The 107,847-nt window shown below is 42.0% G+C and overlaps 4 protein-coding genes across 5 annotated transcripts; 2 read left to right on the top strand and 2 right to left on the bottom strand.

The window, feature by feature from the left end:
* Window positions 1-34,158: 34,158 nt before the first annotated feature.
* Window positions 34,159-49,771, top strand: foxred1 (FAD-dependent oxidoreductase domain containing 1). The gene is made up of 11 exons (XM_088321215.1): window positions 34,159-34,403; window positions 36,692-36,912; window positions 40,667-40,777; window positions 40,837-40,955; window positions 41,017-41,111; window positions 43,324-43,425; window positions 43,490-43,566; window positions 43,646-43,806; window positions 45,002-45,131; window positions 46,981-47,085; window positions 48,905-49,771. Exons 1-11 carry the CDS (start codon window positions 34,286-34,288, stop codon window positions 49,157-49,159), a joined length of 1,494 nt encoding a protein of 497 aa, XP_088177341.1. The 5' UTR covers window positions 34,159-34,285; the 3' UTR covers window positions 49,160-49,771.
* Window positions 49,772-54,313: 4,542 nt separating this feature from the next.
* LOC148348958 (ATP-sensitive inward rectifier potassium channel 1-like) lies at window positions 54,314-60,558 on the top strand. The gene is made up of 2 exons (XM_088321216.1): window positions 54,314-54,356; window positions 57,177-60,558. The coding sequence occupies exons 1-2, from the start codon at window positions 54,341-54,343 to the stop codon at window positions 58,310-58,312; spliced, it is 1,152 nt and encodes a 383-aa protein (XP_088177342.1). The 5' UTR covers window positions 54,314-54,340; the 3' UTR covers window positions 58,313-60,558.
* Window positions 60,559-68,564: 8,006 nt separating this feature from the next.
* On the bottom strand, window positions 68,565-98,919 carry vps37d (VPS37D subunit of ESCRT-I). Of its 2 annotated transcripts, XM_088321056.1 has the most exons (5): window positions 98,671-98,919; window positions 88,982-89,153; window positions 72,172-72,254; window positions 69,032-69,163; window positions 68,565-68,954 (listed from the first exon to the last, which is right to left on the bottom strand). In XM_088321056.1, exons 1-5 carry the CDS (start codon window positions 98,779-98,781, stop codon window positions 68,616-68,618), a joined length of 837 nt encoding a protein of 278 aa, XP_088177182.1. In that variant the 5' UTR covers window positions 98,782-98,919; the 3' UTR covers window positions 68,565-68,615. The 2 variants fall into 2 exon arrangements, with proteins under 2 accessions (XP_088177182.1, XP_088177181.1); XM_088321055.1 differs by having other exon boundaries at window positions 68,565-69,163.
* A 2,172-nt stretch (window positions 98,920-101,091) lies between these two features.
* scimp (SLP adaptor and CSK interacting membrane protein) lies at window positions 101,092-107,339 on the bottom strand. Its single transcript, XM_088321368.1, has 4 exons — window positions 107,191-107,339; window positions 105,788-105,830; window positions 103,938-104,008; window positions 101,092-102,396 (listed from the first exon to the last, which is right to left on the bottom strand). The coding sequence occupies exons 1-4, from the start codon at window positions 107,300-107,302 to the stop codon at window positions 102,017-102,019; spliced, it is 606 nt and encodes a 201-aa protein (XP_088177494.1). The 5' UTR covers window positions 107,303-107,339; the 3' UTR covers window positions 101,092-102,016.
* Window positions 107,340-107,847: the final 508 nt, after the last annotated feature.

Here is a 107,847-nt window from a genome sequence, read left to right as displayed (position 1 = left end):
CTAAATCGGTTGGTTACTTCCTTTTTTTCCCCTCCTTTTATAAGATTATTGCTCACCGGGGTTCATGAGGTCGCAGGTTCGATTCCCGGCTCCTCCGTGTTGTATGTCGAAGTGTAAAAACGTGCATTTAACTTTTTTCAATTCGTAGACATTGTGAAGGAAATGTAAATGTTTGACCTCTCTGTTTCGAAGTTGAAGGATTTTATACATTTGGGGCGGCAATGGCTCAGGAGGTAGAGCGCTCGTCTTGGGTTCAAGAGATCGCAGTTCGAATCCCGGCTTCTCCGAGTTACATGTCGAAGTGTCCTTGGGTAAGACACTGAACCCCTAATGCCCCCAATAAGCAGGTTAGCGCTGCACGGCCGCTATAAGTTTTTTGGGGACGGCAGTGGCTCAGGAGGTAGAGCGCTCGTCTTGGGATCAAGAAATCGCAGTTCGAATCCCGGCTCCTCCGTGTTACATGTGGAAGTGTCCTTGGGTAAGACACTGAACCCCTAATGCCCCCAATAAGCAGGTTAGCGGCTTACATGGCTGCACAGCCGCTATACGTTTTTTTGGGACGGCAGTGGCTCAGGAGGTAGAGCACTCATTTTGGGATCAAGAGATCGCAGTTCGAATCCCGGTGTTACATGTCGAAGTGTCCTTGGGTAGGACACTGAACCCCATGATGCCACCAAAAAGCAGGTTAGTGCCTTATATGGCTGCACGGCTGCTATTGGGAAATGTGAAGCACACTGTAAAGTGCTTTGGGAAGTCTTGACTTGAAAAGCGCTATAGAAATGCAGATCTTTTCATTTCACCGTGGATATAAACACAATTGAACAATAATGTCACAGCACCAATCTAACCAACAACTTTATATAATGAAGGATTTTATACATTGGACTATAAAGGATTTCATACGATCTAATACAAATTACATTTAATGCAAAAGATATTCACTGACTGGGCTGTGGTGCGAGGTCAGGGCACCCCTGATGGAAAATTTTGTTTACAGGAACGGCAGGAACGGGACGTAAGGCTGATAAGATGATCAGCACATCCAGACGCTGATGACGTAGAAGCGCTCAGTGTTGTTTTGAGTATTCCAGACATCGCAACGCTCTTCGACGAGATGGTGAAGCCCTGGGGGGGCTTCCTTGGCACACCCATGGGAGGAGTCGGCACGCCATTATGCGGGGAGAAGATGGCCAATAGGAGAGAGCTAAAGGACTACAGAAAAGGACTTCCCAGTGACTCCAACGTCACTAATTCGGCCATTTTTGATGGAGTACACTTAGTTAAATTGTTAATGAAATTAAATCTGCCCCCGTGAGGAAATGTCAGCTTCCTGTTCATCTTTTCCCTCAAGAAACGAGCGCGCATAAATCGTTGGGTGATTGTAAGTTGCGTTTGGTTAATGGAGTCAGATGACTAATCCGAACAATTTGGTAAACAGTACATTTTGATATGTAGTGGTTAGCGCGTGTGTGGCACAGTTCTAAAGTCTTGGAAACCTCCTGTGTGGGTTCAAATCCAGCTACCGGACTTCCTGTGCGGAGTTTGTATGTTCTCCCCGTGATTGCGTGGGTTTCTTCCGGGCACTCCGGTTTCCTCCCACATTCCAAAAACATGCATTTCAGGTGAAATGGCCGGTCCAAATTGTCCCTAGGTGTGAATGAGCGAGTTGTCTGTCCCTGTGTGCCCTGTGATTGGCTGGCAACCGGTTCAGAGTGTCCCCTGCCCACTGCCCGATGATTGCTGGGATGGGCTCCAGCACCCCCGCGACCCTACTGTGGATAAGCGGTGCAGCTAATGAGATGAGATGAGATTCCCAACAGTCTAGAAATCCTCCTGACTTCAGATTCTCGTAAGTAGAGTAGTTTGCATACAAAAAGGCCACTGGATCATCTCTCCTTTTCCCTACTTCTTTCACTTCTTTCTTTATCTCTCTTTTTATTCTACTAGTCCGTGTGTCTGGCCGGCACAGAGCTAGCGGCGGCACGTTGGCTGTCATCTGCCGTGTTTACAAAATGCAGGCCAGCATGAGAATGTTTGTGTCGAAGGAATTTAGGTTAGGATGGAAAAGGTCTTCTTGATAAACACTACGAGATCAAACCTCCCCCAAGCCGGAAAGAGAGTCAGAAAGACCTACACAGGGTTGGGTAGGGTTACTTGAACTGGATTACTTTCAATGACTTTTGGATGACTCCAATACCAAATATGCTAATAAAAGACAAAAGAAACTAAATATGAATCAAATGACTCACAACACGTGGTAAGCTTTCTCTCCTGGCTTTGATCTCTTTGATCTCCGGCAAAACGAACATCAAATGCGACAGAAACAAAATGAAAATCAATCCAAACAGCTTGCCAACATCATTTTTGCCGTTCCATGTATTCCGTTACTCCCCAAGCCTGCACAAAATTTAGACATTTCAGAAACTAGACGGGAATCAAAAGAGAAACTAACCAACAGCACAAGAATAGATGGAAAACCAAACTGGAACCCGAAATTAAACAGTACAAAAATAAACGGGAACAATACCGGACTGCAGATATCACAGGAAAAAGGGACAGAACCCACGTCTTGTGGGGCAGAAGTTCGTCGGTGGCAGGAAAGCTGGTCGGTAACCGGGACAGGGGAGCAAGGGCGGTAATCGAGTCCAGAAAAAAGGTTGGCAACAAGTATCGGGCAGGAAACGGGGAAAAACAGGTTGTGGTCGGCAACAGGTATCAGGCAGGGAACAGGGCAAAACAGTTAAATGGCAAGGACAGAAGAGCAGGGAAGAAACAGGTCCAGAAACAGGTTGGCAACAGGTATCAGGTAGGAAACGGGGCAAAACAGGTCGTGGTCGGCAACAGGTATCAGGCAGGAAACAGGGCAAAACAGGTCAATGGCCAGGACAGAAGAGCAGGGAAGAAACGGGCCCAGAAATAGGTCGGCAACAGGCAGGAAACAGGGCAAAACAGGTCGTGGTCGGCAACAGGTATCAGGCAGGAAACGGGGCAAAACAGGTCGTGGTCAGCAACAGGTATCAGGCAGGAAACAGGGCAAAACAGGTCGATGGCCGGGACAGAAGAGCAGAGCAGAAACCGGTCCAGAAACAGGTCGGCAACAGGTAATCAGGCAAGGAGAAAACAGAGCAGGAGATTGTCGGAGGGTATGGTGCTTGCCTAGCAAAAGCGTAGGTTCGCAGACGGACTGACGCTGGTAACAGGGAGCCGGGGGGTTTAAAAAGTGGCAAGGAGCCAATCAGCGACCAGGGTTGTTTGCGCCAACTGGGCAGCCAAAGGTGCCCCGAATCAGTGATCATGACAGAAAGTTTACAGAAAAAGATTGATAACGCTACTTAGAGTTTTCGATCTTCAACGTAATCAAAGCTAATGCAAAGCGGGCTCCAAGACCCTTAGCCACTACAAAGTGCTCAAGCTTTAACCGGCCCCTAATAAAACTGAAAGTTGTTAAATTGATTTAAGGGAATTGAGCAGGAAAAAGTAAGAACCAAACGCTAAGCTCCACATAGCCATAAAACAGCCACTGAAGTAATAAAGAAAGACAACAACAAATTAGACAAACAAAATAATGGGGATCGGGTCATTTATCTTATGGACTGTGAGAGACAACTACTGAAGAAGATTCTCTTTATTGTCCTTTGTGTCTTGGTTGAATTTTGAGGGAGGTGGATGTTGGTCAAGCAGTGTTCTGGTTTTCCCGCGTCCCTGCGTCCTAGACGCATGATTTTTGCTGGGGACGCATAGTGTCCAATCAACGTGCGTCCCCGGGACGTTTTTGACACCAAATAGTCATTATTACCCGATTATCATGGACATCACGGCGGCGCCCTGTTTGGCTGCGGCTGCATCGGCTTGCAACGGTTTTTTTACACGTCGGCCATAAGATCCAGTCTTCGACTCAGTTTTGATGGCGCACAAAGTCGGCTCGAACTGCGGATTAAGATACGATCGCAGTTTTTTTTGCTGGATATGCGATCATCCAGACATCAAGCGCTCGGTGTTTATTAGCCACGGACTGCTATGTCAACAAGACCCAGCGGCCTACGAAGCAGCGAAGCAGAGTGGCAAGACAGCGGCGTGACCACCGAACGAGGACATCAAGCGCTCGGTGCTACGACCACTCGACATCAAGCGCTCGGTGCTACGACCACTCGGGAGTGTTTATTAGCCACGGACTGCTATGTCAACAAGACCCAGCGGCCTACAAAGCAGCGAAGCAGAGTGGCAAGACAGCGGCGTGACGAGGAAGCGGGCCGGGCTAACAGCTAGGCTAAAGGCTAACCCCTCTAACATCCATTTTGCTCTCCAACGTTCGCTCTCTGGACAATAAACTGGACCATTTAACAACTGGAAGTGGCATCGAACCGCGAGATGACGAACTGCTGCGCTAAAATTCTGACGAAGACATGGTTAATCTTATCTATCCCGGCTGATGTTCAAAGAACCTGTGCGGGTCAGATGTATCGACATTTCGTTCTGTATACACGTGTACACGAATGACAATAAAGTAAATCTGAATCTGAATCTGAATTACTTTTTTTTTTTAACAAAGATTTACCGCACTCCAAACTTTTCGTCAGGCGGATCCGCCATTGTTGTTTTGGTCTCGCGCCGATCCCGGCAAACGAGATCTCGTTGCTTCGAGATGACGTCATTGTTGTGGCGGTTGTCGAGTGAAAGAGAAGTATGCCTCCGAAAAGACAGTTGGTATTAAAATAGAATATACCTCTACTAATGATAGTGACAAATGTCAAAGAACCATTTTAAATCAGTGCCATTGATGGAATTTTATGTCGACCCTCCATTTTCCACTCAAGTAGGCTAGCAATGAGTTAACTGAGCTGGCACTGAACGAGTGAAATGTCAGAATGAACTAGTTAGCTTGAAGCCAACACCCTTAACTACCAAGTGACCTTCTTACTTTGAAAATTTAAGATTTATGTCCAAATTCGTTCACAGCTCTGACTCCAAATGAATCTTTGACCCCCGTAACATTTCCCGAACAATGAAATCAAGGTAGAAATGTAAAAGATAAATTTATCAACAAGAGCTACTAACTAGTTCATTGTGGTATTTAATCAAGTTAGTTCCAAGATAAGTTAATTATGGCAATAACTGCCACCCCTATTAACTAGGTTACTTCAGTTGAAAACGGAGGATTGACGTCTAAATTCGTCAATAGCACCAATTTTAAAAGCATTACTGGGGTCTGTATCCGTCTTTGGCAGTGATGGAATCAACAAAAAATTGGTCATTCCTTCAGTGCCTGTAATAAGTCGAAACATAACACAGAAAGTGGTAACAACGGCAATAATTCCGGCACGAAAAAACGGCGGAGAAATTCTTCGGAAGGCCGCGAAGGCAAGGAAAACACGTGTGTTGAAGCGAACGATTCGCCGAAAGATAATAGACAAAAGAATACTGGCAAGAAAAGGACTTTTCTGCCAAAATGGACTAAATTATATTCCTGGTGACGCTATGAGGAGGATGATAATGGATTGGACCCTGAGAAGGCATTACAACTATGGCAGGACAGCAAACCACGAAGAATATATGAACTGAAAAATCTGAAGTGATAACTGCTTTGTATTACCAATTAACTGTGATGATTAAAACTGCATGAATATATAAATATTCCAGCAATATTATTTTGTATAGTGTACAATACTGTGAACTGAAAAGTCTGAAGTGATAACTGATTTGAATTACCAATTAACTGTGATGATTAAAACTGAATGAAAATATAGATTTATATTTTATATTTGTCGCCAATTTACAATTTCAACCACGATAAGAGTACATTTTGGGGACCCATAGATCTCTGTTGGGACCCATAGCATGCGAGTCCCCAGGACCCATCACTTTTCACAGGTAAAATGAACACTGCTCTCCTTTCCTCCAGTCTCCTTTCTTTCTGTTTAATCTACGAGTTCATTTTTTTCTACTGTGGGGCCCCCGAGCTAAAATTAGTTTAAATAGTGAAGAGGGAGAGGTGTGATTGGAGGGTAATCAGGAAAAGTGACACTAGGTGTGTGGGGTGAAAATGAGATCTAGAATGTGAGCAGGCAAATAAGGTGAGGGCAAGCGAGAGGTGGAGAGAGAAGAAACCAAATCGAGTTACAATTTCAACCACGATAACACTAAATTTTGGGGACCCATAGATATCTGTTGGGACCCATAGATTTTTGCGCATGCGAGTCCCCGGGACCCATCACCTTTACCATGTAAAATGAACACTGCTCTCTTTTTCCTCCCATCTCCTTTCTTTCTGTTTCATCTACAAGTTCATTTTTTCTACTGTGGAGCTAAAATGAGTTTAAAAGAGTGAAGAGGGAGAGGTGTGATTGGAGGGTAATCAGGAAAAGTGACACTAGGTGTGTGGAGTGAAAATGAGATCTAGAATGTGAGCGGGCAAATAAGGTAAGGGCAGCGAGAGGTGGAGAGAGAAGAAACCAAACCGGAGTTACAATTTCAACCACGATAACACTAAATTTTGGGGAGCCATAGATATCTGTTAGGACCCATAGATTGTTGAGCATGCGAGTCCCTGGGACCCATCACTTTTTACAGGTCAAATGAACACTGGTCAAGTCAGAGGCCGGAATTGCACATTTTTTCGAGAATTTTTTCATCCCTGAGGACCATCGGAATACACGTCTTCAATCGGACAATCTTAGCAATAGTCATTTTGAAGCAGAGGCGTTGTACTGGTCAACAGGAAACCGCAACTTCAGTCTTCTGCTTGCCGTCGTTGGCAGATTTTTCATCTAATTATCTCAGAATTGGAATTTGCACTACATGGGTATCATGACAGTCTTTCTTGAAAATTCACCCAACATCTGTTTCTACCATGGCCTCGTGGTTTCTTCTCAGAGTTTTAAGCTAATGACATTAATTTGAAATCAAAGTTTGCATTAAAAATACAGTAGAACCTCGGTTTTCGAACGCCTCTCAGTTCGAACAAATCGGAGTCCAACCAACAATTTTGAGAAAGTCTTGCTTTGCTGTTTGGTCAAAAGAGTTCGAACGCCAGTAATGCGTGAGTGCGTACGCTAGGGTGCCATGCTGAGCGGCGTACGGGTGTTTTAGCCCCGTATTATGCCTCTGAAGAAAGTCAGTGCAAGCAGCAAAATTGCTACAGGTGACAAAAGAAAAGTAGTGCGTACAACTATTGCATTTAAGAAAGAAATAATAGCAAAATATGAAGAAGGTGTGCGAGTGTCTGATCTTTCTAGGGAATACAGCATGGCTTCTGCTGACCACCACAAAGGTAAGAAATCCTATTCATAATTCTTTTCTTTATCCGTTTTTTTATTTTTACACGTTCATGTTAGCGTAATCTTTCGTACTGAAGATTACGATAACGCGGACGTACGATTAGCCTGGGTTAGCTTAACGTTAAACATTCAAGGTAAACATTCAAGGTGTTGGAACGGATTAAAACGATTTACATTATTTTTAATGGGAAAAATGATTTCGGTGATCGAACAAATTGGTTTTCGAACAGGGTTCTGGAACGGATTATGGTCGAGAACCGAGGTTCCACTGTATTAATAATAGGTCGACACTCAATCGCTATGTACTAGGCTGCAATTCCTGTCAGAGAAAATATTTACCGACCCAGAAAGTCTTATGCCCTTTGGACCAATATCTGTTGGAAAGACATTTAACAATGCACTCTAAAAACAGCCAGGTCTGAAATAACCCAATTTGGGTCAAGTGTGGAGCAATCCATTACTTTGTTTAATTTGACCCAACTTACTTTTTTTTCTAATTATCTTTGAATTCACTCTCAATTAAAAACAAGGTCCCATAGATAGATGGATAGATAGATAGATAGATAGATAGATAGATAGATAGATAGATAGATAGATAGATAGATAGATAGATAGATAGATAGATAGATAGATAGATAGATAGATAGATAGATAGATAGATAGATGTCTAGATAGATAGATGTCTAGATAGATGTCTAGATAGATGTCTAGATAGATGTCTAGATAGATGTCTAGATAGATAGATAGATAGATAGATAGATAGATAGATAGATAGATAGATAGATAGATAGATAGATAGATAGATAGATAGATAGATGTCTAGATAGATGTCTAGATAGATAGATAGATAGATGTCTAGATAGATGTCTAGATAGATGTCTAGATAGATGTCTAGATAGATGTCTAGATAGATGTCTAGATAGATAGATAGATAGATAGATAGATAGATAGATAGATAGATAGATAGATAGATAGATAGATAGATAGATAGATAGATAGATAGATAGATAGATAGATAGATAGATAGATAGATAGATAGATAGATAGATAGATAGATAGATAGATAGATAGATAGACAGATAGATAGATAGATTTGAGTCACATTGACAAAACAGCACGCAAAACGGAATCCTTTTATTACAATTGTTGATGTTCTGTTTAATATCCCCTAAAACTTGATGATTTTCTACCAAAAACGGACAAAAAAACTGACCAAAAAAAGGCAAACTCTTTACGTTGTAACCCAAAATGACATCAATTCAAGTATAATGACTGTAGATCAGGGGTGTCAAACTCATTTGAACTCGGGGGCAAACAATAGAAGAAACATTCTTTTGGGGGGCCGGACTAGTAGATTAAAGAGAAAGAAAAAGGAGAGATAAAGAAATAAGAGAAAGAGGAAGGGAAAAGGAGAGAGGGCAGGACAAAGGAAGAAAAAGAGAGAGAGGAAGAGAGCGTAAGAAACAAAAGATAAAAAGTCGTGAGAGAGGGGGGAAAAGAAAGGGGAGAGAAAGAAAGAAATCCAAAGAGAAATAGAAAGAAAGCAGGAGAGAAAAGGAAAAAGAAAGCGCGAACGGTAGGAGGAGAGAAAGAGAAAAAAGAGAAAAGGAAAAAAGGAAGACACAGAGTGGGAGAAAAGGGGTAGAAAAGAAAGAGAGAGAGAGAGAGAGAGAGAGAGAGAGAGAGAGAGAGAGAGAGAAACAAATACAAGTACAGTGTCTTTGTTCGAGGCACCTTTCTTCGGCAACATCAAGTTGACATATTTCAACCTGCAGTTTGTTTTTCTCTTGCGCTTCTCTCAGTGTTGTCTCGCGAGCCGGATTCAAACCCTTGGCGGGCCTGATCTGGCCGCCTGTTTGACACCTGTGCTGTAGATGATGTCCAATTTAAACAACTAAAAATACAAAGCCTATATCATTCTGTCCAAACACATAAAAAAGTGGTCATGTTAGGGATCCAGGACGCCACCGTCCTCTAGAGGGTGCCAACGGCCAGACAAACTAGAGGACCCCCTCATCACGTCCTCTCGTGTTAAAGAACTGTGTGGACAGCAAAAGCTGTTGGATCCTTGTTTGCCCTTGATGTTCCTGATCTCCTACCTGAGTATACCTGTTTTCGATCCATTCTGAAATTCTTGATCTTTGCCAGCCATGTATTCGGACTGTGTTTTTTTTTTTGTTACGGAAATTTCTATGTTTTAGCGGTTAATGGGGACAAGAACCAAACCACAAAGTAGTGTCGCTTTTTTGGGGGGGGGCTTTCATTAGAGTGGACGGGCTGACTAACCGACTGTGAATCAGAGACAGAGAGAGCGAGAGACAGAGAGAGAGGAAGAGAGAGAGAGAGAGAAAGAAATAGAGAAAAAAGACTTCAGTGTGAGGCATTACGAAGCAGCAGGACAGACTCTTAGCAGGATGTAGAGGAACGCAGAACAGGTGTCTGCTCACAATTTAGTATGAAAAACGCTGTGATATGAATTGGTCTCAGAGATCTCAAGTCAAGGGTCGCTGGTCGATGGTCGTGAATTTTGGCTGCCCCCCCCCGCCCTGCCGCCCCCGCCCGACTAACCCCCTCTCGCGTAGTCAAGCCAGCAAGAAGAAGAGATTTTGCGAGAGCGCTGCAGTTTTGTGTAGGAAACACTTCCTGTTTTTTTTTTCATATATCTTTGTATTTTTACATTGAATGGCCAATCAGCTTGAATTTCGGCTTCCCAAAACCTTCCTTAATAGTGCATGAAGCATCAAATGTTGTTTTCTATCCGATATATATTTTTTAAATTAAATCTTTTTTTTTAATAGTTTCCTTTCCTCAGAAAGGAGTGAACCAGTGATAACTGAAGCGTAAAGTAGCAAGTGTTTTTTTTAATCCCCCCTCTCTCTCTCATGTATGGGGCCTTTTGTTAATTCCCTTTGCCCCCCCAAAAAACTCTTGTCAGTCAGTTTGTGTGTCTGCCCTCAGCAAAACAATTTTGTACAAAATGAATCAGAACATTTCGATTAAGTTGATCCAAGTATTTTTGAAAAACATGGCAAGGCACAAATCAACTACACGAGGGAAGGAGACAGAATCCGTGGAGGAACTCCCGATTCACACCTGATTCAAGTCATGTCTATTTATTTGGCCCTTAATTACAAGATGTCTCAAAGGGCTGCACAGACCACAGATTATTGTAAACCACAGACTATTATGACACCATCCCCTGATCTAAAAACGACATGAGGGCAAGGAAAAACTCAAAGACCTCAACATGAGGAAAATGAAGAAACCTTGAGAAGATACAGTCTCAAAGAGCTGCACAGACCCCAGACTATTGCAAACCACAGACTACTATTACACCTTCCCCTGATCTAAAACCGACATGAGGGCAAGGAAAAACTCAAAAACCTCAACATGAGGAATATGAAAAAACCTGGAAAACAGTCACAAAGGGCTGCACAGACTATTGCACATTACAGACTATCATGACAGCATCCCAAGTCAAGTCAAGTCAAGTCATTTTTATTTGTATAGCCCTAAATCACTAAGAGTCTCTCTCAAAGGGCTTCACAGATTATTACACTATCACCTGATCTAAAACCGACATGAGGGCAAGGAAAAACTCAAAAACCACAACATGAGGAAAATAAGGAAACCTTGAGAAGGGACAGTCTCAAAGAGCTGCACAGACCCCAGACTATTGCAAACCACAGACTATTATTACACCTTCCCCTGATCTAAAACCGACATGAGGGCAAGGAAAAACTCAAAAACCACAACATGAGGAAAATAAGGAAACCTTGAGAAGGGACAGTCTCAAAGAGCTGCACAGACCTCAGACTATTGAAAACCACAGACTACTATTACACCATCCCCTGATTTAAAACCTACATGAGGGCAATGAAAAACTCAAAAACCTCAACATGAGGAAAATGAAGAAACCTTGAGAAGGGACAGTCTCAAAGAGCTGCACAGATCCCAGACTATTGAAAACCACAGACTACTATTACACCTTCCCCTGATCTAAAACCGACATGAGGGCAAGGAAAACCCCAAAAACTTCAACATGAGGAAAATGAAGAAACCTTGAGAAGGGACAGTCTCATAGGGCTGCACAGACCACAGATTATTGCAAACCACAGACTATTATTACAGACTATTATGACCCCATCCCCTGATCTAAAACCTACATGAGGGCAAATAATACACACATATTATCAACATAAAATATAGGTTATTCATATGATATAGAATAAAAGTGTATTTTAAGCCTAGATTGAAACAATTCCACTGAGGTTTGAATCTCAGAAGACAGAGCATTGCAACCGCGTAACGGTCCCGATTGAGAACGCTCTCCAACCGGATTTCTTCTTGGCTCTTGGGATCACTAGTAGACCGGCATTTTCCGACCAGGAACATCGGGGGAAATGAAATGTGAAAGACCAGAAATCTAATCAGTAAGATGACATTCAAGACCCGGACTCCATGTTTGGTCTTCAGAAAGGATCTGGGCTTCGGAACTATCGTCAATCCGTCAACGAGGTTCTAAATCCGGCAGTCGTTTCCGACGAGCCTGCGGCGCATCGTGATGAGAAACGCCAAATCATAACCGTCATAGATCAAGGAGGTCCTCAAACTGATACAGAGGGGGATATTAGCCAAATGAATCATGCCGGGAAAAGTCATTTGTGAGAAGGGAGCCTCTGCCGCCTGTTTGCTATCCATCACCCGCACGATAATCAATAGCCAATTACGGTCACATTCTCTATCAATAAACACAAGGAGTTTACGAGCGGCTTCCTCGCAGCTGGATTTCTTGTTGTCACGGAAAAAAGAGGAAGAAAAAAAAACAAGATTGTTACTAAAAATAATCCTGCCCGCACATTCTCAGCGCACAAGAAAATCGAGCCAGCTCACAAAAATCAAGGCTCGAAATTGCTAATTAAGAAGCCAATGAAGTCAAAGTTACAGTGCATTAAGGTAAAAATACACAGGTTCCCCTGACGCTGTTCTAAATATTTTAAAGTCAATGTCGAAGTAGAACAAAGTTGAGTAAATTCAGTAGAGTTTTTCGAGATCCGGCTTCTTTGGCTCGGCTCACTAACAGGAACCGGCTCTTTCGGGTCCTAAACGGCTCTTCAGGGTTGTTTTGGCTTCTTTCATCCCTAAACGACCAAATATTATGTAAAATTGTGCACAAAATGACTTAAAGGAAGGGGGAATAGAATAAAAAAGAGAAAAAAAACAAAATGAAAAAGTAGTGAAAAGCTGAGAAAAAAAGAAACAAAAGGAAGAGAAAAAGGAAAAATTCAGAAAAAAGCCAAAAAAAAGAAAAGAAAGAAACAAAGGAAAAGGTAAATAGAGAACAAAAAGAAAAAAGTAACAGCTAGGAAAAAGTAAACATGATGAGATTTTTTTAAAAGAATTAAAAAAAGGAAAAAAACAGGTAAAAAGAAGAAAAAGTTTATGTTGCATTCAAATCATTTCCAATTATACTGAGTCAATCTTGTTGCCAACATTGTTCTTCCACTAAAAATGTGATTAAATACAGTTGGGTATCGTGCAACCGACTCGATAAGCCCCCCAAAAATGTGAGTATTATGCGACAAAAGATACCAGGAAAAAAAAGAAATGGAAATCTTGTGAAAGAATCGTAAAAACAAATGACATTTGTAGGCCCTGCAACCATCAGTCAATTCATTAAAAAAATGAAAAAAAAAAATTTTGTATTGCCGAAAACTCAGCAAAATGTAACTTGATGTCAAGTTTTGGACATGTTTGATAATGACTTAGTCGCCACACTTGGGATTACCGTTGCTCACTGTTGTTTCAAGCGTTGCTCACCGACTTTGTGTAAACGCTCAGTCCCGTAAGGAAAATGACAGGGAACATTGCCCGGAGGTGATTCTTCTGCCATAAAAGGCCGTCGATGGAAGCGGACATTTAAACAAGATTCCCCTCGGCGGACGTTGCCACTTGACCCCTTTTTCAAAGGAGGGAGTCGCGTCCCGAGAGTCGATTTCCCAGCCGGATACTGCCGCTTCCGCGGAAAGGCCGCGAATTGGGATTTTCCGGGGAACAGTCCTCGCATTAAAAAAAGAAAAACGGCACGGAAAGGTCGACAACATGTTCTCAGTAAGTCGATTTATAGCTACTATATATAAAAAAAGGCAGTGAGGATTTGGCAGCGTTATGCGCAGAGAGAAAAGGAAAAAAGGGTACTTTTGTGCTCACACACAAACCAGCCATCTCGATGGCATGTCGAAAATAGGGCTGCGACTTTTAAAGCAATTTGTCGAGTAATCCTATCATTTTCCATTTTTCTTCAATTTTGCTTAGAGATGATTTCATGATGCAGGGAAATGATAATAAACGAGAGTAATAGGCGCAATTAGAAGACATAAAACTCATCTCATCTCATTAGCTGCACCGCTTATCCTCAGTAGGGTCGCGGGGGTGCCGGAGCCCATCCCAGCAATCATCGGGCAGTGGGCAGGGGACACCCTGAACTGGTACCCAGCCAGTCGCAGGGCACATAGGGATATACAACTGTTCACTCCATCCATCCATTATCTGCACCACTTATCCACAGTAGGGTCACGGGGGTGCCGGAGCGCATCCCAGCTGTCTTCAGGCAGTGGGTAAGGGACACCCCGAACTGGTTGCCAGACAATCGCAGGGCACACAGGGATAGACAACAGTTCACTCCATCCATCCATTATCTGCACCGCTTATCCGCAGTAGGGTCACGGGGGAGCTGGAGCTCATCCCAGCAATTATCAGGCAGTGGGTAAGGGACACCCCGAACTGGTTGCCAGCCAATCGCAGGGCACACAGGGATAGACAACTGTTCACTCCATCCATCCATTATCTGCACCGCTTATCCACAGTAGGGTCGCGGGGGTGCTGGAGCCCATCCCAGCAATTATCAGGCAGTGGGCAGGGGACACCCTGAACCGGTTGCCAGCCGATCGCAGGGCACACGGGGACAGACAACTCACTCGCTCATTCACACCTAGGGACAATTTGGACCGGCCAATCCACCTGAAATGCATGTCTTTGGAAAGTGGGAGGAAACCGGAGTGCCCGGAGGAAACCCACGCACGGGGAGAACATGCCAAACTCCACACAGTAAGTCCGGTAGCTGGATTTTAACCCACACAGGAGGTTCCCAAGACCTCAGAACTGTGCCGCACATGCGCTAACCAAACCGAAATGATTTGGGGAATTTACCTTAACGAAGCACCTACGTGTAACATCTACCCAAAAACAGACCGCATGGGTAATGGATAACATCTCGGTTAGCGGTGAAGGATTTTATACATTTGACTATAAAGGATTATATACCATTGAATACAAGTTACATTCATTGAATGCGATAAGGATTTTCACAGAATAGGCTATAGTTCTATGAACAGATAGTAGGATTGTGGACGCGTTCTTAAGGATGGGCTGGGCACCCGTATGATGCGGCAGGGGTAAACCAGTGAAAGTTGTCGGGCCCTGCTGTTGAACAAAAGAGTGTGTTGTCACCTTGACCCGAGTGACATGGCCGCTTTCTGGTGTCCCGTTTCATCCGGAGGGACAAAAGCATGACCAACTCGGGTGCCATGGTGCCTAACTTATTTGGGTGTTTGGGCAATTGGGTTGTCCATGGTCCAAAAATTTGTTTTTTTGTGTTTTTTGCCATTTTTTTCCCTTTTATTTTCTATGTTACTGTATGTGTTTGTCTTGCTGTCGGTCACCCCTCTTGAGGGATATGACCAAGGTAGGTAGGTAGGTAGGTAGGTAGGTAGGTAGGTAGGTAGGTAGGTAGGTAGGTAGGTAGGTAGGTAGGTAGGTAGGTAGGTAGGTAGATAGATGTCTAGATAGATAGATGTCTAGATAGATGTCTAGATAGATAGATAGATAGATGTCTAGATGTCTAGATAGATAGATAGATAGATAGATAGATAGATAGATAGATAGATAGATAGATAGATAGATAGATAGATAGATAGATAGATAGATAGATAGATAGATAGATAGATAGATAGATAGATAGATAGATAGATAGATAGATAGATAGATAGATAGATAGATAGATAGATAGATAGATAGATAGATAGATAGATAGATAGATAGATAGATAGATAGATAGATAGATAGATAGATAGATAGATAGATAGATAGATAGATAGATAGATAGATAGATAGATAGATAGATAGATAGATAGATAGATAGGCTATAGTTCAATGACAGGTCGCGCCGTTCCGAATGCAGAATATTTTGTCTAGTTCTGTTGATAACAGGACTCTGACGGAGGACAGCAGCCGATGTTTTGAGAACAAGGCCCTGATGACGTAGAAACGCTCGGTGTTGTTTTTGAGTTTTCCAGGTTGGGTTTCATTGACACGCCCATGGGAGGAGCCGGCACACCATACTTTAACTGGATTACTTTCAATGACTTTTGGATGACTCCAATAGCAAATATGCTAATAAAAGACAAAAGAAACTAAATAGGAATACAATGATGACTCACAACACGTGGTAAGCTTTCTCTCCTGGCTTTGATCTCTTTGATCTCCGGCAAAACGAACATCAAATGCCACAGAAACAAAATGAAAAGAAATCCAAACAGCTTGCTGACATCATTTTTGCCGTTCCATGTGTTCCGTTACTCCCCAAGCCTGCACAAAATGGAGTCATTTTATTCATATTGAGTTTCTTTTGTCTTTTATTAGCATATTTGTTATTGGAGTCATCCAAAAGTCATTGAAAATAATCCAGTTAAAGTAACCCTACCCAACCCTGTTCTTACGTATGTTTGGGGGTAACAAGGGGGGTTTTATCACAGTTCTGCCTTCTAAGCGCCACAGGTAAGAACCACCCGCCTTGAAAGAGTTGACATCCAAATCCTTGTGCTGTGACCCAGCCAGGTTTCTTCATCGCCATGGCAACATCTGGTCCCCTCTCTCCGAGACTCATTATCCCCCCTTCACAGTCGCGCTCTCGTAGCCCCCGCCAGAACCCACGCCAGTATTATATCCGCCTCGATGAAGCTCCTTCAAAATGGTCTTTTTTACAGGTCCGGTCGGCCGTTTCGGTCCGCCGATGACCTACGAGAAGACGAGCGGATTAAAATGGATCCGGCATTCTCCGAGATGCGAGCGAGCGGTCCGACGGACTTTAAGCAACAGTTGACCGCGCGCCCCGGCCTTTTATTTCATTTCCAGGTGCAGAAACCGCAAGAGGCGAACGGTCGCCACGACAACCACCTCGAAAGTACACATGTCGAGGATGCTCGTCTGAAATCTCACCTGCTCCGCTTTCAAAGAGATGACAGAGCAGCGGACAAAAGACCCCCATTACAGTCAATACGAGCCCACTATCGAACTATTACTGACTATATACTCAGCTCACTGATCGACTTGGCCACCGATGGACAAAGGAGGTTTAGTTAGGGGTTGGAACCCCAAAATGTTGAAAGAGCCATACTGGACAGAGAAACAACACAAAAACAAAGGATAGATAGAGAGAAAGAGAGAGAGAGAGATAGAGATACCATAGATACCATAGAGAGATAGATAGATGTCTAGATAGATGTCTAGATGTATACCATAAATACCATAGATAGATAGATAGATTAGATAGATGTCTAGATAGATAGATGTCTAGATGTCTAGATAGATGTCTAGATAGATGTCTAGATAGAAAGATAGATAGATAGATGTCTAGATGTCTAGATAGATGTCTAGATAGATGTCTAGATAGATAGATAGATAGATAGATAGATAGATAGATAGATAGATAGATGTCTAGATAGATAGATAGATAGATGTCTAGATAGATAGATAGATGTCTAGATAGATAGATAGATAGATAGATAGATAGATAGATAGATAGATAGATAGATAGATAGATAGATAGATAGATAGATAGATAGATAGATAGATAGATAGATAGATAGATAGATAGATAGATAGATAGATAGATAGATAGATAGATAGATAGATAGATAGATAGATAGATAGATAGATAGATAGATAGATAGATACCATGGATACCATAGATACCATAGATACCATAGATATCATAGATACCATAGATACCATAGATAGATAGATACCATGGATACCATAAATAGATAGATAACATGGATACCATAGATAGATAGATAGATACCATGATACCATGGATACCATAGACAGATACCATGGATATCATAGATAGATAGATACCATGGATACCATAGATAGATAGATACCATAGATAGATGGATAGATACCATGGATACCATAGATATCATAGATCGATAGATACCATGGATACCATAGATACCATTGATAGATAGATAGATAGATAGATAGATAGATAGATAGATAGATACCATAGATGCCATAGATACCATAGATACCATAGATAGATACCATAGATAGATACCATAGATAGATACCATAGATAGATAGATAGATAGATAGATAGATAGATAGATAGATAGATAGACAACCCAACTGACTATTCTGTCTGACAGGCCCCTAATGAAAACAACTTTCACATACAAATTCTATTTTCAAAACAATCCAACTGATCTTTACATCCAAAACGAATTTCATTCCAATTAATGCTGTGTTTTCATGTAGTCTTGGCATCCAGCGGCTAATTAGCCTCTATGCAGCTCTGCCCATGACATGTAACCCAATCAGGGCATCGATGAAGGAAAAGTAATAGGAGCCGGCCTTGTTTGCTTCCACACATTGTGACTTTTGCCTTTTTCCCTGCCTGAATCGCAACGCGGTCAAAATAATCCAATTATACTATTAACCGCAAAAGCCTTGATGGCGTCCGTCCTTCTATTAGCGGCGTATTGAAGGATTTTATACATTTGACTCTAAAAGATTTTATATGATTGAATGCAAGTTACAGTTATTGAGTTTAATGATAGTTATTTACTGACTGTGCCTTTATTCAATGAGCAGTGAAAGTTCAGGGCAGGCATTGAGTGGTGGAAGATATTGTTTACAGAACGGGATATACTGCTGATAAGATAATCAGCACATCCAGACGTTGTTGACGCAGGTGTTGTTTTGAGCACCCCAGACATTGGCACGCTCGTTTACGAGATGGTGAAGCCCAGGGGGCTTCCTTGGCACGCCCATGGGAGGAGCCGGCACACCATTATACAGGGAGTAGATGGCCAATAGGAAAAAAGATAAAGGACTTGAGAAAAAGGCTTCCCAGAGACTCCAACGTCACTAATTCGGCCATTTTCGATGGAGTACACTTCGTTAAATTGTTAGGGAAAATAAATCTGCCCCTGTGTGAAAATGTCGGCTACCCTGTTCATTTTTCCCTCAAGAAACGAGCATGCATAAATTGTTGCGTGAATGTAAGTTGTGTTTGGTTAATGGAGTCAGATAACTCATTCGAACAATTTGGTAAACGATACATTTTGATACTTAATTCCCAACAGTATTAAAAACAGGATTGTTCCGTGGAGGTGTAGCCAAATTTGGGTGCTCAGTAAATGATTTGAACAGATCTTTCAAACTCGTCTTGCTTTTTTTGGAGCACCGCATACATTGTTAGACCGTCATATCCGGAAAACAGATCCAAAATTGTCTTCGATCATTATTTTGGGATATAAAATCATTCAGCTGCTGTGCCACAACTTTTTCAAGTACTTTAGAAAGAAACGGTAGGTTTGACAAAGGTCTATAATTACATAAGCTTTCTGGATCAAGGTTGGGTCGTTTCAGTGTAGGTTTAATAACGGCGGACCTAAATGCCTCTGGAACTACACCTGAGGAGAGTGATAGGTTTATAATATTTAGAACTGAAGGTCCAAGGACCCCAAAAAGACCTTCAATAAGCGAACCCGGAAGCGGGTCAAACAGGCAACTAGTCAATTTGGTCGTATTCACCACCTGTTTAAGATTATCGAGTGACAGATCACTAAATCGAGAAAAATTCCCTGGACAGCCACCATGTCGCGCATCTATAGATTTCAGCCCTTTAATATGTGATGTATTAACACTGTCTGCAGAAATTTCTTCCCGTATGCGTTGAATCTTCTTATTAAGGAAGACCATAAAGTCATGGGCTGAATGGGTAGAACTATCTGGGATAATCCGTTGCCTCGTTAACGATGCAGGTCTCTCAGGAACCGTTCTCCTATTGTTCAGAGCCTACCTCTCAGATAGGACGTACTGTGTTGAAATAACATCTGAGCCCTTTAGTGTTACCTGTGGTGTTCCGCAGGGTTCAGTACTTGGCCCCCTTCTTTTCATCATTTACATGCTTCCATGAGGTGATATTATTCACAAGTATAATATCAGTTTCCATTGCTACGCAGATGATACTCAACTATATCTTCCGATGGAGGAATCTGTGGAATTTTGGAGGCCTGCCTCACTGAGATAAAAGAATGGATGTCACTCAACTTCTTGCGCCTTAACTCTGAAAAGACCGGAGTGTTAGTTATTGGTCCATCTAAATGCCGTGACTTGTTCTCAAAAATGGCTCAGAGACTCAGTTAAAAATTTCGGTGTCATATTTGACCCCGATCTGTCCTTTCAAACAGACATGAAGAATACTACTAGAACAGCTTTCTTCCATCTTCGCAACATTGCTAAAATTCGTTCTATGCTGTCTCAGTCAGATGCGGATATTATAATTCACGCGTTTGTTACTTCCCGTCTCGATTACTGTAATGCACTACTCTCCGGCCTCCCGAAGTCCAAAATCAAGAGCCTTCAGCTGGTACAAAATGCTGCAGCTTTCCTGGCTAGTGTCCTGGATTCCGTAGCGCCCATACGGCTTAAATCCCGACCTAAAAGACGCACGCCTTGATTTACTGATGAAACTAGATCGCTTAAACAAGAATGCAGGAAATCTGAAAGAAAATGGCGCGCTACCAAGCTTAAGGTTTTCTGTCAAACCTGGTGTGACAACTTGTTAAAGTATAAAGCAGCCCTTGCCTCTGCAAAATCAGCCTATTTTTCGAAGGTGATTGCGGCACAAAAGAATAACCCCAAAATCCTTTTCGAAACTGTAGCATCGCTAACGAGACAAATATTTGAATAATCTATATCTTATGTAGATAATATATTATTATTTGCCCTCATGTAGGTTTTAGATAAGGGGATGTGTCATAATAGTCTGTAATAATAGTTTGCAATGGTCTTTGATCTGTGCAGCCCTTTGAGACTCTTTGTGATTATGGGCTATACAAATAAACATGACTTGACTTTAAGACACTTTGATCAAGACTCGTTCGATGAAGCTGAAGTCTTGATGTCCTCAAAGTCGGAGACCCGGTCGAGACAAGGACCGAAGGGCTGCAGTGTGTTGAAGCTGTGGTTGGCTGCTGGTGGTTGGGTCTCACTGGCTCGGCCGATGGCTCCTACCACTTTGGCACTCTTGCTGGCTACTTCAACACTCTTTGCTTCTTTGCTGGTAAGGTAGGACCTCCTGTCCTCTAACTGGTCCGTCTTCAAATTGTCCCCGGCGAAGCCAGGTTCCCCTTGCTTCTCGGCCAGCTCAAAAGAACTGAATTTCAGGTGCTGAGATGTCCTGGCCCCCGGCTCCGGGAGGGGGGCTCCCACCAATCCGACCGACCTTCAGGGCTCTCGTTGTCAAGGCAACCCGGACCGTTACTCCGTTTTACACATCCGAGATAACAAACCTCGCTCCCGGGTGTTATCGGATAAGTCGGACGCCGTGAATAATCGAATTAAAGCGTAGTACTCGATGCATGCGTTCCGACGTCGTTCCCTGATTTGGTTGGACATCGCGAAGGGAAATTGAGAAACGCGATGAATAAGAAATGACAACCCGATAGTTGATTTATGACCACTGAACGCTTGTCCACTTTCCATCAGAGAGACGGATGAAAATTCCTTTGCAGAAACGTGGTCACCGGGAACCAAGATGGACAAAGGTTTCGGACTATTTCATTCAAACGCATGCGTCATTGGCAGTGATGGGCACGCTAGTTTAGAAACCTTAATTAGTTATAGTCAGGGTCTATTTTAGGTTGAGAGTTTTTTGGGGTGCTGAACTGGATGCTCAGTGTCTTGCTGGTTGAAACAGTTTTTTTCAATTCACATAGGTCAAATTCAATTATTTTGGTCAAGGTTTTTTGCTATAATATGTTTATCTTAAGGCTGTCATGATTGCTGATTCGGGGCACCTGCGAATCCACCGTTGGCGCCCACAGCCCCATGCGCTGATTGGTTCATGGACCCTTTTTAATCCCCCAGCTTCCAAGAGGAAGTCGTCAGACTGTCCAGCGAACCTATGCTTTTGCTAGGCAAGCACCGTACCCTCCGACAATCTCCTGCTCTGTTTTCTGCCTGATTACCTGTTGCCAACCTGTTTCTGGACCTGTTTCTGCCCTGCTCTTCCGTCCCGGTCGTCGACCTGTTTTGCCCTGTTTCCTGCCTGATACCTGTTGCCGACCACGACCTGTTTTGCCCTGTTTCCTACCTGATACCTGTTGCCGACCTGTTTCTGGACCCGTTTCTGCCCTGCTCTTCCATCCCGACCATCGACCTGTTTCGCCCTGTTTCCTGCCTGATACCTGTTGCCGACCACGACCTGTTTTGCCCTGTTTCCTGCCTGATACCTGTTGCCGACCACGACCTGTTTGGCCCTGTTTCCTGCCTGATACCTGTTGCAGAACACGACCTGTTTTGCCCTGTTTCCTACCTGATAGCTGTTGCCGACCTGTTTCTGGACCCGTTTCTGCCCTGCTCTTCCATCCTGACCATCGACCTGTTTGGCCCTGTTTCCTGCCTGATACCTGTTGCCAACCACGACCTGTTTTGCCCTGTTTCCTACCTGATACCTGTTGCTGGCCTGTTTCTGGACCCGTTTCTGCCCTGCTCTTCCATCCCGACCATCGACCTGTTTTGCCATGTTTCCTGCCCGATACTTGTTGCCGACCTTTTTTATGGACTCGATTACCGCCCTTGCTCCCCCGTCCCGGCTATCGACCAGCTTTCCTGCCGCACTCGACTATCCTCGCTCGACACTGAATTTACTCAATTAAGTGCAGGCTTGGGGAGTAACGGAATACACGGAACGGCAAAAATGATGTTGGCAAGCTGTTTGGATTGATTTTCATTTTGTTTCTGTGGCGTTTTATGTTCGTTTTGCCGGAGATCAAAGAGATCAAAGCCAGGAGAGAAAGCTTACCACGTGGTGTGAGTCATCATTTTAGTCCTATTTAGTTTATTTTGTCTTTTATTAGCATATTTGGTATTGGAGTCATCCAAAAGTCATTGAAAGTAATCCAGTTAAAGTAACCCTACCCAAACCTGAACACATTACAACAGTGTTAATTTGCTGTTGAAGAAAATTATTTTAAAGCAAAGAAATTTCATATCGGAAATACAAAAAAAAAAAAAATCTTCTCTTCTCCTTTCATTCATCAAGCCTCCTTCCACTTCCGGAGGCTTTCCTAAACCCGATGACGCCGTCCTGGATGACAAGACGCGAGGAAACCGGAGCTTCGACCACTTTGCGCTTTCGAGATACTCGGGGAATGAGATCCCATGAGATTCAATTTGCTTCGTCTTCTTCTACTTTTGACTCCTGCCGGGAAGGGAAGAAATCCAGCCTGCGAGGCGCAATCGCCAAAATTCGACCATTTTCAAAAAAATCTCTTTTAGAATCACAACAAATAAATAAATAATCCTAACAATTCACTACCGTCGATTGCTAAAGAGCAAAAAAGTCATGAACTGAGCTGCATTTTTTTATATATATAGCGCTTTTCAAGCCAATGACTTCCCAAAGCGCTTTACAATGTGCTCCACACTTCCCAATAGCGGCCTTGCAGCCATGTAAGGCTCTAACCTGCTTATTAGGGGTTTTAGGGGTTCAGTGTCTTACCCAAGGACACTTCGACATGTAACACGGACGAGGCGGGATTCGGCCCTTGCCAGGACTTTTTGGACATTGAACGAGTTAAAAGAAAAAAATCATCATTGAAAGGAGGATGCAAAAATTCAAGCATACAGAAAAAACACATATATATACAGCTCTACTTTTTTTTTCTTTGTCCTAGGACCCAATCCCAGAAGGTGAACACGGGACGAGACACGGATTGTCTATGCCAACAGTCGATCGATCTGTGCTGACACCAATGTTCCCTCTCAGCGCACAAGAAAATCTAGCCGGCTCACAAAAATGAAGGCTCAAAACTGCTAATTAAGAAGCGAATTAAGTCAAAGTTACAGTGCATGAAGGTAAAAATACGAGGGTTCCCCTGACGCTGTGTTCTGAATGCGGTATTTTGAAGTCAATGTCGAAGTCGAACGAAGTTGAGTAAAGTCAGTAGAGTTTTTCAAGAACCGGCTTCTTCGGCTCGGCTCACTAAAGAAATATGGCTCTTTCGGGTCCCAAACGGCTCTTCAGGTTGTTTTTGCTTCTTTTATCCCTATATGACCAAATATGATGTAAAATGATGCACAAAATGACTTAAAGGAAGGGGGGAAAAGAACAAAAAAGAGAAAAATACCCAAATGAAAAAGTAGTGAAGAGCTGAGAAAAAAAGAAACAAAAGGAAGAGAAAAAAGAAGGAAAAATTCAGAAAAAAAGAAAAGAAAGAAACAAAGGAAAAAAAGTAAATAGAGAACAAAAAGAAAAAAGTAACAGCTAGGAAAAAATAAACACAATGAGATTTTTTTAAAGGAATTTTTTAAAAAAGTAGAAAAAAAACAGGGAAAAAGAAGAAAAAGTTTGTGTTGCATTCAAATAATTTCCAATGATACCGAGTCAATCTTCTTGCCAACATTGTACTCCCACTAAAAAATGTGATTAAATACAGTTCTGTATCTTGCAACCGACTCAATAAGCCCCCAAAAATGTTAGTATTATGCGACAAAAGATACCAGGAAAAAAAAATGGAAATCTTGTGAAAGAATTATAAAAACAAATGACGTTTGTAGGCAATCGTACATGAGTCAATTCATTCAAAAGTGAATTTTTGTTTTTGCATTACCGGAAACTCAGCAAAATGTAACGCGATGTCAAGTTTTGGACATGTTTGATAATGACTTAGTTGCCTCACTTGGGCTTGCCGTTGCTCACTGTTGTTTCAAGCGTTGCCCACCGACTTTGTGAGAACGCTCAGACCCCTGCAAAATGACAGGGAACAATGGCTGACACCTTCTTGGGCGATTCAAGAGTATTACTGATAGAGTGGAAAGAACCAGAGAATACTTTTAGGAGGATTGATGAGTTTGTGAGTGTCTTAATGGACTTGCAAAGGAATGAAGAGAGACCTTTTGGCAGCCAGTGAATCCACACAGATGCTGGAGGTGGAGGACTCTGACAAATGCCCCTGGGCATCATTATGAAGACCTGTCAGCTCGTGATCACACTTCGCCTCCGAACTGATCTGCGGCCAAAACATCTTTTTCCCCCTACACTGTAGGGGTGTCAAACTCATTTGAACTCGGGGGCCACGCGATAGAACAAACGTTCTGTCGGGGGCCGGACTAGTAGATTAAAAAGAAAGAAAAAGAGGGATAAAGAAAGAAGAGAAAGAGGGAGGGAAAAGAAGAGAGAGGGCGGGACAAAGAAAGAGAGAGAGGGAGAGAGCGTGAGAAACAAAAGATAAAAAGTCGTGAGAGAGGGGGGAAAAGAAAGGAGCGCAAGAAAAAAATCCAAAGAGAAATAGAAAGACAGAAGGAGAGAAAAGAGAAAAGAAAGGGCGAAGGGTAGGAAGAGAGAAAGAGAAAAGAGAGAAAAGGAAAAAAGGAAGTGAGAGCAAAAGAGGTTAAAAGACACAGAGAAAGACACAAAGAGCAACAAAGGGAGAGAAAAAGAGATACAGAGAGTGAAAGAGACGGAGTGGGAGAAAAGGGGTGAAAGAGAGAGAGAGAGAGAGAGAGAGAAAGAGAGAGAGAAAAATACAAGTACAGTGTCTTTGTGAGAGGCAGCACCTGGCTTTGGCAACCTGCAGCTTGTTTTTCTCTTGCGCTTCTCTGAGTGTGGTCTCACGGGCCGGATTCAATCCCTTAGCGGGCCTGATCTGGCCCGCTAAGGGATTCAATCCCTTAGCGGGCCTGATCTGGCCCGCGGGCCGCCTGCTTGACACCTGTGCCCTCCAGTCTCTGCACCGCATGCTAATTAGTGGAGACCGTGAGGCCATTTTTGTTTTATTGAGCAGCGTATCTTCAGAGTGCCACGCACACTTAACTAGAGATTAATTACCAGTGATGAAGGAGTTCTTCCCAAGACATAGCTACTGTGGTATCTAATACACCGGGTGGAGCTAGGCGGACGCGCTGGATCAGGGGTCGGGAACCTGTGGCCGGCCAGCCATACGACTCAGAGGTAAAACAACACTAGTGCATACGTTTTTGCCGTACATTTATTATGCATTTTAAGACGTGTACGGCATACGAGAAAATCCGTACGGAAAAAGGCAAATTTGTCAATGAGGGGTACCATCCGGTATACACCGACGATCACCAAACGGCAAATCCATCGAGTCAAACGAGTTCGCCGCGGTAGCCTCTATCTCGGTATCGTTTTTTTTCGTTGCAAACGAAGCGAGAGGTTTGATGCTACGATGCGCATACGTCTGCCGCCTGGGGATTTCCCATCATGCATCATTCTGTGGTAATTGTGTAGTGAAAGGAGGTCAGTCTCTTTTTAGAGACCCGGCTTTTTCGGCTCGACTCATTAAAAAGAGTCAAATGGCTCACTAGCTTTGATGCATTATATTACAAATTATGATGTTGTATAAAGAAGTTAAGAAAAAAAAGAAGTATAAAAGGAGAAAATGAAAAAAAGACAGGTTTGTGGTTATCCCTTGAATCGGTTTATCAGCAACAATAATTGAATGCCGAAAATGAATTCATAATTTGAATAATGTATTATTCTACTAAATTCTATTTGCATGTATTTTTTCCTTCTACAGTGAACGTCCAACCGACTTCATTTTTGAACTTTTTTGATAAAAAAGCTCATTCATGTCGAGCAACTCAGTATCTCACATCAAAATGTTCATTAACAATATATATGATATAACGGAAACACGTGTACAATATAACATGTTAAACTACATAAATAAACACGTTTGAAAAAAAAAATATGGTGTAAGATGATTTTGTATTTTGTAAGGCAAAATACGACATTTTGTAAGGGCATGGAGCCCTGGAGCGCCACAGGTATAAATTAATAATCCGAGAGGATTGAGGACCTGTGCTTCTGATTATCAATCTCAGATGATTGAGTAGTATCAATTCGAATTAATAATCTGAGAGGATTGAGGAGTTGTCCTTTCAATTAATAATCCGAGATGATTGAGGAGCATCAAATTCAACTTTCAATCTGGAATGATTGAAGAGCTTTGTTTCAAATGAATAATCCAGGATGATTGAGGTGTCATGTCCTGCACGGTTGTCATGGCGCCCAGCTGGCCCCGCCCCTTGACACCGGCTGAGACGCATTGGACTGATTGCTCTTGGAGTACTCAAGCGATATGTCATCTGAGATGATGATTAATGAGCTGTAGTACAAAGGTGCATAGGCGCTGTCGTCCTTAACGCACATCACATTTTACACCCGACTGATAATGGAGAAAACAATACAAACAACATAAACAATACTACATTACATGACAGGGCGTCATTAATACGCGGTTACTTTGAAAATGTAATCCGATCTTTTGATACTAAACACTACTTACAAATATTGACGACGCTCCTTCCAGGAAAAATTCGCTTCGTAAGTATATGATTTCGGAGCAGCCCGAGAAACATGCCCCAAAATATGTAAAACAGGATGCAGGGAGAAGTCTTGGCGCGAGTGGGAAAGCTCGTTTAATTATCTTCATCAGCGTACAAAACAGAGGTCTCATTCATCTCAGAGACAATTGGCTTTTTATATCCTAAGACAACATCTTATATTACTTTAGCCCGTCTCCCTCGCGATGACGCACGTGTTTATCTGAAAATGCAATGTTTTGTCCTCTTTCGATTTTCACAATTTTCAAGAACTGTTGGGGTCGGCTTGATCGCATGTTCCCCGCCAAGAAGAATGTTATTACTTGGCAAAGAAGAATGTTATTCCTTGGCAGCCCACGGCGATTAATAATAACATTCGCCGACATTTACACTCGGGAGAAACAAGCCTGGAATTTCCAGTTTTAAACTAATGCGTTCTCCTTATATCAAGCTCGACTCCAATAATCCACAACAGTGATACGAAGACGAACGGCCTACACTGGCTGTCGGATCTATGAATTGGACCTCATCTGTTATGCTTCTGGCAAATCTTCGTGTGTTTGCGCCTCCAGAGTCCGAATAAAGGGACACACTGAGTGGTGAGCACTAAGTGTGTTGAGCGTTTTTCTCTCGTTTGCTGATGAGAACGGAGACCGGGATGCTGATGGACGGATAATGAAGGAGATGCAGGCCATGAGACGGAAGACAAGAGCTTTGAAATGTGAGATCTTCTTGTCAATGTTGTTGTCATTGACCGCGCCCGATCCCGATGACATCAGCCAAATAACCAGGAAGACCGATTATTTAAAGGTCACGTTTTATCTACCCACTATGCCACTGACCTTCTACGCTCCCATCACAATCACTACCGTTAATGAATTGATGAACGCAGTGGAACCACGATAGTTCGCGGTTCCACTTTTGCGGGTTCAGAGCTTCGCGGGTCTAAAAAATATACCTTAGCTTCTCAATAAAAGCATTTGTTGACTTGACGCCATTGAGCGCGAGATTATGTTAACTGAGGACACGGTGTGGACACTCTTATTGTGTAGGGTAGGGGGAGGCCCTGACAATGCTTAGTCATGGTGAGTTACCGTTTCGCTCACCCCCCCCCCCTCCTTTAACTCCTCCCACCTCACCCCCTTCTTATGTGGCGCTCAGTTTGTCATGGAGGAACCGGGCGACGCCACGTAAGTATATTCTCTTCTGTCACATTTCATCTCAAGTTTGACTTTATGATACCAAAAGCGAGCGGTCGTTTTTACTACCTAAACACGGCTAATTGTGTGCGGTTTCGTGTATTTGTTGTAAAAGCCGTTCGATGCCGCTAGCTAAAGTATGTTGTTATTGTCAGAAGGTAGCTTTTTCACTTTCAGTAAAATCAACACAGACCATTTTTTTAACTCTTGTTTCCCAAAACGCTTCACAAACACTCATTAAATATCACATTTTCACTGTTTTTATTTTCAATATGTAACCGGTAGTGTTAACAAGCGAAATAAACGGCGATGGCTGCATGTGGTTGAGAGCGGTTCATACAATCATACTGAATGGTTTGTAGTGGTTTCGCCGCAGTCCTATTCCGTGTACATACAACATATTTTACAGTTTGTTTTTTTTTTATAACATGAATTACACTCTCTCTGTGTCTCTACCTGTATTCTATATGGTGTACTGTATACAGGGGGGGTATACTGTATACCTGTATATGTTTTTTTAAGCATTTTTGAAGGGGCGCCGCTACTTCGCTGATTTTCAGTTTTCGCGGGTGGTCTTGGTCCCCATTAACCGCGATAACCGAGGGATTACTGTACTTGGTAATGCGAGGTACCTCTACTTACAAATTTAATTCCTTCTGGGAGTAGCTTTGTAACCTCAAACATTTGTAAGTAGAATGGAAATGCGCTCATCCCTTCCAAGCCCCGCAAAAGTAGGATATTTTTAAGAACGTGAAACAAATACTGCAGAAAAATACCCCCAAAGCATGATGCTACCACCCTCATGTTTTACATGAGGGATGGTGTTCTTCAGATTGTACTCTTCATTCTTCTTCCTCCAAACACGTTTCATGGAATTATGACCAAAAAGTTCTATTTTGGTCTCATCTGACCACAAAACTTTCTCCCATGACTCCTCTGTATTATCCAAATGGTCATATGCAAACTCAAGACGGGCCTTTAAGCAGGGGGACCTTTCGTGCCATGCATGATTTCAAACCATGACGTCTTAGTGTATTACCTGATCTTAGAAATGGTGGTTCCAGCTCTTTTCAGGTCATTGACCAAATCCTGTTGTGTAGTTCTGAGTTGATTCCTCATCTTTCTTAGAATCATTGAGACCTCACGAGGTGGTATCTCTCATGGGGCTCCACTCCGATTGAGATTGTCCGTCATGTTTAGCTTCTTCCATATTCTAATGATTGCTCCAACAGTGGACCTTTTTTCACCAAGCTACTTGGCATTTGCTCCGTAGCCCTTTTCAGCCTTGTAGAGGTTTACAATTATCTCGCTGATGTATTTGGAAAGCTCTTACAAGTTCAATTCTTACTGATTGTATGGGATGGACAGGTGTCTTTATGCAGCTAGCAACCTCATACAGGTACATCTGATTCAGGATGATACATGGACTGCAGGTGGACTTCTATTGGGCGGACTAACAGGTCTTTCAGGGTCAGAATTCTAGATGGTACACGGGTGTTCAAATACTTATTTGCAGTTGTATCACACCAAATAAATCATGAAAAAATCATGCATTGTGATTTATGGGTTTTTCTTTTTAGTTTATCTCTCTCACAGCGGACATGCACCTACAATGAAAATTTCAGACCCCTGCATTAATTCGAGGTGGAAGGAATAGCAAAATAGCAGGGTGTTTCTTCCACAAACAAACCTCTAGTTGGTTATGGAATAAGTCATCATTCGTTAATGTAGTGACCCGTATAGCAGGTTCATTCTTCCCATCGTTGGAACGAGTAATTGCCGTCTTTTGTTATGCTAGCTCACTCAGGTCGCCAAAAGTATACAGTGTAATAAGCTAAAGCAGTGTGCTGCTGTAAACAAGATTTGGGGGATTTTTTACTCAGGCACAAAACCGCAAAGTAAGCTATTGTTGTTATTAAACTTCTGTGTCCCCGCGGCGCAAAGGACGTGACTAAGCCATGATGTCAAGGGGAGCGTTAACCCCTTCCTCTTCCTGTTGAATGGGCCTTAAATCACAATCCAAGAAGTCACTATGCTGTTCTCAGTGTTCTGGTTTGCCCGCGTCCCCGCATCCTAGACGCATCATTTTTGCTGGGGACGCATTGTGTTAAATCAACGTGCGTTCCCGGGGCAAGGACAGCTATTGCCATGCTAATAAGCTCTTTCATTGAGTGGAGCAACTGTCGCCATTTTTAGCAACAATCTCCCCCTCTCTCTAATCCCCCGCCCCTCCGCCACACATTGAAAGGACTAGCCATTCAATCAATGTTATCACCCGCGAGCAAAGCCAGGGTGTTGATTTATATTATATCATATATATACATATATGTGTATATATATATGTAACCGCGATGTACCTGTCCCACCAAAGATCCACATTCGCGCTGGACTGGATGATGAGGGTTTTTTTATTACAGTTTCTGCAGATGAAATGAGTCACAACATTAGCTTCTCTGCTGGCTTTGATCTCTTTGATCTCGTTGGCAGCTCCCTCTGTAGACTGCCAGCAAAACCCCGCTTTCCGGTCACATGTCAAAAGCCAAAACAAACCCCACCCCATACCAGCAGGTGGCACTGTTGGACTCATCATTGCAAGACACTTACCAAAAACTATACACATATTTCAGCAGGAATGTTAGTAAAACAAAAGTTATCATTAGACCCGTTACATATATATATATATATATATATATATATATATATATATACAGTAATCCCTCGGTTATCGTGGTTGATGGGGACCAAAACCACCCGCGAAAAGTGAAAATCCGCGAAGTAGCGACGCCCTCAAAAGTGCTTTAAAAAATAAAAATAATTATTTAATTAATCAATTAATTAATTATTTTATTTATTTATTTATTTATTTATTTTATTTTATTTTTATCATTTTTTTAGACCTGCAAAGCTCTGAACCCGCGAACGTGGAACCACGAAGTAGCAACGCCCCTTCAAAAATACTTTAAAAAAAAAAATATATATATATATATATATATATATATATATATATACATATATAAACTCGGTCGGGCTTTGAATAAAAAATTGTAAAGTAATGACACGCACCAATTTTTCAATAAAATAATTCAGTGAAAAATTGAAAAGCTTGTTAAAAAAAATGAGTTTGCATGTTCTCCCTGTGGGTTGCGTGGGTTTCCTCCGGGCGCTCCGGTTTCCTCCCACATTCCAAAAATGTGCAACAATCTATTTTGTGTCAGAATAAGTTACACAGTAATACACTTTGAATTTCAATGACAGTTCAAATGAATGACATTAAATAAGCAAAGAAAACACAATTCCAATGTTTTCCAGTTCAGGGGATCCCAAATGCATGGATCGTTACTGGCTCCATCTAGTGTTAAAACTGAGAAGTGCAAGAGTTGAGCTCAAGCGCCATGTGCGGGCCATATTCAACTATATTTTCAGAATTTGCTGCGGGCCAATACAAACTGACCTGCGGGTCGCAGTTGGCCCACGGGTTGTAGTTTGGACACCCCTGCTTTAGATTGTCATCACGTGTAGCTGTTTTCTTAAAGGGACAATGTCAAGTCAAGTTTATTTGTATAGCCCATAATCACAAAGAGTCTCAAAAGACTGCACAGACCACAGATTATTGCAAACCACAGACTATTATGAAATCATCCCCTGATCTAAAACCGACATGAGGGCAAGGAAAAACTCAAAAACCTCAACATGGGGAAAATGAAGAAACATTGAGAAGGGACAGTCTCAAAGGGCTGCACAGACCACACACAGATTATTGCAAACCACAGACTATTATTACACCATCCCCTGATCTAAATCTTGCATGAGGGCAAGGAAACACTCAAAAACTTGATGACAATGTTAAAAACTAAACATTGCATTTGAAACGTTTATCTACAAGTATGTCAAAATGTTTCCAAAAGTGTCCGTTTGGAGATAACCAGTTTACAGCCTTAAAACCTTTGCAACCGTGTATTTTACTTTGGCCAATTTTTTAGAAATTGTGAAAGAGTTATAAACGTTTGACTTCTCTTTCCAGAAGTCAATCATTAATTATTCACAGTTGTTGGCGTCGTTGTCATTGGATTCTCGTGAATATACGAGACCATGTTTGTAAAAAATTGTTTCACGAGTGGAATACAGTATTACAGCACTTTTGAGTGAGTTAAACCGGCTTCATAGTTTCAGGGTATCTTGGTTCCGACTGTTCATTTTGAATTCCAAGAGTTTAATCGGAAAACATTTGGTATCGAACACACCTTTTTGCATACATTGAAGAAACTTGAGATCCCTGTTTTATTACTGTATTATAAAAATCCTTTCGTATGAGCTGTTGCTAGATAGCTCTCTGCTGCCCCCTTTTGCTTCCCACGTCAATGACGCCGGCTTGTTAAGTGCATGTTCGCCTCCTTGCCATTTCCAAGTAAAAACAAACAAAATTGAGTCAATGTGCAGAAATGTTTTTTTTTTCTTCGTTTTAAATGACTTTTCTGCAGGCTTGGGGAGTAACAGAATACATGGAACGGCGTTACGTAATTTGGATACCAAAAAAAATAATTGTATTCCGCTACAGTTACAGAAAAAAAGACATAATCAAATTACAGTAATATTTAGTAAAAATAAGGATTATTTTGCAGGATTACAATTTTATTTATAAGTGTATATATATATATATATATATATATATATATATATATATATATATATATATATATAGTTATAGGCTATAACTAACTTCTAGGCTAGGGTGTATTTTCTGGCGACGTGTCAACCTAGCTTGATAATAACCAACCGGAAGCTCACCGGCCAAGAACCAATAGTCTTCCACTTTTCCCCACCGTAGACCAATGAATGAAAGTTATGCTAACAAGCACGTTTGACTGACCTGTACACGCGCGAGTATAGTGTGAATCGTCGCGTGGATAAAACAAAAAATACTATTAAGATTTATTTTTTTGTGTGAAAGTGAGAAAGTATTTTTTGCTTAATAAACTATACTATGTGGTTAAGATTTGAGCATTTTCTTTGTAGGACTACAAGCAACTTTAGTAATTTTATTTATATTTAGTTTATTTTGTCTTTTATTAGCATATTTGGTTATTGGATTAATCCAAAAGTAATTGAAAGTAATCAATTTGCATTACTGTGATATTGTGGTACTTGGATTACGTTACTGACTAGATTTTTCAACAGGTAACTAGTAACTGTATCGGAATACATTTTTAAAGTAACCCTCCCAACCCTGCTTTTCTTTGAACCCCCGATTCTCTGATTGGTCAAATGTGGTCACGGAAATGGGCTCGGCATTGGCTGTATTTGATTGGCCAATTCTAGTCCCACGCTTGCGGAAGTATTTACACGCCCCCATGCGGATATTTTCGAAGTAAGATTTTTTTTTTTTTTTTATGATCCTGTGCGGGTTTTAGAGTTTAGTTTTCACTGGAGAATCTTATTAAAAAACGGGCGGTTTGTGTTAAATTTTTAGTGTTTGTGGTGGAATATTGTCTCTGTGTATGGTTTAATTGTGAAAATACAACCAGAAGTAGAAATGTGGTTACTGGATGCGAACTCTGTTACAAAAATGGCGCCGAGGTGAAATAAAAGTGTTTTGAGTTGCTCCACATCCTTAAAGCCAACAACCTGGCATTTTTAAACGGCCTTTTTAATTCGAGCCGTAAGTCTAATAAGTATTATAAAAAAGAAAAAAGAAACCATACCTGTAGCATAGTGTTTGTGTGGGCTGCTGCTAAGACACGTTTACTTCCGGGTTGTTTAATTTTTGTACACTTTTTTTTATTCCAGTCAGGTTTATTTATTTTACTTATTTATTTTTGGGTGTGAGTATTTTGGATACCGTACATTTTATGTTGGTTTAATGAAGTGCTTTAATTTTATTTACTTGAGTTGTATATAAAAATTAGCGTCTACTTCCTGGTTGTGTTGCCTTAAGGATGAATCAAGTAGCGTTTCACCGGAAGAGGGGTTACAAAGTTTTATTGTGAAAAAAAAAAAACTCAACCTGCGGGATCGTCCTGGGGATTATTGGTGGATCTGACATGGCCGTTGGCTCCCTGCAGGACAAGCAAAGTATTTTTTTTGACTGTTTTCCTTGCAGGGCGCGTGGCAATGTCTCTGTGGGGCAGTCTGCGTGTCGGGGTCGCCTATAGACGGCTCGCGTGCAGAATCGAACCGTCACGCCGAAACCTGAGCACCGGACGACCGCTGCACAATGACTTTTTTAAAGGTTAGACCTCGTGTTCTTGTTTTGATTATTAAAATGTCTTCCCTGCAAGGAACAAAAATGGAATAGCGGTAGGCATTGAGCTCAGGAGGTAGAACGCTCTTGGGATCAAGAGGTGGCAGGTTCGATTCCCGGCTCCTCCGTGTTGTATGTCTAAGTGTAAAAACGTGCATTTTACTTTTTTCTATTCTTAGACATTGTGAAGGAATTGTAAATGTTTGACTTCTCTTTCTCGAAGTTGAAGGGTTTTATACATTTGGGGCGGCAATAGCTCAGGAGGTAGAGCGCTTGGGATCAAGAGATCGCAGTTCGATTCCCGGCTTCTCCGTGTTACATGTCGAAATGTCCTTGGGCAACACACTGAATCCCTAATGCCCCCAGTAGGCCGGTCGGCACCTTGCATGGCCGCTATTGGTGTGTGAGTGTGTGAATGGGTAAGTGTGAAGCACATTGTAAAGTGCTTTGGGAGGTCTTTATTGACTTGAAAAGCGCTATAGAAATGCAGACTATTTACCACTCAGCATCTTGATTATCCTCAAAACGTTTGGAAGTTGACTCCATTAACCAAACACGACCTACATTCACCCAACAATTTATGCGCACTCGTTTCTTGATGGAAAAGATGAACAGGAAAGCCGACATTTCCACACGGGGGCAGATTTAATTTCCCTAACAATTTAACTGAGTGTACTCCATCGCAAACGGCCGAATAAGTAACGTTGGAGTCTCTCGGTTGCCCTTTTTCTCAAGTCCTTTAGCTTTTTCTTCTTGGCCCACGTCTCCCTGCATAATGGTGTGCCGACTTCTCCCATGGGCGTGCCAAGGAAGCCCCCTGGGCTTCACCATCTTGTAGACGAGCGTCCCGATTTCTGGGGTACTCAAAACAACACCTTCGTCAACAACGTCTGGATGTGCTGATTATCTTATCAGCCGTGCGTCCCGTTCCCGCCGTTCCTGTAAACAACATTTTCCACCAGGGTGCCCTGACCTCGCACCACAGCCCAGTCAGTGAATATCTTGCATTAAATGTAATTTGTATTCAATCATATAAAATCTTTTATAGTCCAATGTATAAAATCCTTCAGTGCCCAAAAACTCTTCTGTGAGAATTTTAGCCCAACCCATTACCGACATGGCTACTGTAAATAAAAAAAGGAAATTGACTGTGACAGCTGCCGCTTCCAGGACAAGAGGAAATTGAAGTTTTTTTTTTTTCCTTAATCTGAAACAATTGCGTCTGCCTACAGATTATTTGGCTCTTTTCAAAAAAAATCAAGAGGCTCTGCCAGGCGAAACTACAAAATGCTCGCTGTAAACGAACATTGTGAAAAGGTGACACTGAGAAAGCCCTGAGCACCTTTGACAGAGGCTGAATTCAAAGAATGACAGGCTGGATAGTCCATCCTTTTTCGGAGCAGACCTTACTGCCTCGAAATATAGAAACAAGATACAAAGACATTTTGGCAGGAGAGGGAGAGCCGATTATTTATCTTCATCAGTGTCCAAAACAGAGTACTCATTCGTCTAAGAGACAATCAGCTTTTTTATATCCTCAGACAACATCTCATGTTACTTAGCACGTCCCCTTGCGATAACGCACTCGTTTTTCCCTCAATGTGCATACTTTTCGGGAATTGATGATGTTCTTCCAAATGTTTGTCATTGTTGTTATTTCGCGAGCTAATCCAAACCAAACAAGTGTTTTTATTAATAATGGGGGCGGCAGTAGCTCAGGAGGTAGAGCGCTCATCTTGGGATCAAGGGATTCCAGTTCGAATCCCGGCTCGTCCGTGTTACATGTCGAAGTGTCCTTGGGTAAGGCACTGAACCCCTAATACCCCCAATAAGCAGGTTAGCGCCTTACATGGCTGCAAGGCCGCTATTGGGAAATGTGGAGCACATTGTAAAGCGCTTTGGGAAGTCATTGACTTGAAAAGCGCTATAGAAATGCAGATCATTTCATTTCAATAGCACTCGATGACATTTAAACTCAGGAGAAACAAGCCTGGAATTTCCCGTTTTAAACGAACGTGTTCTCCTTATGTCAAGCTGGACTCCGATAAACCACAACACCTGATGCATGTTCAGTTTACCGATTCTGGCCCCCCGCTTTCTGAAATGGGCACATCTTGAAGTATTGCGTAATGGTTTGTACGGCTGTTGTGCAAATAGTTTATCGTTTCATTTTTTTTAAATTCATGATTCATTTAGATTTTTGCGCTGTGCCTAATTAAAACTCCCCAAACAAAAAAAATCAGTTGCTAAAATGTGACTTTTTTTCCTCCCGGGAGATCTGGAGGCCAAGTTTGCAGAATCGAGGAAGAAGGTGGCGGACATTCTCCCCGGCAGCTCCTGGAACCCGATCGAGATCAACCCCAACCTGCCGCCTGAGAGGACCGACATCGTGATCGCCGGGGGCGGAGTGGTGGGCTGGTCTGTGGCTTATTGGCTCAAAAAGAAGGAAGGGCTCCGCGAGGGGCTCAAAATCGTCGTGGTCGAGAAGGACACCACGGTAAGCCAGAAGAAGAAAAAAAAAACACTTTACGGAAAGTTAACCCTTGAGATATGACATTCGCTCTGAACCAATAGCAGACCTGCATTTTATCGTCATACGCGGGGACGACGTACTTTTGAAGGAATGAATGACAACTTTATTCGAACATCAAAATAAAAACGGAACAAAAACAATAACTCAACAACAAAATAATATTATATGTTCGAAAAGGGGTAGTAACAAGGAAATGCTTATATTCCCTACTCCTTCATTGTGAATTTCCCTGCTGGGATGAATAAAGTATCTATCTATCTTTCTCTTTCTTTCTCTCTTTCTTTCTTTCTTTCTTTCTTTCTTTCTTTCTTTCTTTCTCTCTTTCTCTCTTTCTCTCTTTCTCTCTCTCTTTCTCTCTCTCTTTCTCTCTCTATCTCTCTCTCTATCTCTCTCTCTATCTCTCTCTCTTTCTCTCTCTCTTTATCTCTCTCTTTATCTCTTTCTCTCTCTCTTTCTCTCTTTCTTTCTCTCTTTATCTCTCTCTTTATCTCTCTCTTTATCTCTTTATCTCTCTCTCTTTATCTCTTTATCTCTTTATCTCTCTCTCTTTATCTCTCTCTCTTTATCTCTCTCTCTTTATCTCTCTCTCTTTATCTCTTTCTCTCTCTCTTTATCTCTTTCTCTCTCTCTCTTTATCTCTCTTTATCTTCCCTATTACATACACTAATGATACAACAACAATTGTAATGATATTAATAATAACAGTTATAATATAAGAAGAGCAACAATAACAACAAAGTGAACCATAGTTCTAGACCACAGGCGCTAAGGGATTGAATCTGGCCCGCGAGACAACACTCAGAGAAGCACAAGATAAAAACAAGCTGCAGGTTGTAATATGTCAACTCGATGTTGCCAAAGACAGGTGCCTCGAACAAAGACACTGTACTTGTATTTATTTCTCTCTCTCTTTCTTTATTTTCCACCCCTCTTCTCCCACTCTGTCCCCGTCTCTTTCTCTCTCTGTGTCTTTTAACCTCTTTTGCTCTAAATTCTTTTTTTCCTTTTCTCTTCCTCTCTTCCTACCTTTCGCGCTTTCTTTTCTCTTTTCTCTCCTTCTGTCTTTCTATTTCTCTTTGGATTTCTTTCTTCCTCTCCTTTTTTTCCCCCTCTCTCACGACTTTTTATCTTTTGTTTCTCACGCTCTCTACTTGTCTCTCTTTTTCTTTCTTTGTCCCGCCTTCTCTCCTTTTTCCTCCCTCTTTCTCTTATTTCTTTATCTCTCTTTTTCTTTCTCTTTATTCTACTAGTCCGGCCCCCGACAGAATGTTTGTTCTATCGTGTGGCCCCCGAGTTCAAATGAGTTTGACACCCCTGTTCTAGACGCACTATTCCCAATCTCTCGTATCCCTCATACCCCATTTTCTTCATCTCTGTATTCCGCCAGTCATGTTTTTTGTATTTAAATTTGAACAAGTGGGCATTGTTTGATCTCGTAAATTGTTCCAAAAGTTTGACTCCGCACACAGACACACACATACTTTTCCTGGTGGTTCTCACCTTTGGGATTTTGAATCTGCACAATATGTTAAATATGGCAGAAAGAGAGAACAATATAATAAATACAATGCATTATAGTTGAAAAATGAATTTGGCTTTATTAGTTATTAAAATGCTTTTAGATACTTTAGTTTGTATGCATCTGATGTGTGTTTTTCAGCTTAATTTATTGTCCATTATGACCTCTAAAAACTGATTCAGCGTCTATCGCAGCACCAGCCATTTTTACTTCTAAATCTTGATTTGCCTTGCCATGACCAAAGAATATTGCTTTGCTTTTATTTAAATTTAAAGATCATTTATTTATATCCATCCATACTTTTAGGTTAATTAGTTTGTGATTAATACAGGTCACCAAATCAATATAGTTATCATTTGAATAGAAAATGTTAGTGTCGTGTGCAAATATTGCTATTTTCAATAGTTTGGAAACATTAAAAATAGCGTTGATATATAAATGAAATAACTTTGGACCCAGGATAGAACCCTGTGGTACTCCACAACAGATGTCCAAATATTCAGATGACAACTCTCCCATTTTTACATATTGCTTCCTCCCCGTCGAATAACTTTGAATCCATTGCAAAGCCACTCCCCCGATGCCATATCTTTCCAGTTTTTTTTAATAGTATATTATGATTAATGGTACCAAATGCTTTTTTTAAGTCAATAAATACCCCGACTGCGTATCTCTTTTTTTCTATGCTATGGCGGATTTCTTCTATTGCATCAATGGTAGCCATTGTTGCTGATCTGGTTGCTCTAAAACCATATTGACTTTCATTCATCAATTTATGTTTATCTACAAAATGTTCTAGTCTATTATTGTAAAGTTTTTCTAATATTCTAGAGAACTGAGGTCTATAGTTTGTATAAATGTGCTTGTTTCCATTTTTGTTTATTGGTATAACTTTTGTTTTTTCATTTGATTTGGAAATTTTCCTGTTAGAAATGATAGATGACATATGTAGGTCAATGGTTTCACAATGCTATTTATAATTTGCTTAACTAGTACCATATCGATGTCAAAACCAGTGTTAATTTTAGCTGTGCATGCTCAAAAATCTATGGGTCCCAACAGAGATCTATGGGTCCCCAAAATTTAGTGTTATCCAGGTTGAAATTGTAAATCGGAGACAAATATATAATATAAATCTATATATTCATTCAGTTTTAATCATCACAGTTTATTGGTAATACAAAGCAGTTATCACTTCAGATTTTTCAGTTCACAAAAACATTGTACATTATACAAAATACTATTGCTGAAATATTAGTCTCTATATTCATGCAGTTTTAATCACGTCAGATTTTTCAGTTCATATATTCTTCGTGGTTTGCTGTCCCGCCACAGTTGTAATGCCTTCTCAAGGTCCAATTGCAGCAACGGAATTTCCATAGCTTATTTGTGGTTTTCATTGTCGTTGTGCTTTTTTGAAAGTTCGTATTGCGAAATGATTGATGCAATCCAGTTTTTTTGTCACGCTGGGTACACGCATCACAGAACATGTAGCCTCCATTATCATCCTCATCATAGCGTCACCAGGAATGTAATTGAGTCAATTTTGGCAGAAAAGTCCTTTTTCTTGCTAGGAGTATTCTTTTGTTTATTTTTCGTCGAATCATTGGCTTCAAAACACGTGTTTTCCTTGCCTTCGCGGTCTCCTGAAGAATTTCTCCGCCGTTTTTTCGTGCCGGAATTTTTGCCGTTGTTACTACTTTCTGTATTATGTTTCGATTTTTTACCGACACTAAAAAAATTAGCAATTTTTTGTTGTTTTGCACCTAATACCAACTGTATTTACGGAGGCATACTTCTCTTTCACTCGACAACCACCACAACAATGACGTCATCGAGGTAGGCGCGAGACCAAAACAACAATGGCGGATCTGCCTGACGAAAAGTTTTGAGTGCGGTAAATCTTTGTTTAAAAAAAAAAGTAATCGGGTAATAATGACGGTGTCAAAAAAGTTGCGTCCTGGGGACGCACGTTGATTTGAGACGATGCGTCCCCAGCAAAAATGATGCGTCTAGGACGCGGGGACGCGGGCAAACCAGAACACTGCAAAACAATCCATAGACGTATTGTTTTTACAGTTGTTAACCACGTCTAAGATCTCTGATTCCGTAAAAAAACATGATCTTGGAGTTCATTTAACACTTATTGTGTTACTGAAGCACAAATTAACGTCCTGGTGTCTTTGTGTGCCGGATCAGTACTCTCAGGCGTCCACGGTTCTGTCCGCCGGAGGGATCCGCCAGCAGTTCTCCCTTCAAGAGAACATCAACCTGTCCTTGGCTTCCGCCGACTTCCTGAGGAACATCAACGTAGGCTGAGATCCGTGCTCACCTCGGGATTCGGGCGCTAACCCCTTCACCTTCCCCAGGAACACTTGGGCATTCCGAACGAGGACGCGGTCGACCTGAACTTCAACCAGGCGGGGTACTTGTTCCTGGCCAGCCACAAGGGGGCGCACATCATGGAGGAGAACTACCAAACGCAGAAGTAGGCGGCGCTGGAGATGCGCAAATGTCGGAGGGTTTTCACGTTTTTCGTTTTTCGCAAGGGCTGCCGGAGCGCAAGTGTCGCTGCTCTCACCGACGCAACTGAAGGAGAAGTTTCCATGGATCAATACGCAGGATGTGGCGCTGGCTTCTTACGGTCAGTCCTAAGTTCTACCTTTATTCTGAAGTATTACGAAGTATTTCATTCAATACGCAGCGTTTTTATAGCGGTCCTTAGCCTGCCACAGCCTCTGAATGCCCGTATTGAGAAAACGGACATGACCTACTTTGGTTTCAAAGATCTTCAGCCAAGATTGAGCGATTTAAATGATGATTGACACATTGGTTAGCCAATAACATTCCCAGTGTATTTTTACGCCATTTTACAGTCCGTAGAGAAGTCAGAGCTGAAGGTAAACATGCACAAAACCACTTGTGACTCATTTTTTCGCAGCATTTTTACACGTGAGTGTGCACAATTATTCATGGACTACTGGAAAGAACAATCAAACATTTACAACTCTTTCACAATGTCTAAAAATTGACCAAAGTAAAATTCATGAATACAAAGTTCATAGGGCTGCCTATAGCGATCTCGAATGTGTCAAATGCAATGTTTAGTTTTCCAGATAGTCAGTGTTCTCGTTTGCCGGCGTCCCTGCGTCCTAGACGCATCATTTTTGCTGGGGACGCATTGAGTCAAATCAACGTGCGTCCCTGGGACGGAACTTTTTTGACACCAAATTGTCATTATTACCCGATTACTTTTTTTTTTTTTTTTAACAAAGATTTACCGCACTCCAAACTTTTCATCAGGCAGATCCGCCATTGTTGTTTTGGTCTCGCGCCAATCTCAGCAAACGAGATCTCGGTGCTTCGAGATGACGTCATTGTTTTGAACCATACACAGGGTAGGATATCGAGATCGTACTCATAATTTATTCCTGCAGTCCAAATGATTAAAATGAGATGATTTAGTCAAATTTTTCACTGCACAACTGCTATTTAAGGTCAACAAAAACATAGTGCCAAAATACATCCGTAAATTATTCATTTGGAAAGAGGGAAATTATAACTTAAGGGGCTGTCGTGAATTCATAATCCCAAAGGTAAGAACCACCAGGAAAAGTATGTGTGTGTCTGTTTGTGGAGTCAAACTTTGGAATAATTTACAAGATCAGATCAAACAATGTCCAACTATTCATGTGTTCAAATTTAAATGCAAAAAAACATTCCTGGCGGCCCACGTCTTTCCACAAGATGGTGTGCCGGCTCCTCCCATGGGCGTGCCAATGAAGCCCAACGTGAGCTCCACCACCTTGCCGCGATGTCTGGAAAACTCAAAACAGCACCGAGCGTTTCTCAAAACAATGCCTGCCGTCCTCCGTCATCGGGGCCTTTCTGCGTCGTCGGATGTGCTGATTATCTTATCAGCCTTACATCCTGTTACCGCAATTCCATCCAGCCATTCATTATCTGCACCGCTTATCCTCAGTAGGGGTGCGTGGGTGCTCGAGCCCATCCCAGCCGTCTTCGGGCAGTGGGCAGGGGACACCCTCAACTGGTTGCTAGCCAGTCGCAGGGCGCACAGGGACAGACAATTCACTCGCTCATTCACACTTGGACCGGCCAATTAACCTGACATGCATGTTTTTGGAATGTGGGAGGGAACCGGAGTGCCCGAAGGAAACCCACGCAAGCACGTGGAGAACATGCAAACTCCACACAGGAAGGCTGGTAGCTGGATTTGAACCCATGACCTCAGAACTGTGCCGCACACGCGCTAACCACTGCGACGCCGCGCTGCCCCTCCCGCCATTCCTGTAAACAATATTTCCTACCAGGGTGCCATGAACTTTCACTGCTCATTGAATAAAGGCACATTCAGTAAATAACTCCAGCATTAAACTCAATAAATGTAACTTGTATTCAATCGTATAAAATCCTTTATAGTTGTAAAGTTGGCCATTTTGGATGTACATCTCTCAGAATTCAGTCTAATGAAAATAACTTGTTTTTATATTCCTAAATATAAAAACAATCTTTCTTACACACACACACATAAAGTAACGTTTCAATAATCAGTCTAATTATATCTCTTTTAGGTTTATCAATCTTATATTATTTTATTGTGAAGTCGTGCTAATGTGTGTCCTGTTTTCACTGACGTATAATAAACCACGCCCACCGTTTGGGCTTCCCTTTTTCAACCAACAAGGAGCCTCGTGAGTACTTTGCAGCTGCTATCACGATGTAGTTTTTAACAATATCTGTATTTTATCCGTGTAAATACAGCCACCAAAGAGTCTTAATAATGACTATCTTTGACAATAGTCAAACGTATAAAATCCTTCACTATGAATGTTTAGGTTTGGAAAACGAAGGCTGGTTCGACCCGTGGACTCTGCTGAGCGCCTTGAGGAGGAAGGCCATCTCCATGGGCGTCATCCAGTGCCGCGCCGAAGTCACCGGTGGCAAAACACTCACTTAGCGCGTCGCCCTCCACACGCCGTGACGTCCTCTCCCTTTCGGCAGGTTTCAAGTATTCCGCCAACGAGGTCTTGACTAAAGACGGCGGACTGTTGCCGTATCGCCGCATCAAATCTGTTCAAGTGAGCCCGAGCAGGAACACCGGTCGATACGTTACTAAGTGGTTTACGTAGGAGATTGTGGTCAATATTTGGGACCCAGGTGCAGATGCCTAACAGTATGGAGTTGCAACCGGTGGAATGCGCCGTGGTGGTCAACGCGGCCGGGGCCTTCTCGGGAAAGCTGGCTCGCATGATGGGAGTCGGACTAGGACCCGGGGACACCGTGGCCGGAATCCCGTTCCCGGTGGAGCCGAGGAAAAGGTTTGCCGTTTCGATTTTGTCTATTGCACTGGAAGGTTCCCTGAGCCTTGGTTCTTTTATCTCGCCGTACCAGAAATAGGAACCGGGATACCGCGCATACTCTTAACTATTTACTGGATGCCAGAAAGAGTCAATACACAGCTGTTGAGCCTTCTTGAATGAATGAAAACTTTATTCGGAAATTAGAATAAAAACAACAAAAACAATAACGACAAAATACTGTTACATAATATGTTCGAAAGGGCAGCACGACGGCGTGTGCGGCACAGCTCTGAGGTCATGGGTTCAAATCCAGCTGCCAACTTTCCTGTGCAGAGTTTGCATGTTCTCCCCGTGCTCCCCGGAGTGGATGACGTCACATGCCAGTCCATTAACTGCGACATCCCTGCGGCAGATGGAAATCTTTTTCTTTGTGTCCAGGGATACACCACCTCGTGTTAGCGAGTCCGTCTCCTCTCCGATTCCCGTAGGCTTTCGTGTCTCTGTATAGCGGCGCTGAAGCCGGATTGCTCCGGGTGGCTACACGTTAGCGTCCGGGGTGCTAAACGTGAGCCACGTTTCCGCAAAACACAGCAACTGCGCTCCCTGTGCGCTTCGATTTTTTTTCCACCAGCACTCGTAATGAATTCAATGCATTATAGTTTAAAATGAATTTGGCTTTATTGATTATTGAAATGCTTTTACTTTAGTTTGTATGTGTCTGATGTGTGTTTTCCTACTATGACCCCTAAGAACTTAATTTCTGATACAGCGTCTATTGCAGCACCATCCATTTCTACTTCTAAATCTTGATTTGCCTTGCGATGACCAAAGAATATGACTTTGCTTTTATTTAAATTTAAAGATCATTTATTTATATCCATCCATACTTTTAGGTTAATTAATTTAGAATTAATACAGGTTACCAAATCAATATAGTTATCATTTGAATAGAAAATGTTAGTGTCGTCTGCAAATATGACTATTTAAAAATAGCGGTAATATATAAATGAAATAACTTTGGACCCAGGATAGAACCCTGTGGTACTCCACAACAGATGTCCTTGTATTCAGATGACATGATAGTAAGACATCGAGCAAAAAAAGGTCACAGCAACCTAGCGGGTCAGCTCAAGTCTTCGGTCTGATTGAGGCCTAATCTAAGGGTACGAGTTGTCCATTTCGGTTTGATGACACGTTTTGATTTTCATGTTAGGTTCATCTACGTCTTTCACTGTCCCGAGGGTCCTGGACTGGACACGCCGTTCCTCATAGACCTCTCAGGGGTTTACTTCAGGAGGGAAGGACTTGGAGGGAATTACATCGCTGGAAGGTCACCTGACAAGGTTTGGGTTTTTTTTAAGGTATCCAGAGTTACCAAATACTATGTTTTTTTTTAAATAAGCAGTTCATTCTTTCAACACTTTTTCATAAATTCATCCTCGGTGAAAGCTTCGTAGTGCTAGTCAATCTCGTAGCTCGCCTTTGTAGCATTTTCATTTGACCCGCAGGGTCTCGTGAAAAAGCGCTGCTGTGCTGGTAAAACAGCTTCCTGTTGCTTCACCTTTTCAGTTAGCTTTTTGTAGTCGGCATGTTTGGTCCGGCAGTGCCTTTTGATGTTATATTGAAAACATCCACAGTCTTTTGGCAAATTAGACACTTTTATTCGCAATTTCTCCAATTTCCACCTGTCCTGAAAGCAATGGCGCTCCTTCTGTTTATTTACAGTCGCCATGTCAGAAATCAGTTGGGGTAAAATTCTCACGGAAAGCCAAGGGCAAAGTGGCCGAAGGGCTACTGCCATCGTCTGGTGAAATGGTGATTTTTTTAAATGGACTGGGGTCAACATTGAATGAATGAATGAAAACTTTATTCGAACATCAAAATAAAGAACAGAACAAAAACAATAACTCAACAACAAAATAATGTTACATGATATGTTCGAAAGGGCAGCACGGCGGCGTGCGCGGCACCGTTCTGAGGTCATGGGTTAAAATCCAGCTGCCAACCTTCCTGTGCAGAGTTTGCATGTTCTCCCCGTGCTTTTGTGGGTTTCCTCCGGGCACTCCGGTTCCCTCCCACAATCCAAAAACATGCATTTCAGGTGAATTGGCCGGTCCCAATTGTCCCTAGCTATGAGTTGTCCGTCCCTGTGTGCCCTGCGACTGGCTGGCAACCCGTTCAGGGTGTCCCTTGCCCACTGCCCGAAGACAGCTGGGATGGGCTCCAGCACCCCCGTGACCCTACTGTGGATAAGCGGTGCAGATAATGGATGGATGGATGGAATATGTTCGAAAAGGGGTAGTAAGAAACATATGCTTATATTCCCTACCCCTTCATCTTCCCTATAAAATACAGTTAAGATATAAGAATAGTTATGATATAAGAATAGCAACAATAACATAAAGTTAATCATAGTTCTAGAGGCACTATTCCCAACCTCTCGTATAGAATAGAATAGAATTTGCCTTTATTGTCATTGTTACAACATGGGATATGCTGTGACAACGAAATTGGACGACTCCAGTTCCACATTTACAGTGAGGATAATTTTGATCAGGAAACAAAGAGATAAAGGAACAAAGAACTAACTGTTGTAAGTAGGCTTTGTTTTCCTTCGGAAGGGGGGGGGGGTGATGAAGGGGGTGAGGGACAAACAGAGTTGGTGGATACAACCGGAATGTTCTATGTTTGATCTTACATTACACATAGTCTTGTGTTTTTCCCGAATTGCTCAGTCCACATATTGAATGGATTTGAGAGTACAGTCCATAAACATGCCCGATTAAAGTCGCCGTCGACGATAAAAACTCCGTATCACTCACACCCGATTTTCTTCATCTCTGTATTCCGCAAGTAATGTTTTTTTGTATTTAAATTGGAACACGTTATTGAATAGTTGGACATTGTTTGATCTTGTCTTGTAAATTGTTCCAAAGTTTGACTCCGCACACAGACACACACATACTTTTCCTGGTGGTTCTCACCTTTGGGATTATGAATTCACTACTGCCCCTTAAGTTATAATTTCCCTCTCTTTGAATGAATAACATTACTAGCGGGCGATATATTATTTATTTTATGAGAGCCAGTAAACATTGGCTCGCGGTCTGTCACCGGACCGCCCCCTGGACTTTGGACATTCTCAAAGCATGAAAATGAACGGAATGGTATTGTGGCTTTTGGCGGTGTCAGGAGGAAGAGCCAGACGTGGCCAATTTGGACGTCGACCATCAGTTCTTCGAGGAGAAAATCTGGCCGGAACTGGCGCTCCGCGTCCCGGCCTTCGAGAAGCTCAAAGTAAGTGCGCCGCCAATGTTCCCTCTAAGCTGCGTGTGTGTGCAATTGCACACTACCCAGAGCTTTTCCGCGCACAAGAAAATCTAGCCAGCTCACAAAAATCAGGGCTCGAAATTGTTAATTAAGAAGCGAATTAAGTCAAAGTGACAGTGCATGAAGGTCAAAATACAAGGGTTCCCCCGACGATGTGTTCTAAATGCGGTACAGTGGAACCTCGGTTTTGGAACGCCTCTCAGTTCGAACAAATCGGTGTCCGACTAAAAATTTCGAGATATTCTTGCTCGCCGTTCGGTCAAAAAATCGGAGTTCGAACGCCGGTAATGCGCGAGTGCGTACGCTAGGGTGCCATGCTGAGCGGCGTACGGGTGTTTTAGCCCCTTATTATGCCTCCGAAGAAAGTCAGTGCAAGCGGCAAAGTTGCTACAGGTGAAAAAAGAAAAGTAGTGCGTACAACTATTGCATTTAAGAAAGAAATAATAGCCGAATATGAAGGAGGTGTGCGAGCGCCTTCTGCTGACCACCACAAAGGTAAGAAATCCTATTCATAAGATTACGATAACGCGAACGTACGATTAGCCTGGGTTAGCTTTAAGTTTACGTTAAACATTCAGGGTGTTGGAACGGAGCCCAACATTGAGGGTGTTGGAACGGAGCCCCCTTTCCAATGAACCGCTCACCACTTGTTGTGGAGACCCGGGTGCTAAATGACTTGTAAACGACCTGATTTTTTTATTTTTACACGTTCATGTTAGCCTAATCTTTCGTACGGAAGATTACGATAACATGAACGTACGATTAGCCTGGGTTAGGCTTTCTGTTTACCTTAAACATTCATGGTAAACATTCAGGGTGTTGGAACGGATTAAAACGATTTACATTATTTTTAATGGGAAAAATGATTTCGGTGATCGAACAAATCGGTTTTCGAACACGCTTCTTGAACGGATTATGGTCGAGAACCGAGGTTCCACTGTATTTTGAAGTCAATGTCGAAGTAGAACGAAGTTGAGTAAAGTTAGTAGAGTTTTTCGAGAACCGGCTTCTTCGGCTCGGCTCACTAAAAGGAACCGGCTCTTTCGGGTCCTAAACGGCTCTTCAGGTTGTTTTTGCTTCTTTTATCCCTACACGACTAAATATTATGTCAAATTATGCGCAAAATGACTTAAAGAAAGGGGAGGAAATAGAACAAAAAAGAAAAAAAATACCAAAATGAGAAAATAGTTGAGAAAAAAGAAACAAAAGGAAGAGAAAAAAGAAGGAATAATTCGGAAAAAAGCCAGAAAAAAAGAAAAGAAAGAAACAAAGGGAAAAAAGTAAATAGATAACAAAAAGAAAAAATAAACACAATGAGATTTTTTTTTTAAAGGAATTTTTAAAAAATGGAAAAAAAAACAGGGAAAAAGAAGAAAAAGTTTGTGTTGCATTCCAATAATTTCCAATGATACCAAGTCATTCTTGTTGCCAACATTGTACTTCCACTAAAAAAATGTGATTAAATACAGTTCTGTGTCGTGCAACCGACTCAATAAGCCCCCAAAAATGTTAGTATAATGCGACAAAAGATACCAGGAAAAAAAAGAAATTGAAATCTTGTGCAAGAATTTTTGTAGGCCCTACAACCTTTGCAATAATGCATTAATAATGCAGGAAACTCAGCAAGTTTTGGAGATGTTTGATAAGGACTTAGTCGCCACACTTGGGATTGTCGTTGCTCACTGTTGTTTCAAGCGTTTCTCACCGACTTTGTGTGAACGCTCAGACCCCTGCAAAATGACAGGCGTGACGGGTAACGAAAACGGTGATCCCCGCTTTCCCTCAGGTGACCGGCGCTTGGGCGGGCTACTACGACTACAACACCTTGGACCAGAACGGCATCGTGGGTAATCACCCTCTGATCAGCAACATGTATTTTGCCACGGGCTTCAGCGGGCACGGCCTGATGCAATCTCCGGCGGTGGGACGCGCCGTGGCCGAACTCATCCTGGACGGGGGCTTCACCACCATCGACCTGGGCCGCCTGGGCTTCCGCCGCATCGCCGAACAAGAACCCGTCTTGGAGCAGAACATTGTCTAGACCGCAGGTGCCAAACAGGCGGCCCGCGGGCCAGATCAGGCCCACCAGTGGTTTCAAGCTGGCTTGCAAGACCAGTGTTCTGGTTTGCCCGCGTCCCTGCGTCCTAGACGCATGATTTTTGCTGGGGACGCATCGTCTTAAACCCCAGGACGCAACTTTTTCGACACCAAATTCTCATTATTACTCGATTACATTTTTTTTTTAATGTAATCGAGTAATAATGAGAATTTGGTGTCGAAAAAGAGTAAAAGATTTACCGCACTCCAAACTTTTCGTCAGGCAGATCCGGCAGATGTTGTTTTGGTCTCGCGGTTCGAGTTTTCGTCTGCACGCCGATCTCCAGTTGTGTGGTGAAAAGTCCGTCGCTTTTTAGAGAACCGGCTTTTTCGGCTCAACTCATTAAAGAGCCGGCTCTCCTACGGCTCACTTGCTTTGATGCATTATATTACGAATGATGATGTTGTATAAAGAAGTTAAGGAAAAAAATGAAGTATAAAAGGAGAAAATGAATAAGGACAGGTTTGTGGTTATCCATTTAATCGGTATATTACCAACAATAATGTGATGCAGAAAATGAATTCATAATTTGATGATTAAAACTGAATGAATATATAGATTTTTATTATATATTTGTCACCGATTTACAATTTCAACCTAGATAAGACTAAATTTTGGGGAGCCATAGATCTCTGTTGGGACCCATACATTTTTGAGCATGTGAGTCCCCGAGACCCATCACTTTTTAGAGGTAAAATGAACACTGCAAGACAACAATGAGAGAAGTGCAAGAGGAAAATGAGCTGTAGTGTTAAATATTTCCACCAGATGCCAGCAAAGCCAGTTAGCACTTGCAAAACAACTGTGGTAGTATTTTTCTATTTCTCTCTCACTTTCTTTTTTATTTTTTCTATCTCTTTCTCTCTCTTCTTCACTCTCTCTCTTTTTTTTCTCTCTCTTCTCTATTTATCACTCACTCTCCAACTCTTTCTATTTCATCTCTCTGTAACTTACGCTGTAATTGTCTTTATTTCTTTCTATTTTTTCTCTTTCCTTTTCAACCTCTCTTTCTCTCCCATTTTTTGATCTCTCTCTCACCTCACTCTGTCTCTCTTTTTCCCCTGCTCACTCTTTCTTTCTCTGTCGTTTCACTTCTCTCATTCTTTTTTTCCTTTTCTCTTTCTCTCTTCATTTCTTTCTTTATTTCGCTCTTTATTTCTCCATTCATATCTCAATACTGCTCTTTTTCTCTCTCGCTGTTACTCTGTCTGCCTTGATCTCCCTGTTTATTGCTCTCTTTCCTTCCCCCTCTTTCTCTCTTTTTCTCCCTCTCTCTTTTTCTAAACTTACTTGTTCGGCCCCCGTGAGATTTTTTTATTGCATTTGTGGCCCTCAGCTAAAACGAGTTTGACACCCCTGGTCTAGATGGGTTCTCGCCTCATGGACTTGTCGGTGACACGAAGAAGGGATGCAAAAAAGTATTAATCGGAAAATCGACCTTTTTTATGCCATGAATGAAAATGTTCTTTTATTGAAGGACGGTGGTTGACTAACTAACATGTCTGCCTCACAGTTTAAAGGTCTTGAGTTCAATTCCAGCTCTCAGCCTCCCTGTGTGGAGTTTGCATGTTCTCCCTGTGCCTGAATGTTTTTTCTCCGGAGACTTCTTCCCATGTACCAAAAACGCGTTACAAAGGAACGCAATTACTGCAATATTCCGTTTCTCATTAAATGCGGATCATGTATTACAGCAGGGGTGTCAAACTCATTTTAACTCGGGGGGGCCACACGATAAAACAAACATTCCGTTGGGGGCTGGACTAGTAGATTAAAGAGAAAGAAAAATAGATAAGAGAAAGAGGGAGGGAGGGAAAAGGAGAGAGGATGGGACAAAGAAAGAAAAAGAGAGAGAGGGGGAAAAGAAAGGGAGAGGAAGAAAGAAATCCAAAGAGAAAGACATAAGGAGAGAAAAGAGAAAAGAAATTGCAAAGGGTATGAAGAGAAAGAGAAAAGGAAAAAAGGAAGTTAGAGCAAAAAAGGTTAAAAGACACAGAGAGAGAAAGAGACAAAGAGCAACAAAGGAAGAGAAAAAGAGACACAGAGAGTGAAAGAGACATAGACAGAGTGGGAGAAAAGGGGTGGAAAAGAAAAAGAGAGAGAAATAAATACAAGTACAGTGTCTTTGTTCGAGGCACCTGGCTTTGGCAACATCAAGTTGACATATTTCAACCTGCAGCTTGTTTTGCTCTTGCGCTTCTTTGAGTGATGTCTCGCGGGCCGGATTCAACCCCTTAGCGGGCCTGTTCTGGCCCGCGGGCCGCCCGTTTGACACCCGTTTATTACAGTGTCACCCTCGAACCGTTCTCTTTTTTTGTTTTTCATTTTTTGGTCCGGCCTTTCTCAGGATTTGAGTGCCCGTAGCAGCAAGATGGTGGACAATTATGCCTGCTCTCTTTTTATTATGAAGATCAAATGCTATCTTCTCGACCTATTATTTTTTTTTAATATTCTTGTTGATATGATAGTTCTTATATATATAGCTTAGTATTTGACTCAATATTGTTTTTAACAAATTTCATTTCATTTATACATTCATTTCAGGAAGGTACAGTACAGTTTTGTGTACTCATGTAAATATAGCCTAACAGAAGAATACCGTTAGCAAAGTCTTTCGAAGGGTAGGCTTGTTTTTATATATATATATATATATATATATATATATATATATATATATATACACAACCGTAAAATCTGGACTATGGAGCGCACCTGATTATAAGCCGCACCCACCTCATTTTAGGGGGATAACCGCTTTTGTACTTACACAAGCCGCACCTGTATATAAGCCGCACGCGCCCACTTTAAAACGTGTGACACAATCACGAAATTAACCCAAACCCAACTTTGAATCCAGCAATTGTAACTGAATATCAGGTACACAGTCCAAAACAACAGCCGGCAAATTGATCGTTAAATGATACCGGTACTTAACATATGACGCAGACCTGCAGAGTCCGGGTCCCGTTGAAAATAATCCAAGGAGGAAAAAAATGTATATTTCCAAAGGTAAGGGTGGGAAAAATATATATCCACTATTGTCCGCTGCATCCACAAACACGTCTCACCTTTACTCCACTTCCCATCAGTCCCCATTGTATTCGTCCGTTCTTTTTGATTGGCCCGTGGAAAACATATCAGAATAAGTCTCTAAAATTACATTACAAAAATATACAGTTGCAAATACATATTATACATGGTTACACATATTTACAAAGAAATACGGTACACCGAGAGAGTTTTCAAAGCTTTAAGAATAATATTATAACTTTCATCCCAAACCGTGTCTGTGAAGGGTAGCAAAACGCTACCAGGAACACGCTCGCAACACAAGGAAACGAATCTGTTAAAATACGGTACTTGTAAAAATCACGGTAAACCGTGCTCATCTTCCTCCTTATAACTGACGTAATTGTAGTCGTCTTTCCCAGTATGGGAAAGAGACTTTGTCATATAGACGTCGTCCTACGCTCCTTTGTTCAAAAACACACTCGCATATATTCCACCGGTCTAAATCTTAGCTTTTGTACTCGAGCGCCGCTGGCGGCTGTTAGAAAAAGTACATAAATTGGCCGCATCACTGAATAAGCCGCAGGGTTGAACATTTGGGAAAAAAGTAGCGGCTTATAGTCCGGAATTTACGTTATATGTCTTTTTATATACAAAGTTCAACAGAATACGGCTACGGTGGCACGTGTCAAGTACACGGTACTGTATGAGGACTCTGAATTTCTCATCACAGAGATATTCTCTGCACTGTGTAAAATATACAAAGACTCCAATCGGGGGGGTCAGCTTATTAGCAGTAGCAAATGTTAGGCAGCGTGTGGGGAGGGGGCACGACTTATACAGGAACAACCAACCGACAGAACGGGGGAAACGTCAGCCCAGAATGGGTGCAGGATTTTGATGTTTTGTAAAATGATTTCTGCCTGGAGATTCTAGACCAGGGGTCGGCAACTTATGGCAGGGGTTAACTAGTGGCACGCGAGCGCACGGGAAAGTAATAATGATTTTTTTTTTTTTTTAATGAAAATTAGGCATTTTTATTGCGCGCTGTGTTGTTAAGTGGCTTTACGGTGAGCGCGTGTCTGCGCGGTGCCTCGCAGAGGAGGAAAGATCTGTGTTATAACCCACCCACAGAAACACCGGGAGCGATAAATGAACGAATCACAACAGCTCCTCCAGCGAAAAAATCTCGTTCTTTTCAGCCAGTGTGGCGAGATGACTGAGGCTTTGTACAAAAAATGACCGTGCTGTTTATGCATTATGCCTCAAGAGCGTTGTACCTCGCACGTCAAGTGTTAAGCGTCATGACGAGACAAAACATGAACATGAATTCAAGGACGAGTAACGCAGCAAACAAACACAGACCCTGAAAACATTTGTTACTGCTACAAACGCCACCACTGATGCAAGCTATCACATTGCTCACTGCATGGCAAAGCACGGAAAACCTTTTACTGACGGCGAATATTTTAAAGTGTGTGTGTGTTTCAAGTTTTGATAGTTTCTAAAATAAGATTTTAGTAATGAATGGTATGGTAGCTGTCCATATCGCTTGATTTTGATTGTAGTTCATTGTTGATGAAGAATACTTGAGGTCATGGATGTCTACAGGCCTTTCCACATGTTGGCCACAGTCATTTTTTGTTTGGTGATGAACAAGAATAGTGGAAGATCCATGTTGTATATTTGGACTGGTGTAAAATGACAGCTCTGTTGGATATAAAAAAGATTATTGTGCGAGTCATAAATCTTGGTGTGGTACACTGATTTACAAGGACATTTAAAAGTGGCACCGAAAAGGTTGCTGACCCCTGTTCTAGACCGTACCCAGAAAAGGATAAGGAAATCTCGGAGTGGTTTGAAACCCGCAAGTCCATTGCCCGCAAGACACACGGGTTCACCATTGAAGACATGAAAAATCGAACCGCATTTCATTATTCACCTATACTGTAGAAAAATGAATTTCGGCCCCCTCTCTTTTTCCATTTTTAAAAAGCGGCAACCAAGAAGAAGGTAAGAGTCTGGACACGCTGCCGGCATGTGGCTGGGATTAGAACATTTCAGTGTGGATTAAAATCTTTGTCCCGGGCCACTTGCGGAAAGAAAGGCGGCAGAAGTATGACTCCGGACTCAGGTATGCACAATTTGATGGCTTTCTTCACTCACTATTTTATAGAAGGAAAAACAAATTTGAACTCTAATGCAAAAGCGGATAGGACATTCATATTTTGTTAGAATACGTGTCAATGTCATTTGAGTTGCGGCTGATGGGAAAAAAATGTAAACAATTGTATTTTTGTGAACATATTGACATTATTTTGAATGAATTTTGGGGTGATGGAAAAAAAAACCTTGATTTAAATTAAATTAGACACAATTCATGATGTAGACACGAGTTTCTATGGTTATATTTTTGTGACGGATGTCGCAAAAACCTTTTCAAAAATCATTTATTTTAGCTTTAAAATTATTTTAAGTGTTTCCTTATGTGGTAGTTTGAGTCACAACCTGCTAAAATGCGCCTACTTATTTGCAAAGTTGGGTAGGGTTACTTTAACTGGATGACTTTCAATGACTTTTGGATGACTACAATACCAAATATGCTAATAAAGACAAACGAAACTCAATATGAATAAAATGATGACTCACAACACGTGGTAAGCTTTCTCTCCCGGCTTTGATCTCCGGCAAAACCAGGGTTGGGTAGGGTTACTTTAACTGGATGACTTTCAATGACTTTTGGATGACTCCAATACCAAATATGCTAATAAAAGACAAAAGAAACTCAATAGGAATAAAATGATGACTCACAACACATGGTAAGCTTTCTCTCCTGGCTTTGATCTCCGGCAAAACCAGGGTTGGGTAGGGTTACTTTAACTGGATTACTTTCAATGACTTTTGGATGACTCCAATACCAAATATGCTAATAAAAGACAAAAGAAACTAAATAGGAATAAAATGATGACTCACAACACATGGTAAGCTTTCTCTCCTGGCTTTGATCTCCGGCAAAACGAAATGCGACAGAAACAAAATGAAAATAAATCCAAACAGCTTGCCAACATCATTTTTGCCCTTCCAAGTGTTCCGTTACTCCCCAAGCCTGCACAAAATGGAGTCATTTTATTCCTATTTAGTTTCTTTTGTGTTTTTATTAGCATATTTGGTATTGGAGTAATCCAAAAGTAACTGAAAGTAATCTAGTTAAAGTGACCCTACCCAACCCTGGATACTGTCTATGCTACTTGATTCATCCTGAAGGCAACACAACCAGGAAGTAGATGTTTTTTGATATACTTTAATACAACTCAAGTAAATAAAATTAAAGCACTTCATTAAATCAACATAAAATGTACGATATCCAAAATACCGTAAATTCCGGACTATAAGCCGCTACTTTTTCCCCAAACTTTCAACCCTGCGGCTTATTCAGTGATGCGGCCAATTTATGTACCATAAATTCCGGACTATAAGCCGCATATTTAGTTTCTTTTGTCTTTTATTAGCATATTTGGTATCGTAGTAATCCAAAAGTAATTGAAAGTAATCAAGTTAAAGTAACCCTACCCAACCCTGCTTATTCGTGTGATTAAAAAATATAAACTACAGGTGACGTCATTACTCTAAAAATCGTAGCTAAACTATGACTAAACATTTTGGTAGGTTTCTGTTGCTTTTAACAATCTTATTTTCGTGAAAACAATTTCGAAATGATCTCTTTTGAATACGTTTTGGATTCGTGAAATCAATTCCGTCGGCTGAATTTTTTAGTGTGACAAAAAACATGACACATTTATTATTCATTTATTATTTATTTACTTACAAAAAAAATGACGCTTTAGAATCAATATTGATTGATTTGTTCTCATTTATTAATTTTTCCTAAAGTGATCTCTATTAGAAAAATTGCCATGTCGTTTATAGGGAGTCCTCAATGATGTTGTCAGGATTAAGTGTATTCATTTGTTTTTCTTATGATTTTCATATGTTCGTAATTAAGTATTTCCTTAAAAAACAACTTGGGAACTGTACAAAAGATCCATTATTTTGTTTTAAAGGTAAAGTGTCAAACCAACCCCCTGGATTAATAAAGTCGTAAAATCATATAACCGTTTTAAAATAACGCATCGTGGCGTAATTAATTAAAGTCCTCCAATAAAAGGTTTGAACAATTTGTATTGACGCTTTTAACGGCAAATAAACATATTCACAATTTCATTATATTATATTCTAACAATATGAGGTTTTAATCATTTTTATTAACGCTTTTGACAGCAGTTAAAATGTCAAAAGGGGCGATTATTATTACGACAGTATTGTATTCATGACTATTTGGGCGGTGCGTTCAGGGACCCTGCGGCGTTCTCGTGTCATCGTCACACTTGCATATTGCGCGAATAAAAGCCGCAAAAAATTACGAATTAATAACAAAACACGACGGATGCTTGCACCGAGGAGCTACCCGCAAAAGCTTGGATAACCTTTCGGCACTCTTGCATAACAATGGGTGGCGCGGTGGTTAGCACGAGTGCGGCACAGTTCTGAGGTCATGGGTTCAAATCCAGCTACTAACCTTCCTGTGTGGAGTTTGCATGTTCTCCTCGTGCTTGCGTGGGTTTCCTCTGGGCACTCCGGTTTTCTCCCATATTCCAAAAACATGCATGTCAGGTTAATTGGCCGGTCCAAATTGTCCCAAGTGAATTGTCTGTCCCTGTGTGCCCTGCAACTGGCTGGCAACCAGTTCAGGGTGTCCCCTGCCTGAAGATGGCTGTAATGGGCTCCAGCAACCCTACTGAGGATAAGCGGCGCAGATAATGGATGGATGGATAGATGGATTCGATAGTATTTATTTGTTCTCACATTCTTACATGCGGCGGGATCGACCCCCAACACACACAAATTATATGAGCAAGTGAAGATTCAATTGCCATCATGTGTCTAAACTCCCAAGGTACTTCCAAGATGTTCCAGCAAGTCCAGGGTCCCAGTCAGCCAAAGGCCCACTCAGGTTCCAAAACCCGCCTGGTGACCAAAGACGGGCGCTGCAACGTCGAGTTTGGCAACCGCGAGCCGGGCAACCGCTTGTCCTACCTGGTGGACATGTGGACCACCTTCGTGGAGATCCGCTGGCGCTTCGTGCTGCTCCTCTTCGTGGCTTCCTTCACGGGGAGCTGGTTCCTCTTCAGTTTGCTCTGGTACTGGATCGCCCGCAGCAACGGCGATATCACCGACGGCGAGCCCACCTGCATCGCCAACGTGGACAGCCTGACCACCGCCTTCCTCTACTCCCTGGAGACGCAGACCACCATAGGTTACGGGGGCCGGGCCCCCACCGGTCAGTGTGCCGGCACCGTGGCGGTCATCATCCTCCAGTCCATGACGGGCGTCTTCCTCAACAGTTTCATGTGCGGGGTCATCTTAGCCAAAATCTCGCTGCCCAAACGTCGAGCCAAGACGGTGAGCTTCAGCACGACGGCCGTCATTTGCCTGAGGAAAGGGAAACTCTGCCTCCTGATCCGCGTGGCCAACCTGCGCGAGACCCTCCTGATCGGCAGCCGCATCTACGGCAAGCTCCTGAAGACCATCGCCGCCAAAGACGGAGAGACCCTGATCCTGGAGCAGGCGGACATCGAGTTGGCGTGCGACGCCGGGAAAGGCAATCTCTTCTTTGTCTGCCCGCTGACGCTCTACCACGTCATCAATTGGGCCAGTCCCTTCTACGAGATTTCGGCCGACACGCTGCACCTCCAGGACTTTGAGCTGGTGGTCTTCTTGGACAGCACCGCCGAGTCCACCAGCTCCGCCTGCCAGGTGAGGACGTCTTACGTCCCCCAGGAGATCCAGTGGGGGCACAACTTCCTGCCCATCATTCGGCGGACCGACACCGGCAAGTACAGCGTGGACGTCTCCAAATTCTCCAAAAGCGTGCCGGTGGCGACGCCGCACTGCGCCCGGTGCCTGGAAGGCACCGCAGACGCCGGGCACGGGGCCGAGAACCCGAGCGAAGACGGTCCGAAGACCGCGCGAAAGACCGGCGTCCACAACTTGGCCTTCCAGGACGTCGATATCGATGTCACCCAGATGTGAACGGAAATGAGGCCTTGGGGGTCGGGAACCTGTGGTCCGCGAGTCGGGTTTGGCCATAAAATTCACTGTTTTAATGCATCAAGGCCAAGAGTGCAACACCGTGTTTCTACCACTAGGAGCAGAAGCTCTTCTCTACTTTTAAGGCCGGTAAGAAGAAATGTCATTACGATTTTTCAGTGTCTCTCAACCGTTGGGATGCACCGGCGGCGTCTGCCCTCGATCATTTCCGGAATCTTTTTTCCAAGTTCTGAAAAAAGCCAAAAATGTGCTTGAGGACTTTTGAGAGGAATGTTTGTAGAGTTCAAAAACGACAAAAAATCTCCTCTATAAAAGACAAAAGTGGACAAATAAGGACCACTCGATTCCCAAGGGTAGAACTGTGACATCGTCACACAAGGTGAAGGTATATAGTTCCGTATCCTTTTTCCTTTGCAGGATTTTGTGACATTTAACTATGCTTACACCATGTTTCGAAACCACTACCACAAAGATCTTAAAGGGACCGTGTGTATTATTTGACCACAAGGTGTCGCTAATAGTGTAGTGAACCGGAAAATGAAGAATACAAAACAAACTCAAAGTGACCAAAATATTTGCCCAGCCATTTTGAAATGTTTGGGGACTTGTAGCAGTAAAGTGGCGCACAATCATGTTAGCGTCCTTTAGGTCAGTGGTTCTCTAATCGTGGGGGGTCTTCATCTGATTGAAAAGTACTGCTCCAGTAAAAGCTCATATCAAATAAATGCTTATTTCTAAAACTGCCTGTATTTAATGTTTGGATCAGGGGTGTCAAACATGCGGCCCGGGGGCCAGATCAGGCCCGCTAAGGGATTGAATCCGGCCCACGAGACAACGCTCAGAGAAGCGCAGGAGAAAAACGAGTTGCAGGTTGAAATATGTCCACTTGATGTTGCTAAAGCCAGGTGCCTCTCACAAAGACTGTGGACTTGTATCTCTCTCTCTCTCTCTCTCTCTCTCTCTCGCTTTCCCATTCTCGTCTTCTCCCATTCTCTCTTTCTCTCCTTCTTTTTTTCTCTCCTTCGCTCATTTTATTTCTCTTTGGATATCTGTATTTCTCTCTTTCTTTCCCCCTCTCTCATTATTTGTCTTTATCTCTTGTTTCTCACGTTTCACGTTGTCTCTCTCTCTCTCTCTTTTTTCTCTCTTTCTCCCTTTCTCTCTTTCTTTGTCCCACCCTCTTTTTCCGCTCCTCCGCTTTGTCTAATTTCTTACTCTCTTTCTTTCTCTTTAATCTGCTAGTCCGGCCCCCGAAAGAATATTTGTTCTCTCCTGTGGCCCCCGAGGTAAATTGAGTTCGACACCCCTGGTTTAGATGATACTTTATAGATTTTTGCTTATGATTTCAATCAATGTCACTTATCCTCACTGTTAAATGTGAACCTGGAGTGCCACGTCCAATTTCGTTGTCACAATATGTTCAACCCTTTTTGTAACAATGACAATAAAGGTAGATTCTATTCTATTCAATTCTATTCTAATATTTTTAAAGGAGTTAAATAATACACACTGTCTCTATGAGTAAGTGCAGGACAGAGATATTTAATAAGGATATTTGTTGATATCGGGGACGACTTTGGCGTTATTAATTCATTCATTTTATGAAATCATCAATTGTCACGAACTGAAATAGATAAATAGAATAGAATAGAATATACCTCTATTGTCATTGTTACAACATGGGTTGAATATATTGTGAAATTGGACGTGGCACTCCAGGTCCACATTTTACAGTGAGGATAAAGAAAACAAAGAGATAAAGGAACAAAGAAGATGTTTGTACTGTCCTTGATTGCATAGGCTTTGTTTTCCTCTGGAGCTGGGTGTATGAGGGGGTGAGAGACAGACAGAGATGGCCGGATCCAACTAGATGTTTGATCTTACTGTACACACGGTCCAGTGTTTTTCCCCCCTGGTTGCTCAGTCCACGTATTGAATGAATTTGGGAAGTACAGTCCTTAAACATGCCCGATTAAAGTCGCCGGCGACGATAAAAGCTCCGTCGGGGTGTGCGAGCTGCTGTTTATTGATAGCAGCGGGCAGGAGATTTAGCGCTATGCTAACGTTAGCAAATAAAGAGAAGTGTAAATGTTCCCAGCTGTTTTAAACAGCATCTCAATATGGATTGTAATAAGTGTAGATTTTTCTGTTATCACTGATCAAGGAGATTTTGCCTTTTCAACCTGAAAATCCGGAGAATCTTTTTGGGATGTTAAGCTTTAAGCCATCTGTTCTGACGACTGAGACACATGATGTTCATATGGCGTGTTTGTGTGAATAAAAAACGAATAAAAAAACAGTGAATTCAAAAAAATGTAAACATGCTGTGAATCTTAAAGGTATTCCCAAATTCTTAAGCATGCAAAATGTGAGAAAATGGTACATGGTTGTTGCATAAAATCTCGATACATTTCATCTGGTCAACCAGTGATTCCGAGAGCCAAGAAGATATCCCCAGGTTCGAGAGGGTTTTGCATCCGAGCTGTGGGATGCTCTACTATTCAAGAGCCATTCCCTGATCTAAAACCGACACGAGGGCAAGGAAAAACTCAAAATTTCAGCATGAGTAAAGGCAGAAACCTTGAGTGTCAGTGTTTGAGGGGCATTTACTCCACAGCGACCAACCTGATTGCTTGTATAAACAAACGAAAAATGTGACTCTGGCCAAACTTGTTCCGGCCAAAGAGAGTAGAATGTCTTTCTGGGAAAGCTGCTGATTTGTCAAAACTAAAAATGCAGAGTCTGCTTTGTTTTGGGGAAGTTTTCACATCTGGAGTAACCTACTTGAAAAATATTTATATTCATTGTTGTTCTGTTTAGGAGAGCGGAATGTCTTTTAGGAAAAACTGCAGACTTAGCAAAACCAAAAGTATTAAGTCTGTTTTGAGGGACATTTTCACCTCTACAGTGACCTAAAAGATTGTAAGAAGTCAGTCCGGTAAAGGATTTGATACATTTGACTATAAAGGATTTTATACGATTGACTCATAATGCAATGAAGATTTTCACTGAGTAGGCTTTAGTTCAATGACAGTTCAGGCTGTTCCAAATGCAAAATATTTTGTCTAGTTCTGTTGATAACAGGACTCTGACGGAGTACGGCAGGCGTTGTTTTGAGAGCAAGGCCCCGATGTCGTAGAAACGCCCGGCGTTGTTTTGAGAAGCCCGACGTTGGGCTTCCTTGGCACGGCCATGGGAGGAGCCGGCACACCATCTTGCGGGGAGACGTGGGCAAAGAAAAAAAAGCTAAAGGACTTCAGAAGGAGGCTTCCCAGAGATTCCGTCAACTTATATGTTAACAATGCCATGGAGTTCAAAGAGCCCTTATGCTTTACTTTACATTGCGCCCATCTGTTTTTATCGTTGGCCTTGTTAAGTATAAGAAAGTATATTGTAGATATGTAGGAATTTTAAAGGTAGGTTTCCTGTGTTCTTCAGTGTCAGCGTTTAAGTGTTAATTTTGCTTTATTTTTTCCCTTTTCAAGTCATTCATAATAATACATAATAACAAACCCTTTAAACCTGTAGGTTTTTGCGTTTATTATGCATTTTAAGACGTGTACGACGTACAAGAAAATCCGTACAGAAAAACGCAAATTTGTACACAGACTATCCCGAAATCAATTAATCAAATCAATCAAGTCAAACAAGTTCGCCGCGGTAGCCTCTATCTCGGTATCGTTTTTTTCGTTGCAAACGTAGCCAGCGGTTTGATGCTACTGTGCTGGGTATTTCCCATCATGCATCATTCCGTGGTAGTTGTGTAGTGAAAGGAAGTCCGTCTCTTTTTAGAGAACCGGCTTTTTCGGCTCAACTCATTAAAGAGAGCCGGCTCTCAAACGGCTCACTTGCTTTGATGCATTATATTACGAATTCTGATGTTGTATAAAGAAGTTAAGAAAAAAAGGAAGTATAGAATGAGAAAATGAAAAAAGACAGGTTTGTGGTGATCCCTTTTATCAGTATATTACCAACAATAATTTAATGCAGAAAATGAATTCATTATTCGAATAAGAAAATTCTACTTAATTCTATTTGCTCGTATTTTTTCCTTCTACAGTGAACGTCCAAGCTACCGAGTAATTAATTTTTAAACTTTTTTTATAATAAACCTCATTCATGTCGAGCAACTCAGTAGATGTTAATGAACAATATATAGGATATAAGGAAACACATGTACAATACAACATGTTAAACTACATAAATAAACACGTTTGAAAAAAAAAATGGTGTAAGATGATTTTGTATTTTGTAAGGGAAAATACGACGGTTTGTAAGGGCATGGAGCCCTGGAATTTGACAGGTATGTAATAAATAGCAATATATAGATGAAACTTAAAACAATGTAAAGAGCCATTTGGGAGTCGAAAGAGCCGGCTCTTTTTAGTGAGTCGAGCCGAAAAAGCCGGTCTTGCTAAAAGAGTCGCAATCCCCATCTCTACAACGTAGCAGTCGAGTAAGATTTCATTTATTCATTTATTCTTCTCACTTTGTATTGTTTACTGCTGATTTTTATTTTGGGATATTGTTTTTATTTTACTTCAAGTGTAGGATAAATGTGTTCCTGGTGAGGTGCAAACAACTATGACGCGGACCTAAAACGACCCGTCTTTTTTTCTCTATTCAACTGAGTGGAATCCTGCTCGGAACTTTTCAAATTCTCTGATATAAAACGACTCTTTTTTTTTTAATAAAAAAGTGTAACTGGTGTAATAATAACTTTAGTTTTGTTGAAATTGCAGCTGAAATATCTTTGTATAGTTTGTGTATAAGTGTCCTGCAATGACGAGTCCCACAGTGCCACCTGCTGGTACGGGGTAAGCAGAGTTGGGTAGGGTTACTTTAACGTGATTACTTTCAATGACTTTTGGATTACTCCAATACCAAATATGCTAATAAAAGACAAAAGAAACTAAGTATAAATACAATTTTATATATTTCACAAATATATAAAAAAGATGTCGGTTGAAATTCAGATGAAAAAATATGTCGAGTTGAATTCATTGCAAAAGTTAAAACCACTATACGATCACATGTTAAACGTATCTTGTTAAAATGGATGTAAAAATAATTGTAATGGTTGATTTTCTGAACTGTATTGTGAAGGATTTTATACATTTGACTATAAAGGACTTTATACGATTGAATACAAGTTACATTTATTGAGTTTCTATCTATCTATCTACCTTGGTCACATCCCTCAAGAGGGGTGACCGACAGCAAGACAAACACATACAATAACAAAGAAAATAAAAGGGAAAAAATAGCAAAAAAACACACACAAAAATGTTTGGACCATGGCCAACCCAATTGCCCAAACACCCAAACAAGTTAGGCACCTCGGCACCTAAGTTGGTCATGCTTTCGTCCCTCCATTATTAAGTTTAATGCAAGATATTCACTGACTGGGCTTTAGTTCAATGACAGGTCACGCTGTTCCAAATGCAGAATATTTTGACTAGGGGCGGCAGTAGCTCAGGAGGTCGAGCGCTCGTCTTGGGATCAAGGGATCCCAGTTCGAATCCCGGCTTGTCCGTGTTACATGTCGAAGTGTCCTTGGGTAAGACACTGAACCACTAACACCCCCAATAAGCAGGTTAGCGTCTTACATGGCTGCAATACAAGGCCGCTATTGGGAAATGTGAAGCACACTGTAAAGCGCTTCGGGAAGTCATTGACTTGAAAAGCGCTATAGAAATGCAGATCATTTCATTTACTAGGGAATTTTGATAACAGGACTCTGGCGGAGGATGGCAGGCGTTGTTTTGAGAACGAGGCCCTGATGACGTAGAAACGCTGGGTGTTGTTTTGAGTACCCCAAACATCGGGACTCTTCTACGAGATGGTGAAGCCCAGGGGGCTTCCTTGGCGCGTCCATGGGAGGAGTCGGCGCGCCATTGTGCGGGGAGAGGAAGACCAATGAGAGGAGAGAGCTAGAGGACTTCAGAAGAGGGCTTCCCAGAGACTCCAACGACATTAATTCTGCCATTTTCGATGGAGTACACTTAGTTAAATTGTTAATGAAATTAAATCTGCCCTCCTGTGGAAATGTCAGCTTCCTGTTCATCTTTTCTGTCAAGAAACGAGCACGCATTGTTGGGTGAATGTAGCTTGTGTTTGGTTAATAGAGTCAGATAACTCATTCAAACAATTTGGTCAACGGTACATTTTGATATGAATTCCCAACAATTGTATGTCAACTGACCAGCGGAGGTGCGAACCCCCTGGTGTGTGTATGTTGTGTTTCTCATGGCAGCAACTGTAATAAAAGCCTCATCATCCAGTCCAGCCTGAATGCGGATCCTTGGTGGGACGGGTTAGGAACGAGTCACTATAACTCATTCCTTTTTGTAAATAACGTACCCCACACTGATGACAACATTTAGGGTGCAAAATGTAAAGCGGGACAAAGAAAACTAAATTTAGACGGTGTCTATTCTTTGAATCGTTGATAGCATTGGCAGAGTGAAAATCTGTCTTTGAAGAGGGTCGATAAAGAGCCGGGAATCAAATGAAGAAACGAAATCCTAGAGCGGTGCAGAGAAACGTGCAAACTTCGCACGTCTGATGCTAAATTTAGAAGCGATTGCATATTTGCATACTTGTCAGACAAACAGCGACTTCGAAGTGGGCCAGGGTTGGGTAGGATTACTTGAACTGGATTACTTTCAATGACTTTTGGATGACTCCAATACCAAATATGCTAATAAAAGACAAAAGAAACTAAATAGGAATAAAACAATGACTCACAACACGTGGTAAGCTTTCTCTCCTGGCTTTGATCTCTTTGATCTCCGGCAAAACGAACATCAAATGCGACAGAAACAAAATGAAAATAAATGCCAACATAATTTTTGCCGTTCCATGTGTTCCGTTACTCACCAAGCCTGTGCAATATTTAGTCATTTGAGTATAGCGCGGGCATTAGCTGGAAAACAGCAGAGACAATAGCATGAAGCCTTACCTGGTCCCAGGTGAAATTTGTTAAGAATCTGAAAAAAAAAACATTGTATTTGACACGTTTTTTCTAATGGTTGGTCTAAGCGTTTCCATAAGTGGCCATTTGGATACAACCAGTTGACAGTCCTAAAAACCTTACAACCATGTATTTTACTTTGGCCAATTAGACATCGTGAAAGAGTAATAAATGTTTGACTTGTCTTTCCTGAAGGCAATCTATGGTTATGTACACTTGCGCGTAATAATAGTGCGTAGAATAAAATAAGATAGGCTTTGCAGTGGCTCAGCAGGTAGAGCGCTCGTCTTGGGATCAAGAGATCGCAGTTCAAATCCCAGCTTCTTCGTGTTACCTTTCGAAAAACCTTGCAACCATGTGTTTTACTTTGGACAATTAGACATCATGAAAGAGTAATAAATGTTTGACTTGTCTTTCCTGAAATCAATCCATGGTTGTGTACACTCGCGCGTAATAATAGTACATAGAATAAAACACGATAGGCTTTGCAGTGGCTCAGCAGGTAGAGCGCTCGTCTTAGGATCAAGGGATCGCAGTTCGAATCCCGGCTCCTCCGTGTTACCTTCCGAAAAACCTTCCAACCGTGTATTTTACTTTGGCCAATTAGACATCGTGAAAGAGTAATAAATGTTTGACCTGTCTTTCCTGAAGTCAATCCATGGTTATGTACACTTGCGCGTAATAATAGTACGTAGAATAAATCACGATAGGCTTTGCAGTGGCTCAGCAGGTAGAGCGCTCGTCTTGGGATCAAGAGATCGCAGTTCAAATCCCGGCTTTTCCGTGTTACCTTCCGAAAAACCTTGCAACCATGTATTTTACTTTGGACAATTAGACATCGTGAAAGAGTAATAAATGTTTGACTTGTCTTTCCTGAAGTCAATCCATGGTTGTGCACACTTGCGCGTAATAATAGTACGTAGAATAAATCACAATAGGCTTTGCAGTGGCTCAGCAGGTAGAGCGCTCGTCTTGGGATCAAGAAATCGCAGTTCGAATCCCGGCTCCTTCGTGTTACATGTCAAAGTGTCCTTGGGCAAGACACTGAACCCCTAATACCCCCAATAAGCAGGTTAGCGCCTTACATGGCTGCACGGCCGCTATTGGGAAATGTGAAGCACAGTGTAAAGCGCTTTGGGAAGTCTTGACTTGAAAAGCGCTATAGAAATGAAGATCATTTCATTTAATTTCATTCATTTTGGGGTGGAATTTGAATACACCGTGAAAATCGTTCTTATGAGAATTTCATTAGCTAACCAATGTGTCAATTATCATTTGAATCAGTTACTACTGTGCTAACCATCCCGATCTAAAGGAGGCGATCTTTGTTTTATCATCACGGGTTTTTATAGACTAATGCGAGCTGTGGATCTCAAAAAAAGTCTGCGATTGGCCGAAAACAGTGTCAATCAAAAGGTCAGAGGCTCACAGCCCCGTTGGAAACAATTGTATGAATCTGTTTATTTGTAAACAGGAATTAATGCAGAGAAACAGACAGATTGCAAGGAATATCCATCAATGCAGAAATGGTTTTAGGCGGATTTTTTTTTTCTGTGTGGGCATTCACTGGACAGTCTCGGATGTCCCTTCATTTTGTCTTTCCTGGGTAGAAAATGGGAAGAAAAAGTCTCATTTTCAGTCTGCGCAGTTTGTAGCCTTCCTTGGACTACAGATGAGAGCGACATCTAGTGGAAAATCATAAAATATCGTGCCTTTAAGAACAGCGGGATATTTTCATCAAAAGCCCATTTGGGATCCTAGCTTCAGTGGTCTCAAACTCAATTGACTTTGAGACTCCTGTTCTAAATGTTGCAATTTTTGTTATTATTATCGTAATTCTATATATTTTTAAATGGCAACCGTGTTTAACGACAATATTGTCCGAATGTGAACCGTTTCCGTGGTTGCTGCGGATTCAGGACAAGTCCAGGCCACGCTGAATATTATTGTCAAGATCAATGTTCCCTGTAATTTTCCGCGGGTCTAAGTCGGTGAGCAACGCTTGAAACAACAGTGAGCAACGGCAATCCCAAGTGTGGCAACTAAATCATTATCAAACATGTTCAAAACTTGACATCAACTTATTTTGCTGAGTTTCCGGCAATGCAAATTTTTTTTTCACTTTTGAATGAATTGACTCATGTATTATTGCGAAGGTTGTTCTTTGACAAGATATCCATTTCTTTTTATTTCCCGATAGATTTTGTCGAATAATATTAACATTTTTGGGGGCTTATTTAGTCGGTTGCACGATACACAACTGTATTTAATCACATTTTTAGTGGAAGTACAATGTTAGCAACAAGATTGACTCAGTAGAATTGGAAATTATTTGAATGCAACACAAACTTTTTCTTCTTTTTCCCTGTTTTTTTCATTTTTTTCTAATTCCTTTAAAAAAATCTCATTCTGTTTATTTTTTTCCAAGCTGTTACTTTTTTCTTTTTGTTCTCCATTTACTTTTTTTCCTTTGTTTCTTTCTTTTCCTTTTTTCTGGCTTTTTTTCAGAATTTTTCCTTCTTTTTTGTCTTCCTTTGTTTATTTTTTTTCTCAGCTTTTCACTACTTTTTCATTTTGGTATTTTTTTCTTTTTTGCTCTATTTCCCCCTTCCGGCATAATTTTACATAATATTTGGTCATGTAGGGATTAAAGAAGCAAAAACAACCTGAAGAGCCGTTTGGGACCCAGAAGAGCCGGTTCCTTTTAGTGAGCCGAGCCGAAGAAGCCGGTTCTCGAAAAACTCTACTGACTTTACTCAACTTGGTTCTACTTTGACCTTGACTTCAAAATACCGCATTCAGAACACAGCGTCAGGGGAACCCGTGTATTTTTACCTTCATGCACTGTAACTTTGACTTAAATTGCTTCTTAATTAGCAACTTCGAGCCCGGATTTTTGTGAGCTGGCTAGATTTTCTTATGTGCGGAAAAGCTCTGGGTAGTGCCCAATTGCGCACACACGCAGCTTAGAGGGAACATTGGTCAAGATGCAGATATTTTTTTCGTACTATTACTCAAGTAGGATTTTTTTGTCGTATTTCCATCGTTGGCAGAATGTTTGTAGTACAGTCCTTTGAGACTTCTTGTGATTAAGGGCCAAACATAAAAATGACATGACTTCCCCTTCAAGTCAAACTTGAAGGACTTGAACATTTCTCAATTGGATTCCTGGATCGTCCCAACCGACATTTTTCAGATAAAAACTCGACCTCCCGTTAAATGAAATGTTTCGCCGAGAAATAAGCATCCCGCCATCCAGGGCCAGCGGGAACGCCATCCTTTCGTAGATTCCCGTGGCGGGAAAATCCGTTAGGAAAAATTGCGCCTTCTAACCACGCCCGGACCTACCGGAGGGGCGGTTGAGGCTGTTGGGGGTCGGGCCTGTAGAGCTGCTGAAAACGTAGCGGCCTCCCGTGGGCCGGCCAGCCCCCGGGAAGCTGTCCGATGACCCTGAGCCCCACCGGATGGGGAGGAGCGTACCCCTGGGGGTGGGGTTCGGGCGGGGGAGTCCTGACGTGCTGAGGCCGGGCGGGGACGGAGGCCGAGACGGGGGAGACGGGGTAACGCGGCAGCAGGATGGCCGGCGTCAGGCCGTAGCGTACCTGGAAGACCCGGAGCGGTCCCTGGGCCGGGTACCCGTTGGGCGGGGCCGGTTCGGCGGCATCCGCCTTCAATTCCTCGGGGACTTCGCTCGCCGGGTCCCCGGCCCCGCCCGGTTTGGCGAGGCGCCGCTTGTACAAATCTTGCATCTTCTCTGCCTGAGCTCGCCGGATGTGACAAGTTCTCCTAGAGCGCTGGAAGGAATCCAGGAAGTCCTCTAGACACATGTTCCCGTCCATGAATTTCTCTAGCAGATCCTGGGAAGGCAAGGTTTCGAGAGTTAACAGGGGTTTACATTTTGGTGGCAAGAGAAAAAAATTTGTCAAGTTGTAAACTATATGAGAGTGGGGAGTAATGTTCCCTCTAAGGTGCGTGTATGCACAATCGGGCACTACCCAGAGCTTTTCCGCGCACAAGAAAATCTAGCCAGCTCACAAAAATCAGGGCTCGAAATTGCTAATTAAGAAGCGACTTAAGTCAAAGTTAGAGTGCATGAAGGTCAAAATACACGGGTTCCCCTGACGCTGTGTTCTAAATGCGGTATTTGGAAGTCAAGGTCGAAGTAGAACGAAGTTGAGTAAAGTCGGTAGAGTTTTTCGAGAACCGGCTTCTTCGGCTCAATCACTAAAAGGATCTTTCGGGTCCTAAACCGCTCTTCAGGTTGTTTTTGCTTCTTTCATCCCTATATGACCAAATATTATGTAAAATGATGCACAAAATGACTTATAAAGGAGGGGGAAATAGAACAAAAAAGAAAAAAATACCAAAATGAAAAAGTGGTAAAAAGCTGAGAAAAAAAGAAACGAAAGGAAGAGAAAAAAGAAAAATTCAGAAAAAAACTGAAAAGAAGAAGGGAAAGAAACAAAGAAAAAAAAGTAAATAGAGAACAAAAAGAAAAAAGTAACAGCTAGGAAAAAATAAACACAATGAGATTTTTTTAAAAGAATTAGAAAATCTAGCCAGCGCACAAAAATCAGGGCTCGAAATTGCTAATTAAGAAGCGAATTCAGTCAAAGTTACAGTGCATGAAGGTAAAAATACACGGGTTCCCCTGACATTGTGTCCTAAATGCGGTATTTTGAAGTCGAGTTGAAGTAGAACGAAGTTGAGTAAAGTCAGTAGAGTTTTTCGAGAACCGGCTTTTTCGGCTCATTCTTCCTTTCATTCTTCTTTTTCTCCTTCTTTTCATTCTTCCTTCCTTCCTTCCTTTTCTCCTTCCTTCCTTTCTTCCTCTTTCTTTCTTCCTTTCTTTCTGTCCATCTCTCCTTTTCATTCTTCATACCTCATTAGTCCAGCCCTTGAGAGAATGTTTGTTCTATCTTGTGGCCCCTGATTTAAAATGAGTTTGACACCCCTGATCTAATGAATAGAATAGAATAGAATAGAATAGAATAGAATAGAATATACCTTTATTGTCATTGTTACAAAATGGGTTAACATATTGTGACAACGAAATTGGGCATGACACTCCAGTTTCACGCATTCACAGTGAGGTAAAAAGCCAAGAAGATAAAGGAACAGAGAAGATAAGGTTATAAAACAAGGGGGATAAGGCTGTAGTTATAATTTACACGATATTTACACAAGAAATGTCGGCATGTAGGATGTTACATACAGTTTGGTATCGAAATGGATGCGTAAGGTACGGCAACCCCAGCCTCTACCGTAGCGCCTCATAGTCCAGTGCGCCTTATGTTTGAAAAAGACTATTTTTATCGTCGGGAAATATTTTTAATGGCGACAGGAAAAAAAGAGTGCACACTATCCCGTTGTGAGGCTGGGAGTTGTAGTACCGCTTTGGTCCTGCAGAGAGCGCCAAGACTGTTTTTATTGAAAAGTTGTCTCACAGCTTTAAAATCCAAAATATTGAACGGTGCACACCATTACAAACCAAATTGGCATGTAAGTTTGAATGTTAAGAAGTTTATTTGCCCTCATGTAGGTTTTAGATCAGGGGATGGTGCCATAATAGTCTGTAGTTTGCAATAGTCTGTGGTCTGTGCAGCCCTTTAAGACAGTCCCTTCTCAAGGATTGTTCATTTTATTCATGTGAAGGTTTTTGAGTTTTTCCTTGCCCTCATGTAGGTTTTAGATCAGGGGATGGTGCCATAACAGTCTGTAGTTTGCAATAGTCTTTGATCTGTGCAGCCCTTTGAGACTCTTTGTGGTTAAGGGCCAAACCAATAAACATGATTTGACCAGAGGTTTTTGAGTTTTTGACTTTCCCTTCTCAAGGTTTCTTCATTTTCCTCATGTTGAGGTTTTTGAGTTTTTCCTTGCCCTCATGTCGGTTTCAGATCGGGGGATGCTGTCATAATAGTCTATAGTTTGCAATAGTCTGTGCAGCCCATTGAGACTGTCCCTTCTCAAGGTTTAATTTTCCTCATGTTGTGGTTTTTGAGTTTTCCCTTGACCTCATGTAGGTTTTAGATCAGGGGATGTGTCATAATAGTCTGTGGTTTGCAATAGTCTTGGGTCTGTGCAGCCTTTTGAGACTGTGCCTTCTCAAGGTTTCATTTTCCTCATTTTGTGGTTTTTTGAGTTTTTCCTTGCCCTCTTGTTGGTTTTAGATCAGGGGATGGTGTCATAATAACAGGGATGTGATTGAGGTGAGGAGAAAAAGTCTGAAACCTAGCCGGGGGTTTGGGGGCCCAGGGCAGAGCCCAGTGGGGGGACACAGGTGGGCAATGACCCCCCCCCCCGAAGCTCCTGGGTTTTAAGCAATTTACTTGTCCAAAACCATGCTTAAATTAATAATTTAACATCTTTAGAAGATTTAAATAACAAAATAATTTGCCCACATACCTGATTTTTTTTGTAAATACTGCAAGGTCAGTTTAAATGTAGTTCAGACCCTGCAGCTTGTGCAACGATGTGGCCAATTTATGCAATTTTTCTAACGGCCACCAGGGTGCGCCAGAGCAATAAAGGAAAGAGTGAGACAGTCGGATTTGTTTGCTACGCAAGTGAAAAAGTCGGAATTCCGACTATAGTCGGAAAAATCACATCCCTGTAATAAGTCTCTAGTTTGCAATAGTCTTTGATCTGTCCAGCCCTTTGAAACTCTTTGTGGTTGGGGGCCAAACAAATAAACATGATTTGACTTGACTTGATCCCAAAAAACGTGACGTAAACAACTTGACGCGTCAAAGTAACTTTGCGCTTTTGACCATCACTAACGGTAACGGCAAAAAAATGAGTTTGACTATCAGTTTACTATAAAATGGCGCCGTTATTCCAAACAGTGTTGAGGATTTTGTTCTACCTCGGAGTTCTTCTCAGCACGCGTCACCTCTTCCTGCAGGAGGTTCTGGGCGTTCTCCAAGCTGTACTTCTGGGCTCCAACTCCTGCGAGTGAAAAAGTCAAAACGCATGAGAAAAATATTAAGGCCAGACGCGGCGACATCATCCATGGACCGACAGTCCCTCGTGGGAGAAACCGCAAGAGTGCTTTCCCCCCCACGTCACCCGGGACCCACCCGTCGTTTTTGCACCATCTGCTCACTGAACGGTCGCTTCCCTTCGCAAATCTGTTCCGCGTTTGTCCGCTTGAAGGGACAGTGTGTGTTATTCCACCACTAGATCAGAACCGTCACCATATTTCTACAAGGAGATAAAAGTTCAAATTTCTCAACCTATGAGTAGTTCTAAAAACTGTTCGGAATTCATATCAAAATGTACCGTTGACCAAATTGTTCGAATTAATTATCTGACTCCATTAACCAAACACAACCTACATTCACCAAAAAATTTCTGCGCGTTTGTTTCTTGAGGGAAAAGATGAACAAGAAAGCCGACAATTCCACACGGGGCAGATTTTATTTCATTAACAACTTAATTAAGTGCACTCCATCAGAAACGGCCGAATTAGTGACGTTGGAGTCTGTGGGAAGCCTTCTTCTGAAGTCCTTTAGCTTTCTCCTATTAGCCATCTTCTCCCCGCTTAATGGCTTGCCGGCTCCTCCCATGGGTGTGCCAAGGAAGCTCCCCCTCTGGAATACTCAAAACAACACCGAGCGTTTCTACGTCAACAGGGCCTTTCCGTGTCTGGATGTGCTGATTATCTTATCAGCAGTACGCCCCGTTCCCGCCGTTCCTGTAAACAACATTTTCCACTAGGGTGCCCTGATATTAAACTACAGCTCAGTCAGTAAACATCTTTTGCATTAAATGTAATTTGTAGTCAATTGTATAAGATCCTTTATAGTCAAATGTAAAATCCTTCAGTAGATTGAATAGATATTTTAGATAGTTTAGATTTAGACAAGAGCAAAATTCTGTATATGAGAGGTGCTCGTTAACATTCCACTTAAGTCAAACAAAACAGAATTTCTACCATAAAGATACAGTGTGTATTAGATACCACTCTACTGTGTAGTGCAAGCATACTACTAACTACAGAAACTCAAAGTGATTTTTTTTTTGAGGCTCATCTGAATTTTTCAAATTTCTTGATCTACACGTAATCATAAAATGCACGTTTATATGATAGTTCATGTATTTAAATCATTATTGTTTATCAGTATGAGGCACCTCTAAAGGGATAGTGTGTTATATGTATTGCCTCCTAGTAGTACAAAGAAAAAAACCTTCATTCAGTGAAAGAAGACATTCGTTTAAATGATAGTCCAAAATACCAGCGTTAGTTTTGAAGGATTTTATACATTTGACTATAAAGGATTTTATACGATCGAATACAAATTACATTTAATGCAAAAGATAGTCACTGGCTGGGCTGTGGTGTGAGTTCAGGGCACCCTGGTGGAAAATGTTGTTTACAGGAACGGCGGGAACGGGACGTAAGGCTGATATGACGCAGAAAGGCCCTGATGCCGTAGAAACGTTCGGTGTTGTTTTGAGTATTCCAGACATCGCGAGGCTCTTCTCCGAGATAGTGAAGCCCAGAGGGGGGGCTTCCTCAGCACGCCCATGGGAGGAGCCGGCCCGCCATTATGCAGGGAGAAGGATTTTATACGATTGACTACAAATTACATTTAATGCAGAAGATGTTCACTGACTGAACTGTTGTTTAATATCATGGCACCCTAGTGAAACATGTTGTTTACAGGAACGGGACGTACTACTGATAGGATAATCACCACATCCAGACGGAGGACGGCAGGCGTTGTTTTGAGACAGACATCGCAATGCTCTTCTCCGAGATGGTGGAGCCCAGGGGGCTTCATTGATGCGTCCATGGGAGGAGCCGGCACTCCATTATACGGGGAGAAGATGGCCAATAGGAGAAAGCTAAAGGACTTGAGAAAAAGGCTTCCCAGAGACTCCAACGTCACTAATTCGGCCGTTTTCAATGGAGTACACTTAGTCAAATTGTTAATTAAATTAAATCTGGCCCCGTGTGGAAATGTCGGCTTTCTTGTTCATCTTTTCCGTCAAGAAACGAGCGCGCATAAATTGATGGGTGAACGTAGGTTGTGTTTGGTTAACGGAGTCCGATGACTTATTCGAACAATTTGGTAAACAGTACATTTTGATATTTAATTCCCAACACTACTGTACTGTACGTACGTGTGTTTGAATGTGAATAATAAACTCAAAATGACTGAACCATTTTTTGTGAAAATGTACACAGTTGCACTTTAGGACTCCGGTAATGTCTTTAGCTAGTTTTAGTATCAAGGCGCCCCCCAATAAATACCAATGAAATCCATAAACATCTGCTTCTGTGTGTTCTGATTGTGTGGGCTCTCTAACGCCTGGCGGTGGCAGGACCACTCCAAGCTGTTGAATCCAATCTTCTATCGGCCTGGCAACATGCTCATTTCTCATTCGCTTTTGGAAAAATAAACGAGCCGGCTTTTAATGACACTCGTCAGCACCACCGCGGGGGAAGTACTTTGCGTTATCAGAGACTATAAATTGACCTTTATTTTCAACCGCCCCCCCCGGCCCCCTCTCCCCCAAAATCCCCCAACCAGGGTGGAACTGAATCCAGTGGAACCTTCGGGACTCGATGCAATGATGTCACGCCACAGCTTGAAGGGACGTCCGCTCTCACTCGAGCTCACACGCGTTCATGAATGGTAAATGTCAGTAATCTATATTTATAGAGCGCTCCTCAAGTCACTGAAGACCCCCCTGAAGCTTTTACAATGTGCTTCACACTTACCCACTGTTGGGAATTACCGTAAATTCCGGACTATAAGCCGCTACTTTTTTCCCAAACCCCGCGGCTTATTCAGTGATGTGGACAATTGATGTCATTTTTCTGACGGCCGCCAGCAGCGCTCGAGTACAAAAGGGAAGGTTTAGGGTCGCGGGGGTGCTGGAGCCCATCCCAGCCATCTCCGGGCAGTGGGCAGGGGACACCCTGAACTTGTTTTCCAGCCAATCGCAGGGCACACAGGGACAGACAACTCGCTCGCTCATTCACACCTAGGGACAATTTGGACCGGACAATTCACCTGAAATGCATGTTTTTGGAACGTGGGAGGAAACCCACGCAAGCACGGGGAGAACATACAAACTCCGCACAGGAAGTCTGGAGCTGGATTTGAACCCACGACAGGTTCCCATGACATGAACTGTGCCGCACAAGCGCTAACCACTGCGCCGCCGTGCTGCCCGAACCGAATCATTTAAGTGTAAAATAGAAAGTCAAATGTCCTCCAGTCGAAGGTTCATTATGTATTTTAAGACGTGTACGAAGTACAAGAAAATCTGCACGAAAAAACGCAAAAATTTGTCAATGATGGGTACCAACTATCTCGAAAAGGCAAATCAATCGAATCAAACGAGTTCGCCGCGGTAGCCTCTATCTCTGTATGTTTTTTTTCGTTGCAAACGAAGCCGGCGGTTTGATGCTACTGTGCGCATGCGTCTGCCGCCTGGGGATTTCCCATCATGCATCATACCGATCAGGGGTTGATTGAGTCAATTTGAAATACATGTGGTCTTAAAAAACATAGGATTTCATGTGGTAATTGTGTAGTGACAGGAAGTCCGTCTCTTTTTAGAGAACCGGCTTTTTCGGCTCAACTCATTAAAGAGAGCCGGCTCTCAAACGGCTCACTAGCTTTGATGCATTATGTGAGTATGAATGAACGAGCGAGTTGTCTGTCCCCGTGTGCACTGCGACTGGCTGGCAACCAGTTCAGGGTGTCCCCTGCCCACTGCCTGATGATTGCTGGGATGGGCTCCGGCACCCCCGTGACCCTACTGTGGATAAGCAGTGCGGATAATGGATGGATGGAGTGAACAGTTGTCTATCCCTGTGTGCCCTGCGATTGGCTGGCAACCAGTTCGGGGTGTCCCTTACCCACTGCCTGAAGATAGCTGGGATGGGCTCCGGCACCCCCGTGACCCTACTGTGGATAAGCGGTGCAGAGAATGGATGGATGGAGTGAACAGTTGTCTATCCCTGTGTGCCCTGCGATTGGCTGGCAACCAGTTCGGGGTGTCCCTTACCCACTGCCTGATGATTGCTGGGATGGGCTCCGGCACCCCCGTGACCCTACTGTGGATAAGCGGTGCGGATAATGGATGGATGGAGTGAACAGTTGTCTATCCCTATGTGCCCTGCGACTGGCTGGGAACCAGTTCGGGGTGTCCCCTGCCCACTGCCTGATGATTGCTGGGATGGGCTCCGGTACCCCCGCGACCCCAATGAGGATAAGCGGTGCAGCTAATGAGATGAGATGAATAAGAAAATGTATTATTCTACTTCATTCTATTTGCATGTATTTTTTTCCTTCTCCAGTGAACGTCCAAGCGACTTCATTTTTGAACTTTTTTTCATAATAAACCTCATTCATGTCGAGCAACTCAGTAGATGTTAATGAACAATATATAGGATATAAGGAAACACATGTACAATATAACATGTTAAACTACATCAATAAACAGGTTTGAAAAAAAAATATGGTGTACGATTATTTTGTATTTCGTAAGGGAAAATCCGACAGTTTGTAAGGGCATGGAGCCCTGGAGCGCGACAAGTATGCATCTGCTTCTTGGAAAAACATCCTTCGTAGGTCGAAAAAAACGAGCAGGCGTGCATAAAGACGATAGGGCCCGTGTCGGACTCGCCGCGTGTCGGACGGGAACACGGGCCGACAGCCGGGGAAAACGAGAAACTCCTACGCGGCTGAAAAGTGACCTACATTCTGCATGAGAAGAGCCCCGTGCAAGCGTCAGGGTGTCAAACCGGGCCATTTGTTTGCGGTCCTGACGGATTCACTGCCGGGAGATGAAATGGAGATTGAAGCCACGTTGAGGAAAGGAACTCAAGGGTTCGTGAGTGAAATGTGCAGCTAGCCAGGAGCTGAAAGTCCCTTTTCGTAATGAAGGATTTTATACATTTGACTATAAAGGATTTTATACGATTGACTACAAATTACATTTAATTCAAAAGATATTCAGGGCACCCTGGTGGAAAATGTTGTTTACAGGAACGGCAGGAACAGGACGTAAGGCTGATAAGATAATCAGCACATCCAGACGCAGAAAGGCCCTGATGACGTAGAAACGCTCGGTGTTGTTTTGAGTATTCCAGACATTGCGACGCCCAGGGGGGGGCTTCCTTGGCACCAGGGTTGGTGTCACGAGTGTGGACCGGACCAGAACGGAGGCAGGAGGCAGGAAGGGAGAACTCAATTGCGGTTAAGATCAAAACTTTTATTTAACAAAATAAAAGTCGTCCAAAACTCCGGGACAAAACAGAACAAAAACATTCTTACACTCAGAATGGGCAGGTACAGGTTTCCTCCGACTCAAACTAAACAGGACAGGGCATAACAGAACGGAAAATGTGTAATGAGCCAGCACCCGCAAAACCCACAACCCAGCCTTAAGTAGCACACACGCAATTAGCTGATCTGCTTCAGCTGGTGCCCAGGGGGCGTGGCCAGCCGGTCGCCACGGCGACCATGCTGGCCATGACAGTTGGGTAGGGTTACTTTAACTAGATTACTTTCAATGACTTTTGGATGACTCCAATACCAAATATGCTCATAAAAGACAAAAGAAACTAAATATGAATACAATGATGACTCACAACACGTGGTAAGCTTTCTCTCCTGGCTTTGATCACTTTGATCTCCGGCAAAACTAACATAAAATACGACAGAAACAAAATGAAAATAAATCCAAACAGCTTGCCAACATCATTTTTGCCGTTCCATGTATTCCAAGCCTGCACAAAATTTAGTAATTTTATTCATATGGAGTTTCTTTTGTCTTTTATTAGCATATTTGGTATTGGAGTAATCCAAAAGTCATTGAAAGTAATCCAGTTAAAGTAACCGTACCCAACCCTGTTTAGCACGCCCATGGGAGGAGTCGGCACGCCATTATGCGGAGAGAAGATGGTGAATAGGAGAGAGCTAAAGGACTTGAGAAAAAGGCTTCCCAGAGACTCCAACGACACTAATTCGGCCGTATTTGATGGAGTATTTAGTTAAATTGTTTTGAGTATTCCAGAGGGGGGGGGCTTCCTTGGCACACCCATGAGAGGAGCCGGCAAGCCATTAAGCGGGGAGAAGATGGCCAATAGGAGAAAGCTAAAGGACTTGAGAAAAAGGCTTCCCAGAGACTCCAACGTCACTAATTTGGCCGATTTCGATGGAGTACACTTAGTTAAATTGTTAATGAAATCAAATCTGCCACTGTGTGGAAATGTCGGCTTTCTTGTTCATCTTTTCCCTCAAGAAACGAGTGCGCATAAATTGTTGGGTGAATGTAGGTTGTGTTTAGTTAATGGAGTCAGATAACTCATTTGAACAATTTGGTAAAACAGTATTAAAACAATCGCAAATGTATTATACAGCAGGGGTGCGGAACAGAGGCATCAAACCGAAAATATTTTGATTTTTTTCTGAAGAGAGCCCCGCCGTATCACATTTGAGCGCCAAAACCGCTCTCCGGACAAAAGCAAATTCTTCAGAACATTGAATGAAATGAAATGAAACGATTTGATCACATCTGTGAAACAGTAATAATGCCAGAACCTGTGTCCCGTACCAAATACTGTAATCTACCCCTTTAAACTAGTCTCCCTCTGGCTCATTCCGACTGTTCTTTAGTAAAAATGTCACAAAATACTGCAAACGAGGATTCTGACGTACGGACTTTCGGTGTCGACGGCGCTGTGTGTGTAGCTCCACCCACTCCTACGCCTCACCCAATCAAATTGCTCTGTGTGCTATGCTGCCATTTTCCTAATTAAAGTTTGTTCTGTGGGTTTCCCTAGTAACGAGTCTCAACAGTGAACATAGATTGATTAATGAGCTTGCATATGAAAGATTGCTTAGCGACGTATAGCCAAAAACGGGGCCTGTCGTGATCTGGGTTCGAACTCCGTTGTATCCAATGTCGTGCTAATAAGTTCAGCAATAGTTTTCGACTAATACGTTATTGCTCATATACTGTAATGTACTACTGTGTGTATAACGTTACTCCATCGAAAACGGCCGAATTAGTGTCGTTGGAGTCTCTGGGAAGCCTTTTTCTCAAGTCCTTTAGCTTTCTCCTATTGGCCATCTTCTCCCCGCACAATGTTGTGCCGGCTCCTCCCATGGGCGCGCCAAGGAAGCCCAACGTGGGCTTCACAATCTCAGAGACGAGCGTCCCGATGTCTGCGGTTCCTCAAAACAACGGCGAGCGTATCTCAAAACAACGCCTGCCGTCCTCCGTCAGAGTCCTGTTATGGACAGAACTAGACAAAATATTCTGTATTTGGAACGGCCTGACCTGTCATTGAACTAAAGCCTACTCGGTGAAAATCTTCGTTGCATTATGAGTCAATCGTATAAAATCCTTTATAGTCAAATGTATAAAATTCTTCGGTACAAAAAAATGCAAACAGTCTATTGACATTCACAATTCTCAATAAAACATATTGCGGTACTCCACTTAACCCAGCTAGCGAAACCAGATGCTCGTTGGAGGACGTAATCGTGAATTTCGTCGTCCTCCCCCGAGTGTGAAAACATGTGCTTCAGTGAATTAGCTGAAGCTCCTGTCAACAAAAGGGGGGAAGGGTGATGGCTGACACCAATCCAATATGGGGCTTGCGCAAACTGCACCGCGACGCCTCTTCTCCTTACAGCCGTCCCTGACAACGCCTTCCTGCTACTGCACAATGCTCTCAGACCAGAACATCAGAACGAGTTGACGGAAGCTGTTTTTGGAATTTGATTGAATATGGGTTTTGATTCAAACCAAGCACTGGTGTCTCTATAGGATCATGAGTAAGATACCATGATCTACCTGTACCGTGTTCCTCCACTATAGGCAAGATAGATGTCTAGATATATAGATGGATAGATGTCTAGATAGATGTCTAGATAGATGGATAGATGTCTAGATAGATGGATCGATGTCTAGATAGATGTCTAGATGGATGGATAGATGTCTAGATAGATGTCTAGATAGATGGATAGATGTCTAGATAGATGTCTAAATGGATGGATAGATGTCTAGATAGATGTCTAGATAGATGGATAGATGTCTAGATAGATAGATAGATAGATGGATAGATGGATAGATGTCTAGATAGATGTCTAGATAGATAGATAGATGTCTATCTAGATAGATAGATGTCTATCTAGATAGATAGATGTCTATCTAGATAGATGTCTCGATAGATAGAAAGATGGATAGTCTCGATAGATAGATAGATGTCTAGATAGATGGATAGATAGATAGATAGATAGATAGATAGATAGATGGATAGATGTCTAGATAGATAGATAGATAGATAGATGTCTATCTAGATGTCTCGATAGATAGATAGATAGATGTCTATCTAGATAGATGTCTCGATAGATAGAAAGATGGATAGTCTCGATAGATAGATAGATGTCTATCTAGATAGATGTCTAGATAGATGGATAGATGTCTAGATAGATGGATAGATGTCTAGAGAGATAGATAGATGTCTATCTAGATAGATGCCTAGATAGATAGATGTCTCAATAGATAGATAGATGGATAGATGGATAGATGTCTAGATAGATGGATAGATGTCTAGATAGATGTCTAGATGGATGGATAGATGTCTAGATAGATGTCTAGATGGATGGATAGATGTCTAGATAGATGTCTAGATAGATGGATAGATGTCTAGATAGATAGATAGATGGATGGATAGATGTCTAGATAGATGTCTAGATAGATGGATAGATAGATATAGATGTCTATCTAGATAGATGTCTCGATAGATAGAAAGATGGATAGTCTCGATAGATAGATAGATGTCTATCTAGATAGATGTCTCGATAGATAGAAAGATGGATAGTCTCGATAGATAGATAGATGTCTAGATAGATGGATAGAAAGATAGATAGATGGATAGATGGATAGATGGATAGATGTCTCGATAGATGTCTATCTAGGTAGATGTCTAGATAGATAGATGTCTAGATATGTCTAGATTTTACAGTTTGTAAATCTATGAGTAGCAATGCTGACGGCGACCACCCAAAATGTTGTTAGTTTTCTTGACATGTTTTTTTTTTATTAATTCCTAAACAAATGAATTTATTTTTAACATTTTGTGCTTTTATTGATGCTTCGGATAACAGTTGATGCAATTGAAGTGCTTATTTCGTGGAAAGTGACAGATTTTATACATTTGACTATAAAGGATTTTATACGATTGACTACAAATTACATTTAATGCAAAAGATATTCACTGACTGGGCTGTGGTAGGAGGTCAGGACACCCTGGTGGAAAATGTTGTTTACAGGAACGGCGGGAACGGGACATAAGGCTGATAAGATAATCAGCACATCCACCCATGGGAGGAGTCGGCACACCATTATGCGGGAGGATATGGCCAGTAGGAGAGAGCTAAAGGACTTGAGAAAAAGGCTTCCCACAGACGCCAACGACACTAAATCGGCCGTTTTCGATGGAGTACACTTAGTTAAATTGTTAATGAAATGAAATCTGCCCCCGTGTGGAAATCCCGGGGGCCTTTCTTGGCACGCCCATGGGAGGAGCCGGCACGCCATTATGCGGGGAGAAGATGGTGAATAGGAGAAAGCTAAAGGACTTGAGAAGAGGGCTTCCCAGAGACTCCAACGTCACTAATTCGGCCGTTTTCAATGGCGTACACTTAGTTAAATTGTTTAAGACATTAAATCTGCCCGTGTGGAAATACCGGTCTCTTGTCCATCTTTTCCATCAGGAAACGAGCGTGCAATGTTAGGTGTATGTAGGTTGTGTTTGGTTAATGGAGTCAGATAACTCATTCGAACAATTTGGTAAACGCTACATTTTGATATTAATTCCCAACAAAAGGCCACACTTGAAAGAGTATCAGTGTGTTGCCGCGTTTAATTTTAGCCACGTCTGTCACGAGGTGTCAGAAGACCCAAACGTGAGACACAAGAGATGGGTCGGACCCCACTAGGGGGTATGTCTATTTAAACAGCAAAGGAAAAGGTTACCGGTGAGAAGGGGGTGTGGGACCGGGATAGCAGAGGAGGCCATCTTGAAAGGGAGGCTTGTGAGGGACACCAGAGAGGGGGTCTTGGGGTGAAGAAAAATCTCGAGGTGAGGATTTGGGAATACCTTTAAGCAAGGGGGCTTTGGTGGACGATAGTGGGACAAGGAGGGAACCAGAGAAGGAGATCTTGGTTTGGAAAAACTGGAACGTGGAAGGCGAAGGCTTGTCTTTTTGGAGCTTGAGATGCTTCAGGAATCAAAACAGTTGAAGTGCTTCAGGAATCATAACACCTGGGCAGGGGAAAATTAAAAGGGATTGGAAAAGGGGGTGAAGCTGCCATCTTTTGGGGAGAAGAGGGACTGCAGGAGCCAAATTCTGACGACAAATCGTTAGGGAAAAAAACTATATTACAAATGAGGCGTTTGCCAAATTGTTCGAAATAGTTATCTGACTCCATTAACCAACTACAAACTTAATTTTCCTAACAATGCATGCTCAAAAAATATTGACAAGAGACAGGCATTTCCACACGGGGGCAGATTTATTTTCTTAATGTATTTAACTAAGTGAATTCCAGCGAATTTAGCCGAATTATTGTCGAATTAGTCTAATTAGTCTTCGTCGAGCCTCCCTCTCATTCTCTGATCTGACCCCCCGTCTCTCTTCTTCAGTCTTCTGTCCACGTATTTTCAAAAGCCGGCGCGTCCCCTCCGATGGGCGTGCCGACTCCTCCCCTGGGCGCGCTGACTCCTCCTCCCATGGGTGCGCCGCCGCCTTGCCAAAGGCGGATGTTTGTCCATGTGCGTCTGGCCTTCTCCCGTCAGCATTCACAGGAATTCTGTTATCAAAAGACGTCTGATGCATTCCAGACAGCCTAACCTTCTAATGTACCTTGAAGAAAAACAGTCGGTGAATCTCTCTACTGCATCAAACTGAGTACATGTACTTATCTTGTAGTTCATTTTATAATATCCGTTATAGTCAAATGTATCAAATCTTTCAGTATCCGTAATAGAGCTTTATCTCCAAAAAATTGTCACGTTTTATCCCTAATCATTGCACAGCATCAATCTTTAAAATCACTGAACATCACAAAATGATCTCATTGGAAATTTTACAGTGCTTTTTAGCAATTGGAGTTATCAAAATTCATGTCAGAGTGTAAAAAGGGTTGTAATAGTGCCAAAACAATGCGCACTCTGTATTCGAATCACGGGAATTCCTGCTTGTCAGAGAGTAGAAGCCTAAAAAAAAAGATGTCTGTTCTTGGTCAATGGAGTGTGTGATGACGGTTACAAACGAATCACGACACCCAGCTCAATTCTGACAGACGCGCCGACGGATGCTGGCTAAACAGCTAAAAAGATAGCTTGAAAGTTAGCTAGAAAGGGAAACTGGTAAAAAAAAAAACAAGTGGGAGCTACATAGCTAGTGAAAAGCCATCTCAAAGTCAGATAGAAAACTAAAGACAAAGCTAGATAGCTAGCAAGAAAGGATCCCCAAAATTTAGCTTGATAAATTGCAAAGAAGATAAATTGTTAGCTACCGTAAATTCCGGACTATAAGCCGCTCCTTTTTTCCCTAACTTTCAACCCTGCGGCTTATTCAGTGATGCGGCCAATTGATGTCATTTTTCTAACAGCCGCCGGCGGCGCTCGAGTACAAAAGGATTTAGACCGGTGGAATATATGCGCCGAGGAAGACTGCAACTTCTTAGCTTGTGCACAAATTAAATTTGCGTAGACATATCCTCATCATGCAAATTGCAAAAAGAAAGGATCATGATGCAACTTTCTAGCTAAACGCAATTTGATGACGACAGTTAGAGGTAGGAAGATGAAAACGTTTTACCGTGATTTCTAAATGTACAGTAAGTTTTTTTTAACAGACCCATTTACTGTGTTGCGAGCGTGTTGCTAGTAGCGTTTTGCTACCCTTCACAGGCACGGTTTGGGATGAAAGTTATAATATTATTATTAAAGCTTTGAAAACTCTCTCGGTGTACCGTCTTTCTTTGTAAATATGTGTAACCATGTAAAATATGTATTTGCAACTGTATATTTTTGTCATGTATTTATTTGTATTTATTTTGGACACTTATTCTGATAAGTCTTGCACTGACCAATTAAAAAGAAGGGGCGTAACAGACGCGGGGGATGACGGGAAGTGGGGACCGGTAAAGGTGAGTGTTTGTGGACACGGCAGACAATGGTGGATATATATTTTCCCACCCTTACCTTTGGAAATATACACTTTTTTTTCCTTGGATTACTTTTAACAGGACCCGGACTCTGCAGGTTTGCATCAAATCTTAACTTACCGGTATCACTTTGCCTGCTGTGGTTTTTAAACTGTGTACTTTATGTTCAGTTAAAATCGTGGGACTCAAAGTAGGGTTAGGGTTAATTGTGTGATTGTGTTACATGTTTTAATGTGGGCGCATGCGGCTTATATACAGGTGCGGTTTGTGTAAGTACAAAAGCGGTTATTCTCTTAAAATGTGGTGGGTGCATTCTATAGTCCGGATTTTACGGTAGATAGCAAGCAAATAATCTAAAAAGCTAGCTAGATAGCTAAAACAGGAGAAAGGTAGCTAGGTATAAAGCTAAACAGTTAGCCAGGTAGCTAACCCAAAAAAAAACCTGCACATTTTTGCTCCTTCGCTTTATAAAACCCATAAATTGAATGGATTTTGTTGAATTTCCTGTCAAATAAATCAATAAAAAGATGAATACGTTTGTTTAATACACAAATAGATTCTCATTTTACTCTCTTCATGAATTGGGTCAAAATAACGATCAATACTTAAATAAATGTTTTGTCTATGAAGCCCATGAACTGGAAATGATGTATTTGAATTTCTTAAATAAGGACTTATCGTGTTATTACTATGTTATTACCAGGTTCACTAGATTCAGTCAACCAACTGAAAAATCACTAGACTAGAAAATTCCAATGACCCAGCACTGGTTAGCCATTTTCAGAACAGTTGTTGTCCTTAGGGGGGCTCCATGGTGGCCGTGGGCACCATGTTGGAGACCCCAGTTCAACGCTAACTTCGTGTCCTCTGCGTCGTTTCCGATTTCCTCGCAGCGAGTCGCCGGGAGACATCCGCGTGAGGATCAAAGGAGATCCGAAACAAACACCGGAAACCGTTCTCCGGCTGGTCCCGGGAATCCCGGGCGGACATCATTTCCAACACGTCGAAGGATTTTATACATTTGACTCTAAAGGATTTTATATGATTGAATGCAAGTTACAGTTATTGAGTTTAATGCTAGTTATTGACGGACTGTGCCTTTATTCAATGAGCAGTGGAAGTTCAGGGCAGGCATAAGTGCTGGAAGAGATTGTTTACAGCACAGGTGTCAAACAGGGGCCAGAACCGGCCCGCTAAGAGATTGAATCCGGCCCGCGAGACAACACTCAGAGAAGCGCAAGAGAAAAACAAGCAGCAGGTTGAAATATGTCAACTTGATGTTGCCAAAGCCAGGTGCCGCGAACAAAGACACGGTACTTGTATTTATTCATTTTTCTCTCTCTCTCTCTTCCACCCCTTTTCTCCCACTCTGTCTCTTTCACTCTCTGTGTCTCTTTTTCTCTTCCTCTGATGCTCTTTGTATCTTTTCTCTTTCTCTCCTCATACCCTTCACGCTTTGTTTTCTCTTTTCTCTCCTTCTGTCTTTCTATTTCTCTTTGGATTTCTTTCTTCCTCTCTCTTTCTTTTCCCCCTCTCTCATGACTTTTTATCTTTAGTTTCTCCCTCTCTCTCCCTCTCTCTCTCTCTTTTTCTTTCTTTGTCCCGCCCTCTCTTTTTCCCTCCCTCTTTCTCTTATTTCTTGATCTCTTTTTCTTTCTCTTTAATCTACTAGTCCGGCCTGCGACAGAAATTTTGTTCCATCGTGTGGCCCCAGAGTTAACATGAGTTTGACACCCCTGGTTTACAGAACGGGACGTACTGCTGATAAGATAATCAGCACATTCAGACGGAGGAAGAGATCAAAGCCAGGAGAGAAAGCTTACCACGTGTTGTGAGTCATCATTTGATTCCTATTCAGTTTATTTTGTCTTTTATTAGCATATTTGCTATTGGAGTAATCCAAAAGTCATTGAAAGTAATCCAGTTAAAGTAACCCTACCCAACCCTGCCTACTCGACTCGGCGAGCTGGTGAAATCATAGGAAAAGCGTCATGGCGAATTTGGGCAAGTGAAGGTGATCCGAGCCTGGATCTGTGTGCAGCAGCTGGGAGTTCAGACAGCGAGACACACGATTCACAGGACCAGAAGGGAAACCCGATCCGACAAGCTCTCGCTGTTTGGCTACCGGCACCAAAAAAAAAAAAAAAAAAATGGGAGAGCAGAGCTACAAACTGCCAGTTCGGGAGGGTCCTCCTCATGTTTCGTGTCAGGCCGCTGTTCAATTATTCAAAAGTGTCACCGACACGACTAAATATGAAGAAAATGATGACTCACAGCACGTGGTAAGCTTTCTCTCCTGGCTTTGATCTCTGGCAAAACCAGGGTTGGGTAGGGTTACTTTAACTGCTTCACAATCTCAGAGACGAGCGTCCCGATGTCTGCGGTTCCTCAAAACAACGGCGAGCGTATCTCAAAACAACGCCTGCCGTCCTCCGTCAGAGTCCTTTTGGATGACTCCAATAGCAAATATGCTAATAAAAGACAAAAGAAATTAAATAGGAATAAAATGATGACTCACAACACGTGGTAAGCTTTCTCTCCTGGCTTTGATCTCTGGCAAAACCAGGGTTGGGTAGGGTTACTTTAACTGGATTACTTTCAATGACTTTTGGATGACTCCAATACCAAATATGCTCATAAAAGACAAAAGAAAGTAAATATGAATCAAATGATGACTCACAGCACGTGGTAAGCTTTCTCTCCTGGCTTTGATCTCTTTGATCTCTGGCAAAACCAGGGTTGGGTAGGGTTACTTTAACTGGATTACTTTCAATGACTTTTGGATGACTCCAATACCAAATATGCTAATAAAAGACAAAAGAAACTAAATATAAATAAAATTATGAGTCACAACACGTGGTAAGCTTTCTCACCTGGCTTTGATCTCTTTGATACCCGGCAAAACTAACATCAAATGCGACAGAAACTAAATGAAAATCAATCCAAACATCATTTTTGCCGTGCCATGTATTCCGTTACTCCCCAAGCCTGCACAAAATTTAGTCATTTTATTCCTATTTAGTTTCTTTGTTTTGCCAGTATTTCAATTTTCTCCCCCCACTTGTGGAAAAACACAAAAACAAAGCTTCAGAAATCCACCGAACGTCTTATCACCGCCCCGGAAGCAAAGACTAAAATGATTTTCGTGAGATGTTATGCGGCTTATTCTTCAAAGCTCAGAGTTCTCCATAAGCAGAACTGCAAATGTCCCCTGGTAACCAAGCGCCAAGGATTTAGTGGCAAAGATTTTCCACGGCGTGTCCGCGGGGTTTAGAACAGGGGTGACAAACTCATTTTAACTCGGGGGCCACACGGTAGAACAAACATTCTGTTGGGGGCCGGACTAGTAGATTAAAAAGAAAGAAAAAGAGGGATAAAGAAAGAAGAGAAAGAGGGAGGGAAAAGAAGAGAGAGGGCGGGATAAAGAAAGAGAGAGAGGGAGAGAGCGTGAGAAACAAGAGATAAAAAGAGAAGTCGTGAGAGAGGGGGAAAGAAATGGAGAGGAAGAAAGAAATCCAAAGAGAAATAGAAAGACAGAAGGAGAGAAAAGAAAGCTTGAAGGGTATGAAGAGAGAAAGAGAAAAGGGAGAAAAAGAAGAAAAGGAAGTTAGAGCAAAAGAGGTTAAAAGACACAGAGAGAGAAAGAGACAGAGACAGAGAGAGAGAGAGAAATAAATACAAGTACAGTGTCTTTGTTCGAGGCACCTGGCTTTGACAACCTTAAGTTGACATATTTCAACCTGCAGCTTGTTTTTGTCTTGTGCTTCTCCGAGTGTTGTCTCGCGGGCCGGATTCAATCCCTTGGCGGGCCTGATCTGGCCCGCGGGCCGCCTGTTTGACACCTGTGGTTAAGAAAATCAGGCCGAAGCTTAAAGAAACAACTCCTTCCAAAGTCAAAGGAACTTTTTCACCCCGGTCGATTCTTTGACAACCGTGGCAGGCGTCCTACTGGTATTTAATGTGCCCTCTACGCTTCCCACGACCAAACTACTGAGTCACGCGATCCACAATTTGTCCCGAAGGGTTTTTATTTCCAGACGCCGACAAGAGCAATTGACTTTGACTCGACGGAATGCGGGCGCTTGCGCACATCACCCCGGGTTCAGACACCTTTTCCATGGGCAAATTCAAGCACTTTTCAAGCACTTTCAAGGCCAATTCTTCCATTTTTCCAGGACCTCCCGCTATATTTTCAAATAAATACGCTCGTATTCTTGTCCGTGTTGTCGTAAGAAAGCAGGACACCCTGCCGTGTGAAGGATTCCCTACATTTGACTTAAAAGGATTTTATACGATCGAATACAAATGACATTTAATGCAAAAGATATTCACTGGCTGGGCTGTGGTGCCAGGTCAGGGCACCCTGGTGGAAAATGTTGTTTACTACTCGATTTCCTTTCGATTTCTTGCGTCTGTTATTTTGTGGAGACCGTTCTTCCGCCATATAAAACTGAACTCACCGAGCTGACTTTGTTTTTCCACACAGGTGTTGGCCAGGTTGGACAGCTCCCGGTATTTCTCGGCCAACTGCAGTCTGCCGTTATTAAGGCGAGGTCTCTGAGCCAAGTTGCCGTCGGCCAGGCTGCGATTGGAGACCATCATCATCTCTCTGTCCACTTGAAGCTCCTGAAACTGAAAGCCACGCACGAGTTATGGATTTCCCAGGTGAAGGATTTTATACATTGAACTATAAAGGATTTTATATGATTGAATAATGACAAGTTGGCCGTTTTGGATGTAAATCTCTCAGATTCAGACTAATGAAAATAGTTTGTTTTTATATTCCTGAATATAATTGCTAATGAAATTAAAATCTGCCCCCCCCATCTTTTCCATCAAGAAATGAGCGTGCATTGTTAGGTGAATGTAGGTTGTGTTTGGTCAATGGAGTCAGATAACTAATTTGAACAATTTGGTAAACGCTACATTTTAATATTTAATTCCCAACACAGGTTTATCCTGGAGTGCCACGTCTATTTGCGCTGTAAACAATGTTTTCTATAAATATATTATAATTCTCATTATGTCATGATTACTGATATGACTCATCTCTTTTGGCGCCAATTGCCACGGGTTCTGATTGGCTCCCGATCAGTATTTGAACCCAGTCCTGTTTGTCCCCTTTTGTCAGTCCCTCTGAGAAACTCAGTGAAAACTAGGCAAGCCTTTTTTGACCCCGACTCCCACCTGTTTGTTGATCCCGTCTGTCCCCGGCTTCGACCTGTTTTTAATCCTGACCACGTCTGCTCTCCCGTCCCAGCTGCCGACCTCAATTTGTCCCCAACTACGTTTTCTCTCCTTTTCTGGCGTATGAAGGATTTTTTATTTTATTTATTCGACTATAAGGGATTTAATATAATACAAATTACATTTGTCGAATGCAGTGGGGATTTTTTACAGAGGCTTAAGGTCGGGTTGCGCCGTTCCGAATGCGAATGTTTTGTTTAGTTCTGTTGATAACAGTTTTTGACGCAGGTGGTAGGCGATGTTTGGAGCACGGAGTCCCGATGACGTGGAAGCGCGCGGGAATGTTTTGCATGGTCTAGATGTGGCGGCGTCTTCCAGCGAGGAGGAGGTGAAGTTGGCACCTGACCCGCCCCATGGGGGGAGGGGCCTTCGTGACGCACCGGTCAGACGAAGTGGGGGAGTTCCTGGCCCGCCCAAGGGGGAGGGGCCGATGCCCCAACGTGTCAAAAAGACGGAAGAGACAGACGGGAGCAAGGCTCGACGAAGACTAATTCAACAATAACTTGGCCAAATTCGATGGAATTCACTTAATAAATACTTTAAGAAAATAAGTCTGCCCCGTCAGCACGGCGGCGCAGTGGTTAGCGCATGTGCGGCACAGTTCATGTCATGGGAACCTCCTGCGTGGGTTCAAATCCAGCTCAAGACTTCCTGTGCGGAGTTTGTATGGTCTCCCCGTGCTTGCGTGGGTTTCCTCCGGGCACTCCGGTTTCCTCCCACATTCCAAAAACATGCATTTCAGGTGAATTGGCCGGTCCAAATTGTCCCTAGGTGTGAATGGGCGAGCGAGTTGTCTGTCCCCGTGTGCCCTGCGATTGGCTGGCAACCAGTTGAGGGTGTCCCCTGCCCACTGCCCGATGATTGCTGGGATGGGCTCAAGCACCCCCGCGACCCTACTGAGGATAAGCGGTGCAGCTAATGAGATGAGACGTATGACTCGCTTCCGACCCCGACCACGATTTTGCTCTCCTGTCCCGGCTACTGACCCGTTTTTCCGACCCTGACACCGCCATGGAAGATCCACTTCCGCGTTCGGAGCACAATCCGAGTACCAGAGCGAACACCAGGTCGTGTGCACAGCTTTTTTTCTTCTTTCCAATAAAAACTTGCAATGCAACGCAAGTGGGTCCTGTCTCCGTTCCGGTCCTGACACATGATTGTTTTTCAGTTACGGCAATGTAGCTTGCGAAAGGATGTCCTTTCGAGGGACTGTTTGGACTGAGGATTGAAGTGTTGAGAGATGCTCTTTGAGGTCTTTCCCAGATTCTCAAGAGTTGAATGTTTTCTCAGGAAATGAACGGCGTCCTATTGTTTTCGGTACAAAGGAAATGGACCACAAATGATAACCTCAAAAGGTACAAGATGTCTATACTCCACACTTTGAAACTAGGAACGGACTATCTGGAATAGGTGACATTTTGTTCTTTTGTCTTCTTCTTCTTCTTCATCTCATTTCATCTCATTAGCTGCACCGCTTATCCTCAGTAGGGTCTCGGGGTGCTGGAGCCCATCCCAGCAATCATCGGGCAGTGGGCAGGGGACACCCTGAACTGGTTGCCAACCAATCGCAGGGCACACGGGGACAGACAACTCATTCGCTCATTCACACCTAGGGACAATTTGGAGTGGCCAACTCACCTGAAATGCATGTTTTTGGAATGTGGGAGGAAACCGGAGTGCCCGGAGGAAACCCACGCAAGCATGGGGAGAACATACAAACTCCGCACAGTAAGTCCTGTAGCTGGATTTGAACCCACACAGGAGTTTCGCAAGACCTTAGAACTGTGCCGCACACGCGCTAACCACTGCGCTGCCGTCTTCTTCTTCTCTTTTAATCTCACTTGCTAATATGTGAAACTGGAGTGCCATGCCCAATTTGGTTGTCACAATATGTTCAACCCATTTTGTAACAATGACAATAAAGGTATATTCTATTCCACAGGTGTCCAACAGGCGGCCCGCAGGCCAGATCAGGCCCGCTAAGGGATTGAATCCGGCCCGCGAGACAACACTCAGAGAAGCGCAAGAGAAAAACAAGCTGCAGGTTGAAATGTGTTAACTTGATGTTGTCAAAGCCAGGTGCCTCGGACAAAGACACTGTACTTGTATTTATTTCTCTCTCTTTTTCTTTTCCACCCCTTTTCTCCCACTCTGTCTATGTCTCTTTCACTCTCTGTGTCTCTCTTTTTCTCTTCTTTTGTTGCTCTTTGTCTCTTTCTTTCTTTGTGTCCTTTAACCTCTTTTGCTCCAACTTCCTTTTTTCCTTTTCCCTTTCTCTTCATACCCTTTGCAATTTCTTTTCTCTTCTCTCCTTCTGTCTTTTTATTTCTCTTTGGATTTCTTTCTTCCTCTCCCTTTCTTCCCCCGCCCCCTCTTGCGACTTTTTATCTTTTGTTTCGCACGCTCTCTCCCTCTCTCTCATTTTCTTCATCTCTGTATTCCGCCAGTGATGTTTTTTGTATTTAAATTTGAAGACGTGAATAGTTGGACATTGTTTGATCGCGTCTTGTAAATTGTTCCAAAGTTTGACTCCACACACAGACACACACATTCTTTTCCTGGTGGTTCTCCGAATGAATCATTTACGGATGTTTTCTGGCACTATGTTTTTTGTTGACTTTAAATAACAGTTGTGCAGAGAAAAATTGTACTAAATCATCTCATTTTAATCATTTAGTAGATTTTCTCACTGCACAACTGCAACAAAAACATAGTGCCAGAAAACATCCATAATATTCAAAGTGCTTACACACTTAGTACAGTTTCGTGGCAAAAATCGCAAAGGCTGTTTCGAAAAAACGCAGTTCTTTTGCCCTTTTCGTGTTTTTTTTCCTCTTTTGGGTCACCAAAAGGCGGAATGATGTCAAAAGGGCGGCCTTCACCAAACATTTCTCCGTCTATTCGAAACTTCCTTCCGCTTGTGGGCCAAAGACAACCCGGAGTAGTTTGTGGTCGTGTCGCTTCATGTTTTGAGGCTTATCTGACTCCGAGCGCCCGGGAAATTTTCTTTGGATTTAGCAAACAGTGAAATATGACACTCAGAGGGGGGGGGGGATGACGGGAACCCACATGATAATGAGGAGGCGCATTTTTGCCCTAGACAACAATAGTCGAAGACTATTGTGAATTCCGGGGTTCAAACACGTTTTTTCCTTGCCACATTACCAGGGTTAGGTAGGGTTACTTTAACTGGATTACTTTCAATTACTTTTGGATTACACCAATACCAAATATGCTAAGAAAAGACAAAAGAAACTAAATAGGAATAAAATGACTCAATTTTGTGCAGGCTTGGGGAGTAACGGAATACATGGAACGGCAAAAATGATGTTGGCATTTCTTTTCATTTAGTTTCTGTCGCATTTTATGTTCGTTTTGCCGGAGAGCAAAGAGATCAAAGCCGGGAGAGAAAGCTTACCATGTGTTGTGAGTCATCATTTGATTCATATTTAGTTTCTTTTGTCTTTCATTAGCATATTTGGTATTGGAGTAATCCAAAAGTCATTGAAAGTAATCCAGTTAAAGTAACCCTACCCATCCCTGCACATTACAGCGCTTTTCAAGCACTTTCAAGGCCAGTTTTTACATTTTTCTAGTATGTTTCAAAGGAAAAAATCCAGCACCGAGCAAAAGAACTGTGGGCTTGACTTTGATGACCAAGGTAAATGAGGTATCTTGCTGCTAGCAGATGCTATTTTAAACTATTTCTATCAATGAGTCAAGAGCCAAGATGAAATCCGACAGTGTTTTCCATTGGGTGCCTTGGTGATGTTGTTTACAGGAACGGAAGGAACGGGACGTACGGCTGATAAGATAATCAGCACATCCAGCCGCTGGTGACGCAGAAGGCCCTGAAGACGTAGGAACGCTCGGTGTTGTTTTGAGTACCCCAGCCAATAGGCTATCTTCTCCCCGCATATTAATATGTAGCTTTCTCCTCTCGGCCCACGTCTCCCCGCAAGACGGCGTCTCGACTCCTCCCATGGGCGTGCCAAGGAAGGCCCCCCCCGCCCCCCCGAAATATTCTGCATTTGGAACAGCGTGACCTGTCATTGAACTATAGCCTACTCGGTGAAAATGTTTATAGCAGTCAATAGATGTAACTTGTATTCAATCATATAAAATCCTTTATAGTCAAATGTATAAAATCCTTCAATGGGTTCCGAAAAAGGTCGGCAACAGGAATCAGACGGAGAACAGGGCAGGATAGAGTCAGGAGCAATGTTCCCTCTAATTTTCCACAGGTCTGAGCGTTCACACAAAGTCGGTGAGCAATGCTTGAAACAACAGTGAGCAACAGCAATCCCAAGTGTGGCAACTAAGTCATTAGTAGTACGATACACAACTGTATTTAGTCACATTTTTTAGTGGAAGTATAATGTTGGCAACAAGATTGACTTGGTATCATTGGAAATTATTGGAATGCAACACAAACTTTTTCTTCTTTTTCCCTGTTTTTTTTCTATTTTTAAAAAAAATCTCATTGTGTTTATTTTTTCCTAGCTGTTACTTTTTACTTTTTGTTCTCTATTTACTTTTTTTCCTTTGTTTATTTCTTTTCTTTTTTTTCTGGCTTTTTTTCTGAATTCTTCCTTCTTTTTTCTCTTCCTTTTGTTTCTTTTTTTCTCAGCTTTTCACTACTTTTGCATTTTGGTATTTTTTACTTTTTTGTTCTATTCCCCCTTCCTTTAAGTCATTTTGTGCATAATTTTACATAATATTTGGTCGTGTAGGGATGAAAGAAGCAAAAACAACCTGAAGAGCCGTTCGGGACCTGAAAGAGCCGGTTCCTTTTAGCCGGTTCTCGAAAAACTCTAAAACCTCACACACGCAGCTTCGAGGGAACATTGCGCTGGATAGATTTTCTTGTGCACTGAGAATGTGCAGGCAGTGCGTGATTGCGCACGCGCGCAGCTTAGAGGGAGCACTGGTCAAGAGTCACAAAAGTTTGCCTAGCGTGTAGCGTAGGTTCCCAAACGATCCGACGAGTGTTGCCAGGAAAGCGGGGGTTTAAAAAGGAGGAAGCAACCAATCAGCGTCAACGGAGCAGACTCAGGCGCCCTTCATCAGTAATCATGACAGGAATCCTTTTCTCGTACGTTTTCAAATCGGTTGGAAGTTCTCTTCGGCCTTGAAGCCGAATCACAGATTCTCTCTCAAGCTTGTGGTGGATCTATCGACGCGTGGCGTCTTCAAAGCTTCGGGCAATTATAGAACGCCGCAATTGCTCTTCAATACAGCGCCAACAGACGAAAGAGGCAGTGATTCATCGTTATGAATCATAACTACACAGTCACTTTGCATAATGCTATCATCGCCGCCTGAACGGAACGGAGATTGAGTGGACGGGGGTCGCTCTACGCGTGGACGAAGGAACCCGTCACAGGAGAAAACCACATATCCCACCATTGAAGAAAGCGGAGTATCGGTACTGAAGGATTTTATACATTTGACTATAAAGGATTTTATACGATTAAACACAAGTTACATTTGTTGAGTTTAATGCAAGATATTCACTGACTGAGATTAAGTTCAATGACAGGTCACGCTGTTCCAAATGCAGAATAGTTTGACTAGGGAATTTTGATAACAGGACTCTGACGGAGGACGGCAGGCGTTGTTTTGAGAAAAGCTCGGCGTTGTTTTGAGAAGCCCCACGTTGGGCTTCCTTGAATAGAATAGAATTTACTTTTAATGTCAATCTTTGTAACCATGCACACAGAACGAAATGTCGATACACCTGACCGTACAGTTAAACTGTAGCGCCGATGCAGCCGCAGCCAAACAGGGCGCAGCCATTTTTTGTCATTAGGTGACCAAACCGCCCAATTCCAACCCTTAAATGCCGAGTGCCAAGCAGGGAGTCGTAGGTATGACCCGGCCGAGGCTTGAACCAGCAACCCCAGTCTCGGAGCGGGCGCCCTACCACCTAGGCTACCGAGCTGGCATAGCACGCCCATGGGAGGAGTCGGCGCGTCATTGTGCGGGCAGAAGATGGCCAATGAGAGGAGAGCTAAAGGACTTCAGAAGAGGGGCTTCCCAATTCGGCTGTTTTCGATGGAGTACACTTAGTTAAATTGTTAATAAAATTAAATCTGCCCCTGTGTGGAAATGTCAGCTTCCAGTTCATCTTTTCCCTCAAGAAACGAGCGTGCAGGTGAATGTAGGTTGTGTTTGGTTAATGGAGTCAGATAACCCATTCGAACAATTTGCTAAACGGTACATTTTGATATTTAATTCCCAACCGAACGTAGAAGTTGCGGACTCAACTCTCCGACCTGTTTGAAGGAAAGTCTTCTCGTGTACTTGTCTCCCGGTGTTTATCCAGCTGCTGCTGCTATCTCACGTCAACTAAGCCTGCCGGGTCACCGCAAACATCTCCCGGGTGGCCGCAGAAGTCCATTTAAATTGGGAAAGACCCCGACAATGTCCGCGTTGCCTCCGCATTCTATGCCGCCTTCTCAAATGTGGCGTCATTTTTAGTCACTGAGTTGAGGATTCGACAAACAAGTGACATCTTTTGCAAAGTCCGCAACGCGTCTCGGTCTTTTCCCCTTTAGAGATGGGCTTGGAAAATACAGTCTACTTAAAAAAAATTGCAGTAAAAAAAAAAAATCGAAGTTCAGATTTGTATATCCCCTACTGCAACCATAACACTGAGAAGTATATACTCCAAAATGTAAAAAAGATTTATTTTCAGGCAGGAAATACCATGGACCAAATGTGTATTGCGACAGTATTTAAATCAAGCGCTCCCATGTGGCGTCTTCTGTTTGGAACGGAACCAGCAAATTTGGGCTGATTTATGTACTATGAATTAAATAGTACATAAATTCCTACTCAATTCAGGACTTGTGAAGACTTTCGAATGAATTTGAAATCAAATTAAAGACCAAATGGACAAAAAAATATCACTAAAACAAATATTTCTCGCACGCATTAAACATCCCCTGCACAGCTTTTAGCCACGGCCAGCAACTTTTTCACGAAATGTCCACTTTCCGGACGTAAACCTTGCTTATGTGTATTGCGGGTAGACCTAAGACTTGTGTCTGACTGAAACCACATCGCCGTTTTGATACTTGTTGCCACCAAAGTCGATCGGTGATTTTTTTTTTTTAAGAACACAAATGCTAAATGTTACGAAATATTTTCAGTTCAAACAAATCTAAATCTTACTATTGTGTTCACATTTTAATACTTTCAAAAAAGACATTTCAATGCCAATGAAAGGCCTTTTTTAATGAGTGCCCACCCAAAAAACGGCATGTCAGAGCAGTCTGTAAAATGAAAACAAAAAAGCAAAATTAGACAACAAAACGAAAAATAAGACTAAAATAATAAAGCAAGAAAAAAAAGAAAAAAACTAGAGGAAAAATGAACCCAAAAAAAACGAAAACAAAGAAGTAAAAAAGTAGAAAAAATAGGGAGGAAAAAGGAAGAAAAATAATTAAAAACCTAGGAAAAAAATAACAAAATAAGAAAAAAGAAGGAAAAAGGGGTAAAAAAAAAAAAAAAACAAGGGCGGGAACAACAGAAGAATAATAAGAAAAGAAAAAAAAGAGGAAAAGAAATAAAAAAATAAGAAAAGGGGCAGGTGTTGGGGATCCTTTATTTAATATAGTACTAATAATAATGTAATATTATGCACAAAATAAATAAATACGTGTTCTAAAATTCTATTATTTCACAAAATTATAATAACTGATTTTTTTCATTCTTTTGCTGTTATTGTGAGCTTTTAACTGATTTCAATTTTCGCATACTAAGCAACTTTAACCTGGAATCCCTGCATGAGACCACAAGACATCTATTCAAAATATGGACCTTTACGTGCAAAAACAAATAAACAACAAAATACAAGAATAAAGTATACACTTTAAAAAAACTGCTAATTGGGAAACACAACCCTAAAAAACGAGCGGTTCCTGGCTTTGTCAACATCGTATTTCAAACAGCAGCCGATGTTTCTCTTGTGCTCCTTTGGGTGTTGTTTTGTTAAGACGTAGACTGCATAAGCAGAATTTGGAACATGCAAATGATCAGAACATTCGTCTCGCAACTTGCTGCAAAAGATGTTTTAGAGGACCATCTTGGAAAGCTCTCAGGTCACCAGAAAGCAACCATCTCTGGGCCATGTGCAGGATGTTCTGCATGTGCCGCATAGCGCCCGGAATTCCCTCGACTAAACGCAAGATTTTCACGAAGCACGCGCTACTGAAAACCTGCCCATATACTTTAATGAAACCGGGGTGATTCTCGAAAGTTCTGTCGATAATCTCCAATCCGGCATGGGTGGGATCTTTCTAGACGAGACAAAACAACGACGAAAAACACTTTGATTTCTTAGTCGACTGGGTCCGTTGCGCCACCGGAGCGTCAAACGTGAAACTCTAAAAGTTGACATTTCCGTTCAAATGGAACGCCGGGGTTATTCCAAACCATGCCGAATTGTAGAGCGAAATATAAACCCGCAAGACAATAAGTCTGCCCGTCATCGCGAACACGGATTTGATGACATCGTCAAAGCATGAAAAATGCGGAGGTTTTAAACGGTGTCTTGCGTGGAGCCACAAAGACCAGGGAACGGAAGGGTATCCCCCACTTTACGATGGGCGGAGGGGTTTAGGCAAGCGTAGTCAACTGACAGCGACAAAATGCCATTATAAACAACATTTACTTCACCAGAGACACTGAATTCCTTCTGATTTGGTTGTAAACGATGTTTAGAATGGTAAATAGCCCTTCGCCATTAAGCCGAACGACAAAGCATACGAAAGCGGATTTGCTGCGGGAAAACGATCGTCCTCTCGAAACGTCGATTCAAAACAAAGCGTGAAATGCAAAATACTATTGCTTGTTGTACTTTAAGGGCGGTGAAACAATAAATGCAGCAGCCCACCTTCTGATTAAGTCCGATGATTTGCTCCATTTTGTCTTCGCTTTGCAAGAGCTCCCGCAGCTCACCGGTGCTCAGAGATCGGTAGCCGTCGGGGCAAGCGCTCAAATCCATCGTTCCTTTCGAACGGACGAATAAAAAGAGCTTTCTTCTCCAAAGAAGTCCTCGGCGCGCCCGGCTTACATCGTGCTGCTGCCGCTGCTGGCGACTCACGTTGGAATGCAAAGGCGATGCTCCAAACAACGCCGTCAAGCGAGCGTGTGTGCGCAGCACTTCCGGTTTGACTTCCTGTTTGACCCCGCCACAATAAAACGTCGAGTGAAGGATTTGGTGACACCATCCATTTATCCAGGGCAGCAGTGGTTAGCGCGTGTGCAGCACAGTTCTAAGGTCTTGGGAACCTCCTGTGTGGGTTCAAATCCAGCTACCGGACTTCCTGTGCGGAGTTTGTATGTTCTCTCCGTGCTTGCATGGGTTTCCTCCGGGCACTCCGGTTTCCTCCCACATTCCAAAGACATGCATTTCAGGTGCATTGGCCGGTCCAAATTGTCCCTAGGTGTGAATGAGCGAGCTGTCTGTCCCTGTGTGCCCTGCGATTGGCTGGCAACCAGTTAAGGGTGTCCCCTGCCCACTGCCCGATGATTGCTGGGATGGGCTCCAGCAGCCCCGCGACCCTACTGAGGATAAGCGGTGCAGCTAATGACATGAGATGAGATGAGATCCATTTATCCATCCATTATCTGCACCGCTTATCCTCAGCAGGGTCGCGAGGGTGCTGGAGCCCATCCCAGCCATCTCCGGGCAATGAGCAGGGGACACCCTGAACTGGTTGCCAGCCAATCGCAGGGCACACAGGGACAGACAAACCGCTCGCTCGTTCACACCTAGGGAGAATTTGATTTTGGTTAGGCCAATCAACATGACATGCATGTTTTTGGAATGTGGGAGGAAACCCACGCAAGCACGGGGAGAACATACAAACTCCGCACAGGAAGTCCGGTAGCTGGATTTGAACCCAAGACCTCAGAACTGTGCCGCACACGCGCTAACCACTTTTATTTGAGCAGTCGGTAAGTCAAGTCATATTTTTTGTGTAGCCCTTTATCACAAAAAGTCTCAAAGGGCTGTACAAAACAGAAGGACAAAAAAAATAAAATAACTAGCAAAATATAGCATCAGCTGTATAAAATATTTTTGCGGGAACTGGAATACTTTCAGCAAAATATGGAAAAAGTAAATATGTAACTTTGAAATTGCACTCAATAAACGTAACTTGTATTCAATCATATAAAATCCATCAATGGGTTCAGAAAAAGGTCGGCAACGGGATTTAGATGGAGAACAGGGCAAGATAGAGTCAGGAGTCACAAAAGTTTGCCTAGCGTGTAGCGTAGGTTCCCAAACGACAAATATGCCAATGTGTTCATCAAAGTATTTATTCATTGTCTTCAGTTTCACCAAATAAACTTTTCCCCTCGCTGTGCTTTTTTTGGTGTATTCCTATCTTTCAGGACAACTTTCTGTTTTCCCTATTTTCTCACTAACATTTGTCTCTGGTACCCTAAAAATTGTGTGATAATGAGATGATATCGGGTGCCTTTTCTTGTGTCATCTGCATCCCTAAGGATATAGCTATTACACCGTGGATTTAGGCTTACAGTGCTGATATTACTTTATTAATATTATTATTGTTGTTGTTTTTATTATGCTTGCAGAGCCTGTTATGTTTTGTGTAAATTATAACTATAACCTTATCCTCACTGTTTTATAAGCTTATCTTCTCTGTTCCTTTATCTTCTTGGCTTTTTTACCTCACGGTGAATGTGTGAAACTGGAGTGTTATGCCCAATTTCGTTGTCACAATATGTTAACCCATTTTGTAACAATGACAATAAAGGTATATTCTTTTCTATTCTATTCTATAAGTATTGTGTCACTCTGGTCAGGGTGACACAACACATTCTTTTGTTCAACAGCAGGGCCCGACAGCTTTCACTGGTTTACCCCTGCCGCATCATACAGGTGCCCTGCCCATCCCTTAGAACACGTCCAAACATCCCACTATCCTTTCACAATCATTCCTATCACCAACAAGAGCTCTTGCTTCCACTATATTTCGACCTCTTTCCTGCAGTGCACTCATAACACCATCCATCCACGTCAATGGCGGCCTTCCTCTTGGTCTCCTTCCATTGACTTTTGCTCTGTAGATCCTCATTTGCTCCTCATCCATCCTCTCCATGTGTCCAAACCAACCCACATAAACATAAAACATTTATTCACAAGCAATGGGGTAAAAAAATATTCACCTTCGGCATTGAATGTGTTCATTGGTTGATTTGAACAGTTGAGTGAATGCAATTTTACACCTGAACCAACTCACCACGCTATACAATCTCAACATTGCCCTCTAGCGGTCAGAAAGAGCATTTGGTTTGCATTTATTTATAGATTGCGATAGAAATGACCCAGAGACAATGTTCTTTCTAAGTTGCGCGCGTGCGCAATCGCGCACAGCCTGCACATTCTCAGCGCACAAGAATATCGAGCCAGCTCACAAAAATAAGGGCTTGAAATTGATAATTAAGAAGCCAATTAAGTCAAAGTTACAGTACATGAAGGTAAAAATACACGGGTTCCCCCGACGTTGTGGTCTAAATGCGGTATTTTGAAGTCAGTGTCGAAGTAGAACCAAGTTGAGTAAAGTCAGTAGAGTTTTTCGAGAACCGGCTTCTTCGGCTCGGCTCACTAAAAAGAACCGGCTCTTTCGGGTCCCAAACGGCTCTCCAGGTTGTTTTTGCTTCTTTCATCCCAACGTGACCAAATATTATGTAAAATTATGCACAAAATGACTTAAAGGAAGGGGGGGGGAATAGAACAAAAAAGAAAAAAAATCCAAAATGAAAAAGTAGTGAAAAGCTGAGGAAAAAAGAAACAAAAGGAAGAGAAAAAAGAAGGAAAAATTCAGAAAAAAAGCCAGAAAAATAAAAGAAACAAACAAAGGAAAAAAGTAAATAATACAACATAATATAATACATTTAGTCAATTCATTCAAAAGTGAAAATTTTTTTTGCATTGCCGGAAACTCAGCAAAATGTAACTTGATGTCAAGTTTTGGACATGTTTGATAATGATTTAGTTGCCACACTTGGGATTGCCGTTGCTCACTGTTGTTTCAAGCGTTGCTCACTGACTTTGTGTGAACGTTTGGACAAAATTAGAGGGAACATTGCCCAGGGACCCGCTTCGTTTTTTGACCAACTCAGAAATTTAGGGCGGGCTGAATTAAATCGTCCGACGGGCCCTTGAGCCCTATGTTCATCAAAGAAACCATCTCCGAAATCAAGACTCAGTCAACATCGTCGTAGTCCTCGTCTTGGTCTTCATCTCCAATGTCGTCATAGTCCTCACCTGTGTCTTCCTCCAACTCCAAGACTTCCTCATACGACGGAAGCGAAGGGAAGGATTCTTCTGCTTGGTCCTCCACCTGCAGGTAGTCTGGTTGCTCTTCACCAATTTGCTCATAGACTGTCAGGCTCTCATCCAGGTTGTGGAGATGTGTCAGGTACTTCTCCTGGATGTGAAAGTGGGACAAGGTCTGGTCGCAATGAAAGTACTTGTGCTGGTCCACAATTTCCATATGCCTAGGAAGGGCGGCCATGTTCTGCTTATGCTCATGTGGATAATGGGATATCGGAATCTCCGCAAGGTTCTCGTAACTCTGGGCCTCTAAAAAAGAAATTCCAAACACAATGTTTAGCAAAGCATGCGTGACAATAATCATTTATTGCTATTTGGGGCCCCACCTTAAAGGGTTGGGTAGGGTTACTTGAACTGGATTACTTTCAGTTACTTTTGGATGACTCCAATACCAAATATGCTAATAAGACAAAAGAAAGTAAATATGAATAAAATGACTCCATTTTGTGCAGGCTTGGGGAGTAACGGAACACACGGAACGGCAAAAATGATGTCGGCAAGCTGTTTGGATTTATTTTCATTTTGTTTCTGTGGCATTTGATGTTCGTTTTGCCAAAGATCAAAGAGATCAAAGCCAGGAGAGAAAGCTTACCACGTGTTGTGAGTCATCATTTGATTCATATTTTGTTTCTTTTGTCTTTTATTAGCATATTTGGTATTGGAGTCATCCAAAAGTCATTGAAAGTAATCCTGTTAAAGTAACCCTACCCAACCCTGTTTACTGATCAGTGTCACGTAGCGGGGCGGGGAACAGGAAATAAGGACCCATTCGCCTAGACCACAGGTGTCAAACAGGCGGCCTGCGGGCCAGATCAGGCCCGCTAAGGGATTGGATCCGGCCCGCGAGACAACACTCAAAGAAGCGCAAGAGAAAAACAAGATGCAGGTTAAAATATGTCATATGTGATGTTGCCAAAGCCAGGTGCCTCGAACAAAGACACCGTACTTGTATTTCTTTTTCTCTCTCTCTTTTCCACCCCTTTTCTCCCACTCTGTCTCTGTCTCTTTCACTCTCTGTGTCTCTCTTTTTCTCTTCCTTTGTTGCTCTTTGTCTCTTTCTCTCTCTGTGTTTTTTTAACTTCTTTTGCTCTAACTTTTTTCCTTTTCCCTCTTTTCTCTTTCTCTCTTCCTATCCTTTGCGCTTACTTTTCGCTTTTCTCTCCTTCTGTCTTTCTATTTCTCTTTGGATTTCTTTCTTCCTCTCCCTTTCTTTTCCTCCTCTCACGACTTTTTTCTTTCTTTGTCCCGCTCTCTCTCCTTTTCCCTCCCTCTTTCTCTTGTTTCTTTATCCCTCTTTTTCTCTCTTTGATCTACTAGTCCGGCCCTCGACAGAATGTTTGTTTTATCTTGTGGCCCCCGAGTTAAAATGAGTTTGACACCCCTAATCTAGATCTATATTTATCAACAAAGTAATAAAGTGAATACATATATTTTTGATAATGGTGAAAACTAAACAGAAGTCAAATAAATGGAGTTACAATCACATAGAGATAACTTTTAATTAGAACACAAAATAGACATGGGCTGCACAACTTATAGTTCGGGCAGACAAATGGGAGCTTTGAGATCGGAGGCTTGTCCCCTCTGGCTCAAGCTCCCATGTTTTGTCTTTTTATTGCACAAATCAGGACAGTTAGCAATGGGTAGTCCTGCTGCCTCTTACGTTTGAAATAAAGTTTTATTCATTCAAATATTCTTCTTCTTCTTTGGATTTTGTTGTTTGAAAAACAATCCTCGGCATTTATTATAAAAACGGCTATCGTGTTAAGGAAAAAAAAAAGGGAATTTACCAGGTAAGAGGAACTGGGTGCGAGGAGGCAAATCTGGGGTAATCTGGGTCTGTTCTTGGATTTGATGCTCCCTGAAAGACACAAAGGAAGTTATGTTTCTTTTAGTTTTAAAAGTAAATCTAATTTGGAGATAGGAGTGCTGATTATTCTTTTCTTAAATGATGAAAGTCAGCAATATTGACGTTAAGAGAAATGGAACTTTTCTATCCGATCTAAAATGGTAGAAAATGTTATGGAAAATGCTGTAAGTTGACAGTTGTTTATATATTCATATGGGCTGACGAAATCAATGTTTCAGAACACTCAAAATACAAGTGATGGAAGAATGAATAGAATGAAGGAATTGCACTGATCAATAAACGCTCAAATAAATGGTGGATTACTTACTTGGAGTATCTATCTATCTATCTATCTATCTATCTATCTATCTATCTATCTATCTATCTATCTATCTATCTATCTATCTATCTATCTATCTATCTATCTATCTATCTATCTATCTATCTATCTATCTATCTATCTATCTATCTATCTATCTATCTATCTATCTATCTATCTATCTATCTGTCTATCTATCTATCTATCTATCTATCTATCTATCTATCTATCTATCTATCTATCTATCTATCTATCTATCTATCTATCTATCCATCCATCTATATCCATCTATATCCATCTATATCTACCTATCTCTATATCCATCTATATCTATATCCATCTATATCCATCTATCTATCTATCTCTATATCCATCCATCTCTATATCCATCTATATCCATCTATATCCATCCATCTCTATATCCATCTATATGTATATCCATCTATATCCATCTATCTATCTCTATATCCATCTATATCCATCTATCTTTATATCCATCTATATCCATCCATCTCTATATCCATCTATATCTGTATCCATCTATATCCATCTATCTATCTCTATATCCATCTATCTCTATATCCATCTATCTCTATATCCATCTATCTCTATATCCATCTATATCCATCTATCTCTATATCCATCTATATCCATCCATCTCTATATCCATCTATATCCATCTATCTCTATATCCATCTATATCCATCTATTTCTATAACTATCTATATCCCTCTATTTCTATATCCATCTATATCCATCTATCTCTATCTCTATATCCATCTATATCCATCTATCTCTATATCCATCTATCTCTATATCCATCTATCTCTATATCCATCTATCTATATATCCATCTATATCAATCTCTATACCCATCTATATCTATATCCATGTATATCTATTTCTATATCCATCCATCTCTATATCTCTATCCATCTATCTCTATCCATCTATCTCTATCTCTATATCCATCTATCTCTATATCCATCTATATCAATCTCTATACCCATCTATATCTATATCCATCTGTCTCTATCTCCATATCCATCTATATGTATATCCATCTATATCCATCTATCTCTATCTCTATATCTATTTATCTCTATATCTCTATCCATCTATCCATTTATCTCTATCCATCTATCTCTATACCCTATTTCCATCTACATCCATCTATATCTATATCCATCTATATCTATATCCATCTCTCTCTCTCTCTCTCTCTCTCTCTCTCTCTCTCTCTCTCTCTCTCTCTCTCTAAATATATATATATATATATATATATATATATATATATATATATATATATCATCTCATTAGCTACACCGCTTATCCTCGGTAGGGTCGCGGGATATATAATGTATATATATTTAGCAATTCAAAGTTTGCTCTACCTACGCTATGTCCTCCATGTCCCTTCAATGACCCTAATTGGGTTGAAAGCGTCGATAATTTGATGAAGAAATATTTACTTGTCTTTGGAGTCTCTGTGGAGCTGCGCCAATCGCCGTTTCTCTGTGAAAACAAACATCGAGCGAGAAAAGAGCACAATAATGATGCAACGGAATCAGAAATTCCTAAAATGATCATCTCCATTTCCCAAAGCAACCGACAAACCTCAATTTGAGCCGATCAAATACAAAACATTGTTTATCATGTCTTTTGAATTTGGAAAGAAGTAAAGAAAGAAGTAAAGAAGCGAAGAAAGAAAAAAAGGAAAAAAAAGAAAGAAGTAAAGAAGCGAAGAAAGAAAAAAAGGAAAAAAAAGAAAGAAGTAAAGAAAAAAGTAAAGAAGTGAAGAAGTGAAGATAGAAATAGAGAAAGAAAGAAAGAAAGAAAGAAAGGGAAAAATAAAGAAAGAAAAAAAGAAAGAAGTGAAAAAAGAAAAAAAGAAAGAAGTACAAAAAGAAGTCAAGAAAGAAGTAAAGAAATGAAGAAAGAAAGAGAGAAAGAAGTAAAGAAGTGAAAAAAGAAAAAAGAAAAAAGTAAAAAAAGGAAGTCAAGAAAGAAGTAAAGAAGTGAAGAAAGAAAGAGAGAAAGAAAGAGAGAAAGAAAGGGAGAAAGAAAGAAAGGAAGAAAGAAGTAAAGAAAGAAAGAACAAAGTAAAGAAAGATGTAAAGAAGGAAATAAATAAAAAAAAGAAAGAAGTTAAGAAAGAAGTTAAGAAGAAAAGAAGTGAAGAAAGAAAGAGAGAAAGAAAGAGAAAGAGAAAGAAAGAAAGAAAAAAGTAAAGAAAGAAAGAACGAAGTAAAGAAAGAAGTAAAGAAGTGAAGAAAGAAAGAAAAAAGTAAAGAAAGAAGTAAAGAAAGAAGTAAAGAAGTAAAGAAGTAAAGAAGTAAAGAAGTAAAGAAGTAAAGAAGTAAAGAAGTAAAGAAGTAAAGAAGTAAAGAAAGAAAGAAAGAAAAAAATGAAAAAAGAAAGAAGTAAAGAAGTAAAGAAGGAAAGAAGTAAAGAAGTATAGAAAGAAAGAAAGAAAAAAATGAAAAAAGAAAGAAGTAAAGAAAGAAGTAAATAAGTAAAGAAGTGAAGAAAGAAAGAAGTAAAGAAAGAAAGAAAGAAAGATAGAAAGAAGTAAAAAAGTGAAGAAAGAAATAAAGAAGTGAAGAAAGAAAAAATGAAGTAAACAAAGAAGCAAAGAATTAAAGAACGAAGTAAAGAAAGAAAGAAAGACAGAAAGAAAGAAAGTAAGAAAGAAAGAGTGAAAGAGAGAAAGAAAGAATCAAAGAAAAAAAGAATCAAAGAAAGAAAGAAGCAAAGAAAAAAGGAAAGAGAGAAAGAGAGGAAGAAAGAAAGAAAGAAAGAAAGAAAGAAAGAAAGAAAGAAAGCAATCTCCTAGATAACATGTGAATAGGAAACAAGTGTGAACAAAACCAACCCCTTCGACGGACGCACATGTTGACCAAAACGAAAAGGATGGCGGTGAGCAAACAGCCGACAGTAACACCGAGTATCAACCACAACCAAAAGTAACGCCGCAGGAGATCCATGGGCGAAACAAACTCAAGCGTGACAACAAAAGCCACGGCTCACAAACTCCTACTGCTTCGGAGAAAGAAGAAGCGACGTGCCTTGGAAAGAAGAAGGTCGGCCCACTTCCCCTTTTTTCCCCAATCGTTGGACAAAAGCGGCGAGGCGGGCCATCCGGAACGTGCAGTTTCCCTCCAGACCACCAGGGGGGAGCCTGTGGCTTATTCGGGCCCGGTACCGGTTATTAGTGTAAAGAAGAAACCGGTCAACCTCAAAATTGGCCTGAGAAATTTCAATCAAACTGTAGATAAATGAGAATTTCAACACAACTCACATGCCGTGTCAGAACCAGGACAGGAAGCAGAACCCACTTGCGTAACGTAACTCACATTTTGTTATCAAAATTCCCCAGACAAAACATTCCGAATTTGGATCAGCGTGACCTGTCATTGAACTTCAGCCTACCCGGTGAAAATCTTCATTGCACTCGATAAATGTAACCTATATTCAATCGTATAAAATCCCCGATAGCAAAATGTATAAAATCCTTCACCATCCATCCATT

Source organism: Urocampus carinirostris, chromosome 17, assembly GCF_059441175.1.
Source record: "Urocampus carinirostris isolate Australia breed hairy pipefish chromosome 17, RoL_Ucar_1.0, whole genome shotgun sequence".
Lineage (NCBI taxonomy): Eukaryota > Metazoa > Chordata > Actinopteri > Syngnathiformes > Syngnathidae > Urocampus > Urocampus carinirostris.
This window is presented reverse-complemented; position numbering and strand designations above follow the sequence as displayed.

What these genes read in the sequence shown, in the direction of transcription:
- foxred1 (XM_088321215.1), top strand. Translation starts at nt 34,286, where the DNA reads ATGTCTCTGTGGGGCAGTCTGCGTGTCGGGGTCGCCTATAGACGGCTC. An exon ending in ACTTCCTGAGGAACATCAAC is followed by an intron (nt 40,778 to 40,836) that starts GTAGGCTGAGAT and finishes CACCTTCCCCAG; the next exon opens with GAACACTTGGGCATTCCGAA. An exon ending in GAGAACTACCAAACGCAGAA is followed by an intron (nt 40,956 to 41,016) that starts GTAGGCGGCGCT and finishes GTTTTTCGCAAG; the next exon opens with GGCTGCCGGAGCGCAAGTGT.
- scimp (XM_088321368.1), bottom strand. Translation starts at nt 107,302, where the DNA reads ATGGATCTCCTGCGGCGTTACTTTTGGTTGTGGTTGATACTCGGTGTT. An exon ending in CATGTGCGTCCGTCGAAGGG is followed by an intron (nt 105,831 to 107,190) that starts GTTGGTTTTGTT and finishes TTGTTTTCACAG; the next exon opens with AGAAACGGCGATTGGCGCAG. An exon ending in CACAGAGACTCCAAAGACAA is followed by an intron (nt 104,009 to 105,787) that starts GTAAATATTTCT and finishes TGTGTCTTTCAG; the next exon opens with GGAGCATCAAATCCAAGAAC.
- vps37d (XM_088321055.1), bottom strand. Translation starts at nt 98,781, where the DNA reads ATGGATTTGAGCGCTTGCCCCGACGGCTACCGATCTCTGAGCACCGGT. An exon ending in GGAAAAACAAAGTCAGCTCG is followed by an intron (nt 72,255 to 88,981) that starts GTGAGTTCAGTT and finishes TTTCACTCGCAG; the next exon opens with GAGTTGGAGCCCAGAAGTAC. An exon ending in GTGCTGAGAAGAACTCCGAG is followed by an intron (nt 69,164 to 72,171) that starts GTAGAACAAAAT and finishes TTGCCTTCCCAG; the next exon opens with GATCTGCTAGAGAAATTCAT.